Below are 144,179 nucleotides of genomic sequence, written 5' to 3'. Positions count from 1 at the left end.
TGAGTCCCATGTTTGATACCTCTGCTGTGGAAGATATGATAGCCCACTGAGTAGGGCAGTATAGTATGGGGAGAATGAATTCTGGGATGGCTTCATACTTGAGAAGCAGAGTCATGCAGAAAGTGGCTTTGCACTCAACAGAAATTTGAAGGATAAGTGAGTGTGGGGGATAGAGGAGATGAAAGAATGAATGATGGGGAAAAAATTGAAGATGGGAAAGTATGAGAGCAAGAAGTGCACAATGGGGCAACCTTCTGGAGAAAATAGGAGACAGAATCAAGGGCACAAGTTGAGTGGTCGACCTTTTTGAGCTGCCTCTTCCTCAGAGACTAGAGCAAAGGAGAAGAGGGCAGATAAAAATGTGGAAAAGGTTTGAGATGGGGGAAATGAGGGATCTCATGACAGATGGACTTAATTTTCTCAGGAAAATAAGAGGTGAAATTATCTGTGCAAAAACAGGTGGAGGGAGCATTGAGGATAGAGAACGTTTGGAACAGCTGCTACTTCTCATTTTATATTCTTAGTATGACATTTTATTAGGGTAAATATCCAAATTGGTGGGGTTTTTTCCTACAGGTTATATCCATTAAAGAAAAGGAAATAGCTCAGGCATAGACAGGGATTGATTATATTCTGCAGAAAACAGTTAATACTGTTACATGCAACATAATGAAGTCACTAATGAGCACTACCAATTACTATAAGCAGTTTGATCACATTATGCTATTTTTAATGGACTTTCTTTCCAGAGGAAACCAAGATAATAAATACTTCAGTGACTAGCACTTTCAGGACAAGTTAACCAAATAAAGGCTGAGGTACTTAAATTATTAGGAATAGGTCTATGAGAGAGCATTTTTTTTACATTGAATATATTGCAAGAGAAAGAGGCACATGAGCAAATACCAGTATCTTCCAGGATTTTGTTTTCTATACTTTGAAAAGCTTCCTCTTTGAACATTTCAATTTTGAAAATAAATCCTCTTTGACCCTACTTAGCTGCTTTTGCCACTACTTGAGCCACAATTGAGTAGAGTTATCTGATCTTGGCCCATGATTTATCCCCTTTGCCTTGCACATGACCCCATAGATTGAAAATCTTTCTCCTAGCCCCTCTATAACCATCCTCATACCATGACACGGGTTCAACAAAAGTGTCAGGCATAGGGGATAGGACTAGTGTTACTTCTGAATATTCAGCTTAACTGTGACTCCATGTACAGTAAGAAATGTCAGAGAGAGAAATGGAAGGACTACAGGCATTGCATATATTGACCCAAGTGCATCATGTAGCATCTTTGCAGAGCTATAAAACTCGTTTTCGGATAATTTCTTTGGTAAATAAAATGTCCATCTTGTATGTACAACATGAAGCCCATCCATTTGATGCAAAACTCCTTCTGTCCAAAAGATAACTTTTAGGTATTTTTAGCCACAGAAGTTCGGGCTTTGCTTTTAGTTTTTTCTTTTGGGTTCTGTTCATTCACCTGTTCAGTGATCACAATTCAGAAATCCGGTGGCTACAATTCAAAAGTCATCTACAACAGTGAAAATTCGGGCACAGAGAATTTACACAAATATATAATAATATTTTTAAAGAAAGAATAATCCAGAAATAACAGATTTAACTTAATTACTCAAGTGAACTGGAAAATGTTTGACTTTTTAAAAAATTCAGGGATCTGCCAATGTATTTTTCCAAAATGTTATAATAATTTAACATTCAAAAACCACTTATTAAACAGCTTCTCTATGCTAGAGCACAGGGCAATGAACTGACTGTACAAAGACCCAAAAAAAAAAAAAAAGAGTTGCTGCACTCAACAAGTCTACATTCTATTGAGTGAAAATGATAGCTATGCAGAAAATTATATACAAATTATGTACAAAGTAATTTGGGAGGTGGATTTTAGCAACTGGGCAATCAGGTGAGGCCTCCTTTCAGAGCAGGCTTCTGAGTTGAGCATAAAAAGAAACCAAAAATTCTCTGATGTGGAGGTGAGGGATAAGTAACAGATTGTAATGGCAGGCTTATGTTAAAAATGTTAAAAACAGGAGCAGTGAGTGGATGTGGCTATATGTGAAGGAGAACAACATACACAGAACCAGGAAAGGCTGGGGTCAGATTAGCAAAGATTACCAGCCAAGACCTTGTTTTTTATTGTAAAGGCTAGAGGGAGGCACTTGGCATTTCTGAGTAGGGGAGCAGTCAGAGCTATCAATTTGGGAGCTGAATTGGAGGGAAGTTTTGTGGGAAGAGATGCTGAATGCAATTAGGAGGCTGCTGAAGTAGGAATGAGGGGAAGAGAGCCTGAACCAGAGGCAGAAGAGAGAAAGAGACAAACAGGGGAGATGTTGTGGGAAGCCGACTTTCATTTATATCCCCAGTGCCTTTCACATAGATCCTTTTAAAAAAACAACAAAACTCTTTACTTTGTACTGGTTCCAAAGCAGAAGAGAGGTAAGGGCTAGGATATTGGGGTTAAGTGACTTGCCCACAGTCATACAGCTGGGAAGTGTTTAAGGTCACATTTGAACCCAGGCCTCCTTATCTCCAGACCTGATTCTATCCACTGAGCCACCTATCTGCCTCAAAATAGGTACTTTGTAAATGTATATTGATTAAGATAGAAGAAACAACACTTGCAAGTAATTGATTTTGAAGGGTGGGTGAGAGTTGCTCTCTAAGGCTACAAATGACTAGGAGGGTAATGGTCCCTAGAACAGGAGGGGAAAAAAAGGGTTTGGGGCAGGGGCAGATAATTCTGTTTTGGACATGTTAAATTTGAGTTCCCTAAAGCCAGTACATTTGGTGACTTGCTCATATAGTATAATTGTGGCTTGGGTGGTGGATAAGTGAGGAATCCCAAACGTTTTTCCTCTCTGTCCCCTTGAAATACCACAGCAGCATCCACATTCAGAGAAAGAACTGTGGGAGTAGAAACGGAGAAGAAAAACAACTGTTTGATCACATGTGGATATGATTGGATATGTAGACTCTTAAGCAATCACCTTAATGCAAATATTAATATGGAAATAGGTCTGGATCAGTGACACATGTAAAAGCCAGTGGAATTGCGTGATGGCTATGAGAGGGGGGTGGGAGGAGGAGAGGGAAAGAACACGAATCATGTAACCATGGAAAAATACTCTAAATTAATTAAATAAACTCAAAAAGAAAAACCGCAGCAGCCACCAGCTTGTAGGAAGGGTCTGTGTACTATGCAGGCAACATAGACAAGACACAGTGACACTTATAGCCTTAAAACAGTGCCTTCCACCTGGAGCCTGTGTAACACAAAATGTCTCTTTTTTCTAGCTGACTTCAGCAGGTTTGCAGAAGTGTACCCAGACTTTGCAGAAGAATATTTATATCCAGACCAAGCAAGTTTTGAAAGCTGTGTTCAGACGCCCTCTGCTCCAACTCCAAATGGTTTCTGTACTGACTTCAGCCCTGACAATATTGAAGATGAGAGGAATCCCTTTCAGAAGAAATTGAACTAATACTGAAGCATCGTCTCCTTCTCCTGGTGAGGAGGAGAAACCCTTACCTAGGTTCCATGATCATTCCAATACATATGAAAATAGAGACTCCCTGTTATATGTGTGAGAATTTCTCATTTTTCTTTCTCTCTCATGCAATGTAAATTTATTCTCTTCAAACTTATCTGGAAAGATTTGGGTTTGAGTTTTGTTGTTGTTGTCGTTGTTGTTTCTTTGTAAAAAGTCTATGAGCGCCAAGACTGTGAATGTGCTACCTTCCTTGTACTGTATGTGTATTTGAAAAGAAGCCACACAGTTATTTATATTCCATTGTTTAATTTCATGTACAAAGTGTCTTAGGGAGCGTGCACGTATAAAGAATACTGTAGCGGCTGTGGTCTTAAGTGCACTTTGGTGATTAGTGTATTTCTGTGCTTGAGGGCAGTCAAATTCAGGCTGTCTTCAGTAACAAATTCAACAAATCATGCAAAGGTGGTGGTTTAGTTTGGGGAGGGTACACAGTGGTCCAAATATCTGGTTTTTAATTTTCATTCAGACTTTGCAAACAGTACTTTATGTTGTCGATTCCATGGTAGTACAAAAAGTTAGCAAACTCTGACCCCAAGACACTCTTTGTCTGCACTTGAAAATTTTAATTTGTCGTGTGTGTTTAGGGAGCTATTCCTAAGATCTGCCACCTTCCACAAATACAGAATGTGGAGGGAGCATTTTCTGTCTTCTGTGTCTGTCTAAATCTGTGTGGGAGCTTGTAAATGTTTTTATACTCTTCATTTAGATACTTCAGGAAACATTCAACACTTTTATGAAAGGGAGACTTGTTTTTCTACATTCCCCCAGCCCCCACCCCATTACAGTGTGTGGGGAATATTTAATTATAGCTCCGTTGTTTGGTTTTTTTTGTATTATATGTACTAAGCCCTTGGTTTTGGCTCTGTGTTTTAAAATTCCAAGTAGGCTTCTATTGAGGCAAGCTATCCTAGCCACTTGAAGTCTGCTCATCCCAAAAGGTACTCTTAACAGTCTAGCCCCTAACCCAAAATAGCTTATCTGTTTCCACTAATTGTGTGTTAGGATTCCTATTTGGTGTTTTTCTCCCTTATTAATGACTTTAGGATTTTGTTTTAAATTGGTTTAATTAAGTGTAGATTAATTTCCGATCAAAGTATTTGTATACTGCTGAAAACTCTATAAGGTAAAAAAATGAAAGACAACTTCTTTCTTGATGAAAGGAGTTCAGCAGATTACAGGATATTGTATTACTTTACTTAGTTTGAAAAACAGCAATATGTTTGGAGTAGAAAAATAAATGTCCTTGCAAACTTTTTTTCTACCAAATTGTTTTGGCTCCCCCTCCACAATTAATTATCCTTTATGCAAATAGATCTCTCTTGAACTAGGGGCTAGGTAAGGGTGGAGGAAAAGTGAACTAGGAATATTTTTCTGTCTGTTCAATCTTCCAAGAAAGAGAAGTCCGTATAAGCTTAATGGTCAGAACATAGCTTGTCCTGTAAAAGAACAGAATATGTATAGTAGCAAGAAGGGTCTGGAGCTTGCTTTTCAGGCACTAGTGCAGCCTTATGCATTTGCCATATTAACTGTCCCTGTTCTAAAATGTTGACTCCTAAGTGTCACCTGGTTAAACTGATGTGGAAAATCCTTCATATCGGGGGGGAAACAGTCTTACTGGGATATGTGTATAGAAATATTTATATATATTTTAATTGTTCTCTTTGTGTCAGAGAGATAAAATACAAGAGTGATGCTTCCAGGAAGTTTGCAGGACAGAATAATTTGGTTTTCCCTTTGATCCTATTTGTGGTACGTGATTTGCATTCTTTTGTAGCCAGAATTAAGCAGAAATTCATTCTTGAAGCCCAGTAAATGGTTACATGCTCTAACATGTTTCCTAAAGCATATATACATGCTTCTGGACATATGTGAAATAATGTAGTTATTTTCATTTACAAACAACTGGATTTTGTATTTTAGGCTTCTCTTCACAAAATGAATGTCATAGCCAGGAAAAAAGAACAAAAGTCTCATTTTCACTATAAGGATGTTTAAGTTAGGTGTGGTTTTATTTCCCCTACCAATGGGAATTTAAAATTTTTCAGTCCTATTTAGATGGTAAGTCAAATTCTTTCCTGAATTTTGCTAATTTGTGTATAAGAATCTAGATTTCTATTTTTTATTCAGATCAAGGGTGAAATAAGTCTACTAGAGTGAAAATTTCAGAGCCTAATAGGACATAGTGGACACAAAATAACTTAAATGTGGACTTAGTGGCTAAAAGTTACTAATATGTATTTTGTTAAGGATAGAGTGAATAAATATTCATTGTGTCCTTTTAAAGAGAGAAAGATCCAATGTTCAGATATGATATTTTTAAAATGGTAAATGGAAGAAATTAATAGAACTCAGATCCTGAGGGGAAGGGACCAAAAAAAAAAAAAGCCCATTTCTGAAGTTGCCTCAATTCTTTCAGGTCTGTATATGAAGTGATTTTTGTATGATATATGCCACTGGGCATTTTCAGAAAAAAAAATCTCTGATCCACAGACTTGTAGTGAATGTTTGTACCTCCTGATTCTCTGTTTTTCTTATGTAATAACTCTAACTAGTTCATGTGCATTCAGAACTGTGAATGTAGATAATCTTATGGTAAATAACTCTTTTTGTCAGGTGGGGGGGAAAGGAGAGCTTTAATACTTTTTATGCTACCATGGTTTTGAAAACCAGGATTAGCAGGCATGAGACAGCTGGTCAAGCCTGTGAATGTATATGTTGGGAGGGTGGGGAATAAATGGGGACAGTCACATCCATTTTGTCATTGTCTATCACAAAAATAATTTTGAATTTTAAATGTTGAAAAAATAAAATGTAAAAATCTTATATACTCAAGCATATATTTTGTTACATGTTGTCTTTTATTGTAAAGACCAAACTAGATGTTTCCTATATTTTGGAGGGCAAATTTAACCAAAGTTAATATTTACAGTAGTACTTTTCTAGGTAAGAAGCATTTTACAAAAAGAAAGATATGGTTTAAATCTCATGAAGGAAAAGGAATACCATAGAAAAATTCTATTTAGGATCCTTTTTTAAAACTACTATATATGGAGGCTATTTTGAGAGTTCAAGCTGTGGTTCCTGTTTGTCCGCCTCTTGTACCATGTTAGTGCTTTGTTTACATTAAACAATCTAATCAGGGTAGTGTATAATTCCTATATCCAGTGCCCCTTATAAAATTGTAAATGTAGAAGAAATAAGAATACTTTAATCGTGGCCATACATGTGCTGGCTTTTAATAATATGCCATTATCATTAGTAATGTAACACTATAATTATTTTCTGAGATATTGACTGAGGCTCTGGGTTTAACTTTTTGTAACTCTTTATTTCTCTCCAGGTTCATCACAAAGATCTCTAGTTTAATCATAGATAAATGATTTTTTAAAAATTAAACAGTCTGCTCTGCTCCCATCTCTCTTTCTGGAGGGCATGAACTAACTACCTCCCGAGTACCAAAGGGAGATGAGCACCCTATAGCCTACACCTCTTAGCCTCATATTTCCTCTACCAGTAGGATCAATGCCTGGCTCACTGAAGGAAGGGGTGTTCAGGTCCTCACAGCAAGGTGCTGTCCATCTGGGCTGATCCACTAGGAAAACTCAATATTCCCCTTGCAGGAAGCACAGGCTTTTCAGCCCCACAGTAATGAAGCTGTTGGTTAGCCATGTTGTCCAAGTGAAGCTGTGGTGGCTTCCCCTTCCTCCACCCATGGTCCTTGATTTTTGCTGTATCCATGCTGAAAAGGTGAGTGGCATACTTCCTTTCTCCCCTGCATCCCCCCACTCCTTTAAAAGTACACAAAAGCACTAAACTCTTTTGGGACTGACTTCTCGTTCTGCAACCAGGAAGTAGAAACAGATGAGTCTGATCTCGAATAAGAGTTGTTATTTTCCCCCAAAATGATTTGGATTTAATTTTATTTTGAAATATTCTTAATATGAAGCTACCTTTGAAACAAGACACCTGAAGACCATATAATACACTGCCTCTGACACTTGGGTCACATTTGAAAGTAATAGCTGATGTAGATATTGCTACAGAGGCAGCATGGCACAGTAGATAAGAGTTCTGGTCTCAAAGCCAACAAGGACCTGGAATAAATTGCTGCCTCTGACCTAGCAATGCCCTGGCTTACTGTGTGACCATTGACAAGTCACTTAACCTCACAGTGTTATAGGCAACCCAATACGTTGTATCTTTATTGGTAGAGGGAGTCGCCTCATCCAGAAGTCCCTTCCTTTATCAATGAAATTGTATATCTTATCCCTATCCCTTCCCAAAGCAATGATGTTCTTTCAGCTTATTAAAATTGAAAACTTTCTCCTTTCCCTTCATTTATGCTAGATAATTCATCCTGTCAGAGACAAGATCCCCCACCAATTCCAGTTTTCTTCCTAAGAAAAATCATCTTTGTTAAAAGAAAAGAATGCAGCCACCCAACACAGACGATCCTTACACTGAGTACCATTACAAAGAAGGGTTCTATACAGCAAAACTGTATTGTGTACTACCAGTACCGTGTAGATATTATTTAAGCTAATTCCATATTTTATAAAGAATAATTATTTATGACAAATACTCTCTAGTCATACCTTTGTAATAGTCATGCTTTAAAATGAAAATCCTTAAAAATTTACTGTCTGCTCCTCAGGCATCGATGGAGAGTGTTAAATAAAGCCATAGCTGAACCCTTTGTGGTTTTCTTGACATCAAGTATGTAAGCTTGTCAAAGGCAGGAACTGTTTTATTTTTCTCTTTGTACCCCAAGTGCCAAGTGCCATGTATGAGGCACTTAATAAATGTTTATTAATTGACTAAGCAGTGGTTGCCCTTCACTTCCCCTCATCCCTTTCCAACTCAAACATTTCCATTCTATGTTCTCTTTCTCTCCATATCCCCTCCCAAAGGGAAACCAGTCACTTAGACAAAGATGCCACTCAGAATGATCTCTGTGTTAATAGTGGGAAAAGGCCAGGAGTTTTGTCTCCTGGATCTAAAGCATTTTTCTAATATGCTAATTCACTAAAGAGGGGTGACACTAAAGTCCCATCTCTTTGAGGTACTCTAGACTAAGAATGTGATTTATGACAACACATTTTTTAAATTTTTTTTTAACCCTTACCTTCCATCTTGGAATCAATACTATGTATTGTTTCCAAGGCAGAAGAGTGGTAAGGGCTAGACAATGGGGGTCAAGTGACTTGCCCAAGATCACACAGCTAGGACATGTGTGAGGCCAGATTTGAACCTAGGACCTCCCATCTCTAGGCCTGACTCTCAATCCACTGAGCCACCCAGCTGTCCCCAACAACACATTTTTTAAAAAAACTTTTTAAAATAATTCAGTGGACTTACCAAGTTTGATGTGGTGATAGATATATAAAGAGTACCATCATTTTGAAGCTCTTTTTCTCCTGAATGTCTTCTGCCATGACAAAGATGAAATTTCTTGGCACAGATACATCTCCCAAATATCATCCATGTTCCAGGTACATAAATACACTGACTTCGCACTAAATTAAGTCATACTTCATAACCTACAAGGGGGAGGGGGAGTCACTGTAGCATATTTATGGTGAGAGTTTGACCATGTGTTAATTCTTCCTTCTCTGCCACCTCAATGACATCAAATTGCTTTGGGGGCTTAAAAAAACCCTTGGTTTCATGGTTTATATTAAATTTTATGGAAAAAGCACATCCATTGAGAATTTTGACTTTTGTATATTTTCTCAAGTTTTTAAATAGTCTAAGTCTAACTGTATCTCACATGATTTAGTAATATTCAATAAACAGTTTCTTAAAGGAATACCTCAATTTGAGAACTTTTTCTTGTTAATTGTTAAGTAGAATTATGCCTTGTTTTGATATCAACTGTAAAATACTATGGTCTGCCCTGAGCCAAGCAACAATGCAATTACATCATTTCAAATCATGCTTTCGAGAGGGATGCTGACTTCCTTAAAGATAATAAATGTGTGTCAGTATTTGTTATTCCAAGGAGCCCTTTGAAAGTCTTAATATGCACTATGGAATCACTGCTCATTCTGAAAAACAACTTTTTTTCTTGTGACTGGCTTGTTATAAGTTGACTTTTCAGTGTAAAGCCAAATAAAAAATAGTAGCTGTTAAGCAATTGGTTTACGTTTGTTTTGTGAACTGGTTTGGGGTTAATAACAGCATTGATTTTTTTTTTAAGAAATAAAGAAAAAGGGGGCAGCTGGGTAGCTCAGTGGATTGGGAGCCAGACCTAGAGATGGAAGGTCCTAGGTTCAAATCCGGTCTCAGACACTTACTTCCCAGCTGTGTGACCCTGGGCAAGTCACTTGACCCCCATTGCCTACCCTTACCACTCTTCCACCTATGAGTCAATGCACAGAAGTTAAGGGTTTAAAATTAAAAAAAAACATTTTTTTTAAAAAAGAAATAAAGAAAAACCAGCTTCAGGGTCTCCCTATTAAAAAAGGGGTTTTCCTGCTATAAATAAAATATGAATGTTTAAGACCTGGATTGAAAGTAACATTAATGCTTCAAAATATTTCTGTAATGACATATGAGTATGAATTTTTCCTTCAAACATGAAGAATAAAACTGATGTATATGTAATAACATAATGATAATACCTCATGTTTATGAAGCCCTTTGAATTTACAAAGTATTTTTCCTTGCCACAATCTAGAAAGAAGGGAGTTATTTTACAGATGAGAAAGGGCCACCATTTTCTCGCAAATGTTGGACATTCTGGATTATCAGTTTGGGGCACCTAAATGATTTCAGAAAGCCTAGAACTAAAGAGTTCTGGAAATAAAAATGAACTTTTCTCCAAAGAGGGTACTCTGGTTAGAGCAGGGTAGAATGAGAAGATCTTATCTGAAAAGCTGATCCCTGGAATGGTTTAGGGAGATTATCAGAGCTAAAAAAGTCCTATTCAACCAAGGTCAAAGTTACAGGAGAGTTATTTCTTCTATTTGTTAATAATGGTTAAGAAATACTTGGACTGCTACATGTTTTCAAGAGCTTAACTCTTTTTTTTTAAATACTTACTTTCTGCCTTGGAGCCAATACACACACACAATATTGTGTGTGTGTATTGGCTCCAAGGCAGAAGAGTGGCCTTTTAAGGGCTAGGCAATGGGGGTTAAGTGACTTGCCCAGAGTCACACAGCTAGGAAGTGCCTGAGGCCAGATTTGAACCTAGGACCTCCCGTCTCTAGGCCTGGCTTTCAATCCACTGAGCTACCCAGTTGCCCCCAACTCTTTTTTTTTTCATTTTGAACCACACTTCAGGTGAAGTCTGTGATGATTTTCTGCTTTTTTGCAAAGAAATGACAAATGATTGTTAATGTAAGAGCATCATGTGGAAATTCTACAGAGTTGAACTCCATCTGTCATCTAGTATCTTATCTACTTTAGACTACTTTCCTCTTCCTCCTTGTCCAGTGCAACTGACAGTGACTTTTTGGTCTTGCTATACAACAAAACTATCGATCTAGGATGGGCAACCTCTTACACTTAGATTTAGTGGGCAGATGGAAGATATGTTTGATGATTTCCTGAAAAGAACCACAAAAATGGCAAGGACCAGTAGTAGTCATGTAATGTACCTGATAAAATTCCACCTTGCTGAAGATTTTGTCTTTCGAAAAAAATAGAAAGGAAGTAATTATTGACCTAATTAAGGATTATGAGGACAAGCTGATTGACAAGTAGGCTGGAAGTATTGGAAATCTTTCATCAAAGTTATCATTTTAATTTGTGGTTTGTGATAAGTAAGAAAGTTTAAAGAAGTTCTAAACTCACTGACAATTCCATGAACTAAACTATTCAAAAGTAAGGTGACTGAAGACGAATAGGATGATCTCAAAAAAATTAAATTCTGAAAATATCTCAAATGATCCTGATGAAAAGTAAGGGAAGTATATAAGGAGACAGCTTTGGGTAGTAGAACGAGCAAAGACTCTGTATTCAAAAGAACTGATTCTACCAATTCATTACCTATAAAAGGAGAAAACTGGGCTAAACTGAGGTTTCTTCCATCTTTAGTTATTTGAGAAATTGCTGATTGCATAGGCTACTCTCTGATGAGTTCGTATTTGAAAAGGACATATGCAAAAGATGGACCCATTTAAAAAACAAATACAAAAGATTCAGAATAAATTTTTTAGTTAAGAATAAAAAAATTTGTAAGATACATTGGGAAGAACAAAAATTTTTCAAAAGAAAAATATATTTGGAAAAGTCTTTTTTATGATTTCCAGTTTAATAAGAAAATACATTAAATGTTTTAAAAGGACGCACAGTGGAATGTATATTGTGCATTTCAAGCAGACTTTTCACAAAGGGTCTCATAATGCTTTTTCATACAATTCAGTTCAATAAAGATTTATTGATTAAATAGGCACCAAAAATGCATGAGTTTTTAAAATAAGAGACAGCCTTTGCCATCAGTAGTTTACAATGTACTGAGGAAAGGGAGAAGAAATACAACACATACACAACAAAAGACATAATAATATCTATGCAGAACTCAAAGAACATGGTAAGATGTCTAATACAGAGTGAAAGAAACAAATTCAAAAGGCATACACAATGACTACAATGATATGACTAAAAAGAACAGCGAAAAGAAACCAAACTGAATGATCACAATAAATTGTATTGATCCTAGAGAATAAAAAATGAAACATACAGCTCTCTTGACTGATAGCAGGACTATCAGAATGTTACAGTCATGTGGCTATTTTTTGTTTTAAAAGAAAGTTCCTTAAACACTGAGTATATTCAAACATGACTGAGGTAAGGAGGAGCAAGGGTGACAATTTTTTAAAAATAAATGGAGTTTAATCCAAAGTTCGAGTAGAAAAGATTTGGAGGATAAAAAGATATAGGGTTATTGTTTGAAAAGTCCCTAATAATAAGACTCAAAGTTATCTAAAAGAAATAGTTTTAAAAATGTGTATTAAGTGCCTGGTCTCCCTATCTCATCCAGGTTGGAAGTATAGCGGCTTTGTATTGGCCAATCCCACCGATATTAAACATGGGAGCTTTAAACTGTTCCATTTCTGAACTTAGCAAGTCTTCCCTCCTTTAGTCATCTTTTCACCCTCCTCTATCTCCGACCTACTTCCAGAGGCTTATCATATTCATGCTGAACTTAGTGTGGACATCAGATCAGCACAGCCCACTTTAGCTCAGAAATCCTGGGTTCGAGAGATGCACCAGCTTTGGTCTCCCCAGCACTTAGGGAGTACATATAGGCCTTTGCAACCATTTCAAGCACTAACCATGAATGTAAAAGCAATTTATTTTGAATCCCCCAAAAGCTATTCATCAGTCCTAGAGAGGTAAATTTGGTCATTGATACTACAGTATTTCTTAAGGAAAGAGCAATTAAATGGATAAAAACATGTTGGGGTACTCCCTGTTTTCCTTAGTTTCATTTCTTCTCCAATATCCTCAGTGAGATTTTTACCTAGCAGTTATAATGCCATCTACTTACAGACAATATTTCAGAGGAGATAGTGATATATTTGATTCTGAAATATTAGTGTTCTCTTCTGTGTCTAAGCATATCTGAAAAATTAGTACATACTACAATCAGAAAAGAAATTACAAACCCAGTGGAATTGCGCATTGTCTATGGTGGGGGGGAGAGAAGGGGAGGGAAAGAACATGAATCATGTAACCATGGAAAATTTTTCTTAATTAAATAAAATTTAAAAAAAAAGAAATTTACAGCATAGTAATTTTGTGAATGTCTGCCTTGCAATGTGGTGAAGTGGAAGTACCACAATTCAAGAAGTCAGAAGACCTGATAATTACTACTTGAATGACTTTGGACAAGTCATTTGACTTCCACTGGCTTCAGTCTCTTTAAAAAACAAAGATAGACTAGACCTGTATTGGCAAACCTATGGCCTGCATGCCAGAAGAGGCTGCTTCCTTCCCCCTCTCCATGCCCTAAGGACATTTCTCCCATCACTTGCCCCTCTGCCCAGCAGCCCAATATCAGCGCTTCCTCCCTCCCCTGTCTGGAATAAGGGGGCAGCTCACATGTGGTCAGTGTGAGAGCTGCAGTTTGGATACTTGGTCTCTAAAAGGTTCACCATCACTAGACTAGGCAATCTCTAAGATCCATTTTGGTCCTAAATTCCATGATATTCCCTCCTGAAATTCTTTGCACTCAACTACCTTGTACTCATTTGTTCTCATCCTCTCATTCTGCTGGGGGACATCTTCCCATGCTTGAAGTAGATTAACTCTTCCTATAATTTCCCAACAGATTTGAGGCCTATCCATTCCCCTCGACTTGATTTAGTCTTTCAGCTGAGATGGTTTTTACCAAAGTGTGGCCACGACCCCTGTTGCAGCTTCTTAGAGCCATAGGGGAGAGTTGGATAAAAGATGGATACCAAAGGTGGAGGGGCAGCCCTGAAGCAGATCCAGTAAGCCCTCACACTCTAGTCCTCCAGAAGCACCCCATATACCCCAAACACAATTTGTTCCATTAACCCTGAAGACTGATGCTGTGGACTGCTTAGAATCTGGTTAGACATTGAAGATCCATGGTTATCTCCTGCATCCCAGGCCATAGTCAGTGGTCCTGACTGGTCTTCACATTGGACTTTGATGACTCTGAAAGTGAGTGAATACAGCTTTTTGCAACTTTGCCTCATTTAGACCCAGTTCCACCTTGAAAATGAGGATGAGCAACAACTTATTTGGACTCTATCTACATAAGCATATATACATCATTGACCACAGAAATGGTTTCAGTCTTTATTTTTGCATCCCCAGCATCCAGCATGGTGCCCGACACAGAGTAAGCATCTGATAAATACTTGTTGGTTGATCGATTCTGGCTCTCTCTTACTAGTTATATGAGTCAAACCACACCTTTGGGTCTCTGTTTCCACATCTATAAAATGGAGTACTTGGACTAGATGATTTTCAAATTCTCTTGCAGCTCTGAGAGTTAGTAACGCTAAGAGCTGTTGTGTGTTGCCATCTTCCTCATACAGACCTGGAAGTCAATCAATAAAAACTTATTAAAATTGTAATGACCAATAATTCATATGACAACATCGATATTAATTTTTTAAACCGTTTTGAAGGCACTAATAAGCTGATGAAGAATGAAAAGAAATAGAACCAGGGGAACAATCAGTACATAACAAGACTGTAAAAACAAGGAATTTTGAAAATCATAAGAACTAAGATCGATAGGCTGACTATTCCTGAATCCAGAGGACTGATGATGAAACAAACTCTCCAGAACTGAGAGTAATAAATTTAGAATTGACAGTGAAACAAGTATGTTTTTGAAGGCTACCGGTGAGGGGACTTATTTTGCTTGACTACACACCATTGTTACAAGGAATTTGTTTTTCTTTTTTTACCTTCCTCAATGGAATGGAGGTAGGATGGAAGAGTAAATAGATTTATCAATATTTTTAAAACACAAAGGTGGGAAGCTGCATGGTAGCACAGTGGATAGAGTGCTATTGTGAGGAAGATTAGTTATTGGTTAAGTATTAAGGTTGACCTAGCAGGAAGCTAATCTTCCTCCCAACAGTGCCAAGCCTAGAGTTGCGAGGGCCTTGGTACAAATCTGGCCTGAGATACTTCCTAGCTGTGTGATCCTGGGCAAGTCACCCCATTTGCTTAGCTCTTGCCCTTCTGTCTTAGAATTATTACTAAGACAGAAAGTAAAGGTTTGAGGAAAAAACACAGAGGTGGGAGGGGTTTGCTACAGATAAAAAACAATGTATGTACCTTTTTTTAAACTCTTACCATCTGTTTTAGAATCAATACTGTGTTTTGGTTCAAAAGCAAAAGAGTGGTATGGCTTAGGCAATGGGAGCTAAGTGACTTGCCCAGGGTCACACAAGCTTGGAAGTGTCTGGCGCCAGATTTGGTTACATGCACTTCATTAGTCTTGCTTAATTGTTTCATGTTATTATAAGAGATGTCTCATGTAATTTGAATGATCTATAAATGTTTGTAATAGAAAAACAATGCATCAGTAAAATTGTTTTTAATTGTAATAATCATAATCCTGGAAAAGAAGTAAAGAAATAGAGCTCTCATTCCACATTGGATTGGGGAATACAGTTTAACAGTGTACTAGCCAGGTGGCTCAGTAAATAGAGCACTGACCTCGAAGTCAAGAAGCCCTAAATTCAAGTTCAATCTCAGACATTTACTAGCTGTGTGACCCTGGGCAAATCCCCCAACCCAGTTTGCCTCAGTTTTCCCATCTATAAAATGAGCTGGAGAAGGAAAGAACAAACCACTCCAGTATCTCTGCCAAGAAAACTCCAAATGGGGTCATGAAGAGTTAGACGTCGACTCAAACAACTAAACAACAGAGCTTTGTCAGTGGTAGGTGTGTGGGTCGAATTTGTGTAATTTGTTTTCTTTGTTACAAAAGAAGATTTACTGGATTTAGGAAGTTGTGGAGAAGAGCAGAGGGTCTGGAAATGGCTGTGATATAAAAACAAAAGGCATCAACCACCAAGATTATGCTCAAATATTGTTTGCTCTGAGGGATACAACAAAGTCCAATATGGGAGGTTTCTTGCCCTCATTGAGCTTACATCCTGTGTTGGAGCTAGGAAAATCTTTTCTCAGATGTTTTGTTCATGCTCTTCTCTCAAAGTAGAAATGATTTCACTCATTCTTTTCATCTTTTCCACAAAATTTTCTCTTACAACAATGATCAGTATGGAAATGTGTTTTGCAGTGATGGTATATGTATAACACAGATCAAATGGCTTACCATCTCTGAGAGAGGGAAGAGAAAGAGAGACAATTTGTATCATAACTTTGGAAAACATGTTAAAAATTGTTGTTTCATGTAATTGGGAGAATAAATGTCTTTGAATTTTAAAAAATAGGTATTTATACCATGCATTTTTTTAAAAGATGCAAGGGAGCAGTTGGATACTTAGTGGATAGGGAGCCAGGCTTGGAGACATGAGGTCCTAGATTCAAATTTGGCCTCAGACACTTCCTACTTATGTGACCTTGGGCAAGTCATTTAACCCCAAATGACTAGCCCTTACCGCTCTTTTGCCTTGGAATTGATACATATTGTCAATTCTAAGACATAAGGTATGGATTTTTAAAAATATAGATGCTAGGTAACCTTAAAGGAGAAGGCACTCACAACTGTGGGAGAAAAGGAGTTCCAGTAGAATTTAACATTTGAACTGAGTCTTGAAGCAATCCCAGGATTTCATGAGACAGAAATGGGGAAGAACAATGTTCTAAGCATGGGAAACAATCAGTGCAAAAGTATAGAGACGGGAGATGAAAGCTTCTGTATGATGGATAACTAGGAAGTTAGTGTGACTAGAAAGCAGAATGAATGGAAGCAGAATTGTGCAAGCTGATTGAACAGGCTTTGAAGAGTTTTAAAGACCAAACAGAAGTTTAAGGTTTATATATTCCAGAAATGAAAAAGCACTAGAGCTTAGTGAGTAGAAGAGGTGATGTGGTCAGCACTGAGCTTTGTGACCATCACTTTGGCAGCTGTATGGAGGATGGATGAGAGGGTGGAGAGATTTGAAGCAGGGGACCTAATTAGGAGACTATTGTAATAGCCTAGAAAGAGGTGATGAAAGTCTGAAATGGGATTATAGTTGTGTAGTAAGAGAGAGAAGAGGTAGAGAAGAGATATTGTAGAAACATAAATGTTTGGGGGCAGCTAAATGGCTTAGTGAATTGAGAGCCAGTCCCAAAGATAGGAGGGCCTGGGTTCAAATCTGGCCTCGACACTTCCTAGCTAATAAGACCCTGGGCAAGTTACTTAACCCCCATTGCCTAGCCCTTACTGCTCTTCTGCCTTGGAACCAATAAGCAGTACTGATTCTAAGATGGAAGGTGAGGTTTTAAAAAAAAAAGAAGAGGAATGTCAAGATTTGGCAACCACTTGGACATGTGGGGAGATTGGCAGTCAAGGATAACAATGAGGTTGTAAATCTCAGTGGTGCCTTCAATAGTAATAGCAATTCTACAAGGCAAAGTTGAAGATGGGCATTCCAAGCAAAATTTTGTATTTATTTTGCATATGTGTATTGCCTGCTTGTCAAGCCTCCTCACATGGTTTAGTCATGTTCTCCACTTCAGAACATGAGCAAGTATTCCATGACTGTTCCTGACTACTGGGCAGGAACTGAATGTGAGACAAACATAACTTACTGGGCCAGTGATGCTTTCTCTCTCCCGGTGGGGAGAGACGCCAAAACTGCTATAAGCCTCTGGGTGGGGAGAGATGTGGTAACATTGGTGGCCACAGCCTCCTACTGTCAGCTGCCCATCTCCCTACCTTGGTATGATGGGACGCTGAACATGGCACCTCTGTTTCCTTGCCACCCCTTTCCATTTGTTCTTTCTAGTTATGAAGGCCCTGAGGAAAAATGTATTGAACCGAACCTAGAAGAGAATTGCCTCCAAGATGCTCTGTTCTGCTGCTGTAGCAAGGGATCCGCTCCATCCATTGGTCATGTTGCATTTGGAAGTGAATTTGGTGAGTTGGAAGCTTGGTATCAACTGCTTAATCTTGAACCTACTTTTCTCCAAATACTGACATGGCAAAAGGAAGGGTAGGTTCCCAAGTGAGGAGGGATGTGTTCTTGGATTCTTGCTACATCTTCTCTATAAAATATCCCTTTGAAAAAGCTAATTCATGTTCATTGTTTAAATGATGGTGGGAGGCTTAAAGGTAATTATGATATTAATTGGCACTGGTGATCGATATTCAAGAGAACACACCGGAATGGAAGTTCAAGCTGATATCACTAGAAAGAAAGGCCCCAGTTTCACAAGAGTATCCCCCGAATACTGAGGGCAAGAAGGAACCTTGCTTTGGAGACATGTCTTGCCAGTGAGAGTGAGAGCTGAAATAAGGACATCCAGAGTGTATAAATGCTCTACGTGTTTTATATGTTCTTATCCACATATATGCCATTTTACTCCAATAAAACATAAACTCCTTTAGGGCAGGATTTATTTTGCTTTGGTCTTTACATCTTTGCCAACAAGCACAATGTCTGGCTCATAACAGGCACTTAACTGAATGAATGAATGAATGAATGAATGAACTTGATTGTTAAAGAAAAAACTAAAAATAATTCATTGGTAACACAGTGGTGACTGTACATATACATGCCACACTGTCAATGGGCAGGGATGAGATGACATTTAAAAAATATAACTCGGGGACAGCTGGGTGACTCAGTGCATTGAAAGCCAGGTTTAGAGACAGGAGGTCCTAGTTCAAATCTGGCCTCAGACCCTTCTTAGCTGTGTGACCCTGGGCAAGTCACTTAACCCCCATTGCCTACCCTTACTTCTCTTCTGCCCTGGAGCCTATACATAGTATTGACTCAAAGATGGAAGGTAAGGGTTTTAAATATAAATATATATATATATATTGCAGTTCTTAATTGAACCCTGGATATATACTACTACATACTGTTATGATATCATTGCTCTAGACAGGACTCAGGATTTTCATGTGGGATTTGACTAGATCCCCATGGTAGTCCATAATGGAAAAGCATTATTGTAAAATTTAGATGCCCTCATCAATGACATCAATTCACCCAAAAGACAACATACTTATAGATTTAGAAGACCAAAAAAAAAGCATAATGAACACAAACTTACATGATATCCACTTTAGCATTTCAAGAAAGAAATATTCTGCTTTCCTGTTGTTGTTTTAAATTTTAAAAAATAGTCTTTGGTGGCTGGGACAAATTAAATGGAAGGTGTTGAATCCCAAAAGATCAATAACAAAGCAAGTGGGTCTGGTACAAGGTCAAGAATAGCAAAAGTCAGAAAGAAGCCAGGAATGCAGCAAAATATCTTCAAGTAGTCTTGCAAATCATTTTCAAAAATCCTTAGGACTACAAACCTTTTATTACACATGAAAAATATGTATTAACCCTACCCACATTTGCCAATGCCAACAGTTCCCTTCAAGCCATTCCTGCTTCCTACTAATCCCTATTTACATAAACTAAAATAACACACGTACCTCTCTGTCTATAGCATATATTTTCCATTTCTGAGATGCAGATTCCCATGAAAACCAAATGGAAAGGTGAAACTGAGTATAATAAGGTTCAGCACAATTGAATTCAGTAAGCATTTGTTGAGTGCCTATGTGCCAAGCAATGCGCTGGGTGCTAAAGACACCAAGATAAAAAAGAAACAGTCTCTAACCTTAAGAGCTTATATATAATGTGTGTATGCATGCATAGAAAAGAGAATATTTCAGGCAAGGACACAAATTTGGCAAAAATGTGGAAATAACAATATAAGGTAAGAGAGAGAGAGAGAGAGAGAGAGAGAGAGAGAGAGAGAGAGAGAGAGAGAGAGAGAGAGAGAGAGAGAGAGAGAGAGAGAGGTTGGAGCCAATATGTGTTTTAAATGGGAAAAAGTGTATGTGTTTTACCCTAGAGGCAATAGGGAGCACTGAAGCTTCTTGAGAAGGCAGTGATGTGGTCAGACCTGAACTTTAGGAAAACAATTGGGCACCTAGATTAAGGATGGATTGGAGCTGGGAGACCAGAGGCAGTGAGACCAAATTAAGAGGCTCTTGCAATAAATAATCCAAGTGAGAGGTGACAAGTGCCTATATCAGAGTGGTAGTTGTGGGAGTGGAGAAAAGATATTAAATGTTGTGAAGGAAGAAATCAATAAAACTTGGCAGGATACAGGTTCTAATCACACTCGCTGCATAATTTTGCTTTAGGCCAATACGGATTCTTTTATTTCCAAGGCAAATGGATCTCAACAGATGTAATATGGGGGTAAACAGGCTGATAATAGGGGAGCAGGTGGTACTAGTAAGTCTCCTGGGCCAGGGAGCCTATAACTACAGTATTTGTTGATTTGGGACAGCCAGGGATGTGTGGGCCTGAGCTGAGATGTCCAGTCAGTCTCCCTGTTGTCTTTGGGGTCCTTTAAGGATGGGAGTGAGGAGCCCCTCCCTGCTGGTAAGAAACCAGAAACCAACAGCAAGTGAAGCAGTCTCACTTCCTGAATAAAATGGAAATCTGGTCTAACCCCCTCTGGAGACAAGTGGTAGCTATCCTCCTTTTCCTCAGCCTCTTAGCCCTGCTTGATGTTATAAATGAACTATGGAAACTCTCAGAATCAGGCAAGGGGTTTATTTAAAACACAAGGGTAAACTGAGGGTAGAGGGTTAGGGTCTGGAGAAGCTGTTGTTATGAGTGAATGGCCAGTGCTGACAGAGAGCTTCAGAAGGTAAGATCAGGCTGAGGGAACCAGCCCCTCAGCCTGGGATAAATTCCACTGCCCTGTTGTAGAATGGTCTACTAGCTTGACAAAAGAGGGTAATGATTTGGTTTAGGGGTGTCCTGGCTAGGTTCACTTAACTAATTCCTTCCAACCACTCCTTCCGGGGCCCCAAGGGGAAATTCAGGGGAAGCTGGATGTCTGGGTGAGGTCAAGGAAATCAGAACCCCCAGGTTGGTTCTCCAGGGATATTTATAGTGCCAGCTCCAACAGTCAGGTCTTAAGAAAGGGACTTGCTGGGTCAAAGTTCCATTCCCCTAACTGCCAGGATTGCCTAGGGTGATTTTGCAAATGCAAGAGATTTTGCATCAATCTTGCATTTCACAGACAGACAGAGAGATAGACAGATAGACAGACAGACAGACAGAGAGAGAGAGAGAGAGAGAGAGAGAGAGAGAGAGAGAGAGAGAGATGGAGACAGATAAAGAGATAGAAAAATAGACAAACAGATGATAGATTGATAAAGACAGATAGACATGTAAGTATAAATAGATATACAACTATATATATGTAGAAATAAAGATATGCAGATATATATATAGGTATACATATCTATATATGTATAGTTATGGATAGAGATATACAGATAGATATTACTTTTATAGCCTCAAGGAACTTACATTTAAGTGGGTGAAGATGTTATATTTTCTAAAAACTGAAAAGGGGAGGAATGGTAGATGAAGCCTTTTTATGATTATATACATTTAATAAATTTTTAATAATAATTTGGTTTTATATTAAAATTCTATAAATAATGAAATTATTCTTATCCTGGTTGCCTTTCTCTGAACAAAGCACAGGATTTTAATGATGTTTCTAAAATGGGGCCCCACCTAAAAAAATGAATGCAGTACCCTAGATGTGATCTGAATAGGATATACAGAGGATGATTTCTTTCCTAATTTTTATACTATGTCTGTCTTAATGCAAGATAAATTAGCATTACCTGGTAGATGAAGTCTTAAAAAAAGTTGCCTGAAGAGGAATGAGTTATGACTGGTATGAATATTCTCCTTAAATGGAGGCTCTAGGAGGACTCGGGCAATCTGTTTTAGATAATTACTGGTTAAAGAAAAGAGAGGAGAGGAGAGCACAATCATTGAATGTATCAAATCGAGGTCTAATTGATATTTTAAAAATATTACATTTCATTTTTGATGACAAAAATTCCCCATCTCACCTCCTACCCCAATCCTTTCCCCAAATTAGAACAAAAGAAAAGCAAAATCTCTATAACAAGCAAGGATTCTATAGTAAAGCAATTCAAATGTCCAAATTAGTCATGTCTTTAAAAAGAAGTTTCATTCTGTATCTCTCAGTACATCTCTCTCAGGAGGTGAGTAGTATATTTCATCATTCGTACTCTGTAATTATGGTTGACAATTACACAGATCAGAGTTCTTAGTTTTTTTCAAAGTTGTTTGTTTTTATCATATTGTTGTCACTGTTTAAGTTGTTTTCCTGGTTCTGTTCACTTCACTCTGTATCAGTTCATGACAATCTTCCCAAGTCTCTACAAAACCATTTTCTTCATGATTTCTTAAAGCATAAAAGTATTCCATCACACACACACACACACACACACACACACACACACTCAAAAAATGGCAATAAATATTTTTTAAACATCTTTGGTTAGAATTTATTTTGCTTAGGACTAATCCCTCCCATAAGGTAGCTAGGGGGCTCAATGGATAGAGTGCTGGGCTTGATTCAAAAATATGTAAGTTCAAATATGGCTTCAGACACTATGACAGAGGGCAAGTCACTTAGCCTCTGTTTACCTTAATATACCGGAGAAGAAAATGGCAAATTACTCCATTATTTTAACCCAGAAAAGCCCAAGGACAGCACTGGTATGCTACAGTCCATGAGGTTATGATAGGCAAATATGACTGAACAATGACAGTCCATTCCTTAATCTACTCTTCCTCTAATTCCCCCTCTTGTTGTCTTCCTTTTCTCTCCTCTTTTCTTGTTAGGTAAAATATTTTTCTCTATTTAAATCTATATATGTATATGTGATTCTTCCTTCCTTTGACTAGTGTTAAAAGGCACTATGCTGGGGCTACTAGCTCAATGAGCTGGGATTGACTAGCTGGCCCTAGATCCTCAGGTAGAAGGAGAATCTAAGGCTGAGTGATGGATAGGATTGCTTGAGTGATCACCAAGATGTGCCAGTAACCACCAGGGCTTATGGGTGTTCAGTTTAGCCAAGCCCTTGCCTCTTAACAGTGCCCAAGCCAAGAATCTGGTGACGGGCTGTATGTATGTTCAACAGCTCCTCTAGCTCCCTGGCTTGGGGCTGGGTTTGATGATAAGGTTGGTTATGGCCTGGTTATTGGTGTGCTAAATGGACAACGCTTTTCTGACTGTGATTTAATGAATCCCTTCCCTGGGGCTATAGATATTTACTAGCCTAGGAAGGAATGCCAATCTCCACTTGGATTAAATTGGAATAGGGTTTATTGCTTTAACTCAGTGGTCCCCAAACATTTTTGGCCTACTGCCCCCTTTCCAGAAAAAAATATTACTTAGCTCCCCCTTGAAATTATGAAACTATTTTTTGAACTCAGAATAGAATGTAATACAAAAAAAGTGTGGCCATCCCTGCTCGCCTGGATCACTGCAGCACCCACCAGGGGGCAATAGCGCCCACTTTGGGAATCACTGCACTCATAAAGGTAAAATAGGACTAGGAAAGAGGTGTTGGGAAAATGCTATACTGAGTCTATGGAAATAAGTTGGTTTGTATCTAAGAGCAGCAGGTTGATACTGGCTGGACACTCTTCCTCTCTCACAGTCCCTGGTCCAGTCCAGTCATGACCTGAACCAAAGAAAGGGAGGGATAGTGATGTTCTCCTTAGCAGCTGTGCTGTTCTTTGTCTCTCAGCTCAATATAGTAGCAAGGTGAATCAAGCTTCTTGTGATATGGTTGCTGGACTAGCAGGTCTATGGCCTTCCCACCCTTATGCCACCCTCTGCCAAGTTCCCCTGCCTCAAAACGGAGGTCCTGGATGGCTCAGCCTATGGGCTTTTATACAGGTGGTCCCAACTGTCTTTTGCCCTTGGCTCATGCCCCCTGGGTGAATTTTCCAAATTCTGTAACTGACAATCCTGTTACTCAAGCTGTTCTCCATCTTGTCCAGAAGTTCGTTGCTACACTAGGTCAGATGAGAATGAGGTTGAAGCATCAGCTGTACCCTGCCACCTCCTCTTTGTATAAATGTCATTTTTGAGCTCCGATTGTGTGATTTCCCCAACTTTCCTTTCCCTTCCCTCCCCATTGCCACATAGGCCTCTTCTGTCTTTCCATTCCTATGGTCAAAACATAACAGGACCATTCCTAGTCCTTGTCTAATTAGAATCCTTCCATGATACTTGCTGAGGATATGGTTCAAAGGGGACAGAAGTGGCATATCCCCATATTACAATATAAGTAGTTTATCCTTCCTTTATCATTGTTCATTTGTATCTACCTTGTGATGTTTCTTTTAACTGCTTTCTTTGAACTTCAAAGTTTCTACACAGCTCTAGTTTTCTCATAAGGAATGCTTGAAAGTCCTCTATTTAATTAAAAATCGATTTTTTTCTCTGTAGTATTATAGTCAGTTTTGTTGAATAAGTTATTCTTGGCTATAAGCCACTATCCTTTACCTTCTGGATTATCGTATTCTAAATTCTATGCTCCTTTATAATAATAACTGCTAAATCATATGTGATCCTAATTATGGCTCTTTGGTACATCAATTCTTTCTTTCTGGAAGCTTGAAGCATTTTTTTCTTCAACCCAGAAGATCTGGATTTTGGCTTTGATGTTCATGAGAATTTTCAACATAGGGTTTCTCTCAAAATTCTTTCTATTCTTTTCATTTCTACCTTGCCCTTAGGTTCTAAGAAACTGGGCAGTTCTTTTTAAAGATTTATTGAAATGTGATATCTAGACTCCTTTTCTGGTCAAAACATTCCGATAGTCCAATGATTCTTAATTTTTTTTTCTCAATCTATTTTCCAGGTCGGTTGTTTTTGCAATGAGGTCTATTCCATTTTCTCCTATTTCTTTTTTCACACTTTTGACTTTGTTTTAACATTTCTTATTGTCTCATGAAGTCATTCATTGACTTATCTTTGGTTTATTCTAGTTTTCAGGAAGTTTGTGGTTTGAACAAAGTTTTGTATCTCTTATAGCAAGCTGTTAATTTTCTTTCCAGTCCTTTCTTCTATAGTTTTCATTTCTTTTCCAATTTTTTCCTTAAATGGTCCCATTTCATTTATTTAAAACACATTAAGCCTTTTTTTAAGACTCTCGCTTCCAGACTCTTCCAGGAATTCTACTTGAGTTTGTGCCCAAGTTATGTTTTTCTCAAAGTCATTGTTTGTATCTTGAACATCTCTGCCAGCATTATAGTGGAGTTCTTTTTTCCCCAGCTTATATTCAGTTATGGGGCTTGATATTAGGGTTGAGATTTGCTACACTTCTTGAGGGAAGGTCTGAATTGATCCTGTTATTGCTTTCTTGGGCTCATTGTTTATCATATATTATACATACATGTATAATATATATATTATATATAAAATTGTTTATATGTGTTCAAACATATATATGTTTGTGTGTGTATGTGTGTGTGTGTGTGTGTGTGTGTGTGTAGATCTTCAAGTTTTTGGTGCTCTCAGAGTGGTCTGTTGAAGGGCAAAATCTGATTACTACCACTCTGGTCCAAGCTTTGCAAGCTCCTGTCTGAATAACAGTAAAATTCTGCTGGATTCACCCTCTATCGGCCAGCTGGAAATTTCTTTTGGTCCAGAATGGCAGAATTGTAAGCTCGCCTTTAGTCTGGGATTCCAGTTTTGGTTATTTCTCTGAAGACTGGGGGCTAAAAGTTAGAACTGAGTCTCTTCTCTTCTGGGATCTGACCTAGTTATTCCTAAACTTCCTCTCTTCTCTGCAGCAAAGTCCCAGAGCCTCCTCACCCTGGATCAATACTCCTGAGCCACAGGTCCAGTCTGCCCTGAATATGTGACCTACAACAGAGAAGTGGGTGATAAAGTTGCAAGCTGGCCCTCCTCCATCTCACAGTGCCCCAGTACAAATCTGGTGATGCTCTGGTCTGGGTCCAGGACATCTTTACTTTGTGTGTAGCCTTTTCCTGGGTCCTGGACTGTTCCATTCTGAGCCCCATTCCCAGTGTCTTCTCACCTCTCTTTTTCTTTCCCTATGCTGATTCTTGATGAACAACAAATGACTCCCTTTGGCTTGTTCTGGATTTCTGCATCAGGATTTCACCTGATGCTTTTTCTTAGTCTGTTTGAAGGTGTTTCACTGAAAGGGATCAGATCTGCTGCTTCCTGCCCCTCTTCCATCTTGCCTCACTGTGCTGTTCTTTCTGAAAGAACATACAATCCTCTGTGGGTTTTTTTCCCATTTGAATGCTTGTGGAACTTATTACTTTGGGCATTTTATTTCATTTCCTGGAATATCTTTTATGACATTAAAGGTACCTTCCAGCTCTCTATGATACTCTGATCTTAATTTTCAGTAAAGAGACATTTCCCTGACCTGGAAAAGTTATATAGGAGAAGTTATACTTTCTTGGAGTAATATTTCCATCTTATACTATTTTAAAAGGCTTTATTTGTTTGTTTGCCCCTAGAGACATTAACAGAGCAGTTAGGTGGAGAAGTGTATAGAGTGCCAGGCCTGGAGTCAAAAGACTCATCCTCCTGAGTTCAAATCCAGCCACAGATACTTACTAACTCTGTGACCCTAAGCAAGTAACTTGACCTTGTTTGCCTCAGTTTCTTCATCTGTTAAATGAGCTGTAGGAGGAAATGGCAAATCACTCCAGTATCTTTGCCAAGAAAATCCCAAATGGAATCATAACAAATGAAATATGTTTGAAATGACTGAGAGGGAAAAAAAAAGTCCCAATTTGCTCTTGCTAGCTTTTAAGGCAGCTAGGTGGCGCAGTGGATCGAGGGAGAACCTTGAGTAAGAAAGACTTGAATTGAAATGGCCTTGAGTACAGGAATTTCAATTACTGTCTGCCTTAGTTTCCCCATCTATCAAAATGAACTAATAAGAGTGGCATCCGCTTCCCAAGGTTATTCTAAGGTTAAAAAAATAATATTTGTATAGCACTTTGCAAAACTTAAAACACTATATAAATACAAACTTATGGAAACGAAATTAAAGTCAAGGGCAGCTAGTTGCTTACAGTGGCCTAGAGGGTGCCAAGTTTGGAGTCAAGAATGTCTGACTTCAAATCCAGTCTCAGACACTAGCCGTGTGACCCTGGAAAAGTCATTTTATCCTGTTTTTCTGAGTTCCTCATCTATAAAATGAGCTGGAGAAGAAAACAGTAAACCACTCCAGTATCTTTGCCATGAAAACCCCAGACAGAGTCATGAAGAGTCAGATTTGACTAAAACTACTGATTAGCAACTAGAATTTTTTCTTTTTTCTTCCAAATTTTACAAAACCAAATAAAACAAGCATTTCCATATACAAAGAAAAAAAAAGCTTGTATGTTTATGAAATCACACATCCCTTATATGCTTAGCTTACATTTCTTCATACCTACATAAAAAAAAAAAAATTCGATCTACAAGTATCCCAGTCCCAGTCTACCTGCCTTGAATCACAGAAGATATTGTCCCAGAAACCCATGTGTTCGTACAAATTAAGTCCTTCATGTTTTCACCTTTCAGTTCCTTCTTTGTCAAGGTAACATTCACAATTTATCCTTCTAATATTAATTTTTAAGCTGTGTATATCGTTCTCTTGATTCTACCCATTTCACTATTCATTGTCCCATTTAGTCCTTTCCAAGTTTATTTTTTTAATTAGCCTGCTCATCACCAACTGGATGTTTTTCTTGGGCAAAGGGTCTCCTTCCTGCTAATGAAATTCAGCAAAATACCATGGAGCAATAGATAAAATTGACTTTGGTAGCAACATTCTAAACATAGCATGAACAAACCTGATGAAGGCGCTCTTCTGGTCCATGAAGGAGTGTTGAGACCTTGGTGAGACTACTTTAAATATCTTCTTTTGAATTCCACGTGGTGAGTTTAAAGACTGAATCTTCCTGAACTTCTCTTAAGAAACTTCTTTTAATAAGATTCTGTGAATGAAGTTTTGCTTCATTCACCTCCTGGCCTCTGGCCCTTTGACTCTCTGGCTGAGGGTTAATTAGATCTACCTGGATTAATTAGAGGATTGTAGTAAATTACCTACTAGGTTAGATTCTTATTTCCTTATTTCTTCTCTCTCTTCTTAATTGTAAATAAACTTCCATAAAAGTCGATTTTGAGTTGAGATTATTCTTAATTGAGGATTGATAATAGTTCAATCCTCTGTCTTTTAATATAATGAACCCCATAAAATCCCTTTTTCCCCCTTACATTTTACAAAGGTACCTTTCTTGTCTGTGTATAATGTGTGATGTGGCATACCCTGCTTTCAGAGAGTAGAAAATTTATTTTTAAGAAGTTAGAAAATGGGAGGCAGCTAGGTAGCTCAGTGGATTGAGAGCCAGGCCTAGAGACAGGAGGTCCTAGGTTCAAATCTGGCCTCAGACACTTCCCAGCTGTGTGACCCTGAGCAAGTCACTTAACCCCCTTTGCCTAGCCCTTACCACTCTTCTGCCTTGGAACCAATTCATAGTATTGATTCCCAGGAGGAAGGTAAAGGTTTTTAAAAAAAGAAGTTAAAAAATGATGAGCAAATGTAAATATTGTGGCTATACCACTCACTCAAGAATTGTGATTATGAAGAAGTAAAAAATAATGGGGTTCTTGATAAGGATTTTAGGGTCAAGGATAGGTTTGCTTGTTTGTTTTCTCTCCAATAAAGGGGAGACTTTCAGTCAATAGGCAATGAACCAGTTGGAGGAGAGATCAAAGTGATGTGGGAGAGGAAAAAAGATAAATAAAGGAGTAAAGAAGGAATTGGATCTACATAGCATAGGGATTAGCCAGGGAGAGGAAGAGCTACTTCCTTTGAGACTGCAGAGAATAATTCATAATAATAGATGACCTTTATATAGTGCTTTAAGGTTTACAAAGCCCTTTACATACCTTATCTTATTTGATCCTTACAACCAGCCTGGCTGGGGAGAAGGAGACACATAAAGTTCAGTACTACAGGTATTATCTCCATGTTATTATCTCGGGCAGCTAGATGGCTCAGTGGAAAGAGGGCAGGACCCCGAATCAGGAAGATCTGAATTAAAATCCTGCCCAGGCACTTACTATCTATGTGACTCTGGACAAGCCGCTTATCTGCTGCCAGCCTCAGTTTCCTCAACTGTGAAATGGAGATAACAATTGCGCCTACCTCACAGGACTGTTGTGGGAATCAAATATTTGCAAAGCTTAGCAAGTTGACTGGCATAGAGAAGGCATTTAATAAATACTTGCTCTGTTCCCTTCCCTTCCATTTTACAGATGAGGAATCTGAGGTTCAGCAAAATTAAATGGATTCTTCATGGGGCACACATTGAGCCAACGTTCAATCTCTACCTGCCTAAGTCCAGAGCTGTTTCCATTCCATCTGTTATCTTTAAGTAGGAGTAGATGGTTGCAGAGTTATATTCAGATGACAGTAGCTTGCCAAGTTTGGTTTTGTTTGTATATAACAAATTCTTCACTCCTTTCCGTCTCTCTTGTTGAGTAACTAGGACAAATAATGGGTCCTTCTCCATACCAGTTATCAACCCTACCCACTATCTTTGCCAAGAAAACCCCAAATAGGGTCATGAAGAGTCTGCTACAGAATAACAACTAGATGTGGTTTATGGGCATAGAGTCTCCTTCCTACTCAAGAAATTCAACAAAATGTCATGAAGCAGTGGGAAAAAATGGCTTTAGTGGCAATAATTTTTTTAAGCATAGCACAAGCAAATCCATATTAAACAGATCCCACTTTTTCCTATGTATGGTCATGGCTCCTCAGTACCCCTTGCCCTGGAATCTTTCCCTCTCTCTGCCTGGAGAGAAGGAAGTACAGACATCTGGAAACTCCTTCCAGATCTTCCATTTGAAGAGGTCACCGTGGGCAGCTACCTTATCATTTCCCCTATGAGTGATGTCTTTTGAACTTCAGCATGTTCCATACTAGTGACTTTCCCCCTTTCTTTCTTAGCTTCTTTTAATGTGTTTTCTTTCTCCATTATAGTGTGTGTTTTTTTAAACCCTTAACTTCTGTTATAGAGTCAATGCTAAGTATTAGTTCCAAGGCCGAAGGGCAGTAAGGGTTAGGCAATTAGGATGAAGTGAATTAACCAAGATCACACAGCTAGGAAGAGTTTGGGGCCATGGCACCTCCGATCTCTAGGCCTAGCTCTCTATCCTCTGAGTTACCTCACTGTTCCTTATCCATTATATTGTGAACTCCTTTGGGGTAGAAACTTATCTTCTGCCTTTTTTGAATCCCCAAGGCTTGGCGCTGTGGCTGTATGATAGTAGGCACTTAAAAAATATCAACTGGTATGGAGAAAGAAGATAGGTTTGTAGAGGTGATAGGAGCAATTGTGGGAAGAGAGGGGTTCTGGATGGAATTCCTCATACCTTCACAAAGGAAGTAAATAATCCTCTTTTGTGACTTCTCTGAGAAACTCCTGGACTGCCGGCAGTGCATCATGAAAAATTGCTAATAGTTGGAAAGAGAACAGTGCCAAGGCAGGGAAAAGTAGGGGAGGATTCCTTTGGTGGTAAACCTCTGTTTTAGTGTTATGACTAAAGATTTGGCTTTATCTTTGGGATAAAACATTGCTAAAGTATTTCTGTTGTGTTTTCCTCCTTTTAAGAATAATAATAGCTGGGAAAGTCACTTATCCCCCATTGTCTAGCCCTTGCTGTTCTTCTGCCTTGAACCAATACATAGTATTGATTCTAAAACAGAAGGTAGAGGTTTTTGTAAAATAGCAATAGCTAACATTTTTATAATACTTTAAGTTTTGAAAAGCAATTAACATACTATTTCATTTGATTTGATCTTCATAAAAACTCTGACAGGTAGATGTTATAATTATCCCCATTTTACAGATGAAGGAACTGAAGCAGACAGAGATTAAGTGACTTGCCCAGAATCATACTGCTAGTATCCAAGGAAGAATATGAACTGTGATCTCCCTGACTTTGAGTCTAAGACTATCTGCTACTATTTCAGTAATATTATGTATTGTTACTTGCAAGAAGGAAGATGGTCTTAGCATACAAGTGTAGTGCCATAAATATATTTGTCCTGGTTCCCTGGGTGAGGTCTAGTAGCCAAGAGAGTGAGAATGAATGAATTCATGAAGCATTTATTCAGCCCTTCCTCTGTCTAAAACATTGTGCTAAGAACTAGGATACAAATGGAAAAGTAAGACAACCCTTGTTCTAAAGGAGATCATATTCTAAAGGGAAAATCAAAGCATATGGGATGTTTCAACTCCAGTGAAATGAAAAGGTGCCATGGTCCTTAGGATTCAGTATAAAAGAAGATGGTAGTGATTCCTCTTTAATGTCGTTTCCACTGATAAAATCATACCCATCCCTGATTGATAGTACTAAGTCAAGAATTTTCTTTTCTTTGAGGAGATGCCCATCAGTTGGGGAAAGGCTGAACAAATTCTGGTACACGTTGGTGATGGAATACTATTGTGCTATATAAGAAATGATAAGCAAAATGATTTTGGGAAAAGCTGGAGAGATCTGCAGGAACTGATGCAGAGAAAAATAAGCAGAACTGGAAGAACATTGTACATAATGACAGCAATATTGGACAATGATCAGCTGTGGAAAACTTGGCTACTCTCAGCAATGCACTGATCTGGGACAATCATGAAAGACTTATGATGGGGAATGCTCTCCACCTCCAGAGAAGGAACTGTTGGACTCATCTTTCACATCAGTGTATTTATGGTTTTATTTGGGGGTTTGGATTTTGTATGAGTGTGCTCTTACAATAATGACCAATATGGAAATGTGTTTTGCTTGATAATAAAATAAAATAAGAATTTTCTTTTCTGAACCTTCAATAAATGTGTCTGCAGCACCTGCAGGAGTAGTATATTCTCCAGAAACTCATCATCCTTCAAGATCAAATCCAACTCTGAAACATATACCTCCTCAATACCCCTGCCCTTGAAAAGACTTTCCCTCCCTCTGATTAGATAGAGTAAAGAGTAGACATCTGGAAACTCCTCCCACATCTTTCATTTGAAGAGGTTATCCAGGGCAACTGTCCCATCATTTTCCCCCATGACTTCTGTTATCTGAATTTCATCATAATGCCCCACACCAGTGACTGTCTCCCTTTTCTTTTCAGCTTCTTTTAATGTGTTATCTTCCTCCACTGTATTGTGAGCTCCTGGTGGCCAGGGACTCTCTTGCCTTTATTTGTATCTCCAGTGCTTAGCACAGTGGCTGGCACACAGCAGGCACTTAATAAATATTTACTGTCTGGCTGATTGTTAGTTTCCAGACTGCATCTCCAAAGGAATTGCTTCCTTAGATGACTAGACTAGAAAGACTGCTATTCCAAAGGCTCTTGGTTTTAGGACCCCAGCCTGGGCTCCAGAGATGATACTGCTTCAGCTAGGCTAGCCTACCTGCCTTACAGGTCAAGCAGCCCCTTACACAAGGCATATAGGCCAAGTTGACCTCTCCCAGTAGTCCAGAAGCTCCTTAAGAACAATATGCTGCCTTGTGGATGCACAGCACCTAGCACAGTGTCTTTAACCTACTGGACACTCTAAGTTGATGTTCACATAATGTTTATGTAATGTACCTAACTTTCCATTCCTATCTCATATAACTCTTAAGCTCTCTTTCTTAGTCAAAATAATCTTCTACCTGCTGTGATAGAAAATATACCACTTTCCCTCCATGATTTTGCCCAGGTCTCTTTAGAATGCACATCCTTCTCTCTTCTGTCTTATAGAATTCCTAGATTCCTCCAAAGCACAACTCAGTGAACACCATGAGAGCTTTCTTTGTGATTTTTTTTAAACCCTTCATATTCCATCTTAGAATCAGCACCATGTATTAGTTCCAAGCCAAAAGGTGGTAAGAACTAGACCAGTGATGGCAAACCTTTTAGAAACTTCATGCTATATGCCGCCCCCCCCTTACCTCACATAGGGAAGAGAGGAAGTGGCCCTATTGGGCTGCTGGGCAGAGGGATGGATGAAGTGAAAAAATGTCCTTAGCACAGTGGAAGGGGCAGGGGAATAGCTCAAGCGCTCCCTTCCAGCTCTGCCACCTTTGGGCTGTCCACCTTACCCCTTCTGTGCACTCCCATTGGACTGCTGGGCAGCAGGGAGAGGGGCGGGAAGGTTGATGTGAAAAAAATGTCATCAGGCATGGTGGAGAGGAGGAAGGGAACAGCTGCACTTGAGTCCTTCAACCTTTCTACTTTGGGAGTGGGAGAAAGGCAGCTCTCATGGCCAGAGAGAGCACTCTGCATGCCATCTTTGGGACCCATCACTCAGCCATGGTGGTTCAGTGACTTAACCAGGGTGACACAGCTAGGAAATGTCTGAGGCCATATGTGAACCCAGTACCTCCCATCTCTGGGTCTGGATCTCAATCCACCCAGCCATCTAGCTGCCCCCACAAAAACTTTCTTAACGAAAAGACACTCTCCTTGAATTTTTGTGGTATTTTCTTTGAATTTGCTTACTTGTACACATTCCTTTTCCCCCATCCTTCTCTATACCTACCAGAAGGTAAGCTCTATGAAAGCAGGAACTGTCAGTTGTTTATGCCCAGTGCTTTGCTTGCAGTGGGGCTTAGGCTATGTTTGTTGAATTTGAGTTGATTTGAAGATATGCCTGTATGTATTGCAAAGTAGAAGGAAACTCTCTCCCCTCTAAACCAGCTGTCTGTTTCAGAGTTCCACTTCAGCGCTAGTGACTCCAGGCAATTCAATTAAAGCCTTTTTGGAAAAGACAGAATCCGGCCATCGCAGCCACTGCTAACAACTAGTCCTCTAGCCCAATTCAGTTAGCCCCACGGACATAGATAGCTTAACTATTGAGGGGACGCTTCCTCTTCGGCAAACATCTTGGAGCACTAGGCTAGAGGGTGGCGGGCGAGCAAAGGCAGGAAGGACGCAGCGTGTTTCCATGCCACATTGTGCTCCCACTTTATCTGTTTAGAAGAGGAAGAGTCTAAGTATAGAGCTGCTCACCAACCTCTCACAGTCAACTTGCTCCCCAAGCACTCTAGTAGAAGCGCCCAGCTAAAAGGAGGAGAGAGGGGGAAAGGCAATCCGTGTACCAGAGCTTGATCAGCAGCCGGAAAAGAAAACGGAATCGTGGATAGACCACGGAGTCCGAATGGGGCCGGAGAATCTGGCTTCTGTATGGAAATATTTTGAGCTGGGACACTGAGACTGTGCTCTGGAGGGTCTGACATGCTAGGGAACTCCGGTTAGCTTCAACTCAAACATTTGTGAGATTTCCCGGAAGGTAAGTGCCTGGGAAGGGTCGTGCTCTCTCTTTCCCTCTTTGCAAAAAGCTGCCAGATGCGCCCCAATCCTATTGGATCTTATGCTCTGGCTACTCCATATTGAGTTATGGGGGGGGGGGGGAGTTTAAAAAATCAGAACTACCGGGGCAGGCTTTCCAGGAGCTCCATCCCAACTTCTCGAGACAGGGCCCAGTGAAGTAAGTAGTGGGTTGGTGGAAAGAGTATTGGAAAGATTTGGGGGGTGGGGGGGGAGACGCTACCACTACCATTAGTGCTACAGGTGACTTTTACCTTAGTCCAGTCACCGCACTGGACTTTCTTCTCTGTAAAAGTAAGGAGTTGGATTAGATAAACTTTAAGGTACCTCCCAGAAGTAATAATCTCTGAATCTATTAGAAGAGTGAGAAGAATCAACTGTGTAAGCCAGACTCTTGGATTCAGATTTGAATAGAACTCACAAATGAGGTTGTTTTTGTTTTTTGTTTTTTCAGTTTATACATTTTTAGAACACTGCTCAGTTTTTCTTAAACATAAAAGAGAAACTGTTTAGTGCATCAAGATCCTCAGTCTTGGGGGGGTAGGGGTGGGGAGAAGGCTCTGTAAATAACTAACATATATAAAGCATTTTAAATTTTGAAACTTGCTTTATGTACATTATTTAAAGCTCGGGACAATCCCAAGTACTATTATTTTTTCCATTTTATAAATGAAGCCACTTGGAAAAGTTGAAGACATTATTCAGAGTTACATAGCTAGTAATTGTCCAAAATAGTTTTCAGAAGTCATGGATTTATGGATAGAAAGAACTTAAACAGCCATCTATTCTAGCCATCCCCATTTAACTGATGGAAAAATTGAGGCCCAGAGAGACTGTGATTTTCCCTAGGTCGCCCAAGGCATCTTCCTGCCTCCAATCTCAGCCCTTTCCTTTAGCTCAATCTGCTCATCTAGTTAGGCAAGTACAAAGTTTGCTCCAAGGAAGTCCATCTATGCTACTTCTTCATCCTTAGCCCAATATCCCATAGACCTTTTCCCCACACAGACTGCATACTTTTTCATATTTAGCCTAATCCTCCCACAAACCTTTCACCCACACAAACTGTACCAAAGGGCCGAAACCCTGGGACCTCGGGTTAAAGGCAGAGGGGAGGTGGTTCAACTACTGATTCAATTTCCTAGAGGGCTCTGGGAGACCTTAGGGAGACAGCACTGTGGCCAAGAATTTCCTTGGATCGGTGCATGAGGCCAGGGATTCAGCTGAGAGGCTAGAAAACGGCATTTTTTCCCCTTAGCGCGGAAGTAGGACCCCGTTCTAGCTGGTTCCCTAAAATTTCAGGACTGAGCTTAAAGGCAGGAGCCCTCCTGCAGTTGCCACCACCTCTGGGAACGGAGTGCAGGCGTGTGCTGGGTGGGCACTAGCCTTCACTTCTCTCCTTCCAGCTACTCTTTCTCCAAAAACCAACCCTTTCCCGGAGAGGGGAGGGGAAGAAGGGCGGAACGGAATGAGGAACCTGGCTCAATGTTCCTAGTTTAGGAGCTTGACCTGGGACCACCCATACCACCCCCTCCCCACCCAGCTAGCGAGCCGGAGGTCAGAAAGCAAGTACCTTGCTTTGTGGGGGAGGGAGGGTAGATTCCGCTCCCTGAGTGGAGAGGGAGGAGTGGGGCGGGACGGGGCGGGACCAGAGGGAGGACTCTCGGAGTCGGGAGCTCTAAACCCAGAAAGAAACATTAAAGTCCCAGAGAGCCAATGGCTGGTTCTGCTGACTCTTGTCCTCAGAGAAGTCTGCGAGGCAGCCCCGCAGTCTTGGAAGCCCTTCCATGAAGGTGAAACTAAGAGAAACCAGTTGAGTCTTGGGAAAATAATTATCTGGAGGACCAGCTTCCTCCACAGCCAGGTAAGGAAGCGACTTGGAGAGGAGTCCTTGACCCCTGCTAGGGCTTTAGGTACCCACCAGGCAGCACCTTCGTGCACCTATCACTCTATCACAGGGTCTTCTGGCTCCTATCCTCTTCCCACGCTCCCTCACATCTGCCCTCAGAGCCCACTTTTCCCGCTGTCCATTCAGGTCAGCGCTTTCCTGGTCAAGAAGAGAGACTTTGCACCCACCTCCCCTCAAGGACCCCTGCTTGTCTTGAGAAGCGATCTTTCCAGGGTTGGGGAGTTAGGGCACTGGGAGTCCTTTGGGGTACAAGAGCGCTTACCCGTCTCCACGTGGGTTTGAGGGTGAAGTTCAACAAAGGCAGCGATTTAGAGAAGAGGCAACTAGAGACGGTAGCAAATAAAAGCACCCCTACCCACCATCCCTGAAAAGTAATGTTGTAAAGAATTAGTATTGAACGTGCAACTCGGAATTATTGAAAAATATAAAGGTGGGCACGAATTGGGCTGCCTAAGATCAATTAGACAAATCTCTCTAGGCTGTTTCTGTAGCTTCTTCGTCCCTGGAATAAGTGAAGAGACGTCTTTGTTTTGCGCTCCCGGACTTTGAAGCCAGTCAGTCCCTTCCCAACCTCTGAAGAAACCTTTTTTTTTTTTTTTTTTTTTTCTTTGGAGCCTCAGCCTTCTCGGGGACTAAGACTCCACTGCCTACCTCCCCTTTGCAACCTCGTTCTTCTCAATCCTGTTTTTTCTAAGCTGTTGAACTGGGAATCGCTGCTGGAGTTTTCGGAGCACATGCCATGAGAAAAGGAAAAAAAAAAAAATTAAGGGAGACTATAGATCGAGGGGAAACAATCCTGTCCATCTTTCCCAGGGCACTTGCTTTTTATTTTTTAAAATTCCTTAAACCAGTGGGTCTTTTCAGAGTACGGCGCGGTCCACACAGTAGGCGGCCAATATGTTTGTTGATGTTGGTTTCATGTCACGATTCCTCCTTTAGAGAATCAGAGGACCTGACAGTACATAACGAGTCTAGTTCGTTCCTCCCAAAGACATAAAGGGACCCGTGGTCGGCAAGCATATCCCCCAGTAGACGTACAAAAAAAATATAATTTTCTCAACAAATACACTGTCTAAGGAGCTTTGTAAGAAAGATGATTCATTGGGGACTAGGGTGGAGTGTCTGCTTTATGAGAAAGACTATGCCTGGCTGGAGAGGTCTTTGCTTTGGTGTCATAGTACCCAAGGAAGCCAAAGGAAAACGTGTCCAGTTTCCCCTCCCCCTACTGAATTGAGTGGAGAGTTGTCTCTCTTTAGAGGGCAACCAACGAGGCTCTTCCAACCATGGCATTTTATCCAAGAGAAAAAACATATAGCTCTCACAGCTGTGGCTTTGGGAATTTGTGTCTCTCTACTTCCACTATGTGTTGTGTGTGTAGAAATGGATGTGTTTACCTTTCATTTCAAGTTTAGTAGATGGCTGAAGAAGAAACAAATCAAATGACCTTTTACAAAGCCTAAATGTCAAAGCTTTGAAATCTATGCAGATTAATGCCACCTTCTACTGGGTTCTTTCTTAAACATTTCTGAAAACAAATGTATCTTTAAGACAGAAATCTAAGAGGTTTCTTTGCTGGATTTGCCCTGGGGAAAGTCATGAATCAAACATTGCCAAGTGTTTAACAAAAAAGGAAATAATTGACATTAAGATAAGATAATTTCCTTTGGAAAAGAGCTGCAGGGAAATAATCACTTCAGAGCTGATCATCATGTTTACATCATGTTCTTGTGCTGAAGAATTTTACATGATGAGGCATGAATGGAAAGGATCTGAGTTTGGAGTAGGCAGACATGGATTCAAATATTGCCACTGGACTTTGAAACCATAGAGAAGTGAGAACTTTTCTAGGCTTCAGTTTTCTCATCTTTAAAAAGGGACTGTTCCAGTGAAGTTGGAATCCATGACTTCTCAATATCTCTTTGAGCTTGAAAGCTATGGTGTTGATTGGAAATTTAAATAAATAGACATTTTCACCCAACTTTTCCACTTGGATTGCAAATATTGAAAAATGTATTACATTAAGAATTGCTCATAGTGTGAGGTATTGCCTTAATCATGGCTAAAATTGAGATTTCTAAAGTTAGTGCCCTTGCAGTACTTTATAAAGAAATTTACTTATATGGTAAATCACCTGAATGTATTAAACATTCCTGGTTTTTCTCTTTTTTGAATTAGTAGTTGATATTATAAATCATGAAGCCTTATAGACATTTCCTAGATGTTTGGTAGTTGAGCAGGGAAAAATTTGGGAGGAAGAATGTAAGAAAGCTTCTATATTATATATCAATTGACATACATGGAAGAAAGGTCTGATGATGTCTTTGATTTTGTGTCTGCAGCTAGCTACATTTTAAATCCATTTTAGATGATCTTGCTTATTTATATTTCCTTTATTTTTAGAATAACAATGAGAAATGCACATATTATTTTAAAGGTTTGCTGCTACATGATCTTGATGAATATCAATAATTATATATTTTTAATTTTTTAATTATATTTATTTTATTATATCAATATTGTAACCAAAACAAGGGAAGTTTTTGGTACTGGAACACCAAATTGGGAGAATTACACTTTGTTTTTAATGTAAGGAATATAACCTTACTCATCATCCTTTCTCTTTAGGTACTTTTTTAACATGATTCTTCATTATCTATTTTTTCTACAGAGTGGGATATCATACAGTGGGATAAGAATCACAGAATATTAGAGCTAAAACAGACATAGGAGACCACTATAGTAACTTAAAATGTAAAATGTAAAACCCTACTCCAGTATTTTAAATTAATTTGATCATTTATAAAAGAATGTACATACATTAAACTTTTGCAGTAATATATGGTATATATACAATTGGTTCTTACCTCTTCAATGATTTTCTTTCTTTACTTTTTTTTTTAAAACATTGATGACCCACAGAGCGAGAAGCTGAGAAGCTTCATAATATTTCATCATTCTCAAGTCTATCCACAGTGGAACAGATGTCTTCAGTGGTAGCCCCAGCTAAAGAATCCAATGCCATGGGCCCAAAGGAAATGGAACTCATTCTTGTTAAAGAGCAAAATGGAGTGCAGTTCACCAATTCAACCCTCATTAACCCAGCCCAAACCAGCATTGAAACAGAAGAAAGAGAGACATGGAGCAAAAAGATTGACTTTCTTCTTTCCGTGATTGGCTTTGCAGTAGACCTTGCTAATGTTTGGAGATTTCCTTACCTCTGCTACAAAAATGGAGGCGGTAAGGCCCAACACAATGCATTTTTTAAATAACGGGTATTTAATGTATAAGAGTAATTAAATATAAGACGTTCGTGAGTTTTACTTATTGTCAATAAAAATAATGCTATTTGAATGGTATAATGAAAAGGACACTGGACTGGACGCCAGAAAACTGGGGTTCAAGTTCTAAGTCCACCACTAATTGACTTTGGAACTTGGACCAAGTCCCTTTACTTTTGAGGACTGTGGGTTTCTCATGCATAAAATGGCAAGGAAGAATCTGGTGATTTTTGAGGTTCTTTCTAATTTGAATGCTCTGTAATTCTATAAAGCTTCAGGCCCACTCTCAATGGGGCATATTTGAGGGTATTTTTATATAACAAATGGCAAGGGTACTTTGAGCTATAGGAAAGAGGATGGATATGTGATGATCAGTCTATAGTCTTAGAATATCAGAATGTTAGAAATAAAAAGAACCTTACAAATCATTTGGTCCAAAGTAGGAATTTTCGAGATAAACAATTTGAAAACTGGATTCAAGAAATGATTTGCCAAGGATTCTACAACTAGCTAATAGGAGATCTAAGACAATTTTCATTTATAAGAACTATTTCCCAAATCTTATAAAGATGGAATAATGTACAATTCATATAGATTATATAAAATTCTCAATGGATTATAAAATATGTGTAGAAGTAAAAATAATCAACAAATACTTTTTAGATACCTACTATGGTAGTACTTGGGAAACAGAAAGTAAATAATCTCCACTCTTGAGGAGCTTATGTATATATATGTGTGTGTGTGTGTGTGTACATATATACACATATATATCATAAGTATTCACAGAACAAATATGAGCAAAATAAATATTAGATAATTTTATACATGGTCAAAGTTAAAGTAGGAGGCCACTAGCATTTGGGTGGAATAAGAAATGTATGAGCCTCATCTTGAACCTAAAGAGAGGTCTTGTGAGGCAGAGGTGAAGAAGGAGCATATTTTAGGCATGGGGGATGGCCAGTGTAAATATGGGGAGCAGATAGGAAATGGAGTGCCATGAATGAGGAATGAAGAGAAGGCTACTTCAATTGAATTATAGAGTACAGGAAAGGAAATAATGAATAACAAGAATAGAAAGAAATATTGGGTCATTGTTGTGAAGGACTTTAAAAACCAAATGGGGGTGGGGGTGGGGGGGGCAACTAAGCGATTCAGTGAAGTGAGACCCAGACCTAGAGACAAGAGGTTCTGGGCTCAAATCTCATCTCAGATACTTCCTATCTGTGTGACTTTGACTAAATCGTTTAATCCCATTGTCTAGCCTTTACTGTTCTTCTGCCTTGGAACCAGCATTGATTTTAAAATAGTAGGTAAAGGTTTTAAGAAAACAAAACAGAAGTTTATATTTTATTCAATAGGGAGTCAATGGAGTTTTTTGAGCAGAGGAGTGACTTGGTCTAATTTTTATTAAAGGAAAATCATTTTGACAGCTGAATGAAAGATGGATTAGAGAGAGAAGAGAATTGAAGCAGAGAGTTCAATTAGGAAGCCAATTGTCCAGGCAAGAGGCAATGAAGGCATGAAATAAGATAGTGACTTTGTGAATAGAAAGGAGTTAGATTCCAGAAATGTTGTAGAGGTTGTAAACACAAGATTAATTACTGGTAAAGCGGATGGTTGATTATATAAAAATCTACTCTAACATGTAAAAATATATGAATGAAAATTAAAAGTAGTACTTTGCTGTATCATGATCATAGCTAGCATTTATATGGCGCTTTAAGGATTGTAAAGCACTTTACAAATATCTCGTTTGTTACTTATTACCTCATTATCTCATGACTCTGGAAGGTAGGTACAATTATTTTCTGCATTTTACAGATGAGAAAACTGAGTCAGACAGAGGTTAAGTGAGTTGCCCAGGCTGACATAGCTTAGTGTCTAAGACCGAATTTGAACTCAAGTCATCCAGACCTCTAGATACTGTGCCATCTAGTTGTCTCTGCTATAAATTCAACTTCAAACTAATTCCTAAGCTATAATAAAGGTTAATTAAATTTTTAAATAATAATAATAATTATTATTATTATATTTGCCTACTTAGAATCAAGGAAGAGACATAATGTACTGGGAAAGGCATTGGATTTTTCCAATCCTACTCCATTGTTTATTTCCTATCTGACCTCATATTGTTCATTTAACTACTGTATCCTTTCAATTCTACCTTCCCTGAATCTCTTATCTATGCCCCTTCTCTCCTCTGTTACTGACAATATTCTAGTTCAGGTCCTTGTCACCTCACACCTGAGCTATTACAATAATAGGTGAGGGTGCAGAGGAAAGGAATTCTGTGGAACATAGACCTGGGGTACAAAATTCCAACTACACAGTATGTATGCATATTATTTTAGTCAGATATTTCAAAGCAATAAGAAATACAGGTATTATAATTCTAATATGTGTCCTGCTTGACCTTTAATCATAAAGGCTAATTTATATGATCATATTCAAGCCAATTTGATATGAGAACCACAGTTTTAAATTTTTCTTTTATTCTAGATTTCAAAATAGATGCAATCACCCTTTAAAGTAATGACTACCTTATTTTTATTTAAAAGAAAAATATGCAACCTTAATTTCAATTAGAATCCCTGAGGATTACATTCAATTAGATTCCTTTAAATTAAATTAAATTAGAATCCCTGAGAAATACATCTAAAAGAACAAATATACAAGATCCCCTTTTAGAATGAACCTTCAGTTCCACATTGTAGTTGACCAATAATTGGACTAAAGATTTAAGAATCAGTGATATCCTATACCCTTTTAGGTAGATTACCTAACCATTTTCCTTCATTTTGTCACCTCTGTTGGGTGGACTTTATTTCTTTCTGCTGTTCTGTCTTGTAAACCAGCTTAATTCAAGCTTTTCAAAGCAGATTCCCTGTTTGCTGGCAATCGTGGCAATGATGATGATGTTCACAATAATAGACTGGTAGTAATAACTGAATGAAGTTTACATTACACTTCAAGATTTGAAAAGTGCTTTATGTATTTTAAGTATTTCATTTGATTCTCACAACCCAGATAAATATTACAACTGTCATTACTTTGATTTTTCTAAGATTCAAAATTGGAAGCTAAGGGCTAGTTCCAACTGTGGAGGGTCTTCCACTTTATCCTTTAGTTGGTATTGTGAGTTAGATCAAGAAATACCAGTTATTTATCTAAATGCCAAGAGAGAACCCCTTAGGGAACTACCCCTTGCTTCCCTATGCTTATAGTGATCTGGTGAGAAAATTCATGCCCTGATTTGATACTACATAGATTCATCACTGCATCCTGGAGGTAAAGAACCCAGATCAACTGGTACTTCTCTCTTGCCATGGTAGGCAAACTGTCAACTCCATTTCCCTTTTCCCCTGCCATCTAGTAAGGGGAAAATCCCTTCCCTCTACTATTCCTCCCCATAATTCCTCCCCATCCACCTCAATCATTAAAATCCACTATCCATATCCTCTTCTCTCTTCATTTTCAAATGGGCCCTCTGGAACTCCCACTTTATTCTTTTTTTAAAAAACATTTATTAATATTTATTTGTTAGAAAAGTTAACATGGTTACATGATTCATGCTCTTACTTTCCCCTTCACCCCCTGAGATCCCCCCCCCCCGCCACCCATGGCTGATGTGTATTTCCACTGGTTTTAACATGTGTCATTGATTAAGACCTATTTCCAAATTATTGATAGTTGCATTGGAGTGTTAGTTTCAAGTCTACATCCCCAATCATGTCCGCCTCAACCCATGTGTTCAAGCAGTTGTTTTTCTTCTGTATTTCCACTCCTGTAGTTCTTCCTCTGAATGTGGGTAGCATTCTTTTCCATAAATCCCTCAGAATTGTCCTGGGTCATTCATTGTTGCTAGTACAGACGTCCATTACATTCGATTTTATCATAGTATATCGGTCTCTGTGTACAGTGTTCTTCTGGCTCTGCTCCTTTCACTCTGCATCAATTCCTGGAGGTCTTTCTAGTTCACATGGAATTCCTCCAGTTTATATATTCCTTTGAGCACAATAGTATTCCATCACCAGCATATACCACAATTTGTTCAGCCATTCCCCAATTGAAGGACATACCCTCATTTTCCAGTTTTTTGCCATCACAAAAAGCGCGGCTATAAATATTTTCGTACAAGTCTATTTATCTATGATCTCTTTGGGGTACAAACCCAACAATGGTATGGCTGGATCAAAGGGCAGGCAATCTTTTATACCCCTTTGAGCATAGTTCCAAATTGCCATCCAGAATGGTTGGATCAGTTTACAACTCCACCAGCAATGCATTAATGTCCCAGTTTTGCCACATCCCCTCCAGCATTTATTACTCTCCCCTTCTTTCATTTTAGCCATTCTGCCAGGTGTGAGGTGATACCTCAGAGTTGTTTTGATTTGCATTTCTCTAATTATTAGAGATTTAGAACACTTTCTCATGTGCTTATTGATACTTTTGATTTCTTTATCTGAAAATTGCCTATTCATGTCTCTTGCCCATTGGGGGTTTTTTGTTATAAAGATTTTTTCCCAATTTGTTGTTTCCCTTCTGATTTTGGCTACATTGTTTTTGTTTGTACAAAAGCTTTTTAGTTTGATATAATCAAAATCATTTATTTTACATTTTGTAATTTTTCTCTAACTCTTGTTTGGTTTTAAAATCTTTCCTTTCCTAGAGATCTGACAAGTAAACTATTCCATGTTCACTTAACTTATTTATAGTTTCCTTCTTTATATTCAAGTCATTCACCCATTCTGAATTTTCCCACTCTATTCTTAATGGACTCCCCTTCACCCTAGGTTTCTAATAAAGATGTACTCATTCTATCTTCTGGAGAAAACAGAAACTTTCTAAAATACACTGCATCCCTGACCATCTTCCCTAGTACGAGATGCACTTTCTCTCACGCTAACCAACATCCTAGACCAGGAAGAATAGACACACTCATTGCTTCCCATTGCCATTTTGAGACTTCTTCTCACTATTACTGAGCATCTTGTCTTCCTTTGGGGTTCAATCAATCTATCTGTGCCACACATCCACAAATCCAGGGCAGAATTGTACACCACAAAGAATGTTGCATTTGGAGTCAGAGGATCAGGTTTGGAATCCCAGCTTTGCTACCTGAATGCTCTTAGGGAAGTCCTCTAAACTCTCAGGACTTAACTTCTTCATCTATAAAATGAAGGAGTTAGACTAAATGGACTCTAATGTTCCTTTCAATTCAAAAGATATTATTTATTACTCTCTAGGTCATTCTCTATCTTATCTCAAGGAAGTTACTACCTGGCTTAAATTCTTCCTCTCCATCCAAATACGTGCTTTCATACTCTAATATCATCAACATCCAGGGTCACATGCTTTCAAATATCTGGACCTCCCAGTTCTGGGTAAATAGAATTAGTGACTTATATCTTCACTCTACCTCAACTGCACATAGGAATGATCATATCACTTATAATTGGACTACTGCCATTATTTTTTATGTAATTCTTTTGTGGGATAATAAACTATTTCCCTTCCCTTCCTCTGACTCAGTTCTAAACCTATTTTTTGACCTCACTATAACCCTACATCCCTCTATCTCACCCTATTCATTTATCACCCTTATTTTGTCCTCACTTTTCTTTTTTTTATTCAAAGATATTTTATTTTCCCAATTGCATGCAATAACAGTATTCAAAATACATTTTCTCAAATTATAAAATCCAAATTGTCCCCCACCCTTCCTTCCCTCTCCTCTCTCAGAAATGGTAAGCAATTTGATCAGAGTTATACATGTATTATCATGCAAAATATACTTTTATATTGGTCATTGTTGTATGAGAATACTTATATAAAACCAAATCCCAAAATAAAACCATAAATAAACTAATGTGAAAAATAGTAGGCTTTTATCTGCATCTGACTCCAATAGTTCCCTAGAGATGGGTAGCATTCTTTGTCAGAAGTCCACAGATCATTGTATTGCTGAGAGTAACTAAGTCTTTCACAGCTGATCATCTTAAATTATTGTTGCTATCATGTTCAAAGTTCTCATGGTTCTGCTCATTTAGCTCTGCATTAGTTTATGTAGGTCTTTCCACCTTTTTCTGAAACCATCCTGCTTATCATTTCCAAAAGCACAATAGTATTCCATCACCAAAGTATATCACAATTTGTTCAGCCATTCCTCAATTGATGGACATACCCTCAATTTCTAATTCTTTACCATCACAAAAAGAGCTGCTATATTTTTATACAAGTAGGTCCTTTCTCTTTGTTCGTCATCTCCACTAACAATGCACTAGTGTCCCAATTTTGACACATCCCCATCAACATTCATCATTCTCCTTTACTGTCATAATGGCCAACCTGATGGGGGCAGGGTATCTCTGAGTTGACTCAATTTGCATTTATCCAACCAAGAGTGATTTAGAATTTTTTTAATCTGATTATGGAGAACTTTGATTTCTTCATCCAAAAACTGCCTGTTCGTATCTTTTAACCATTTGCCAGTTGGGGAATGATTTGTATCCTTATAAATTTGATCCAATTCTCCAAAAATTTGAGAAACTAGACCTCTATTAGAGAAATTCGCCAAAAAAAAAAATTTCCCCGCTTGTTATTTCACGTCCAATCCCAGTTACGTTGGTTCTATTTGCACAAAAGCCCCTCAATTAATTATAATCAAAACTTACCTCTTATAATGCTATCTGCCTCTTGTTTGGTCATAAATTCTTCCCTTCTCCATTGATCTGCCAGGTAAATTATTCTATTCTTCCCTAATTTACTTATGGTATCACTCTTTTCTAAATCAAACACCCATTTTGACCTTATCTTGATAAAGGGTGTGAGATATTATTCTATACCTAGTTTCTGTGCATACTGTTTTCAAGTTTTCCCAGAAGTTTTTGTCATATAGTAAGTCCTTATTCCAAAAGCTGGGATCTTTGGGTTTATTAAACACAAGACTACTAAGATCATTTGCCCCTGTATACTGTGTTTATAATCTATTCCATTGATCCACCATTCTATTTCTTAGCCAGTACCAGACTATTTTGATGATTACTGATTTATAGTACAGTTAGAGATCTGGTATTGCTATGGCGTCACTTTTCTTCTAAACTGGGGGAAGACAAAAGACAGATGTGGGTAATGTGGGTAATTCAGAGATGAGAGACAGGGGGAACACAAAGTCAAGTTAGATGTTTCTCTCCTGAGAACATTAATAGGATGTACTTTTAGCAAGTTAAGTAGAATATGTGTTGTATAGATAGCTACACAATGGAAAATTTCCTATGGAAAATAAAATTTTTATAGTCCTTCAGGGGCTATGAAAATGTCTATTTTACCCACAATCATTCACAATATCTAACTTTTTGGAAACACCAAAACATCAGATTTGAAGTCCTAATTCTACAATTCTCATTTCTCATTTTCTTATTTTGTGTTTACAGAGTGCTCTGAGAAGCATTGACTGGGTAACACCTCAAAACATATCGATAAAGTCAAAATGACTAAAACTATATTGGTGATGAAATTCTGTAATTGGCACAATCAAGTTCAATGTATTGTTGAAAATCTAGAGGATTTTCATATGTGGTGATTGTCATCTACAGAAGAGATGTCAAACTTAAAGCCTTTTGGCCACAACCACAAAACTCTCAAGTGCTGCCCAAACCAGATTAAAATATAATTAGGAAATATTTAACAAAATAACAATACCTTGTAAGTAATGTTAATTTGTGGTTCGCTAAGTCAATATGTGGCCCTCAGAAATCTGTTTCTATTTGAGTTTGATATCACTGGTCTACAGCACAGTCTCTATGCTCAAGAAATATGTGATTTTTCCCAAGCCTCCATCTCCCTATACCAGTAATATTGCATAGATTTCCACAAGTCTCAGAAAATCTCAGCCCTAGAATATCTGTCCAGTGACCTAACTTGATGAGAATTTTCACTAATTCAAATTCCTCTTCAGTTCTATGCCTATATCTGATAGGGAAACATAGCTGAGACCTCCAAATCCCCGAATAATTTCTTTAACAACTTCACTTAATGTTCATTCAGCATGGTATAAGGGAAAGAATGATGACCTTAGAATTGATTTTTGATGCTGTTTGACACTCACACTAACTATATGACTGTCAGCAAGTCACATAACCTCTCTGATTTTCAATTTCCTCAGTTGTAAAATGAGGAGAAGAACTCCTGTAATACCTACTTTACAGGACTGTTATGGGGAAAGTGCATTTGGTAAAATTGAAAGTACTAGGAAAAGTGAGCTCATTGCTTCAGTGATGGAGAGCTTAGCATATCAATCACCTTAGTGAACATATGTTATCTTTCCTTTACAGGTGCTTTCTTGGTCCCATACTTGTTTTTTATGGTGATTGCTGGGATGCCACTCTTCTACATGGAATTGGCATTAGGACAGTTCAATAGGGAAGGAGCTGCTGGAGTCTGGAAAATCTGTCCAATATTAAAAGGTAAAAGTTACAGTTCAGGTAATGGGATGATTCATGATCCAATATAAAAGGAAGGAAGGAAGGAAGGAAGGAAGGAAGGAAGGAAGGAAGGAAGGAAGGAAGGAAGGAAGGAAGGAAGGAAGGAAGGAATTGATTAAAAAATGTAAGATTTAAAATTAATATCCAATAACCTTAAGTATTATATTTTATAAGGTTTATTAATAAACACTTGAAGTAAAAAAAAATACAAGAACAAAAGTAAAAGCCTGAGTAAAGCCAGCTTTCCCAGCCAGATCAGGAGAAAAGAGAGCAAGGGCAGAGTTACACAAAACTTTTATCCTCCCTACATTAGCACATAAATTGAGAAGGAACATTGGAAGCTGGGAAAGACAATTCTGGGGAGCAAATCCTACTTACACAGTACTTATGGTGCAGGTACTATTTCAAGTGTTGGTAATACAAATACAAGCAAAAAGAAAGATAGTCCCTTTCTTCAAAAAAACTTAAAATATAATGGAGGAAGATAGCACCCAAAAGAGAACTGAGAAGAGGGAATGGGGAAGACATTGAAAGTACTATATGGAGGCATGATTTAAAATTCCAGCAGTCAGAAACAGGACCAGGAAAGGAATGAAGGCTAGCTTGGGCTTCTCCAAAACGAAGACCTCAGGGAGAATTTACCAGTGGGAGAAGAGAGAAAGCCTTACAAAGAATTATTTCAGGTTCAGGAGGTCAAAAGGGTGGTTGAATAGTTCAGGTCAAAGAAGGTCCCATGTGCTGAGGGAAGTATCTGGATGATATGGCCACAGAGGCATACTTTTGAAGTCAAGAACAGGGATAAGAAGTCATTTTACAATTAACAAAAGTATCTAACATTTATCTCTATAGTTAGTTCAAAAGCATGAATTTTAACCTCATTTTCCATATATACACAATCATTTTGATCTTATTTTTAAAAGTCAACATTTCTCCGAGACTCTAGCCACTAAGTTTTAAAATCCATATCAGTTTTGTTTATATGGACATTGTTTAAAAAAACAACCAGGTAGATATGACAGTGCATCGCATCAAGTCAAAAATAAATGCATTTGAGTAATTAGACCCCTGTCAGAGTTTTTTTGTTATAAAGATTTTTTCCCAATTTGTTGTTTCCCTTCTGATTTTGGCTGAATTGTTTTGTTTGTACAAAAGCTTTTTAGTTTAATATAATCAAAACCATTTAATTTACATTTTGTAATTTTCTCTAACTCTTGCTTGGTTTTAAAATCTTTCCCTTCCCAGAGATCTGACAAGTATACTATTCTGTGTTCACTTAACTTATTTATAGTTTCCTTCTTTATATTCAAGTCATTCACCCATTCTGAATTTATCTTGGTGTAGGGTGTGAGATGTTGATCTAGACCTAATCTCTCCCATATTGTTTTCCAAATTTCCCAGCAGTTTTTGTCAAATAGTGGATTCATGTCCCAAAAGTTGGGCTCTTTGGGTTTATCATACACTGTCTTGCTGACATCAATTATTCCAAGTCTATTCCACTGATCCTCCCTTCTGTTTTAAAATCCATATCAGTTTTGTTTATAAGGACATTGTGAAAAAAAACAACCAGGTAGATATGACAGTGTATCAAGTCAGAAATAAATGCATTTGTTATGGTTTTTTTGTTGAACTTGGAAGCAAAGTACCATTTGCTTCCAAATCGCCTGACTGTACCCAGAATCTTTTAATAAACTCTGCTTCCCAAAAGTAAAACAAGGGAATTAGGACTACTAGGGAGAGAACCAAGAGGGTTATCTCCAGGAAAAGAGCAATATAGAAGGAAAACATGGAGCAGAAATAATTCATATTTGGTCAGTACTCTAGAGCATTAGTTGACCACAGTAGAAAATTGTCTGATAGTTACCTTAAACTTCACCAAACTCTTAAAATCTCACTACTTCCAAAGTACCAATGCAAGGATCACAAGAGTAGTGGCATAGTGGAAAGAACATAGGGTTTAGAATCAAAGATCCTGGGTTTGCCACTTATATTTTGCCTTGAATAAGTTATTTACACTTAATTTCTGGGTTTCAATTTCCTTTTCTATAAAATGAAGGGTTTAGACTAAATGATCTCTAAAATTCTCTTTAGTTCTAAACCCTATGATACTATGATTTTATTGGGGATGGAAACATCATTTATTCCAAAGATCAGTCAATAGATCAGTCTAACAACCACCACCAATCCCAGCACTACTTTCACCTGGATTAATGAATAAACATTCTATCTTTGATCTCCCAATTTGCTGAATAATGACTGTCTGAGATTATCCCATTTTTTGCCCTTGAAGTAATAGCCATTTAGAAGGCACCCACTTTAGCAAAGATGGGGATTGTTCAAAGAGCAATATGGATATTTACTGAGAAGTTCTAAAAATTACATGTGATGATCAGAAAAGCAGAGAGGCACATGGAAGGAGTCCAGTGAACTCATGGGTCAATTGCTTCTGTCTAGGATTCTATTCTTCAAGTTAATTATCTCCACTTCCTAAAAGAAGTCTGGCATGGTTTTAAAGCCCATCCTCGTCACTTTTCTCTGTACACTTATCAACTGAATCTATGTACAGAGATCCGGTTCACATCTCAAGAGTTAGGGCACCTCCTATGATCTGAAAAAAGCAGCATAAAAGTTTTTGGCCCTCCCTTTGTGCCATAGAAATTGGAATTTTAATTTTTTATGGTGTTTACAATACCTTATTGTAGAATTTTGGTTAATTTAGTCACATGTAGGCAGATGTTAAGAGAGCTCTACATTTCTAGCCTTTGTGTGTATCATCTACTGACTTTCTTGTTCTTTTTACAAACTTTAACTTTTTGCTTACTTTAATTTTAAAAAAGGAATTGTACATATTAATGGTATTAAAAGACAAAATGTGTTGATATTATACAATACTATACATGTGTTTTATGCATTTCTGAGTTTCTAAACTTTTTCTGTCATCTATGCTCAATCATCTGCAATTTTCACAAAACTGTTAAAAAACTCCCATTTAATTTCTTATTCTGACCATACTATAAAAACCATAAATATATGCAACTTCTTTTTTAAAAGTTAAAATAAGTAAAATATTTTCACTTTTATTTTATATTTTATATTTTTCTCATACAGTATTTTTGCCTAACATTGACCTACATTTAGCTTATGACCAAATAGCCCAAATTTTACAATAAGGCACTCTAAACACCCCATTAAAAAAAAAAAAAGAAAAAATTCATACTTCTCATCTGGTACTAAGGGAGGGCCAAAAATTTTTTTGCATATTTTTCAGATCTCAGGACATCATGTCTCTAGCCCCTGAGATGTGTAAGGGATGCCCGTACTTCTAAAATTAATTTTTGAACCTATGTAAAACTTTATTAACTTACATTTTCCCTATTATATTATATTCCTTATTGAATTTGCTCCAGTGTTATAACTGGTAAAAATTGTTTTGGATCTTGACTATCATCTAACATGAAAGTTATCCTTTCTAGATTTTTGTCATCAACAGGGGACATATGGCCAATATGTATGTCTGGCTGGACCACCTCTCACTTTTAAATGCTTAAAACTCCCTAGTATCCCTAATGATAGCATTATGCTATTCTCCTCTGTTTCCTATTGAGCACCACATCTTCTCTCTGAGCAGGGCATCACTCTTGACTTATGGTCAATGGACTGCTCTCTGCTACTATCTGCTGGTCGTTAGCTATCTAACCTCTTCAAAGCCTTCTGCTTCTCTCTGATTTTATCTGCTATGATTCCTAGCAAGCCTCTCGTTGGTAAGAAGGAGTTAAAGTTCTTTTTATCACATAGCCTAAAAGTATGAGCCACCATACCACAAAAGCCAGTAGAAATACCAGGATCAGATGAGATAAATTCTCTTGACCAATTTTTCTTTTAAAAAATCCTTATTTTATTTTTTTAATTAGTAAAAATTTGCCTTCCTTCTCTCATTTCCAATCCTACCCCTAACTGAGAGCAAAACAAAAATAAAATCCCCTATACATATATTAAATATTAGTCAAGCAAATCAAATTTCCACATTTGCCTTATTAAAAAAAAAAAGTCTCATTCTATATTCCGAGTTCTCTGTCTCTCTATCAGATCATAGGTAGCATATTTCATTATGAGTACTCTGGAATCCTGGTTGGTGATCACACTGTTCAGAATTCCCAGTCCTTTTATAGTTGTTTCTCTTTGCCATATTGCTGTCAATGTATAAATTGTTCTCCTGGTTCTTGTTTATTTTATTCTGCAACAATTCAAATAAAGTAAGTACCTGGTGAAGTGGTAGAACTTTAAGCCTGGAGTCAAGAAGATCTTTCTTCAAATGTAAATTTAGACACTTATTAGCTGTGTGACCCTGAGCTAGTCACTTAACCTTTGCCTGCCTCAATTTCCTCTGCAATAAAATGGGGATCATAATAGCATCTGCTTTCATGGAGTTGCTGTAAGAATCAACTGAGATAATAAAAATAGTAGTTGATTAATAAGCACTTACTTGCTTTTTTTCCCTTCCTCCAAATAAATGCTCCTAGGTTTCTCTGAAGCTATTTCCTTCATTGTTTTTTATAATAACATTCCATAGCATTTATATGTCAAAACTTATTCAGCCATTCCCCAATTTATGGGCTCAGAATCTCATTCTTGGCCTTCTCAAAGGGTTATAAATATTTCTGCACATCTTTAGATTTTGTTTTGCCTAAAACTAATCCCTCTCTTGAACTACTCTCCCACTAATTTCCCTTTTGTCTCCAATTATGCTATTAAATGTTGTATTTTTGTAACCAACTATATGTATTATTCCCTCCTTCGACTAGTTCAGATGAGAGTGAAGTTTAATGTCAACTGTCCCCTCAGCCCTTCCTCCTTACTTGCAAAGATGTCGATTTGCTCACCTTAATTATTTGAGATAATAAACTCCCTCTATTAACCCTGATAATACTGGGTTCAGAGAGGACATACTCTCTTCATATTAGAATAAAAGCAATTTATCCTCGTTTAGTCCTTTATCATTATTCATTTGTATTTACCTTTTAATATTTCTCTTAATTCTTGTCTTTGAACTTTAAAGTTTTTACAAAGCTTTGGTCTTTTCATTAGCAGTGCTTAGAAGCCTTCTATTTCATCAAAGGTTGGCTTTTGTCCCCCTGAGGATTTATTCAATTTTGCTGGAAAAATTGTTCTCGACTATAAGACTATATCATATCCTTTACCTTCTGGAACATCATTTTCTAATTTCTCTCCTCCTTGATAGTGGTGGCTGTTAAATCCTTTACGAGCATGACTTGCTCCTAGGTATTTGAATTTTTGCTTTCTGACTACTTGCATTATTTTTTCCTTCACCTGGGAGCTTTCAATTTTGACTAAAATGTTTCTAAAAGTTTTAATTTGGAAGTTTCTTTTAGAAAGTGATCGGTAAATTCTTTTTTATTTCTACTTTGCCCTCTAGTTTTGAGATCTGGGAACTTTCTTTTTAAGTTTCCTGAAATATCAAGTTTTGGCCTTGACCCTTGTTTTGGTCATGGCATTCAGGTAGTGTAAGGATTTTTAATTTTTTCCTCCTAGATCTGGTTTCCAAGTAAGTTTTAAACTTGTTCATTTTGAGCTATTAGATACCTCACATTTTATTCTTTTTTCAATCTTTTGACTTTAATATTTCTCATTGTCTCACAAAGTCACTAACTTATATTTGGTCCATATGAAATGTCAGGGAGTTTGTTGGTTGGGCAAGATTCTGTACTCCTTGTGCCAAACTGTTGTTTCTCTTTTCAATTCTTCCTTATGTAGCTCTAATATTTTTCCCAATTCTTTTTTCTCTAATACTCTTATGTATTTGAGAAAAACATTTTAAAATCCCATTTAAAATTCTATCTTCATTTGTCCCAGAAATTTTAATTTAATTTGTGTCCACACTGCATTTTTCTTGTTTTAGAGGCATTCTCGTAATCTGAGTTTGTATCTTGAGCTTCCTGTCATGGTTAGATTATTTTTTTGTTTGCTCATTCTTCCAACCTACTTTCTTATTTGGAATTTAACATGAAAGGCAGACTTTACTTCTGATGGGGAAATATTGGCTTTTTTCTTGGTGTTATTGATTGTTGCATTATTCCAGAATCTCGGGGACAGCTCAGACTGGGAATCTGCAAGTTTTCAGTGTTCCCAAAGTGGTTTGATTCAGGACGAAGTGTGATTGCTTCCCCTCATCCTTGTCTGAGCTCCCCAAGTTTCTGACCTGGGATCGGTGTAAGTGACAATAGACTGACTGGATTCAGCTACCATCAGTGGACTGGGAAGCTCTGCTGATTCAGTAACAGAAATACAGACTTCCCTTTGGACTGGGATTCCTTCCCTAATTATTCCTCTCCAGGCACCAGAAACACATTGCTACTGCTTTCTGCTGAACCTGCTTCTCCTTTGGTACAGTATAAGACCTGATCTGGGGTTGGAGGGGAAAGGGGGATGAGGTGCCTTCCCTAGTCTTACCTATGTCTGTGATCCTGAACTGGGTGGTGGGTAATGGGTGACAAAGTCCATTTGGCACCAGTCCCTGTGTAGAAGCCTCAGTATAGGTCTAGGGACCTTCTTTTGCACTGGTGCAAAGTCTCTTCCTATGTACTAGAGTCCTAGACCCATTATGTCCTTTGTACCAGACCTTATCCCCAGTGTCCACATACCTGTCTGTATTCCTGTGCCAGAATGGCTGGGAAAATTACTGGCCGTGACTTTGCTTTCAATTTTTCCACCAGAATTTGGTCTGGTTCATTTTCTAGATACCTTTTGGAGAGCGGTTTGGAAATAGCCATTTCCAAAGAATTATATAGGCTATTTCACAAACAGATATTGATCACCAGGGGTGTGTGGAGTATTCAGGGAGGACTAGCACCTCTGGTGTGAGGGATTGCTAAGACCTTTTCAGAGCTGCTCATCCACCTTTGATGTCTGCCTTTTCCCCAAATCTCACCTGTGACTCCAAGAAGCTGTTTTGACAGATGAGACTAACCAGGATGAAGGTAACCAAGAGGCTTCAGACCCTTTGGTGAGTTAGGGAGATGAAGACTTCCCCTGGTGGAATGGGCAAAAGAGAACAAAATTTGTTCCAAAGAAAACAAAGGCAGTGAAAGCTGGCACTCTGGAGCACTTCAAACTTGATCAGACATTAGGAATGCCAACGTCATGCACTGCCTCTCAGTTGGTTGCCAATCATCCTGCCTTTTGTATTGCCACTAGATTTTGATGACTCTGGAAGAGAATGAGGCTGATGACTTTGTGTAACTCTTCCTTACATAAATCTAACTCAAGGACAAGTCTAGACATCACCTTTTGATGTCATTGATTCTCTTCAAAAAGGAAAGATGAACAACAGCAACAATCAATCAATATGACTAGACTTTGGGTAAAAAAAACAAACACTTAAGCCAATGTCCACATTCCTAAAGCAAAATTAATTCAAATCAATGAATCTCAGTTTCTTATTATTAAACATGGGAATTTAATTAGAAATTTTCTAAAGTAGCTTCCAATTCTAAAATCTATGGTTCTATGACACTAAATAATATGGTATAATTCTAATTAACATGAAAGATGAATTTTAGAAAGGATACGATAAAACATTTAAGAAAATTTTAGGTTTTATGTGCACTGACTGCTTCAAAAATCAGAATTAAGTCTGGGATTCTAGAGTCTAGAGATTTTTTGAATTTAGAGATCACTCACATAAAAATAAAAGGGAGATTGAATGGACATGGAGAATTTTAAATAAGTTTATTTTGAACAATGTATTTAAATCAAAATAGTAATGTATTAATCCTTTTTATCAAAGTAGAGTACTTCTGAAATATTTCATATATTAACTAGTCATTTAGATTTCTTATGATATAGATTTCTCAATGAAAATATAATAAAATGGAAGCTTTTCCTTTTTTCTATAAGAAAGAAGAATATTTATGGAATTCTATTTCTTGGAGTAATGATGGTATTTGGTAGAATAAGTGAGTTGCTAGTAGACTCAAAGCACTGACTGTTTCTTTTACTTTTTTCCCCTTCATTTTAGGTGTGGGTTTTACTGTTATCCTTATATCCCTTTATGTTGGATTCTTCTATAATGTCATCATTGCCTGGGCTCTCCATTACTTTTTCTCATCCTTCACTATGGATCTTCCCTGGATACACTGTAATAATACCTGGAATAGCCTGAACTGCTCAGATACTCGTTTTTCCAACTCCAGTGACAGCTTTGACATCAATGATACCTATAAAACCACTCCTGCTGCAGAATATTTTGAGTAAGTAATATCATGGCTGGTTGTGGGAGCAAAAGAAACACTTCATTTTTCTCTTGTGGAAACAGGAAGGTATGATAAAAACAGTCTTCAAAATAATTCTCACCTATAACCTCATCTTGATTCCTTAAACTGCTGCTGGTTGGCCCATAAATATCCATTGCTATCCATTTAAGGAAGATTTCTCCTCCAAAGACCATTCCTCTGGAATCACAGCCTTTCCCCACATTCTCCAAATTGGTAATACCCCTTCTTTTACCATGACCATGATAATCGCTGATTAACTTGTCATTTACATGTGGTCTCTTCCTGACCACACAGTTTTCCTGTTTTTTTTTTTTTTCTTTAAAAAAAAATAGCCAACAACTATTTTAACTCAGTGTAAATATGGCATTTTGACTTTTTTTTTTCTGGGTGTGAAGTAAAACATCAGGATTAGTAAGGTTTGCATTTTTATTGTTATTAGTGATTTATAACATCCTTTCATATGATTACTATTAGTGTATCATTCTTTTATGAGTTCTTTGCCCATTTCTCTCATCCATATCTATTAGGGAATAGTTTGGGGTCAGATATTTCTACTACTTGTCTCTTATATCTTCGACAGCTTATTTTTATGGAAATATTTGATACAAATATTTTTCCCAATTGACCTATTCCCTTCTTGTACACATTAAATTCATTTTGTTCATGCAAAATCTTTTCATTTTCATATAATCACAGTGATCTATCTTTCATAATTGCTTCTATCCCTTTTTGGTACTGTTACCCCATCTCAGCCACCCACCCACATGCATACATACACACATATCTATATCTATGAAAGAAATATAATTTATTCCTCTAATAAATTTTGATGATATGATAGTAATATTTAAGTCTATGATTTTGCATTTATTGTGAAATGTGGTGGAAGATGTTGTTCTCAACCTCATTTTCTGCAGACTGTTGTTTTCTAGTTTCCACAGAAGTTCTTGGAAAGTTAATTGCTCTTTTCCTAGATAATTTGTTTGGGTATTTATAAAACACTGGGTTGCTGAGTTCAATTATTTCTGATTCTTTGTTTGCTACTCTGTTCCATTGACCCACTTGTGTATTTTTTTTAAAACAGTACTGATGGTTTTGCTGATTACTACTGTATAGTATAGTTTGAGATCTGAAAGTGCTGTTCTACCTTCATTCCAACCTTTTAAAAATATTTAACTTGATCATCTATATTTTTCACGCTTTCAAATGAATTTTGTTTTTATTTTGTCTAGCTCTCTAAAGTATCCTTCTGCTAGGTTAGTTAATATACCCTTGCATCTGCAAATTAACTTTGTTAGTAATGGCAGTTTATTAAATCATCTCAACTCAGCCACAAACACTGAATACTCTGTCTATTCTATCTAATTAAGTTATTCTTTATTTTTTAATGAACATTTTGTAATTTTATTTCTAAAACACTCCCCTCCACCATTTTAAAAATCATTTTGTAGTTATTTTTAATGGGATTTCCACAGAAGTGCAGTGAGGCTCAAATGAGATGAGTGTAAAACACTTTGTAAACTTCAAAGCACTATATAAATGCTTATTATTGTTGTTATTGTTATTGTTATTATTATTATTATTAGCTTACAGTCCCTAGGTGATGATAACTTCATTTCCTGTGCCTTCTAGTGCACTCCTGCTGAGCTCAAGCAACATTTATAGAGTAATCCAGGGTCATGCTGATAAATGTTATAGTTGAACTTAAAAAAAAAAGTATACACAACACTCTGAAATTTAATCTTCATTGACACTTTCTTACATCTAGACAATCAACAAAACAAGAAACTAAACCTGATATGTAATTATTGCCAATTTCTGAGGTATAAAAGTTCACACTAAAAATTTAATGATTAGTCAATTAGAGCTGACTTCAGCACACCCCTATATGTTCATGTCTATTACCATTTCCTTGATTGTGTTCTTCCTATCTAGAAGTACTATTCCTTGTTGTGGGTTCATTTTGGGGACAGCAAACTTAATTTTATTCCAATTTAATAACTATGTTAGCTATTATTTTTGAAAGGGAGCTAGATGCATTATTGGAAAGATCACTGAGCTTCCCAGCAGGAAGTTGAGTTCAAATACTGCTTTAAACATGTAGTAGCTGTATGACCTGAGGTAAGTCATTTAATTTCCTCAGGTTCAGTTTCTGCATCAATAAAAATGAAGAAGTTGAATTTGATAGCCTCAAAAGCTCTTCCAGCTCTAAATTTAAAATGTTATCTTCTCAATTAGTTTCTTTACCAATTACCTAAGGTTCTATAAGTAACTCATGTTATCAAAAAGGAATTTTTTGTCCACCATTATGCCTTTAATTTCTTACTCTTTTCTTATTGCTATTGTTAGTATTTTTAGAATGATGTCAAATAATTGCATGGCAAAGAGACATTTTTGCTTTACTCATATTGATTGGAGACATTTCCATTATTATCTTTGGAACTTATTCCTCTGGAAACAATTAGTTGTTGTTCATCTGGAATTATTAAATTTAACCACTATTGTCATGGAGTTTGAAGCATAAAGCTTTTCTTTGGAGGTGATCTATGGATTCTTTTAATACTTTTTTTTATTCACAAGTTCTGTGCAGTTTTCTTGTATCTTTCCTTCATTATGGTGTTTAGGGATTTTGATTTATCATATTCTACTGATCAAATTTGAATCACTTAATTCAGTGATGGGCAAACTTTTTAAAGAGGGGGCCAAAGGAAAGGAAATGTTCATCAGTCAGTCTGTTTCTAAGGCAACTCTTTTGAAGTTTCATTGTATTGTATCCTACTCATTGTAGTCATCAGATTAGGAATAATGTCACAGGGCAGATAGAACATTTCAGGGAGCCACATTTGGCCATAGTTTGCCCATCACTGACTTAATTGGTCTCTCCACATCCTATCTTTGAAAGCAATGGCTTCAACTTATATAGAGATCATGTATTCTTTTAATATTGCCCTTTGCTTTCTTTTTGTCACATTTTCCTCTCCATCAGTATTTTTGTATTGCAATTATATTCATTGTTCTTTTCTCTCTTTGATGAAGCTTTCCACCATGAACTCAATTTTTACAGTTTCCTAATTTTTTATTACTCCTTTCTCTCCTCTCTTTCTACATATATCTATCTATAAATTTATATATGTTACATATACATATACACATATGCATGTATGTGGGGATGTATATATATAAAAATTTTGTCACATTTATTACTAATTTCATTACACAAGTAGGTTTCATTTTCCTTTTGAGTCATTTGGAATTGTTTATGTTGTTTCATGTTCTCTTAAGATTCCACAGCATTTATCAGGCATTGATTCACTTTCCTTTACACTGAAATATTTATTGAAAATTTGTTAGTCTGAGAGTTTAGTACTCATCCTAGTTTTAGGATACATTCTGTTATTTATCTGCTTGTGCTCAAGGTTTTTACTGTTTTCTTCCTCATAATCTTTAAATATTCCAGCTTCCTTTTTCTCATTTTTCTCAATCACTTCTTTCCTGACTTCTCTTTATTTGCTCATGCATATATTCCTGGGACTGAATTACAAAACTAAATCACTCTCCTCCCACATTGGGTGACCATCCAAATGTAGGCCATACTGGTCTATTAGTGATAGTTTGTTCCTGCCTGGAGCACAGAGGTTAGAGTGAGAGGGTGCTGAATGAGCGTTTTGTAAAAGATCAGCATTCTCTATGTTCATTCATAAGGATTTTATCTTGTCTGGGTTCTCTTTATTTTTTGACTTGTGGATTCAACTGTAATTGTTCTACATTTGGCATGTAATTCCCTTTATAAGAGGGTTTGAGAGTTAGTAGGGAATGGAAAAACCATTCCCATCTTGTTGTTCGTGTTCACAATACATTTTAAAAAATTTATCCAATTGCTAGATACCTAAAATATTCATTAACATAGTTGTTGTTTTTTAAATCACCATTTGGCACTAGGAGTTTTCAAACTATATTTCTTAACAAATTTGTAAATGCTTGAATTTGATCAAAATTTCCATCCATAATAGTTCGAGGAATTCAGGATATTTTTGCAATGCAGAACTTGGTTAATCTGTGAAGAATCTCATGATATTGCATCAATTAGAAATCTTCTGTTTCTTTGATACTGGGAAAAAGATGACCTTTCCCTCTGATAGTATACCTAATATAAACTGAATGCTATAGTATAGAGTTCAAGATTCCCACTGATCTTGATTTGTTCTCTAAATGAAAAAGGGTGTTTTTTGACCAGGAAGCAACCCTGGTTACAGAATATCTAAAATCCCCACCAAGCTAAAAAATGTTTTTTGTCTCTGCTTGATTCCTGTTATGTTATTGCACATTTTGTTTAAATGTTTCCACTGTGACAATTTTATCAGTCATCATATGCAGAAATGTTTCTGCTTTTCAAATGGATAGTGTGAGATCCATATCGCTGAGAGGGGTTCAAGCTGCAGAGATGGGTGCAAGCTGCAACACAGAATTCCATAGTGCCCCCCAGAACTCTGAGAGAGGGAGCAGTTAGAGACCATTGGATTTCTGGTATAAAAAAGGCAGGACACCTGGCTTTCAGGGTCTTGAGTCTTGGGGCTTGAGTCTGGAGTCAGCAATATGGATCACACAATAGATAGAAACTATCCATGAACAACAACAACAACAACAACAACAACAACAACAACAACAAAAAACATGATTCAGGACTTTTAAAAACAAGGTAAGCTTAAGATGTATTCAGAATTGAAAATCAAAGAGTTCTAAAAATTAATAAAATAGCTTCTATGGTAAAAATCAACATGTACTTTTTGTTATTTTTTTCTAATTTGCTGTTAATTCAGTAAACTTTTAAACTAATTTCTTTTAAAACTTAATTCTTTTGAGTTTTGAACTTAATGAAAATATTTTTTAAATGAATTTTACATTTTAAGCCTTAAATAATTTTGTTTTTCACTGGAGAATATCCCCCTGCCAGGTGAAAATTTGCTACTTTCTTCTTGAGGATTACATATACAGATATAGAGTTGTATTTCACAAAGATTACTTCTAGCAAGCAGATTTATGCTTTTAATAAATCCTGGGGAGTGATTCAAACAGGAAATGGTGAGCTATATTAAAAGGTCATAACATACCTTGAAATCATTTATCTCTGTGGGCATTGGTAGCCTGCCACATCTCACAGTTTCTTCCAATCTCACCAAATTAGCTCCAACACAGATTCTGATGAAAGTGCTATTCTCCAATGCTTTGAAAACCCTTAAATATTTGTTCCATTGTTTTATAGTAATTGACAAGATAAGTAAAAGGGACAGAGGAAGGAATGAAGATAAGGTATCTCTTTGTAACAGTGAGGTGGTTAGTGTTCTTATATATGAGACTAAAGGTAACACATATCACAATATTGGAGCTGAGGCTGAATAGCTAAGGAGAAACTGTTAAGAAAATTATTTTTACTTATCAAGCCAACTTTATATAAAAATCATAAAGTCATATGACAATACTTTCACTCTAGATTTCACATTAGGGAGCCAGGTGTCAAAAGTGAGTTTTACTTCTATTAAGTACACAGTGAATTCCCAGCTGTTGACCAGTAGAGGCAAGTATGGTGAGACTACTTCAAGTTAAAATGACAACAGAAAAGCCCAGCACTTGTAGCAAAAGACAAAAGAGGCTCCCAGGCTCAGTAGCATCAGTGTCCACATTTCCCAAATTCTTACCTCAGAGGAGACTCTGTCTCTCCTCAGTAACTGGTTTCACTTAATGGTGAAATTATGGTTTAGAAAATCCAAATGAGCTCTTTCTTAACCCATATCGTCATAATAGGACACCTCCAAAATGTAGGAAGCACACTCCAGTACAGGAGTCAGCAACCTTTTTGGGCATGAGAGCCATAAATGCCACATTTTTTAAAATGTAATTTCATGAGAGCCGTACAGTGCTCACAGTGCGCGCTCCTGTAACAGCGCCTGAAAATAAATTGACTTTATGGCTCCTGCAGAAAGAGCCATATCTGGCCATCAAAAGAACCAGATATGGCTCTAGAGCCATACATTGCCAACCCCTGCTCCAGTATCTGTATTCACAACTGGTTACTGTAGGGATTAGAGTTCTAAAGTCTTTTGATTCTTTTTGTAATCATATCTATCTTTTCTAAATGATCACTAACCATCCCTTTAATGATCCATGGCTAGAGTCTTCCCTAGAAGCCAGGTCATGCTCAGTAGTTTACAATTTTCAGATTAGTCTCCTCACTTTTTTGAAAATCAAGTCACTTCTCTAGTTTTATGGCACCTCCTTCATTTTCCACAGACTTACAAATATTACTGACAATGGCTCAGCAATTACATTTTCCAGTTTTTTCCAAGCTGGAACTCAGCTGTTACATAACTACATCATAACTTGATAATCAAAGTAGTCTCTCATTGTCACTTTTCTTATCTTGAATATCAGCTCCATGTTAGACATTTGTGTTCTGTCATTTCTGGGACTAAGGTCATTCTCCTTGACAGAGAAAGCAGAAACAAATTAATTTAGTAATTGTTCCTTTTCTCTGTTGGAAGTTATCCCATCTACCCCAAATGAAAGGTCATATCACTTCTTTGATCCTCTTTCTCCCAATAAAGCTTAGCAACAACAATAACAACAACAAAAAACCCTTTGGTTATCCTTAACTCCCCTTCAGATCATTCTGAGCTTTAGTACTTGATGCTATTTTGACAAAACTGTGTAATTTTCTCATATTTATCCTTTTGTTACCTGACTTGGTTTCTATCTTCTATATATTTCTTTTTAAAATTTGAATTGATTGAAAAAATCTCTGAGTATACTCATTAGTCTGTCTAGAAAACTTTCATTTTTCATTCTTGCTGGAATTATTTACCTTTATGTCTTCAGAAAGCTTCCCTTCCATTCTAGGATGATTCCTCTTATAAACATTTAATCCATGGAAAATACTGCTCATGATGCATTGCATCTACATACATTATGAATTCTCAAATACCACTTGTATATAGATTTTATGTGTGCCATGAATAGATGTCACATACATGCTATGCGATACATGATGAACACATACCTTGCATAATTGGAAGATAATCCAGCTCCTTTTTTATTGCCTATTGGCTATGATCCATTAGTTCTTCACTCAAGGATATGGATAGATGAAAGAGAAACAAATGAAACTCAAATCTGCCAATTCTACCATTTGCTTTATGGCCTAGATGACCAGTTGATATTACTGATTAAAATTAGGTCTCTGATTCTATACAAATACAAGAAGAAAGATAATCTCTGCCTTCAAGGAACTTACATTTTTATGAGAATATAACATGTAAAAGAAAGCTGAAAAGGGAATCTGGAAGAGAAGGTTCCCACATAAAGGCATGATACAAAAAGTCTGGAGAGTTAGTAGAGCCTAGAGAGGAATCAAAAGATGGCTGGCATGGGCACTTTCCTTTAAATGAAGGTTCCAGGGGCAGACTATATTTCCATTGCCAGAAGTCCAGGGATGAATAGACGGCCTTAGGAACAAAAAAAAAAAAAAAACTTCCTCATTAAGAAAAGGCTGCTTGGTATGATGGGAAAAGTCCAGAGGCAGGAGGAGAACGTGGAGATCAATGAAAGACAAAGCTGTGATATTTGGGAAGTGAAGATTGAAAGGGGAGAAAAAATTCTCTCTAAGGTTGCTGTCATTTCTACTGAAGTGCTGGGTCAGAGTTGGTGAGGTGAGAGAGAAGAGGGAAGAGAGACAGGTGACTGAGGTTTCAAGATGACTTAAGCAGGTGGTAGAAATTACAACTCACATTTCTACAAAGCCTGAGTGACTAGGAGAATAGTGATGGAATTAATAACTCATATTTTTTATATCTCCTGAAAATTGAAAAAAGCTTTAAAAGAAATTGGCAAGTTGGAAGAAGGGGAAGACTTTGTGGGGAAAGAAGGGGGGAAATGATGAGCTCAGTTTGGAATATATTGAGTTCGGGACCACCAAAGGAGGGAGTACAGAGGCAGAGAACAGATTCAAAGACAAAGCCTTGAGGGACACTTACACTGGAATTCAGAAGGAAAATGAACCAGTAGAGGACACCGAGAAGCTGTTAGATAGGAAGGCGAGAATCAGAAGAGAGCAGCATGTCTTAAACCAAGGGGGACAGATTATCAAGAAGGCATGATCAGTAATATCATATACTGCAGAAAAGTCAAGGGAGAGTAGGGACTAAGACTGAGAAAAATCCAATCAATTTGCTAGGTGAACCAAGAGAATTAATTTCTCCAAGATTCACTTAGGGTAGTATCTTTTGTAGCATGAAATGATAGGAAAAGAAAGGATGGAAGATCAGTGAATATGAATGAAGTATTCTCTTTGTGCTTTATTGCTTCCTTTTTTCTATTGATTGTTTTACAAATAGATTTTTATTAGGGCAGGGCACCAGCATAAAATGCTATCTTGCCTATACTGGCCCTTAGGGGAGAGAGAATAGTAAATAATACAAGCCTTTCTATCTTTAAAGGACTAATTTTATCCTCTCGTTTCCAGTTTGTTCGAATAGGACTTGAGCAGAAGGAAAAAGAGAATGGAAGGAAAAGGAATAATTATTTATATGAGGGAATGAAGGTGTCTTCATGGCCTTCTCTATGTTGGCCCTGGATTATTGTAATAGTATTCTTGTTGGTCTCTTGACTTGAAGTCTCTTCCCACTCAAGTCCTTCTGTTCTCTGTTCCTCTACTTCTCAGTTACTTTCCATCTTTTCCAAATTCCCATTTATCAAGTCCATTAGCTGCCAAGGTGATTTAATTAAAGTGTAAGTCTGATCATGCCACATACTCCTACTCAGTAAACTTCAGTGGCTCCCAATTACTTTCAGAACCAAATATAAGACACTCTCTGGAGTTCAAAGCCCTTCCCAGCCCTGGTGCTTCCAAAATTTCCCAATCTGGTTACACATGTTACTCCTCAACATATACTTACTCTGATCTCTGGCACTCTCGTGATTACCTCCATTTGTAATTGGCTGGGATGCTGTCCCTCCTCACCTTTACCTTCTGGTTCTTCTGACTTTCTTCAAGACTTGGTTAAACTCAAACCTTTTGCAGGACACTTTTCCTAGTCAGTTCCCTGTTTTTCCCTCCCTCAACTGTTGGTACTTTCCTTCTGATATTATTTTCCATTTACACTATATAATAAATATCTTATCAATGCAGTTATTTGAAGGTTTTCTCTCCCATTAGAATGTGAGCTTTTTGAGAGCAGAAACCATATTTTAAACTTTTTTTATATCCCCAGAGCTTAGAGAGAACATAGTGAGTACATAGTAAATATTTATTGATGAACATTAATTTAGGGCTATTGAAGTGATTTTCCTTGACCTTTTATATAGCAAATTCCTGAAAATAGTATATGTTAAGAGAACAGTAGCTTATTTCTGCCCAAAAATCCCCCTCATAATTACAAATTCACATGAAAATCTAATCAAAAGATTTGGAGGGTCATAGTTTATCAAAGTTATTTAAGGCCAACTAGAATCCTTAAAAGTCTATGGACTGATTTGATTTCTTTTAAGTCCTGGACCTTCTAATGTGTATGTTACCGTTCTATTCAAGGAACAGAGAGCTGTGATTACCATATTGGAAGTTATAGATACAAACATATACATGGCAGGGATTTCCTAACTTTGGGGTGACAATGTCTCTCCCTGGAGGGATTTATACCCTCAGAATTTTAAAAAATAGCTTTCATTTGCTCTGGTTTTTAAAATTCTCAAAAGTTATTTGTCATGGGGCAGCTGGGTAGCTCAGTGGATTGAGAGCCAGGCCTAGAGACAGGAGGTCCTAGGTTCAAACCCGGCCTCAGACACTTCCCAGCTGTGTGACCCTGGGCAAGTCACTTGACCCCCATTGCCTACCCTTACCACTCTTCCACCTATAAGTCAATACACAGAAGTTAAGGGTTTAAAATTTAAAAAAAAAAAAGTTATTTGTCATTTCTGTGATCTGGGGAGATCTTACAATATTAAACCAAGGAGGCAATGCTGTTTGTTAACAGCCCCCAAAAAAAAAAAAAGGAAAAGAAAAGAAAAGAAAAATCACTATTGTGTTCTTGTATAAACATTGATTACAATATTTAATGTACTGTTTAATCAACTTAAAAAAAAATAAACACACGTACCAGTTCACAATATCCCTTCCAATCATCCAGCTAACCCTCAATCCAGGAAGAACACATTTGCCACGCAGTCCAATTGCATCATTTATATATGTGTTTGTACAAAAGTCACTGTGATGCTCATCTATCCCATAAAAATGTCTATATGGTGATTATCAACACTTACCAATTATAGAATTGAGGAGACTGTATCCTATTGTCATTGAACACCCTTTCAATGGAGAAGTCATAAAAACTCATCAGATATTTTTTAGGCAAATTTTCTCTTTAGTTGACATAAATTAAGTAAAGATTTGTGAAGTACAACAGAAGATCAAAAGAGAAATTTAATTGGATAAGTGTTTACAATTATTTCTGAAGCAGTGTCAGTCTTAGTAAGAGACAGCATAATAAAACCTCTAATTGCTTTCTATTGGTTTAAGTGCCACTTTCTACATAAAGCCTTTTCTGATTCCTCCAGGCTTCTACTGCCCTTTTCCACAATAAAATCTAAGCTTCTTGAGGTCAGACACTGTTTTACTTTTGTCTGTATATCCCCAGTGCATTTGTAGTTGTTCAGTTATTCAACTATGTGTGACTCTTCATGACCCCATGGATTTGTCCATAGGATTTTCTTGGCAAAGATACTGAAGTATTTGCCATTTTTTTTCTTCTATTGGGTCTCCATTTTACAGATGAGGAACAGAGGCAAATGGAGGTTAAATGATTTGCCCAGGGTCACACAGCTAGGAGTCTGAGGCCAAATTTGAACTCAGATCTTCCTGACTCCAAGCCCAGTGTTCTAACTATTGCTTCATGAATTGCTAAATAATAGTTTGTTGTGTCAATGTTATAAAAGAAAGATTTTTCATCATGGAATAAGGAGAGTCTTGGGATCCAATCTTGGCATTTACTAATTGCGTGGTAAGATCACGGAATTTAATATCATAGACATGGATCTAAGAGGAATATTAGAGATAATCTACTCTAACCCTTTAATTATATAGATAAGGAAACTGAGGCCCTAGAAGATTAAATGTGTTGTCCAAGGTTACCCAGGTAGTAAACAGTTAGAGCCCTCTCTGAGCCTCCATTTCACACTGTCCTTTATCTAAGGCAACATATGCTTTTGGCACCTGTATCATTATGGGGGGTATATATGCAGGTGACTGCTGAGGAGAAGAGAAAAAGCTTGAAAATTCTTAATATTGATCAAGGTTCTCAAAAGAAAATATCTAAAGAGGAGAAGTAGAATGTATGCAGTGCTCCATTAATGTATGATGATAACAATTATGTACTATATGTCTATGTGTTTATAGAGGTATATCTCTATACCCTTAAAACTTATTTTCCCAAACCATCTAAGTGCTTTAGAGATATGATCTTCATAATCACAGTATCGCTGAGCTACTTACACAGTAAAATAAAATCTATGTGGGGACCCTTTTATGAGCCTAGAATTAGACTAGCACTTTATGACTAGCTTTTGATATTATTATATAATTTGTTATATGTATTATATGTATTAACATATGTACTTATATATTGGGATTTTACTGTATCTTTTTGTTATGTTGAGGTTCTATGATAGAGTAGAAAGAGAACTGAGAATTGTCCCAACTATTTTAGAAGGAAATTTGGAACTACACCTTCCTAATCACTGAATTGTGACTTCTTTTTGACCCATCAATTCCACTACTAGGAATATATCTCGAAAAGATCAAAGATAGAGGAGAAAGATCTATATGTACAAAAATATTTCTAGAAACCTTTCTAATTATAGCAAGGAAATTCACATTTCCCAATTTACCTCTTTTTCTTTCCCAGAGAACTTTCCCTTATAACAAACATAAAAGTGTGTGTGTGTGGGGGGGGGGGTGGACTTAACAAAACTAACAAACAGGAAAAAAATCAAGCCTTGTATGAAGCATTTTACTTCCTATGCAGTCTTCCAACTCTGCAAAGAAGGCATGGGGGAATGCCTTCTCATATCTTTTCTTGGGACCAAATAGGGTCACTGCAATTTCACAGCATTCACTTTTGATTGTTTTGTGGTCGTTGTTCTTTCCATTTATATTGTTATAGTCACAGGGAATATTGTTTTTCTGATTCTGTTTAATTCACCTTTCATCAGTTCAAATAAGTCCTTCCATGCTTCTCTATATTCGTCATTTCTTACAGCACTGTATTATTCCATTATATTCATATTCCTTTTTATTTTATACATTATATTCATGCACCTTTTGTTATTAGCAAAGACAATTATTCATATTTGTCTTTGTCTCCCTAGTACCTTGAGAGATGACATGGGAGAGGAGAGATCCCATCTTGGAGTTAGGAAGACTTGGGTTTGAGTCTCACCTTTTTTTTTTTTATTATTATTAGACATTTATTAATATTCGTTTTTAACCTGTTTACATACTTTATGCCCCTACTTTCCCCTTCACCCCCCGCTCTCCCCCCACCCATGGCCAACACACATTTCCACTGGTTGTAACTTGTGTCCTTGTTCAGGGTCTATTTCCCATTCATGTCCGCCTCAGCCCATGCATTCAAGCAATTGTTTATCTTATATGTTTCCTCTCCTGCAGTCCTTCCTCTGAATGTGGGTAGTATCTTTACCATAAATCCCTCAGAGCTGTCTTGTGTCATTGCAGTGTTGCTGGTACAGAGGTCCATTACATTCGATTTTACCACAGTATATCAGTCTCTGTGTACAGTGTTCTTTTGGCTCTGCTCCTTTCGCTCTGCATCACTTCCTGGAGGTCTCTCCAATTTGCATGGAACTTCTCCAGTTTATTATTCCTTTTAGCACAATAGTATTCCATCACCCGCATATACCACAGTTTGTTCAGCCATTCCCCAATTGAAGGACATACCCTCCTTTTCCAGTTTGTTGCCACCACAAAAAGCGCAGCTATAAATATTTTCGTACAAGTCTATTTATCTATGATCTCTTTGGGGTACAAACTTGAGTCTCACCTTTGAAACATATAGGCTTTGTGATACTGGGGAAGTCATTCAGCTTCTCAGTCCCTAGACAATTCTCTCAGTCTATATATTGTAGAGGAGGCTCAACGTTGCTTTGGTAGATGTAATGCCTTCACAAGCACTTCTCAACACCATTGAAGTCAAAGGTCCAGAACAAATATAATTCCTAGCATAGTGCCTTGTATGTCGTAGGTAATACCTATAAAGTGAACTGAACTTATTTTTCCTTTTAAAAACTGATGCCTTTGTTTTTATATCCTATTCATTTTTAATATACTCTCCTCATTTCCCCTCCCCAGAAAGCCCTCCTTATAACAAATTTTTTTAAAAAATCAGCAATATCTGATATTACCTGAGTTCCATGCCTGAATTTCTCACCTCTTCAGTGAAAGGACATGCATTTCTTTAACTTGTTTCAATCTTAAAACTTACTCATAACTTTGTGAAGAAATTTCCCTTTTATTGTTCTTTACATTTATATTGTTGTGGTCAATATGTGTGTTTTTCTACTACTACTTATTTTACTTGTATCAGTTCATATAAATGCTTCTTTGTATTCTTCATTTCATTATTTATGTTGTTATACTCAATTACATTCATGTACAGCAGTTTGTTTAATTATTCCCCAAACAATGGGCATCAATGACATTTCCTGTTCTTTCCTACTACAAAAAGTATTTTGTTATAGATAAGACCTCTCTTTTTGTCTTTGATGTCTTCATATCTACCTAACTGTATGATGTCCAGGACAAACATGTTCTAATATTTTAGTCCCTTTTTTCAGCATAGTTTCTAATTCTTTTCCAGAAGAGCTAGACAAACTCACAGCTTAATCAGCATTGTGTTTGTGTGCCTGTCTTCCCAATGCACTTTCAGCATTGACTATTTCCATCTTTTGTCATCTTAGCCAGTTTACTAGATTTAAAAAAAAATAACAACTTTTCCTTTCTATCTTAGTAACAACTCCAAGACAGAAGAATGTGAGTTAGGCATACAGAGTTAAGTGACTTGCCCAGAGGCAAGATTTGAGGTGAAACCTCACAGTTATTTTAATTGCGCCCATTTTATCATTAATGATTGGAGCAATCTTTCATATGGTTGTTAATAGTTCACATTTCTTTTGAGAACTCTAAATTCATAACCATTCACCACTTCTGCAAGGGGTATGTTGAAATTGAAGTCTGAGTTGTTAATTCTCCTCACAAAAATCAGATGACCAGTGGGTCATCTAATGAGTGGAAGGGTAGAATAATTATCCATAACTTTCTCTTTTTATTAAGCTACTTGTATTGTCTTTAATTATATTTTTATTTTTATTTTGAATATTTTCCCATAGTTACATGTTTCATGTTCTTTCCCTCTCCCCAAACCTCCCTAACCCCCTTAGCTGATGCACAATTCCTCTGGGTTTTACATGTATCATTGATTAAGACCTAATCCCATATTATTGATAGTTGGACTTGAGTTATCATTTAGTGTCTTCATCCCCAATAATATCCCCATCAGCCCATGTGTTCAAGCAGTTGTTTTTCCTCTGTGTTTCTCCTCCCACAGTTCTTCCTCTGAATGTGGCTAGTTTTTTTTTCTATAAGTCCCTCAGCCTTGCTCTGGATCCTTGCATTGCTGCTAGTACAGAAGTCCATTATGTTCGATTGTACCACAGTGTATCAGCTTCTGTGTATAATGTTCTCCTGGTTCTGCTCCTTTCACTCTGCATAAATTTCTGGAGGTCATTCCAGTTCCTTGTATTGTCTTTAACCAAAAAACATTGACTCATGAAAGACTTTGGGAGTGAAAACGGAGTTGAGGATTAACTCCAAAATGGACAAAACTTTCTACCTCTCTCCTTAAGTACTTTTTGGACATGTCAGAGGCAAAAGAAAATAAGGATTTTGATTCTCTTTCCTAAGAGATGTTCAGGGATGCTCTTAAACTTGTACTATAACTGTTAGGGTCCAAAGAAGGAAGCAATTTGTTTTATCTATATAGATAGCAACATGTTATCCAGTATCATTGAAGTAGTCAGCAGACCATAGCTGTTATGGGATGTAAAGCTAGAAGGCACCTTTAATATCAAATGAGGATCCTGGGGCCCAGAAAGGTTGACTTCCTAAAATTTCATAGAGTCAGTGAGTGCCCAAACTGAGATTAAAAAAAAAAACAAACCAAGTCCTCTGACCCCCAGATCCTTCACTTTGCTGGCGTAAATGTAATGGAATTCTGAACGATCTTTCTCCTTCTACTTTTTCAGACGAGGAGTCCTGCATCTTCATCAGAGCAAAGGAATCGATGATTTAGGACTTCCTCGGTGGCAACTGACCTCTTGCTTGGTAGTTGTGATTGTACTGCTTTATTTTAGCTTATGGAAAGGAGTGAAGACATCTGGCAAGGTGAGGCTCACTGACAGCTAGACATTATGGAATCAAAGATGCACATAATCTCAATGCAATTTTTCTTCCAGTGGCAGAATAGTAACAGTCAGAGCTGGGATTCCATATCATGTTTTCTTTTTGGAAAGACGATTATTAGTTAGCATAAATGGGACTCCATGTCTTCATTATAAATGTCAGTATAAGAAAGGGTTGACCAAATCTGTTTGTTAATTATGAAGTGAAAGACATGCGAAATGTAAATATGTATATAAAAATTAACATTTTTTACCTAAGCACCTATCTAGAAAATATCAAATGATTAAAGAATACCTCTTATCTAAGTTATGGAATTCTATTAGATGAACAACCTATATGGTTGTCCATAAGCATATATATATTGGACAAGCACTACAGATGGATCATAAATAGGGGATAGAATTAAATAGGAAGAAGAGAGTAAGCTAGATTACTTTGGGGAAATTGCAAACATTCTTTAATGACTCCAACCTCCTCCTTGAAACAAAGACTAACAGTAAAAATACTCTACCAATGATGTTATATTATTGAGTCATGGAACAATACAACCCCTAAAGAATCCAAAATGCAGAGGTATGTGGTAGATGTGAACAGAATTCAAGATATTAAAAAGTAAAGGCACCAAAGAAACAACAGAAGAAGAAGGAGGAGGAGGAGGAGAAGGAGGAGGAGGAGGAGGAGGAGGAAGAGGAGGAGGAGGAAGAGGAGGAGGAGGAGGAGGAGGAGGAGGAGGAGAAGAAGAAGATGATCATGATCATAATCATTCTTAAACTGTCAAGGAGGAATGCCTTATTGCTTCTCAATACCTCTGCAGTAAACTTATGGGAAGATAGAATAAAAATGTTATGGGATAGGCAAATGTAAATGGGATGTATTCTGCTTCCTTAGAATAGACCACAGATCCATTTATGTACTTGATTGTAAAAATTAAAACATTCTCATTTGTTGGCAAATATCAGTGGCTTTTATGAAGGAAAGATACTTTACTTATGACAGACCTATGGCTATCCTTCACATGCAAAAATAAAAAAAAAACCTTCCAAAACTAAATAGGATACTCACTAATGACTGNGAGAGAGAGAGAGAGAGAGAGAGAGAGAGAGAGAGAGAGAGAGAGAAAATATAACTTAAGTGACACCTAGATGAAAAGTGAAGGAGAATAACTATCATGATTTTCCATTCAGGTGGTCTGGATTACGGCCACCATGCCGTATGTGGTCCTCACGGCCTTGCTACTTCGTGGGGTCACTCTTCCAGGAGCCATCGATGGTATCAAAGCCTACTTGAGTGTTGATTTCTACCGTCTCTGTGAGGCATCTGTGAGTGTGTGTTCCTTACTCATTTATTAATTCTTTTTATGCCATCTAGAATGCTTAGATCTAAGATTTATCTATTCTGGGACTAAAGATTCATAAAGGAAGCAGGATTGTAGTGTCCTATTTATTTCAACACCATATATTTGTCGAACACCAACTATATACACAAGAGACTGGGTTAGGTAGGAAATTCAAAACCGCATGACACCATGCCAGCCCTACAGGATCTTATAATCTAGTTACATATCTAAAGCATATGGACAAGGAATTAGAATATGAAGCTTTTTATGCTAAATTCTTTAGGAGAGTTAGAAACATTAAGTGCTCTCATGACTAGGAGATCATAGAAAGGAGAGATAATGCTCACAGTCTTGAGAAAAGAAAACTAATATTAACCAAATAATCTATTAGTAAAATTTAACACATCTTCATAAACATTTAGGTGTCTTTAACCCAAATTAGTGCCATTTGGGGATAATGCATTATTAGTAAACAACTTATTTTGACAGAGAAAACTTTAAATAAATCACCTGATAATTTTGTTGGCTTTATAAGCAGCAATCGCACAACCCCTAGAGTATTTTTATTTGTACTCTGTTTGGTGTTATAAGCAAAATAAATATGACTATCTATACAAACGTAGCACATGGGGCACCTCTCCCCCAAGGACCCACAGAAAGTGAAGTGACTGCAGGTTTAAGGGATTTTGTAGATCAGCGGACACTCAAAATTATTGCTCATAAGACCTCACTGATTTATTTTACTAGACCAGCCAGAGAACAGTTACAATGCCACAAGTAGCACAAGAAATATGTCTGGAGAAGCACACACATAGGAAACTTACACAGAGAGGGGCTATGCATAGGGGGATTACATGTTCTATAAGTTATAGCCCTACATGCTAGCTTTAGTTCTTTGGGAATATAGATTCCAACTAGTGACACTGGAATGCCTTTGACATTTTAAGTTTACACTTTGAAAGATGCCACTCTTGTGAGTTCAGGCCCGTATATGACTTAGATTGAGAAAATTTTATTCCTTTCAATTCCCATAATGGCAGTCTTGGTCTATGCAAGTTAGCTCTCCTGAGGGACAGGAAAAAACTTGGCAATTAAACTACTCTCTGCACAGATAAAATTATACATATGCATATGTATGTAATGTATGTGCATACAGATGTATATTTATATATGTTTGTATATATACATACATGTGATTTTATCAGTGTAGGGGACTTTCCGTATGAAACCTCATTCCTCTATAGCAGATTGATAACTTGTCTATAAATTATAATTTTAAAGAGTTGCTTAGTATACATATGTGTTTGTGTGGAAAAGATAGATAGATAGATAGATAGATAGATAGATAGATAGATAGACAGACAGACAGACAGACAGACAGACAGACAGACAGATAGATAGATAGATAGATAGATAGATAGATAGATAGATAGATAGATAGACAGACAGATAAATAGATAGATAGATAGATAGACAGACAGGCAGGCAGATAGATAGATAGATAGTAGATAGATAGACAGACAGACAGTTGGAGAGATAGACAAGTGGACAGATATTATAGATAGATCTTTGTTTAGGTCCAGACCTATGATTTCATTAGTATAAGTAACTCTTTGTGAAGAAAGTTCCTCCATCCATACAGATCAGCAACTTTTCTGCAATTTACCACCTTATAAGAATTGCTATGGGACACTAAGAAAGTTCTTTGTCCAGAGTCATATAGTCACTCTGTGTCAGAGTTGGACTTCAACCCAGCTCTTCCTGACTCTAAGGCCAGTTCTTAATTCATTATGCCATTATGCCAATTCATTATGCTATCTATAGGGGAGGTTATTTGAATAGATCAGAGCTGTTAAAAAGAGCTAAACTAGTGTGGTGTCAATGGGAAGAGAGAGAAGCAGACTGATACAAAAGATATTTTAGACATAGAATTAAACAGAATTCGGTAACGTTGGATTTGAGAAGTGGAGGAGAAGGAATATTCATGGATATTCATAACCTTTTCTCCTATCCTTTTTCTGGACCAAGACACAAAATCCAATATTCAGTCCCTGGGAGCCTGAGAAGCATTTTCCTGTGTTATCGAAGAATCTAGGATTTTTAGGAGGATGAAGCTATGCAATTCAGTGCTTTGTCCCACATCCTTCTTCATCAGGTTCAGGCCTAACAGTGTGAAAGCTTAGGATCACCTGTCATTTCAAGTTAGTTCCTACGTCCTTTCAATTCCATGCCTAGAACATGTTTTGCATCCATCTCCTCTTTTCTAATCTCATTGACATCACAGTGGTATAGGTTCATATTATCAACCATCCCAACTCTCATAATATCTCTATAAAATATCATAACATCTCTGTAAAGGCAGTATTTTTTAATAGATTTTATAATGGATAAAGAGCTGGCCTTTGAATCAGGAAGGACTGGGTTCAAATCCTGTTTCTGACACATATTGGCTTTGTGATTCTGGGCAAGTCACTTACCCTCTTAATCTCCAGGCAAAACTCTAAGGCTTTGAGTTTGTCCAGTTACTTTAAGATGTACTGGGATCACTAAAGGCAATTACAAATATTTTCCCAGATGACAGAAGTGCCACTTTGTCTTTTGTGGCTAGTGGTAGTCTTCTAGGTGTGTTCTGTTTGACTAGGAAAGGTTTCTTAGTGCCAAACTCCTCAACAAGGTAGGAGAAGATACTGTGTGTGACAAGTGTGATATTCAGAGGTCAGAGCCTCCATCATTAAGAATCAATGTTTTGTGTATCATGATTAACACTAGATAAAGTTCCTCCTTCTTTCCCTATCAATTACTTCATTTTTTAAGGTAAGTGATCCCATCAATGTAGGATTGTCTATGAATTCAAATTGAAACCCATCACTCCCTTATCTTGTATGAACCTTGTCCATGTTCATCCATAATTCCTCCACAAAGGGTTTATTCAATATGCTGGAATCCCTCCTGTAGGTCTTTTTTCAATTTAATGTGTGTCAAAGCAGCAATGAAGGTCTCTCCATTTATTATATCCTCTTTACTCAACAAAGTGAATCCATATTCTTTTAAGACTATACATTATTCCTGAAATATATTATTCCACTTTTTGAACATGGGTCATAGCTGGACAGATGTTATAGCTTACCCATATCCATCGTGTTCCTCTCTGAGGCTCTTTGGATAACATGCAACTTTTATCTTTCAAAGATTATGGCAATCCAAGGTTTTCAATCATACACCGTTTCAGGGAAAATATGTTAAAAAGAGGGGTTTTTCTTCTGGGGAGCAGTCAGTGATTGTTAAAAATAGCATTGCATAATTTTACAAATGAGATCTGGCCCTTTGGTCCTTCTATTTTATGTTGGTCATAACTCATATGTCCATACAATACCTGTTTTGGATATTTGTACCACCAGCGAACTGGTCATTCAACTACAGTTCCTCGTCTGGACAACATACCCTTTTCATCCAAGAAAACAGATTCTTGGGCCAATCTCTTTTGAGCACATGGAAGAAGTTCAATAATGTTCTGGGACTTGATGCAATCAGCTCAATATTATCCATAGAAAGCGACTTCTAGAAAACTTTACCATCAATAGAAAATCCTTCCTCCATTTGGATGTTGGGAAAGACATAAAAGGCAGATGAGGCACTGGATTTGGAAACAAAGGACTTGGATTTGAATTCCAGTTCTACTGTTTACTATCTAGAGGACAAGCTGAGCCACTCTGTGGGCCTCAGTTTCCTCATCTGTAAAATGATGAGATTGGACCAGATATCCTCTGAGGTTCCTTACAGCTCTAAATCTAAAATACAATAACCCTTCTTTACAGTAGTAAACACCTTTGCTTAGAATATCATTCCGTTTTGTGCCTGGATTGGCATTAATACCAGAGGGCAGATACCAAATAGAGCCAAAGAATATAAGACACCACAGAAGCACATAGGAGACACAGACACACTATAATTATCTTGTTCTCCACCCGCTGCTCCACCCTCTGAAACTGCTTTCCCCAGCAGTCACCGCCCCAAGCAGAGCTCTAAGAATAGCTTCAGTCATCTCTCTGCTGCTAAACCCATTCTACCCAAAAGATAGTTGTGGCCATTCTCAAATCCACTGACAAATGTAACCACCATATCTCCTCCTTCAATGCCTTCCACAACATTTTCATGTTGGAGCAGCAGCAAAATCCCTCACAAGTGTTCTGATTAGTCCTCTGGCTTCCATCACTCTGATAGCTTCTCCTAATTGCATTACTAATATAGACACCATCCATTTAGGAAAGAATCATTTTCACCTTACAGAGGGAAATCTCCTTTCAGATTGGAGGGTACCATTTTGCCCTTACTTCCCATCTTAGAATCAATACTAGGTATTTGTTCCAAAGCAGAAGAGTGGTAAGAGCTAGGCAATGGGAGTTAAGTGACTTGCCCAGGGTCACACAGCTAGGAAGTGTCTGAGGCCACATTTGAATCTAGGCCCTCCCGTCTCTATGCCTGGCTCTCAATCCCCTGAGCCACCCAGCTGCCCTATGAATATAAAACTTTGAAAGACTTCTTTGACCCTAGAAGTGGATATGAGGCTTCACACGTCTTGTCTGCATATGAAAAGACCGAGGAAGCTGGGGAGCAATCAGCAGAGACAATGAACAAGGCATAGATTGCTCCTGTACCTTCTCTCTACCCTCTTATTTACTTGGATCAATAAGAGAAATGTAAAGCTTAAAAATACTGGAAAATCTTGACACCCCCCATCCATGGCTATTTGGTAATAAATTAGGCAAATGGCCATTGTCTAGTTATGACAGCCTATAAAGTTTGGAGAAGTGTACAGGATAGTCACTTTTATGTTAGGTCATCCTAACCAGGAAGAGCTGTTGAAATAAAAAGCTCAGGATAGCTGCAGTGGTCAGTCTTGGAAGTTCAGTCTCCAATGGAGCAGATCTGGAGAAATTTCTGTTTGTCTTGAGGGTTGAAAATGCTGGATGTGGTGGAAGGAGGAAGAGATCAGTAGTTGGCCAGTGAGGGTTTTCCAGTGGATCTAGTCAGAAGTCAGTCTTGTTGTTAATATGCATGGAAGACGCAGGACAAATTATGATTGACCATGAGACATGTCAAGATAGAAACTGTAGCTAATTCCCCTTAATCTACCCTTGTTCCCCTAATTCCTCCCACTACAGATCTAAAGCTGAGAAAATATGTATTTGATGTGATTGAGAAGGAATAATAACTAATATTTCTGTGGGATGTGAATGTTTTCAAAGCTTTTTTACATTTATTATTTCTTTCAGGTAGATGCTGTTAGTATGCCCATTAAATGGAAAAGGAGACTGAGGCTGAGAGGTTAAGTTAGTAAATTCCCAACTAGTAAATCTCTGAGGTAGAATTTACACAATTATTAGGCCTAGTTATTAGCCCAACCTAGGCTCTCTCTCAAGAAGGACATGGGGGGAGGAGAAGACAGAGAGGGAAAAAGGGAAAAAGGAGAGAGAGGAGATAGGGAGAGAGGGGAGGAGGGGAAGGAGAGAGAGGAAGAGAGAGAAAGGAGAGAGAAGGAAGAAAGAGGAGAAAGAGGGAGGGAGGAAAGGAGAAAAGAAATAAGGAAGGAGGGAGGGAAAAGAGAGAGAGAGGGAAGAAGGGGAGAAAAGGAAAGAGAGGGAAAGAGTGAGGAAGGAAAGAGAGGGAGAAGGCAAAAGAGAGGGAGACTGAATACTGAGGTGTTACCAGAAGTGTCTTTACCTGGGGGTTAAAGAGAATTAAAAACAATAGAGAAGGTTAGGGCAGCTGGGTGGTTCAGTGGATCAAGAACCAGGCCTACAGATTCAAATGTGACCTCAGATACCTACCTAGCTGTGTGACCCTGGGCAAATCACTTAACCCCCATTGCCTATCCCTTATTACATTTCTGCCTTGAAAAAAAATACACAGTATTCATTCTAAGATGGAAGGCAAGGGTTTTAATAAAAATAAATAGAATTACCAATATGTTTAATACAGCTTCCTGGTGCAATAGAAGAGTGTTTATAGTGGGTCCAGAAACAAATCAGTGGTGGGGAGGGGGTGTATAAATAGGAAATACCACTTCATCCCATCACTGTTACTCTAGCACCAGTAAAATTGGGATAGTGAGAAGCAGTGGGACCACTAGGACACTCATCTGTCGATTCATATTTTTGAGTAAGAGGTGATATCTTTCCTCCTTCATTTCCTACCTGACCAGTGTGACCATTTACTGCCTTATTACTTCCGAGAGGATTTGGTGAGTCCAACAGAACTCTCTGGTCTTTTGAGAACTGAAATAGACCTCCAGAACAATAAAGTCACAAAAACTCTTAGGTCAGTTAAAGACTTCTAGAGTCATCTATAGATGATGCGTGGGATTTGGTATAAGAGAATTTAAGCTTACATCCCAAACCTGTGTGACTCTAGGCATGTGATTCTACTTTGTTCCACCTAGGTTTCCTCATTTGTAAAATAAGGGAGTTGGCTTACATGGTTATTACATTTCCTTCTAGCTTTAAATCTGTAATCCTGTGATCCCACTGGCTGTAGGAAAGGCTACATCTAAGTAACTGGCCCCAGGAAGATTTTGTCTATCCTATTTTCAAATATCTCCATTTTATTACTTTCAGGATCATTCCACCTGACCTTGTGCTAAAGGGATAATAGTTGAAATATGACAGCAGGTACTTTACAGGATGTGTTAAGGTCTATCTGCTCTCATACCTGGAGAAGATTACATTATCTAACACTTGTTGAGGCGAATAACCATCCCTCTGGTCAGATTTTGAATGGGGAACAACCTAGATGTTTTGTGAAATATCTCACTCTTTAAAGTCACTGTTATAAAATTGCAGCTACAGTGTGTCCATGATAACACACTTCCCAAAGCATGACATGCTGTCAGAAGGTATCTCAGGCACAGTTTTATTCTCTTCTCCATAAGGAGATGAACAACTGGGGGATGCGTAGGGTCACTGTCTTGCATAGGTGGAGGAGGATCTGAACTTTACATGTACTTTTTTCACTTGATCCTCACAACATCCTTGTGAAGTAGGAGCTATAACTATCCCCACTTAACAGAGGAGGGTCATATATCTGGCCACAGTGACCCTAATCTCAGCATCCCTACGGAGGAGATGAGGGTGAAGTAAGTTTGAAGCTAGAGAGTAGAAAGACTATTTCTGCTACAGGTCCCTTCTGGAGGGTAATCAATACTGCTTTGAAGCACACCTTCCCTGCAGCTACTACCACGTGCAACCCAGCATTCACCTCTCTGTCTGAGGAGAATGACAGTACCTGACAGACAAGTCATGAACATTTTGGATTAAATTAAGGGAGAAAAGTTGTGCTATGCCTCTAAAAGAACATTAAAGAAGGAGGCTGGAAGAATATTCCCTGCATCTTCCTCCTACCCCTTCCCAGTCTTCTCTCCACACAGTCGAGTCCATGCATTTTTAGAGATGCAGCGAAAGCAAGCATGCAGCTCTTTATGAAGTTGCATTACTGCAGGAAAGAACTGTCTACAGAGGATGCATTGGGAAGAAGGCACCCACAGGATTAGCCTTGCACAGAGATCAGGAGGAAAACAGAAGTTCTTCACCTGGAGTCCCTGAATTTGTTTCTTAAAAAAACAAAAACAAACAAAAACAAAAAAACCAACCACATTCCAATACAAATGGTTTCTTTTGTAATCCCATGTATTTCATTTCATGTACTTAAAAACATCACTCTGAGAGGGGATCCAGAGGCTTCACCAGATTGCCCTTGGGGTCCAGGACACAAACAAGGTTAAGAACCCCTGATGGAGAGAATGAGGACACACTTCACACGGATACCCAGGAGTTAGCAACAACCCACCCTATTTGGTTAGAAAAAAATCTTGAGGTGTAACTCATACTCCCCACTCCGTCAATGTGATCATTGTTCCATGGTTATCCTTAAGAACAATAGTTACTGAATTATACAGACATTTCACTTAAGTATAATGTTACTTAAATTCAGATTCTATGAAAGATAGGCATGATTTGAATATATGTGTGTATATATATATATATATGCATAAGCAAATAACTTTCTATTTATTGGGGAATGGGATGAATACAAAAGATGAAGGCAAAGTGTCATTACAAGTGTGAGCCAGTTCATTTTTGAATTAGCTAAACTGAGTTTTGGAAAAGCAGTTAAATATATTTCTTAGATTATCTCTTTCTTTTTTAATGTATTTTATTACTATCTTTTGTTTTTACATCATCTGCATTTCTGAATCTAGCCATCTCCACACACACAGAGACTTACATATACCCAGAGACTCATAATCAAGAATTTAAAAATGAAAATTTTAAAAGAAATCAGTGAAGCAAAGCTACCCAAATCCAACATTACATGCAGTGTTCCACACCCATGGAGCCCCAATTCTGTAAAGAATTAAGAGGCTTATATTCACATACTTGGGTGTCAGCTCAAAGGTAACTGTTAAATTTTCAGTATGAGCCTTTAGATTTTGGAAATCAGCAAAAGCTACACAGCAAAACAAACAAATAAAGCTACAAAGCAGGACTCAATTTATTGTTTTGTTGATCGTTTAGGCTTAAGAAAGTGTTCATAGTATAGAGTAAACTTAAAAGTGTGTTGAATGTTAATTTTTTTCCCCTTGAGAAATAGCTGTTAAACCTTAATAGCACACCCCTGCTTATATTTCTTCTGGGCTAAGCTTGGTTATGGACTATCTGTTTCTTATAGATACTTTTGGAAAGTATCTCGTTCTGATTTTAGGACATTTATATTCCATCTATGAATAAATAGACTAATTGGAGTTTCATGGATTCCTATTCTTACAAATGTTGTTGTATTAACAGATTTATTTTTGGAACTGAGTTATAAGAGCATTTTATTGGTAAAGGAATCAAATAGCAATTTAAGGTACCAAGAAAAGTCACCTCTTTTTCAGAATATTCTCTTTTCTGTCAAGGCCATAGGGAATATTTATTCCTTAAAGTATAATTTGCTACTGATCATGTTTTGAATACCATTTTCTTTTTGATAATGAGTTGAGTCTAAACTCATGCCACTTTCCATAAGAAAGAACAGGACATAGGCACAGACACAATTCCCCTCAGCAAGAACTCGGGACATCATATAACTGAAAACAATAATCTGAGGAGCAGGCTTGGGTACATGCATGCATGCAGTAGTAATTTGCAAAATTACCTTGTATTCAGCTCTTATCTTTCATCTTTGGGCTGAATGAGTTTCCTGCAATTATCTCTAATAACAGCTTTCTCTCTTTCTTGCTCTCTCTCTCTCTCTGTCTCTGTCTCTCTTTCTCTTTCTCTTCTTTTGTATATCTGATTCTGGATCTGTTTGTAGGTTTGGATAGATGCTGCTACTCAAATCTGCTTCTCTCTTGGTGTTGGGTTTGGTGTGCTTATAGCATTCTCCAGTTACAATAAATTTACTAACAACTGTTATAGGTAAGCCCTAAACTCTCATATTTGAAATGTTTGAATGATCAAATGGTGGGTCATATATTACTATTGAGATTTTTAAATAACTGATACAGAAGTCAATGTCTGGAAGAACAGAAAGAGAAAATTGCTTATAAAACCTAGAAACCAGAGCTTAAACTTAATCTTTTTGTGTGTCAAGGACTCTTTCAGTAAACTAGTAAAGCCTATGTATTCCTCAGAATAAATGTATTAAAAATAGGATAAGTAAATAAATTGTATTGAAATACAGATGAAAATATTTAAGATAGATTTTTGGATACCCCACACCAGAGCAAGAACTTTTGCTAGACTCTCTTTTTAAATAAATTAAAATCAGGATAAGACTACAATAGGTGAAATTTTTGCCCTAAATCTATTAAAGTACACATTGAATGCATTTTTAAAAAGGGTGGTCATATCACTTCTCAAATTCCATGGGCTTTTCATTTTTCTAGAATTGATAAATCTAGATATGAGACTTGAGGGAGACCATGTGCAGGAATAGAAACTTTATTGAAATGTTTTCTGTTAAGACTGACCTCTTCTTTACAAGTTCAGCCTTCCTCTAGTACCCCCTTTCCCTATCCCTTTCAAACTCCTACATTTTCCCCGAGAAGCTTCTTCCTAACCGTTATTGTTGTTCACTCTTCATTTTTTGGAGATGGACCAATGGTACCATGGGGTGATCTTGACTTTTAAGTGAATAGTCAGCAGCCTAGTACCATTATATTCCTATAAGTCTCATCTGAATCAAAGAATCATATTTGAACTAAGAGGGATCTCAGAGGCCATCTAGCCAATCTCTTCATTTCATAGGAGATTTAACGAGAGCTTAGAAAGATTATGTAATTTGACCAAGTTCACCCAACTAGCAAGAAGCTGAGCAAAATTCAAAACTAAAACAGGAATTTGAATCTGACTTACTTCTCTGTCGTCTTAAACAAATGATTCTAAACATAATTAAATCTTTTACTGAAGACTATGAGAGTCTCATATAATATAATGATGCCCTTAGGGATCATTTTTCTTATTCTAGATGACCTCAAAGGTGAGCTGGGGCCGTTAGGTAGCACAGTGGATGGAGTGCTAGTCCTGGAATCTGGATGACTTGAATTCAAATGTGACCTCAGGCACTTCCTAGCCATGTGGCCCTGAGCAAGTCACCTAACCCCACTTGCCTTGCCCCTACTGCTCTTCTGCCTTAGAAATGATACTTTAGTAGATTCTAAGACAGAAAGTAAAGGGTTTTGTTTTTTTTTAAGTGACCTCCCTGCCCCATGCCTTGATGTCAGCTCCCTACTTGTCATTGCTAAGTGTTTTCTCTGAGCCCTAACAGCCCTTTTCTAATTCACAGAAATGTGGTCAAATGCCAATCAATCAATCAACAAGCATTTATTAAGCCACCGTATGCAAGGCTCTGTGTTAGATCCTGGGGATGCAAAGCCAAAAATGAAATGGGAAATATAATCCAAAACTAAAATTAATGACATTTATCCTCAAGCCAAAGAAGTAAAGCCAGAAAAATCTACAGCTAGTTTAAAGCATATGCCAAATTAAGGACTTTTCATAGCATTCAAAGTATATATTCATAACATATTGAGAAAATAATCTTGAAATTATTATTCATAGTTTCTTCTGTTATATTCACTCCAACAGAGGAAAATCTGAAATATGTTCAAAAGAGCATTGAGTGATTCTGAGCAGCAGCAGACATGTTCCTGGATGGGTTTGTTAAGTGGAACAGGAAACCTGGCTGCCTTCTATCACCATGTCACTGAGTGTTTCTTCTTTCAAATGAGATCAAATGATCAAATGGGACAATATTGTAATGCACTTAGCACAGTACCTGACTATAGTAGGTGCTTTATAAATGTTGGTTCCCTTCTCCTTCCCTTTCTTACTCCACAGCAGCAACTGAGTAAGCCCATTTTGGAGTGTGTTGCTATAAAAAGTGACATATAGAGCAATTGTTGACATAAATTCACTGGCCAAAGAATCTGGCTGAAAATAACCCAGGGATCTTTTGTGGAGATGCTGGTGTCTTTGACCTTTATATAGTTATTATTTACCTTCTTTTATTATCAAAGGAGATGCCGTAGGCATGAATACTGGGAAGACCAAATGAGTAAGAGGGGAAAATTGAAGCTTGAGTTTTTTGTTGTTTTATGATTTTATGATTTCTTTTACTTAAACTATTAAACTTAAAGTTTTAGTTAGTGCTTGATTTAAGTGATTATTTTAAAATATGTTTATGGGATAAAAATCAAATGCAATAATACCACATTTTAAAGTTAAAATTTAAAAATTATAGTTCTAAGATGACTTATTTAATTCCAAAACTTTCATTTAAGAAATGCTTTATGACAAATATTATTTTCAGAATATGGTATAAATATGTACTTTGAATGCCATTAAAATACTCAAAAAGATCTGTAATTTCACCTGTTGGGGAGTTCCCATCAACAGTTCACATTGCAACTTCTGACTATCCCCTGTGAGGCCTCATCTTAGCCAAGTGACTAGCCATTTCTCTTTCTATCATAAATTCCTTGAATGCCAATAAAATCCTATAATTTATTATCTTAGTCAGTCAGTAAACATTTCCTAGGTGCCTGTGTGCCACATATGTGCTTTAAATTAATTCAGGGATTTCTAGCTTTACTCCTTTGGTTTAAAGGTCATAGATTTTAATTTTATATCATATTCCTGGGATAGGGATAAAGACTGGAACTATGATTTCATTAGTGTAGTGGGAAGCCACCTCCGAAAATACAGGTTGGCATCTTCTCTTCTCTATGACTTCTAGTCTTAGAGAGTTGCCTAAAGGACCGAAAACTTACATGAACTACCCTGGGTCATAGCCAGAGCCAAGACTTGAACCCACACCTTCTTGGCTTTGTAGGCAGCTGTGTATCCATTATACCAGACTTGCTCCCTAGCGTATTACTGATTGTATCCTATTTACTACCTAGCATTATATGCAAATAAGTATTTATATTAAGAGACTGTTGGAAAGCTAAATAAATAAGTTAAGGAGGAGCAGACTGACTGGCCTTGGAATCATTTAAGACTTAGCTTCCAGGCCCACCTCTGAAGTCCACTGCCTGGGTCACCCTAGGCAAGTCAGCTTTCCTTCTGAGTCCCAGGGCACTCTCTAAATCTGTAAATTGTTGCTAATCTGTATTAGTAGAGACGGTTTCCCAACCCAGGGAAATTATGGGACTGGGCAAAACAATAGGGAAGTCCCACAAAATATTGTATTTCTTGTATGTCTTCATCCCCTATGCAATCTCAATAATTCATTGGCACTAGTCCTAAAATGGCTCACAAAAGTCTCCTTATTGTCATTTTTGTGGTATGTGCCAAGTTTACCTTGTTTTCTACATATCAGGCAAAATGTAATCATAAAAAAGTTTTTCCTATATACATAAGCTAAATACTGGAAGCCACAGAAAAATGTGGGTTTTTTTTCCTAATTGTAACAATTAAAAGAGGTATGCAGGTATGTGTGTATGAATAAATCAACTTAAAAGCAAAATCATTCTATAGATTAGTTCACTGGTGGTGCAGTGGTTAGAGGTCTAGGATTGAAATTCGAGAAGACTCATCTTCCTAAGTTCAAATTTGACCTCAGATATTTACTAGCTGTGTGACTCTATGCCTCAGTTTCCTCATCTGTAAAAGGAACTAGAGAAAGAAATGGTAAACCACTATAGTATCTTTGCCAAGAAAACCAAATAGGGTCACAAAGAATCAGACATCACTGAACAACAATTGTTTTTACACATTACTTACTAGGTGAAATTCACTTCAAGAAAACATATATATCCCTGAAAAATATGCCACTGATTCATTGTCCAGAGAGATACCAATGGTCAAGATGTGGTGTTCACAAAAGCCTTCTGGCAGAGGGTTTCTTTAATAATTAGAGTTTGGTGAATCATGAAAAAAAGGTCAATAGCTTGCCAATGTCCTGTTTGACCCTTGTGGTGGGATGAAGAGACTTTCTTGATGATTAGTTATATCTAGTGCTTGAGATGTGGGACTGAGAAGAAAAGTCTTTCTTTTTCCTTTTTCTTTTCACACTGGCTTTAATCCTGCTCCTGACCTTCTGAGAAGGTTGTATTCAGGACATAAGGAGGTTGTAAAGGAGAGTTTCTCATCTGCTCCCTACTATGCAATGAATGGTACCACAAGAGCCCGACCAGCTTAGAATCTTGTTTTGCAGGTGCCCATTTGAGCACATATATTCATTGGAGGGTCAGAGGTATCTGAGAGGACCCTAGAGGTCAGACTGTTTGGGTCTTCTGTAAGGCAACTAACTATAAAAACAGGAAAACTGCCCTAAAGGTGGCAGAAAATTGCTCCATTGATCACAAAGAGTCAATAAGTTGATCATTTTCATTCTGAAAAAAATCAGTTCACTTTTGGAAAATGGTACCCTGCCCTCCTCCGTGGCCCCAGTTCTTCAAGTACCAGTGAATTAAGAATAATGAGTTGAAAATTACATCTGCTCCCATAATGTTCCTCTGTTTCATGACGAATTGTTTTATGTTTTCCCAGAGATGCAATCATCACTACCTCTGTCAACTCCCTGACAAGTTTTTTTTCTGGCTTTGTCATCTTCTCCTTTTTGGGCTATATGTCACAGAAACACAATGTTCCCATTGGTGATGTGGCCAAAGATGGTGAGTATGTGTTCATATGTAAAAGTAGCTTTGGCCTAGACTCCTTAACCATAATCCTGGTTTCTGCTGTCCACATATCATTATAACCACTCTAAGAGGAAGGCTCCCTTCCTAGATTTCCCAGATTTAGAGAGGAAATATTACTTGTGACAAGAGGGACTTTTTTTAAAAAAAAATTTTTTTAAATCCTTAACTTCTATGTATTGGCTTCTAGGTGGAAGAGTGGTAAGGGTGGGCAATGGGGGTCAAGTGACTTGCCCAGGGTCACACAGCTGGGAAGTGTCTGAGGCCGGATTTGAACCTAGGACCTCCCATCTCTAGGCCTGACTCTCAATCCACTGAGCTACCCAGCTGCCCCTAGAGGGACTTTTTTGATGAAGTTATTCAATAGGTTGGTTGAAAGCCCGCCTAAAATGCTTTCAAATCACAGGATGGTTACATACTCTTAAAGATAATGAATACTTTGCAAACCAACTTCTTGGCCTCTTCTGTAAGCACCCTTGTTCATTCCCTCTGTGGCTGATATCGTATTTACTCTGGAAAATAGAGAATCAGGACTGTTCCCAGGGAATGGGACATGGTATAAGAATATTTTGGTATTTAAATGGATGCTACTCTTTAGGTTAACAGAGTAAGATAAAAAGAATTCAATCAATCAACAAGCATTTATGAAGGGCCCACTATGTGCCAGGCATAGGGCTAGGTAGAACCTGGGCATACACAGCCAAAAGTGCAGCAGTCCCTGCCTTCCACTCAAGGAACATCCATTTTATAGAAGTGAAACATTACATGCACATATTAGTATATACAAAATAAATAGGAGTTAATTTCAGCAGAGAGGCACTAGCAAATGAAAGAATGAGGAAAGGCTGGGTGTAAGCTATGAAAGAGACTAGGGATTTTAAAGTATGGAAGTGAGAAGGAAGTGTATTTCAAGTATGAGAAAACATTTGTACAGACATAAAGATGGGAAGTGGAATTTCATGTGTGAGGGTCAACAAGAAGGCTAATTAGGCAAGACCTTAGAGTGCATGAAGGGGAGCAATGACCAAAGTCAGTTTGTGGATAACTTTAAATAACAAACAAAATAATTTATATTTGGTACTAGAGGTAATAGGCAGACACTGATTTGGGCAGGAGAGTGGCATGACAATAGATTCCAATGGTATTGTCCCCAGAGTTTACCAATTCAAGTTCTTTACCAGCTGAAAAGTTTTAAAAAACATTTTCATTTATTTTTAAATATTTTATTTTTCCCCTATTACATGTAACAAAAATTTTTAACATTAAAAAGTTTTTTTTCGAGTTCTAAATTCTCTTCCTCTCCTCCTTCTTCCCTGAGATGGGAACAATTGGCTATAAATTTTACATGTATAATTATAACTATAAAATGTTTCTTCATATTAGTCTTTTTGTGAAAGAAAAACTTAAACAACAAAAAAAGTGAAAATGAAGGAAGTGAAATTTAGTATACTTCCATCTATATTCGGATTCCATCAGTTCTTTCTCTGTTAGCCAGTGACAATTTTCACTCTGAGTCCACTGGGAGTGTTTTGAATTACTATATTGCTAGGAATAGCTAAGTTATTCATAGTTGTTCATTGTACAATACTGCCGTTACTGCATAGACAGTTCTCTCCTGGTTCTGCTCACTTCATTCTGCATCAGTTCAGGTAAGTCATCCAGGTTTTTCTGAAATCATCTTGATCATTAAATGTTAGTTTCAAATGAAATCACTTGAGAGCATGTTTGCAAATTTCAAATTTTGCCACTGATTATTTAGAAGGTCATAGCAAGGCAAAATGGCTGAAGAGGGAAGATTCTTCATATACTCAGATGAAAATTAGGGCTGGTGAAGTGAAAGGAACACTAGACTTGGGAGCCAATGACTTGAACTGTTTAAACAAGGCAACCTTTAAACACCCTTATATCTTTAACACTCTATGGATATATCTCTGATGTAAATGAAAAAGAGGAGAAAAGAGAATTCTTTGCATTCATCAGGCTTTCAGATATATATATGAAGAAAACCAATGTCCCCTGGTAAGATTTATTCCATCAGCAGTTCAGAAAAAGAAAAATCCCCCCCCCCCAAATCAAAGACACCAATGATTATTTTACCATGAATTAGCAAATTCTGGTACAGAGATTGGGAAAGACTATTCACTCTTAATTTAGAAAGTGTCTAGAAAATTCAGTAGCATCTTGAATCATTTATTTGCTTTTGGAAAGTTGGATAATGAAGTTAGGTGATCTTAAGGCTACTTTCATCCTGGGACATTTTTTTTCATGTCACCACTAATTAAGCAACAGAGTCATGATTCATTCTTCTTATCTTTGGTGCTTGCTGTTCATTGATAGTCTTCAATGTCCACTTAAGTGCTTTTCCCCTGGGGTGCCATTTATAGCAAAGATAATTCTTTCCAACTTCAACTCAATTAGGACTCTGTACCTAGATAAAACCAGTTGAACAAGTGATGCTTGTGTTCATATAAATCATAGAACATTTAAAACTCCTAGGGTAGGATGAGAGAAGAGGGAAGTAATAAAAAGACTGGGATGGTGGAATTTACTTACTATTGCATTTCTGCATTTTTACTGCTAGTTTTGCCCTTTATTATGATAAATAGTAAGTGCTTACAAAAACCTCCATTAACCCCTGATAGAAAAGGTTAAAATCTTCCATCCGCTTCAGTGACAAGTAAAGTAAATGTCATTTATAGTTCTAATTCTCCAGAAAATATTAACCCACCTAAAGAAATGAAAGAAGAGGATGTTGATATTACATTCTGCAAAGCTTACCGATATCTTCCTGTGTGCGTCGTTTGTGGCATTTGGAATCTGTAGAGGTGTCTAAAGGCAAAGACTATTTGAAAATATGCCTCCGTTCAATGAGGAACAGTGAAAAAGCTTAGTTTAGAAGGGAACTATAGCCTACTCTTAACTCCTAATAGGAAGCTTCAGAAATCTCTAGATGGATCATTGTGGGTTCTAGTTCTTAAGGAAGAAAATGAAATGTCTTAGTGTCCCAGCAGAATGAAACTCGTTTAGTTCTAGATCAGTTGGTACAGTTGAACGAGATCTTGAGTGAGTCAGAGAAACTAGAATTAAGTCCTGGTTCTATTAATTGCTACCAATGTGACCTCAGTTTCCTCATTTATTAAACAAGGGAGTTTGGAATTTTTTTACCTCTGAGTTCCTTCTACTTCTAAATCTGAGATCCTGCACTATGTTTTGGTTTAAGAAAATTTGCAAAAGAAAAACACTCATGCTAGAATCCGTATATCTTTGAAAACAGTAAAAACTTACCAGGTGAATTGATATCCTCTGTATGAAAAGCAGCTTAGAATTATAGTCAATTTTCTGTCCTCCTTGGTAAAACTGTCTTCTCTGTGGATTATCCTTGGGCATAATTCACATCTTGGTCTGGTTCCTCCTTCTTTCAGTGTATCTGATCATTTCCCCTTTAATCCATTTTTGTGTAAATACCAGGAATGCAAACCTTTTATTAATGATAGTGCTTTAAGATTTACACAGTGCTTGACCTAGGCTATTTCTTTTGATCCTTAAAACAACCCTGTGAGGAAGGTTCTGTTAATATAACCATTTTACAGATGAGAAAACTAAGACAAAGAAAAACAGACTCATACAATTAGTAAATGTCAAAGGCAGGATTTAAACTTAGATCTTTCTGACTCCTGGTCATATACTGTTATCCATTGTGCCATCTAATTGCCTAATATGCAATTCTTGGAAAAGATGTGTGAAATAACTGGTGGGTGTGCTTTCTCTATGCCTTAAATAAGGAAATAGGGCAAAGGAGGCAAAGGGGAAGAAAAAGGGAAAGGGAATAAACATTTATATAGAATCCCTTAAGTGCTGAGCATTGTGCTAAGTGATTTTAAAATTTTATCTCATTTAACCTTGGTACTTCATGAGTTGCTAATGAAAAAAATTCATCATTTGACGGCCAACATTTTATTGTTATTAGATAAATAGCTAGAGAGTCCTTTCAGCAGCCTGTATTTGAAGTCTTTTCTAGGACCTTAAGGAGGGAGAGAAGGATAGGAAAGGGAATAAGCATTTATTTAGTCCCTATATGAGGGCAACTAGATAATATGGAGGATGGAGCACTGAGCTTGGAATCAGGAAGATCTGAGTTCAAATCCAGCCTTAGACACTTATTAGCTGTATGACTGGGCAAGTCACTTAATCCCCCTTTGCCTCAGTTCCTTATTCGTAAAAATGAGCAGGAGAAGGAAATGGCAAACAACTCCTATATCTTTGCCAAGAAGACTGGACAATGCGCCTACTTTGTGCTAGGCACTAAGTACCTTTTACAAACATCATTTGACCATTTCATTTGAGAAGTCAAGATCGCCTATATGCTATGGTGAGGCATTGAAGTAGGCCATGAGAAAAGGGATTTTCCTTCTCAAATTATCTCCCCAACATTATACTAGTCAAAGAAATAAATATGAAGCATCATTGGATTTTCTTCTATTTGAGGTTATTTATGCTGTACTTCTTTTTTGAGGTCTTCACACAAGTAAGGTGCATAGTAGAGTCAATTCCAGACAATCACTGTAAGTGTACGATCCATACTTCCAGCCTGTGTTTAAGCCCTTACCTCCTTTGGATTCCATTGGAACTAGGGCTACAGCCAGAAAAGATTCCTGTATTTAAAAAGACCCTAATTTTTTTGTCATGTAGAAATGAGTAGATCAACATGGAATTGGGGAAGAAGGCAAAGTTGTGGGATATTTGGAATTGTGTGGCACTGGCTCAGGGAGAGAAAGAACTATTCATGTAGCTTATGCATTTTGTTTTCTTTTGGTAACAACTTAGAGTCACATCTAAATTAATTTCCACAATATCTCTGAAATAGATGAATAACTGTTATGTAGAGATGGAAAGCATGGAATCCCTGCAAAATACAGGGACAGCCTCACCCAGAATTCCAGGGGACCCCCCTGAAGAACTTTGGATGAGGGGGCAGTTGAGAAGGGTTGAGGCAGTTGCTTTGTGGGGGTTGAGGTGAGCAGACTCACTGCTTACTGCTCCTGACTTGGGGGGTTCACCTGAGTGGCCATTGTGACAAAGCCATCGTGGTTTTTATTCAAGAGTTAGCCTGTTTATTAGGATTAATCCTTATCAACATCAGTATAATAATTATTTAGTGATTTAGTGTTTAGATATATTCACTGTTAACAAGAGAGCCAGTGTAGCTAGGTGCCTTCACACCTTCCTGTGGGGGGGAGGGCAGCTTCAACCTAACAGATCAGGGTCACCTTTCCTTATCCAAAAACCTTCATTAACCCCTCTAGCTTTTCCTTTTACTTCTTAATATAAGCTTTACCTTCAAAATCTGTGCCTGAGAATTATTTGGGAATACTCACTGCCCAAGTCTGGTCATCTAGTTTGAATCCTGTCAGCTACCAGTTTTAAGAAGAACATTTATCTCAGTCCTCAACAGATAGATAACTAGCTTCTACTTATCCCTCTATTAGACCTGTGGGGAATATAAGTTAAAGAAAGGGAACATCATTAGAGTTTAGCCACAACAGAAACTTACCAGAAGTATCTCAGTCAGTCTCCATTTTTCCAACTGAAACATCAACTGCTTAGGGGGAGGGGTTTGAGATCCAGGAGTGTCTAACCCCGTCCTTTCTCACTGAAGCCTGTCTATCAGTGTCTGTGACTTGAAGGTTACTGGCCCTGACATATTTATCTGCTTCTCCAAAATATCTGTTATTATCATCATAACAATAACTATTTCCCACTTCACAGAAGCAGAACTTAAAGTAGGGAGTGGTTAATTATTAATGTTTTTTGCCCTTATTTCCAGGAGTCATAGGACTTTACAGACTACCAAGCCTGATATTCCTATCCTCCACAATGTTTCCCACTCTGAATTCTAGCTGTCCTAACTTTTGTCTTGCCACTGGACTTCGATGACTCTAGAAGAAAGAGTGAGGCTGCCTACTTTGCACAACCTTGCCTCTCTAAAATCCAATTCATGCAAAATGACCCCATGATATCATTGGTCCTCTTTGAAAAAGAAAAAAGAACAACAATAATCTCAGTCTGAAAGAGGGGAGCTTGCCTACCTAATCTCATGGTTTGCTATGGCTTGGGTAAGCTTACACAGGGAGTAAAATTTCCCTTTCCCAGGCCTTTCTTATTACAAGTCAAATGACTCTGATAAAGAGTTCTGGATCTATGATAGGGTAGACACAAAGGGGAAATATTGGCCTTAATACATTGTTATACATATACTTTCCGACCCAAATTATCTCCTCTCCCTTTCCTTCCCTCTCCCTGAGGTAGTAAGCAATTTGATCTGGGTTATATATGTATCAGCATGCAAGATATCTTTCCATGTTGGTCAGATTGTGAGAGAATATTCAGATTAAAACAAAACCCAGGGACATCTAGGTGGCTCAGTGGATTGAAAGCCAGGACTAGAGACTTGAGGTCCAGAGTTCAAATTTGACCTCAGACTTCCTTCTAGCTACGTGATCTTGGGAAAGTCATTTAACCCCCATTGCCTAGCCCTTACCATTCAATACCCCATATTGATTCTAAAATGAAAGTTAAAGATTTAAAAATAAATAAAACCCAAACACACACACACACACACACACACACACACACACACACTAAAGCAAAGTGGGGAAAGAACATGTGGTTATATTGATTCTGACAAAGCACCTTCATCTCTCTTTGCTCTAGGTCCACCTTTATCCTTCCTCAAAGTCAGGCCATCACTTTGTAGGCTGCCACCTCCTGGACATGTGGCTATTGTTATAATGGTTCTCCAGGTGTTGATACTCTGAAGAAATCTGGAAAAGATTGGAGGGGAAGAATCACAATTATCTCATTTGATTCTAATGACACTTTTGCTGCTTGTAGAACCTTAGCTCCCTCTAGAAAATAATGCAGTTTCAGCCACCCTTTCTAATATTAAGTCTTCCTTGGGAAGTGAAAAGTGAAAAGAATATTAACTCCAGAGTTATGGGATGTAGGTTCAAAATCCTATCTCTGACATTTGCCATCTGTGCAACATTGAACAAGCCCCTTACCAACTTCCCTGGGCCTCAGTTTCCTCTTCTATAAAAATGAGAGGGTTAAATGGCTACTCAGCCATTTCCCTTATAACTCTAAATATATGCTCTTTCGATTCTCTCATGCTACCTCAAAATTCTTGACTAGAAAGAATAATTTTCCTTATATTTTGCTTTTGCATAGCCACCTAGTCAATAGTCATAGTCAACAAACATTTATTAAATCCTTGCTATATGCCAGGCACTGTGCTAAGCTAATAAATATAAATATTAAAAAAGAATGAAGTCCCAGCCCTCACGGAGCTTATAATCTAATGAGGAAAGACAATGCCCAAAAGGACGCTGAAAAGGAGGGGAAAGGGCATCCAAAGGTACCAGATAGCCGTATGATGAAGTCAGAGAAGTCCCAGGGTAAAGTAGCCTGGTGAGAAGTGAGTCTTTCCTCTACTAACCTTCAGGCCATTCCAGCTTCTTTCTTGAGGTGTTCAAGACCTGGCTTATAGACTTGCTCAGACATCTCAGAACCCCCTACTTCATTTAATATTCACTTTTCCAGTATATGAGGCATAGTTATTTTCTTTGTCAAGGGCAATATTATCTCCTTGTGCCTTGATCCTATCTCCTCCCATTTCTGCCAAGTGCTTGCTGCTTGATCAAACAACTGAAGAGTCTCACAGTTGGAAGAGGTTTCAGTGATCATCTTCTAGTCCAATTCGTACCTAAGTTACAACATACTCAATAAGTGGCCATCCAAATTCTGCCTCAGAAATGTCCAGTATGATGAAAATACTCAGCTCGTGAGGCAGCCCTCAAATCACAGAAGATAGAAGTTTTCCATATTGCCAATATCCTGGTCTGGCTTCCTATCCCTCTACCACCTTGAACCCTTCTGTTCTCTACTGTTGATAGCATTTGTGTGAGAAATGCAAAGCTGTTTTGCCTTATTTCATAAAGAAAACAGAAAACCTAGAAAGAGATAAAGACCAAATTTGGATAGCTCTAATTCTTAGGAAATTTTTCCTTCTATCATGCCTAATCTACCTCTTTGCAACTATTTAGCAATGCCTCAAAGAGCAAAGCCAAATAGATCTAATCTTTCTTCTAGGTGATGTCCTTCAAAAATCTCGAAAACATCTATAACATTGTTGCTTCTAGCTATCATTCTACAACTCTTCTCCTTTCACAGCCAAATTCCTAGAAGATATCATCTGGATTAATGCATTTCCCCTCCCCCTACTAACTTTTTTTGGTGGAAAACTGTTGTGTAATGAAGAAAGGATCAAATCAACATGATTTACATGGCTCTTATTTGGTTTTTGAGGTTATACAAAATCTAAAGTAATGAAGTAGTTCATGAATAGGGAAACATTGAAGATGACAGTGAGTGATGATTAATGGGTCACGTTCTCTGAATGGGAAAGGATGGAGCCTAGGATGTGAGTAAAAGGATTAGCTTTGACATCTTTTCTTCAGTGGAATGGAATAAAAATGGAGAGGACAGGCAAAGGTATAATAGGATGTAGAAGCATAGAATTGGGCATCTTACAGGAGCTCTTGATAGGTAGCTGTAGATTATTTTTCTGTAAAGTAGGAGACAAAGTCACCTACTAAGAACAAGGGGGAAGGGATGGAATCTGTGGCTTAAGGAGAAAAGAAGAGCCCAATTAATCAGGGAAAAATAAAAGGATTGCCACTCAGCAGTAATGGCCTGGTTGAGATTAGATGACTTGAATCGGCCTTTCAATGAGTGTCAACTTATGTAATAATGATGATGGCAATAATTAAGTGGTACATAGCTTCAAAGAAAATACTTGATTGATTGATTATAGATACTAGAAAAATAACAGAATGAGAAGAGAGTTAAAATTTGGTTTGTCTTATTTGAAAGTATTATTTATTACAAACAATTGTGAGAACTACTTACTATTTATGTTTAATTCCTATGCAGACAATAACAATTCAGCATATCAAAAATATGTCAGAGAAACTTTTTTTATTATTATGACTACAAATGCTACATATTAATGCTCAGCCTTAATGATTTATTGCTTATATAAGCTGGTTATTCTGCCTGTAACTTGAATAAACTAGAGGAGGCATTGCCTTTGAAGAGGAGGAATATCTTATCTCACAGGCAAGTAAAAGAGTATATAGAACAAGGAGGTTAATAATGGAACTGATGGCTAAATTAGATTATTTCAATGATTGCTGGTTCTAATCTCATTTAACAGTCATTACAAATAGTCAGCAATCTTCATTTTATTTGTCAAATTCGCTTTTAATATTTTTGAAAGACAGGAAAACAATTTATTATGTTGGCTAAGTACTACCATCTGTTTAAATATGCCAAGAACAGTAAATATGTCTGAATAAATAGTGCTGACTAAAGGATGGGTTGTGCTTGGTGTTTGTTTCACAATAAGAATAAATTTAAAATGCCCCAAAGACAAAGACATTAAATATATAAAAGAAATAGAATCAAGAGGAGATTTTCTTGTGTCATCATCTCTAGTTTCTAGTATGGTGCATATAAAATATTTATTAATTTTAAAGAAAGTATAAACTAGTGACCCCAAATCACAGAAGATATAAACTTTCCATATTGCCTATATTCTAATCTGTTTTCCTTTCCCTCCATCATCTTGAACCTTTATATCCTCTTCTGCTGACAGCATTTGCTTGAGAAATGCAACATTGTTCTGCCTTATTTCATAAAGAGAACAGAAGACATAGAAGAGGATAAAGATCTGAAGTGGCTGTGAATTGATTTCTACAGAAAACTCCTCTATATTTCAACTATCCTCAACTGCTCTTTGAATTGTGACTTTAGTAAAATGCTACTAAAGATGGATCAGAGACAAGCTAGCCTTGTCTCTCTCCAGGAAAGTCCAGAAGACTATCACAAGTCAGGAATCCCCAAGAGAGGAACAATTGGGACCAAGAGAAAATTTATCATATCTACCAGTTGGCTACAAGATCTACCAAACAGAATAAAATAGGACAGAAGACTTTGCTTCCAGCAAGGAAAAAGGGCAAGGAGAATTTTGCAGTGAATTGAATAGAATATACTGTGCTTTTCTTCCATGACCACATGACTGATATCTAGATTTAGTAGGTAGTATGTTGCTCCCTTCTAGAAGAAAACATAAAAATATCAAAGGAATATTTCTCTACTCTCTGGGCTTAATTTAGGGGGAAAAAACTAGTTGTTCCTCAAAAAAAAAATGAAATGTAACACACAGAAGGAAGGGGGGAAAGGACCACCACTGAACACTTGGAATTAAGTATATTTAATCAACCCTTCCTGTAAAAAGAGAAGTTGAACCCTTCCCCCAAGGAAAAATCAGCTATTTTTTATTTGTCTTTAAATTGACAACATGATCCACAGTTATCATCCAAAGAGAAATGAACCTAAAAGGGTTAGTGGAAGAAGACATGAGTATTGGTGGTTGGTGACTCTCTTTTGAAGGATTAATAGCAGTCAGTTCTTTGTCAACCTGATGATAAGAGAGGTCTACTCTTTTCTAGGGCATATATCTGGGAAGTGATGAAGCACCCTCCCACCCCCACCAAGATTTGTCAAACATGATAACCATTATCCACTGCTTTCTGGTGATTCAAGGAGCAGGTGACAAATGATACTGTCAAAAGAAATCTACAAAGTATTGCTAGGGACTGTGATGTCCTGGAGAGAGAAAAAAAAAAAAGGAAGGTTTTATGGGAAGCAGGGGTTATTTCCTTTATTGCTGCTGATTGAAAACAGGGGCTTTGGAAGAGAAAACCATATTTGAAAAGTCAGCAGCTGGATAAATAGATGTCTGAAAATCAATCAATCACAAGTATTTAGATACGAGTATGCTGTGAGCCAGATGCTGTCCTGGGTATTCTACTAAATAGATAGTAAATGAATTCTTGAGCCAGTGAAAGCAATCTTTGACAAATCAAAGCAAATGGGAGCTGTTCCATAGGAATAGAGAACAGTAAATGTGCTGATTTTTAAAGGGGGAAATGTGAAGACTTCCTACAGTGGGCAAGAAGTGAGATTAATTTCGATTTCTATATACTATGTATGGTTTCTGAGAATCTTGAAAGTGATCACTAAGCATAACTTTATGTCAGGACAACTTCATTAAGATCAAGTCATGACACAGGGGCAACTAGGTGTCTCAGTGGATAAAGATGCAGATCTGAAGACAGTAGGTCATGTTTTTAAGTCTGGCCTCAGACACTTCATAGCTGTATGACCCTGGGCAAGTCACTTAACTCCCATTGCCTAGCCCTTACTACTCTTCTACCTTGGAACCAATATTTAGTATCGATTCCAAGACAGAAGGTAAGAATTTTCTTAAAAGGGAGAGAGATTTTTTCATATGTCTATAGTCTGAGTTTCTTCCCTTGAGAACTGCTCGTTTAAATCCTTAAATCATTTATCAACTGGGCAATGGTTCTTACTCTTAAAAATTTGAACAAGTGCCTTATATATTATTATAAGAAAAAATTTGCTTCATTTTTCCTAATTAATTTTATTATATTTTGTTTTGTAAAAAAATTATTTTATGTGATCAAAGTTATTCATTTTATCTTCTGTGATCCGCTTTATTTTTTATTTGGATATGAACTTTGCTTTTCTTCCTAGAGCTAAAAGGCAATTTTTTTCTATGTTTCTCTAAATTGTTTATGATGTAAACTTTCTATATCTAGATCACTTATCCATTTGGAGCTTATGTTGGCAGAAAATGTGAGGTGTTAGACTAAATCTAATTTCTTCTATACTTCTGTCCAGTTTTCCCAGGGATTTTTGTCAAATAGTGACTTCATATTTTAGAGACTGAGGTTTTTGTGTTTATCAAATACTAGGATACAAGATACATTTGCTTATGTTTGATATATACCCAATCTGTTTTACTGATCAGTCTTTCTATTTTTCAGCCAGTACCAAATTGTTTGAGGATTACTTATTTGTAGTATTGTTTGTGATCTGGCACTGCTAGAATCCCTTTGTTCTCACTTTGTTTCATTATTTCGCTTGAGATTCTTGAATTTTTTTGCCTTCATATGAACTCTCTCTTTTTTTTAATAATTCTATAAAGTAATCTTTTGGTTGTTTGATTGGTATGGCATTTCAATAGTTAAGATTATTTAGGTGGTATAGTCATTTTTATTATATTGACTTGTCCTATTCATGGGCAATTATATATTTTCTAATATTTAAGTCTATCTTTTTTTCTATGAATAGTTGTTTATAAACATATTTAGATAGTTGTAGGATATTTGGTTGGTTAGGATCCTAAATATTTTCTATGACCTATAGCTCTTTTTTTTTAAACTTTTAACTTCCTCCTTAGAATCAATACTATATATTGGTTCCAAGGCAAAAAAAAAAAAAAAAGTGGCAAGGACTAGACAATGGGTGTTAAGTGACTTGCCCAGAGTCACAAAGCTAAGAAGTGTCTGAGGTCAGATTTGAACATAGGACTTCCCATCTTTAGGCCTGGCTCTCAATCCACTGAGCTATCCAGTTACCCCTCTATAGTTCTGTTAAATGGAATTTCTCTTTCTATCTTTTCCTCCTGAGTTTTAGTGATATTATTTAAAAATGCTGGTAATTTCTAAAGATTTGTTTTGTATTTTGCAAGTTTACTGAAGTTAATGTTGTAATTGATTTTTAATTGATTCTTTGGATTCTTTAATAACATCATATAATCTGTAAAAGTGATAATTTTCTTTCTTCCTTACCTCTGCTTAATTCCTTCAGGGTTTTTTTCTTGTTTTATTTCTCTAGGCAGCATATCTAGTATTCTGTCAGATAGAAGTAGTAACAATGCTTTTCCTTGTTTCATTGTTTATTCCTTTTGATGGAAAGGATTCTAGTTTATCTCCATTACATGTAATGGTAGCCCTTGAATTTAAATGCATATTTTTGTCATTTTAAAGAAAGACATATTTGTTCCTATGTTTTTTAATATTTTAACAGAATCTAATTTTGTTTTAAAAAACCTTTTCTTTACCTATTGATAAAATTATACTATTTTAAAATTTTTGTTCTTAATATAGTTAAATTATCTTTCCTAATATTAAACTAACCCTACATCCCTAATATAAATTCAACCTGGTCAGAGTGAATGTATAATCTTTGAGGTATATTTAACCTCTTTGCTAATATTTTGTTTCAAATTTAGAAATCTATTCTTTCATATCATAAAATATGAAATACCAAAATTAACAGAAAAAGAAACAGAGAATTTAAATAAATTTCAAAGGAAGACTTTGTACCATTCTAACACACATTCAAAGAATAATTAGTTCTAAATGTTATATAAAATACATGTAAAAATAGCAAAAGAAAGATCTCGCCAAATTCAATTTATGATGCAAATATGGTCTTAATCTATAAGGCAAAATTAAAACAGAAAAAAGGTCAATATTTCTAATGAATAAGGACATTGGATTAATTTTTCCCACCCCAGGTCAGTGTGATGTTTTAGAAGAAATTGTAGTTGGAAAGATTTTTAAAATAATTTCTTAATAATTTGAGGAGGGGAGGAGAATGGTAGGAAAGGAAAATAAAGAATAACAAAGATTAGGGAAAAAACTCAAGACCATGGCAGAATATTTTCAACTGGAAATCCTTGAAATAAGATAATTGCCCTTTTTTTCAGGATGGTTTAGGTGAAGTCAAGAGGAAAGATTTCCATTCACTGACTATTTCTCTCTTTTTAGGACCTGGACTTATTTTTATTATATATCCTGAAGCAATTGCTACTCTCCCTCTGTCCTCTGCTTGGGCTGTGGTTTTCTTCATCATGCTTCTCACATTAGGAATTGACAGTGCTGTGAGTATCCTTAGAGTAACATGCTAAGAGATGGGGCACTAGTAAGCTGGCACAGACCAAATATAAGAGGATCTAGAATTTATGTTGATTCTGGAATCATTTCTCAAGACTCCATATAGACTGTTCTCCTTCGATCACCATGATATCAGATAGAATACTTTCATAATAATTCCATCATCTTCAAGCTTACTATTTATTTTCTATTGATCACATCTGAGGCTGGTTGTTTCCTACTGTATTTTAATCTCATAGAGACTATATCTCCAAATAACACTATAAGATAGGCTATTTCTGGGAAGTTTCTTCTAGACCCTGCTTTCATGTGTGAGTTCTTATAAACCTTAATCAAAGAAGATATCCTTTCCCTGTCTGCTTCCTAATTTTTTGCCTTACTCAGTTATTATCCTGGATCTTGGAGACAAATGCAGTTCAAATTCAATGTTATATGAATGATACTGATATTAACTCATAATTTAATGTTATTACATGCAATGCAAATTAAACATTATGGATAAGGCACTATTTGAGATCATGACAAACACAAGATAAAATGAAAAATAGTCCCTGCTATTGAAGACTTGATATTCTATTTGAATGGTAAAACATGTATACAGCTAAGTTATATTGCATAATAAAGGAAGGAAGTGGGCAAGGAAGAGATACGGCAAGTGCTCTAGGAAAATAGGAGGGAATGAACACTGACAAAACTGAGACCACCATGTTTAGTGGTCTCTGGTCCATAGTCACTATGTATCAGTGACCACACTGGAAAGCAAATCAGAACTCAGTGTGTATGTCTGGGCTATGTACACATTTGTATGGCACCTTACTTAAATGGATCGGGCAACAGTTGCAAAACTGAAAAATTATGATCTGATCAGGCACCAACATAGTTATTAAATTTTTTCCATCAGTGATCTAAATTTTGTCTACCCGAGGGAATTTTCCTGTCATCTGAAACAACTGAGAAACCTGCTATTATCATGAGCCTACATGTTCCACCACCATTTTGTCCCTAAAAGGCAATTAAGAAACATTTGTTGAACTAAGTGAATTTATGGTGAGATGGGCAGTGGGGTGGGGGAAGGAAGGTTAAGGAGAAAGGAAGAGGTCTGTTGCCTTAGGGCAGACAATCTTGAATCAGTACAGAATTGTATGATTCTGTTTTCATCATTCCTATTCAAATCTGGTGTGTAAAAGGCAGACACTGCAGCTCCACAGATTCATTTATTTAGTGCTCTGTTTATTCCATTGTAGATGGGAGGAATGGAGTCTGTGATCACTGGCCTGATTGATGAATTTAAGTTTCTCCACCGGCACAGAGAGCTCTTCACCCTGTTCATTGTCTTGTCAACATTTCTAACCTCCCTCTTCTGCGTCACCAATGTATGTCACCAACACTTTAAATGTTAATCTGCCAACTTGATTCTTGAACTAGGTCTTCTGCTGACAAGAGCCCCCTTTAAGCATGAGGGTATCTTTACTGAGTCCACAGTGTTTACATATTACGTTTGGTCCTGCCACATCAAATTTAAGCCCCAGAATTTACTGAAAGCAGCAACTTCAAAGTTGCTTGACTTAACATACCATTCCTTACTATCTTACTGGGTCACCGAATTAACCTTAACATCAAGGCAGTTTGTTAAGAAGTAATAATACTACATTAAAGTGTATTTTCTGGGCACATGGACTGAGACACATTTTTGGACATGGCCAATGAGAATTTTTTCTTTTATTTTTAATATATATATGTATATATATATATATATATATAAACACATTTATTTATTTGTTTGTTTTTCTTAATTATGTATATTTATCACAAAGGTTTTATATGACTTTTTCATTTTCTTCATGATAAGAAAATGCAGAGCAAAATAAATGTTATGGGGCAGCTAGGTAACACAGTGGGTAAATTTCTAGTCCTGGTTTTGGGAGGACCTGGAATTCACATCTGAGCTCAAATGCTTCCTACCTCTGTGACCCTGGACAGGTCACTTAACCCCAATTTTCTAGCTCTTCCTACTCTTCTGCCTTAGTACTGATATTAAGAGAAAAAGTAAGAGGTTGTTTTTTTTTAAAGAAAAAGAAAAAATGCTTATTAATTAAAAAATGTAGCCCTCATATCATTTGGCCCATTCTACTCAAATATAATTTCAGGTTTTTGGAGAGAATGGGGCAGGTATAATTGAGGAATATCTGTGTTCCTAAAAAGTTTGATGTAAATTGAATTCCTGTAAGTTGAAGGATAGTTTAGTTAGTGTAGATTGCTATTTAATGAGATTTGGTTATGAATCCTTTTGAAGGGAATTGTGACTTTTGTGAAATGAGTAATCACCAGCTGCTAATCAGAGGTAGTATGGATTGAAAGAGACCCTGCCTGGGTTCTGGTCTCAACTCATTTACTTATTAACAATAGTTCATGCCTGGGATAACACATTTAGCCTCTTTAGGTCCAAGGTTCCTCATAGATAAATTGATGGGAGTAAGAAGGAACTCAAATTCTGTGATCTTTGATAAAAATAATAACTTCCATGTTTGTAACAAAAATTTTTATCTCATTTAATTATCACAAATCTTGCAAAGCAGGAAATACATTTATTTTTACACTTATTTAAAGGATGAGAGTCCAAGAAAGGTGAAATAAGTATCTGTCCCAGTCTTCCTGATTTCAAATTTGCTGTTCTAGCCACTATAATTTCCTCTCAATCTATATTTAGTACAGTACCTAAAGCAAGGTATACTTGTACCCTTGAGTGTTAAGATGATGGCCAATGATCGTTCTGAATATCTTGAATCTCTGAAAGCCATTTACTTCTTTTCCAGGGTGGCATTTATGTCTTTACCCTACTGGACCATTTTGCTGCAGGGACATCTATTCTTTTTGGAGTACTCATTGAAGCCATTGGGGTTGCATGGTTTTATGGTAAGGAAACATTCCACATTTTATAGAGGTATTATATGCTTGGGAATGGGTCAGGAAAGCCAGTTTCCCTGAGTTCTTTGAGACTGAGTTCCAGCCCTTAGTTCTCTTTAGCATGTTTACTAAGTATACACATATTTTCATTGACAAAACTAATCTAAAGATCTAATAAATATTAGTTCATGAAATCTTGTTTCTGACTCCCTAGAATATGATGAAGTGGAGACCTGACAATTGTTTGGTTGGATTCGATTGCTATAAATAGGCAGATTAGTCAAGGCACACACACACACACACACACACACACACAAATCTACCACATTGGTCAAATTTCCCACATAATTATTGAGTTTCCACTGAACTTTGTGCTATGTAAGTAGTTTAAATATGTTTCCAAGTACAGTTTTTTAGGAAAATGTAATTATAATACTGAAGGATTATCACATGGAGGTGATAAATAAATCAAAAGAATGAGTTTAAAAGTTCTTATTTATTAACTCTAAGATACCATGGAGGTGCTTTTATAGTAACCCCTAGCTTACCATTTAAAACTTCTCACTCAGAACCCACAGTTTTGACCTCAAAAAGACAGGCTTCATGAAGTCTTGGAGGTTTTTCTATAATTAATGATATCTCTAATTCAGGTTTGCCTCTGAATTTATCTTTCATAATTCCTCAAAAAGTTTCTCAGCACCCATTCATCAGCCTTCCAAAGCATAAGACATATAATGAGTTACTAATAAGCAAAAAATACAGAAAATATTTGTGTCTAAGTGTAGCTAGGTGACTCAGTGGATTGAGAGCCAGGTCTAGAGATGGGAAGTCCTGAGTTCAAATCTGGCCTTAGACACTTCTCTGTTTGACCCTGGTCATGTCATTTAATTTTCATTGCTTAGCCCTTACTACTCTTCTCCCTTGGGACCAACATACAGTATTGATACTAAGACAGAACATAAGGCTTTTTTAAAAGGAAGAAAAGAAAAAAGAAAAGACTTGTATCTGAGCTCATAATAAACCATAAAACTCTCTTATCTGTTGGGAGCCACATATAGACTCGGGGTATCATACTAATTTGAAGCCTCCCCATATAAGGAAAATAACTAAATATTCCAAGTTAAGTAATTTATTCTTTGGTTGAGCCCCTTTCCCAAAAGATTTCAGTACTATCTCTAGGCTTGTGATGCCATCCTGGGTTTCTACATATGCGAAAAGAAACTTTGGGTCCCTCCAGAGTTAATTCTTCTACCCTAGACCTACCTAGCCCTTCATGACTCAGTGCCAGTGAGAGACACAGTCTGGGTTTCTCCTTTTCTTTGTGGCTCTGTGCCTCATTGTGCTTCAGTTATTCTGTGATTGCCTCCAGTCCCCCACCCCCTGCCAGCATCATTCTCTCTTTGGGGCTCTCATGTAGGAATCAGTGACAAGGTCTTATCACTCTGTTGCACTGTTAGTACAGCATCTGTAGGTGCCATTTGCTTCCAACTGTCTGGCTTTCTCAAGGAGAATTATAGCTCTTTCCTGCATCACTGTCTCTGAGTTTAGTTAACAAATATCCAGCTCTTTTGTTATCCAGAAGCTAGCAGACAAATGGACCCCTAGGCAGCTGGCTCACCTGATTTGTGTGATTCCCAGAATTTATTCCTGCTCAAGTTAGATGACTGCATTATTCTCACTTCTCCCCCGACACAGGGTTTATAGTCAATTGACTGCCTCCTCAACCTTCATAGTAGATATCCCACATTGAATCTTTTTTAGTTTAGGTTGGAAACACTTGCACCCTCCTTTCCATTTCCCTTCATTTTCAATCTCCACTTGACCTCCGTCATGTGTTTACCCTGATGCTCCAGGAAGCATCAAGAAAATGCTAGAAATATCCAAGGGGAAGGAGGTACCTGGAACCTTCAGTGAATTATCGCACAACTACTGGGATGTCAAAGTTTATGCCCCCATTACAATTCTACTAGTGAAACAGATTTTAATATAAGAAAAAAAACAGAAAATAGGCTCTTTTGCTTTCAGGTGACTTTCCCTCTCTCTGACTTCCTTAAACAGTCCAGGCTCTTCATTTTCCTTTTAGCCCAGAGTGAGTATAAAGTTAAAAAAAACTTGCATGTTTCAAAGAAATGAATATAGTTTCTGAGTAGTATAGTCAGAAAGTGGACCAGAATTGAATGAAAAAAGTTCCCACTAGAAAAGTGTTTCTGATTCCCCCATATTTCAAGAACAAAAATTTCACAATAGGATAACAACATTTATAGTTTGGGAGATGTGTTTTGAATTTGTATATCAATAAAAATGGCCAAAAGTTGTTTTCTTTCTTCTTCCTACTCCCTTCTTCATCATCATCATCATCATCATCATCATCATCATCATCATCTTCTTCTTCTTCTTCTTCTTCTTCTTTTTCTTCTTCTCCTCCTCCTACTCCTCCTCCTCCACTTCCTCTTCTTCCTCTTTCTCCTTCTCCTTCTTTCCGTCCTTTCTTCTTCTTTCTTGTTCTTCCTCTTCTTTCTTCTTTCTTCTTTCTCATAAAAATAAATATGCTTGACATTTAGTGACATTTTCTAATTCTACAATAATTAATATTCATATTTGGGGATTTTAATCTCATCTTAAACTGAGCACTTAGTACAGTACCCAGCAAGTACTTAATGAATATTTGTAATTGATTAATTGATCATAAATATCTTCATTTAAAAAAGAGTGCTTGAGTCTGGGCAGTATTTTTTTTTTTTTTTGGCTACAAAACATCACTTGGACTTACTACTTGTAAATAGTCTATTTCTCTATTAACTCAATAAACTTTTCTGTAGTTTATCATGCTATCAATTGGTAAATTCAAAACACTCCAAATGGGCTCTACCACACAAGGCCCCTAAAGTCTGGTGTGCCTTTAGCAAGCACCCCACATTAATAAGATCCTAAGTACACTAAGGAATCAGGCCTGCTATACATATTCTAATTGCACCTCAGCCAGTGGGAAGTCTACAAATGATTGATTAGGTAAATACACGATGCAGACATATTGAGGCCATGTGCCTAGGGTGTTTCTTTTTAGCTTTCCACCATAAAACAACAAGAGAAAAATTCTTGCCAAAAGGTATAATTCTAGATGTTAAATCCACTAAAATTGCTTCATCTTATCAATATTTATCTAGACAAAATGTTTTTTTTCCTTAGCATACAGAAACCATAATTTAAAATTATAATATAATTTAGAACATCTAAAAGAAATGTAGGATCGTTAATTATGTGAATTTACTGCTTTGATTAGAATTATAAGAACATTATAGAATGTAAGAGATAGGACCAGTAAACACCAAAAATTCTGCACACTTCTAAATCTAGGACTTCTTGATAATGACTCAAGTGCCAGGTCTGGGATCTCCAAAAAGACCCCTGAATATTCCTTCTACTATGCCTGAAATTCATCTAATCCTTGAAATAAAGCTATAATGAAAAATAAATATTATTGAAGAGAGAATGCAAAGATATTAATACCTCAGTTTGAATTATTTGATTTTTAGTCACTTACCAATTAATTTAATCTTGTCAATGATCACAGTGAATGTGAATTTGGGATCATAGTAAGTATACACTTTGGTTTGATTAAGGCCCTCTGAAGGAATCTTGAATTCCATCCCTGACTAACCTCAGCTAAAATTCTTCTGACAGCTGCCATATGACCCATCACTTGAATTGGGGACGGGGGGGGGGGGGATATTTGGGTTTAGATGACCCAACCACTGATGGGATTTCATTAATGGGAAGGGAAGGGACATGAAACAGGTAAGATTTAATGTGGGGAGAGATGAAGAAAAAATCTAGCATGTAGGCCCTTCCCTATGGGATCCCACAGGGCTAGCCCAAGGGAACTTGGGATGAGCATTAGGGTTCTGAAGTCTTGTGGGGATGGCAATGAAAGGGTAGAAGAAAATTTAGCAAAGAAGTTGAGTGGAGGCTAAAGATAGACTTTGCTCATTTCACAGTTTTGCTTCAGAGTTGAACCTGTGAGATAAAATCATTATGCTGCCTCTCGAAGAAGGAGTGAAAAACTGAGTGACACTTTCAGAAAGGATCTTAGAAACTGGTGCTAAAGATCTCCAGAAAAAGTAGTTGTTGGCAGAAAAAAAAATGTACTGAGTAGTCTCATAACCACAAGCTGATTAATTTCTGAGTCATCTGTTCCAACTCAATTCATAAAGAGATCTCCAAAAATGTGGTTGGCCTTAGGCCATCCCCATCCAAGACCTACCCTCTATGAACAACTCAAGATGGCAGGTCATATGGCAGCTGTCAGAAGAGTTTTAGCTTAGATTTAGTCAAGGATGGGGTCCCACTTGCCTTGAGACAAGGCAAAGTGGACAGTTATCATGACTCCAAATTCATATCCACTGATCATTGATGGGCTAAGTGAACCTCCAAAGTGTCTCATGATGATGTCCATGGTAATTGGATGTTTTTTTTTCTCTTCTTTTTTAGGGGTTGGTCAGTTCAGTGATGACATTAAACAAATGATTGGTCGGAGACCTGGCTTGTATTGGCGGCTTTGCTGGAAGTTTGTCAGCCCCTGTTTTCTTTTGGTAAAATAATATTCTTTTAATTTTTCAAAGGACAAAAGGATGATTTGTGACTATTTTTCATTCTTCACTAGTCTATCAGTCTTTACATTTTACCTTTTTCATTTCTTTCCACAAACATGCATAGTGAAGGCTTGCTGTAGGGGAAAGAGAATCTAGAGACCTGGTAGACCTATGTCCTAGGTCTCACGCTGGCTTTATGATCTCAGGCAAATTATTTGGCTTCTCTAGGTCTCAGTTTCTCCCTCCATAAAATGAACACATTGGGATTAAGTATTTCTAAAGTTCCCACAAATTCTCAGATTGCCTATTAAGAAGACTGAAGGAATTTGGAATATATTATAAATAAGGGTTAGGAGGGATTTTTTTGAAAGAAGGAAATTTATAGGTTGAATTGGTCATGTGTTTCTTTAATGATTTATCCAGAAATGGCTCAGTAGTGGTATTTTTTAAAGGTCCTACCACCTGGATTCTTCTGTGATTTTGTTTTCCAATTTCTTCCCTTTGTACCTACCTAGAATACAGATTTTTAAATCTTTTTTTTTAACCCATACTGTCTGTCTTGGGACTGATACAGGTCCAAGGCAGAAGAGTGGTAAGGCTTAGGCAATTTAGATTAAGTGACTTGCCTAGGGTCATACAGCTAGGAAGGGTCTGAGGCCAGATTTTAACCCAGGTCTTCCCGACTTTCAATCCATTAGCCACATAGGTGCCCTTAGATTTTTAAATCTTAAGGGATTACCTTCCTAATTTGACAAGCTTGTTTAGTAGTTACTGGCCATACCCTTACTACTTCTGTCCTCACTTATTTTAGGTCAGAAATGATTGATATTGAACTGTCAATGGGGAGAGATAAGAGTAGGAGAATACCTAAGACATACTCATTTATGGTCAAAATAGAAAAATTTACATCTTCAAAATAGGCCATAGTAAACCTGAAAAATCACTCTCTGATGCAGAAATAACTCTTAAAAACTCAACACCTTTATTATTTCCTTTTGTCAAGGCAGGTTAGTTCCCATGGTTTTGCCATGATTATAATGAAGTAAAAGGTCATTGGTTCAATCCTTGTACTGTCCAGTTTGATTTATGCAAATAGCAAAATGCTTTTATCCTCTGCTGTCCTGTGTAGTTCCAACCCTGGTCCTAGCCAGTGGTCACAAAGGAGGGTCACAATAGAGGGTAGATGAGTCAGTATAAACCTGTCAACATTGTGAAAATTACTCAAATCATATTCTGCTAATGAGTCAGTAGGGTTGCTTTTTGTGAGATATTTATTGTCACCTAAATACTCAGCACCACACCAAATTATTGGGGAGCTTAAAGGAGAGTTCTTACACACTTTCTGGGAAGATAAAATTAACATTTGAAGCAATTAAGAAACAACTCAAAACAAGGATTGTCTTTGTCTCTGTGTCCCCCATAGAACTCTGCATATTATTAATATGTTCAGAGTGTGTACCCAATAAGTATATATGAGTGAATGGATGAATGAATATTATGGAATACTTTACATGATGGGAGTTCAGAGCCAAGTTAATTTTACTTCTAAAATGATGACTATTTAAAGCAATTTCATTAAAATCAATCTCATTTAAAGCCATATTACAATTAGTGGAATAATTCTACTTCTCCCGTGCCCTCATTTTAAGAGTTCAAAAGGAAAATTAAAGACTCCTAAAACTTCTCACTAAAATTCCCTTCCCCTTTTTATTAGCTCTCCTCTGTATTTCCCAATCTAAAATTTTAAAATATGATGATTTTGCCTGACATAGCTTTTCTATCACCTTCCAGAATTAGCCCTTCAATACTTGAGAAGTTGTAGTAATGTCTTTGAGACTTATTTGAAATCATGGAGATCTTCTCTTTTGAATGATAGAGTTCAGGTCACTCTTCAGAGGGTTTTGGTAAGCCTCATAGGATGAATTTAACAGTTTTTCATTTCCAAAATTTAGAAGAAATATTTATTATTTTTTTCTTCATAGTCATTTATCGCAAATTTTCGAGCCCACGGTCAGTAGGAATACCATTTTCTTTAATGACATAATTGTTGTAGGGTAGAGGAGGATAACACATCATTATTATGCTATATTTATTATAATTATTTATGTGGCAGATATTTGAGATTTTCTAAAAATTGAATCTATTGCAAATGGTACACATATGGAACAAGTCTCTCCCAGATGGTTTCTCTGACTTCAATCAGAATCACAATTGCAACTCATCTGAAAGATAATTGACACCAGATCAAAGCTGTGTGACATGTGAAATTATAGCCCTGTTGAAAACAGTTTTTTCATAAGTGTAGTGCTTAATGAGTAACTAGTCAAATGAACCAAGTTGTTACAATAACAACTGATGTGAAATTCAGATGTACCCCAACCTCATCTATCCAGAACATAGCCAAGGACAAGGAAGCAAGCCAAAACAGCTTTTGACCAGCCAAAATAAATATTACAAAATATAAGTACTAAAATCCATTTACATTACTCCCAAACAAGCTCCCCAAGCTCTTATTTACAGTTATATCAATCTGGAAACATATGCTATAGAATAGCTACATTGTGTGAAGCAAAGTGTCCTAGACTGGAGATCAAAAGACTTAGATTCAAATCCCACTTCTAAGCTGTGTGACTTTGGCTAAATCACTTAACCATACTGAATGTCAGTTTTTTCATCTGTTAAATGAGGTTAAATATAGTTCTCAGAGTAGAAAGTGTGCTAGACTTGGAATCAGCAAGGACCTGGCTTCAAATTCTGTTTCTGACATTAGCTGGGCAACCACAGGTCAATCTTCTAACCTCTCTGAGCTTCAGTGTCCTATTTGTAAAATTTCCCATTTCATGGTTACTTCACATTATTCTGTGTCATCATAAAGCACCCGAGTGCCTAACTAGTTTTTCTATTTTTTCATTATTTTCAGATTTTATAAATAACTTTCTATGAATTTGAAAAACTGATTCATGTATAGATTGCTTGAATAAGTAGTCATTAAGAAATGAGCAGCAAAAAGATATTTTATTTTTAAATGATATTTAAATTGATAGTTTTATTTTTACATCATCTTTATTTCTTATTATATCTCTTCTCCTTCCTACCTTAATGTATCTTTTCTCCTCCTCCCACCCAGAGAGCCATTTCTTATAACAGAGATTTGAAAAAAAAAAAGGGGGGGGGGGAAGGCAGATCAGAAAAACTAGCCAGAATACCATGTGAATCTGACAGCATAGATAATGCTCCATATTCAGAGTCCCCCAACACTGCAAAGAAGCGAGAAGAGCATATTTTCTCTCTTCTTCTTCAGGAACAAATTTAGTCAGTTATAAGCATACAGTGGTTGGTTTTAAGTTTTACAAAGGATTTTTAATTGAATAATGACATGATTATTTTTAAAATTAAGGAAAAAAATCTAATACTGCTAGCAAGTAAAGTGATTTTCCTCTACTAAATAATCAGTTACTAAGGCAGCATGGCATATTGGATAGAGTTCTGATCTTTGAATCAGGCTGATCAAATTCCAACAAGTGATTATGGGCAAGTCACTATCATTTAATCTCTTTGACTTCAGTTTCCTCATCTGTATAATGGGGCTACAACAATACCTGAAATACATTTTCCCCCCCAGAATTGTTATGGGATTCAAATGTGATAATATGTGTAAAGCATTTTATGAACTTTAAAAGGGAACAGCCAGCTCTTTTATTTTTCCAGTGCCTTATTCACAGTAGGCAATTAATAAATTCTAGTTGAATTGAACCAAATTGGTCATCTCTTGACTTTTTTCTCTCTCCCGCCACTGTTTTCAGTTTGTAGTAGTCGTCAGCATTGTTACATTCAGACCACCCAACTATGGAACATACATCTTTCCAGACTGGGCCAACGTGGTAGGCTGGATAATCGCCACTTCTTCTATGGCAATGGTACCGATTTATGCCACCTATAAATTCTGCAGCTTACCTGGATCTTTTCGTGAGGTGTGTATTTGGTTTAGGGCACTTTGGTGCATTCCAAAAATGGCTCTGATGTGACTTACTATCTTAATATCTGTTGTCAAGGAAAATAAAGGAGACATAGTTACCATGGTGAAAAAGAGAAGGGAATGCTCATGGAGGGGAAAACAAGGGGTGTGTATGTTGTGTATATACACTTCTTTGCATACACATTTTTGTCTAGATATTCACATACATTCATCCATCTGTCCACCTTTATATATAAAATGAACTCAGTAGTGCTAGTAAAGATGGACAGATGTTTGAATGTACGTGGTAGTAGGAATGGAGGAAAGATGGTCACCACCTCACCATCTAGTAGTTCAATTGGTTGGCATACACTGAACAATAGTTGAGAAACACTGGTCTTTATGTGCCATTCTTCAACAAATATTGGCCTAATAATCAGGAAAAAAAATGGATTCTAATCCTGGTTCTGACAGTTGCATATTCTTGGGTAAATTGCTCAACTTTTCTGGACTTCAACTAACATTACCAATTGAACCGAATTGATCCAATGATCTCAAAAGCCTTTTTCAGTTCTAAAATTCTATGAACACATAATTCTTAGGAAAGAAAAAAAATTGAGGCCCAATATTCTCTTTAAAGGAATATGAAACCCATCTTAATAAACAGGAAGATTAGAGATTCTTAGAAATAATTCTGAGTTTTCATGCTGTGATATTTCAAGGAAATTGTTAGGATTGTAATGAACATTGGAAAAATGTTACCCAACATCAATGCTGAGAAATGGCAGGGTAGTGTCTCCGGGAGAGAAGGAATGGGGGAAATGAGGGACAAGAGGGATAATGACCTCAGGGGCATCTTTAAATTTCCATTGTGTTTCTTATGGGGTTTAGATATATTTTATAAATATTAAAACTACAATTTAGTGCCTCAAAGATTAAATTTTAATTACTTTAACCAACAGCTTTGATGTTTTGTGTGACTTTCATTTTCCTTTAAGTACTTTGAAGTTTTATTGGAAGAATAAACTGAAAGTTTGAGGGCACAGAGTTGTCTAGAGCAAGCATTTCCCAGTCACTAATGGAAGGGCTAGTTCTTGTGTGTAGCAAATTTGTACCAGTCTAAAAAAACATTTATAGCTAAAAGCTCTTTTAAAAAAATGCTTAAAAGCACCTAGTCTGCTTAGAAGATAGAGAGCCAGGCCTAGAGATTGGACTTCCTGGGTTCAAATCCGATCTCGGACACTTCCCAACTGTGTAACCATGAACAAATCATCTCACCCCCATTGCCTAGTCCTTACTGCTATTCTGTCTTGGAATCAATACTTAATATTGATTCTAAGATGGAAGGGAAGGGTTTAAAAATAACAATATGTGAACTCTCATAAAAAAAATGTATTTCTTCCTTCTTTATGAATCTTGCTTCTCCTATTCCTGCCTTCTTTCTCTTCTTGGGTCCCCTGAACCTAATCATTATACCTATACACAAACACATATTCCATTGGAGAAGCACTGAAATGAAGCTAAAATGGGGAAGGAATAAAACAATGTTAAAATTAGATATTTTGCTAAATCAAGGCATAGTCAGAGTTGAGAAACACTGATCTAGAGTAGCTAGAGTGCTTTCTTAGGAACATAAAGACTATTTATGACATTTGACTATCTATCTACCTATATTTATTTATGATATTTGTCTATTACTCATCTCACATTTTCCTTTTCCTGCTACTATTCATAAATAAATAAGTGTGGAAACCCTACTATAGTAAGAGAAAACAAAATAAATGACTTTCACAGTCATTCATATTGTACTTACTTCATAAGAAGAAGGGAAATATCCAAACAAATAATAGCACCAAAGAATTGTTTATTTTAAAAGCACTTTGTGTATCCAGAAGTTAAATGTCATAATTCTCCATGATTTAGATGAATGACAAGCACTATAGTTTGGAAACTTGAGCTTCAGGAAGGTCAAATCCTAGATTATTCAGCAATTAGAAGTAAATCTGTGGATTTAAGAACCTGTCACTCTTGGGTCTGTTTAGCAAAGGAAGTCACTGTTAAGCCACATCTGGTTTTGCTAGAAAAGAGGGGAGAGTAATTGCTTCTCCCTCAAAAGACCAAGGTTTTAACAAGACAGCTGTCATTTCCAAAGAGATGTATGAGGGGAAACTTGGAAAAACCTTCACAAAGTTTTTGGCAAATGGAAGTGTGTCTAATAACCAGTTGTTGATAATGTGCAGTGCTCTCCAGTATGCATTTCTCTCATTTTGAGCTCAAGAACCCTTGCCCATAAAAAAAGCAATCAGATAGGCCAGGCAGATTATAGTAGATAGGAGGGAGGCCCTTGAATAGGTTTCTTTGAATCCCTCTAACCCACAGGAGGCCCTTGGGTGGGTTCTTTGAATTCTTCTAATGACCTACAGCTCTTTCTACAAAATACAATTATTGATCAATCTGTTAATTGTTTTGTTTGCTTTCAGGCCTATGAATTTACAGGAATTTATATGACTTGACAATATCAATTGCAACCTCTCAGTCAAGAGGTGTGAGAATTTTTAAACAAAATATCTGGAGAAAGTTATGTGTAAATCAAAGTTTTGAGTCACTAGTAGTAGAATTTTAGGTGAGTAGGGAAGGCATTGTGGAACAGAAGTCATGATTTTCAGCTACATAAATAGTTTTTTGTCTTGTTCACACAAGTATTATATCATAATAGAAAATGTTTCACTTTGCCTATGAAATGAAGAAAAGCCAATGTGATTTCTTACACTTGTAAAAATCTTAATGTAGGTTAAAAGACAGGTAACAGGAAGGGCTAATATTAAGCAGAGTGGGTTGAGTGGTAGAAGGAACTAGTTCCATCAGCCCTGGAATTAGAAGATCTGGCCTCAAATCCTGGCTCTGCCGCTGATTCCCTTTGTGACTTTGTGCAAGTCACTTCTCTCTGACTCAAGCTTATCATATATACTAGAATGAAGGATTTTATTAAATAGCCTCTAGAGTCCTTTTAAATATTAAATCTGCAAACTGATAAACCACTAAACTGTTTCTGTGAAGCTGGCATTCTACTGATTTGATCACTTCATAATTATAGTAATCTTCTGTTTGCCTTTTCAGAAAAGACACTGGTATAAGCATTGAGCCAATATAATTTCAAACCTGGACATCTTCTAATGCTAACTAGAATCTTCCATGGATTTCTTTCAGAAACTAGCTTATGCAATCACCCCTGAGAAAGAACATGGCCTGGTAGAGAATGGGGAAGTGCGTCAATTCACTGTAAGTACTCATTGCTTGGGGGGAGAATTTTTTAACTTTGGTCAGTGGCAGAAATCTTACTGTCTCCTGACCCTGAGCATGTACTGATTCAGAAAGCAACATCTCTACTGACTTTCTTTAAAAAAGAAACAAACAAATAATCCTTACTTTCTGTCTTAGTAACAACTCTAAGAAATAAGGTCAAGGGCTAGGCAACAGGGTTATGTGAATTACCCAGAATCACATAGCTAGGAAGTGTCTGAGGCCAGCTATGAACCCAGTCCTCCTGATTCCAGGTCTAGGACTCTATTCACTATGTCACCCAACTGCCCTCCTATTGACTTTAATGAGATACTACTGATGAAAACATCCATTGCCTAGTGGCCCACTTTCTAATAACAAATTTATTCACAGCTAGGCAAAGTCCACCATTCAGCATGTGCCCAAAGCCTTTCTGTCTTGGAGGACCTGCCAGAACTTGTGCCTTTGAGAACCCATTATCACCTCTAAGCTTTCCATCATGAGGCATCAGGCCTTAGAGAGGACTAGGATTATGTGTTAAACTCAAAAAAGTATATTTATAGGAGATCAAACACAATGATAAAATTCCTATAAATGGACATGTAGTGACCAAATCTCAGATGTAATTCTCTTATTTAAATGACATGCTTTAATTCTCACCTATGCAAGCAAATAAGTTGTACATATAATGTACATATAATGAATATGTCAGATGAGAAATATATCAAATCAGAGTTCCAGAACATCTTGTTGGAATCACTTACACGTGTAATAATAGCTGCACCAATTAGAAAGAGCAATGACCTAGCTTGCTAATTATTGAGAAACTTTCCATTCCTGTCATTAGAGGAACAATTCTGGGCAGTTTAAGCTCAGGAAATTGACCCTGTTATTGCCTTGACTTAAACCGTCCATTTTAGCCTCTTGAGAGAAGCTGCCGAAATGCTTCTGAGTTAAAGGCAGCACTGGGACACATGTCACTCTGCTGGGCTTTTAATATTTAAGACAGAATTGCACACAGATGCCACCCTCCTGGCTCCAGACATAGCCCTTTTTGGGTTAAACTCCTTTTAGCCAAAGCAAGAAATTTTCTCCTCTTCTATTCTGCAGTTAAGGCACAAGAGATTGAATATATATTCTATAGAGATTTGGGTGTTGCATAAAGAGAAAATACACCATCCCTGTTTTTTCCATGGCTACTACTTTAGCACTACTGTAACTAAAGCAACTAGATGATACAGTGGATGGCATTCCATGCCTGAAATCAAGAAGACTGAGTTCAAATTTAGCTTCAAACATGCACCAGCTGTAAGACCTTGGGCAAGTCATTTAAGCTCTGACTCAGTTCCCTCAAGTGTAGAATGGGAAAAATAAAAGCAACTACTTCTCAGGGTTATTGTAAGGATCAAAGAAAATAATATGTGTAAAGCACTTAGCACAATGCCTGGCATCTAGTAGGTGCTCTATAAATGCTAGCCATTGTCATGAGTCAATAACTGTGCATGCACTGATTTACCAGGGTCCTGACTTTAGAGTTGTTGTCAAATGATTTAGGTTCAAAACTAGACCAAACCAAGCACTGCTATAATAATAATGTATGGCATGTCACTTGAAGCCTAAATAGCTATTTATTCAAATGCATCAATCCCAAGAAACTGAAAGCTAACAGATAGGTATTATCATTGCTTTATATGCCTGCAGATTTTTTACTTTAATCCATAAAATCAAAATAGAGACATAGATTTTCAACCTCTCCTGTTATCTGACTGAGGAATTAGAAATCCTTTCCCATTCTAAATTCTAAAATCACAGGCACAGAAAGAGTAACTGGCCGGCCCTTGTCACTTAACTAGATGAAACAAAATGGGATCAAGAACTATTATCTGCTCTTTATAGAAATCCTGTGAAATAAGAGGTATTATTAACCTCATGTTCCAGATGAGGCAACTGAGTCTCAAACAAGTAATTTGAAATGATACTAATGAAATGCTAGAGATGGGATCAATCCAAATCCAGGTCTGTATTCTTTATTACAAATCCAGAATCCTAGCCACTACACAACACTGCTTCCTATACTATACCATCAGCCAGCTAGGTGGTGCTACAGATAGAGCAGCTGGCCTGGAATCAAAGACCTGAGTTCAAATGTGACCTCAGTAGCTGTATGAACCTGGGCAAGTCATTTAATATCTATCATCCTCAGCCTCCCCATCTGTAAAATGGGAATAATAATAGCATTCCACTCACAGTTGTTTTGAAGATCATATAAGATATTTACAAAGTTATTCACAAATCTTAAAAGAACTATATAGGGGACAGGTAGCTAGGTGGCTTAATGAATAGAGAGCCAGACCTGGAGAAAGAAGACCCTGGGTTCATACCTGACCTCAGACACTTCTTAGCTGTGTGACTTTGGGCAAGTCACTTAATCTCCATTGCCTAACCCTTACTACTCTTCTGCCTTCAAATCAATACACAGTAAGTATGTAAGGTAAGGGTTTTAAAAAAAGACAGAAGGAAAGAGTTTTTAAAAGTACTATATAAGTGCTAGTATTTATTATATCTAATTAACATTATATATGAAATTAATATTATATCATTCTTATTATCAGCCACTTTCTAATGATATATGCCTTACCATACTCTAGAGGTTCTCAAAATGTGGTCTAGGGGCCATTGTTCGTCTGTGAGGTTCTCCCAAAATGATCCAAGGAATGCTCAAGGAATCAGATTTAGAGCTAGAAGGGACCTTGCAAGTCACCTAGTCTCACTCCCTCTTTTTGTAGATAAGGAAACTAAGACCAGGAGAGATTAAATGACTTATCTGAGTTCACATAGGTAGTAAGAAGTCTATTGTCGCAAGTTTGGAATGAGTGTCTCTATCCTTTGTTTATAAAGTAATAATAAATAACATTTCCATATACTTCATACATGTATGAACATATATATATGTAATAAAAACAAACCTATATTTATATGTATGTGTATATGGATAATGTACGTGAATGTATAAAACATTGTGCAAGAAATGAACAGATTCCCTCTTTGTTAGTTCATCAAAAATGATGCTGGGGGGCAGCTGGGTAGCTCAGTGGATTGAGAGCCAGGCCTAGAGACGGGAGGTCCTAGGTTCAAATCCGGCCTCAGACACTTCCCAGCTGTGTGACCCTGGGCAAGTCACTTGACCCCCATTGCCTACCCTTACCGCTCTTCCACCTATAAGTCAATACACAGAAGTTAAGGGTTTAAAATAAATAAATAAATAAATGAAAATGATGCTGGTCTTTCCATTTATTTCAGCCATATGACATTGCATTCTGTGCCAGGCCTAACCCATGTCAGGACAATATTTCTGGCTGGGGGGTTAAATGCAATGAGACACTTCTAAATGATAACATGCAATTAAAAACTTTAGTAATCATAAGAAATTTAAAAGATGTAACTTCTAGGGGCAGCTAGATAGTACAGTGGATAGAGAACAGACCTAGAGACAGGAGGTCCTGGGTTCAAATCTGGCCTGAGACACTTCCTAGCTCTATGATCCTGGGCAAGTCATCTAACCCCAATCACCTAGCCCTTACAGCTCTTCTGCCTTAGAATCAATCCCTAGTATCTTCAAAGACACAAGGTAAGGGTTTAAAAGAAAGTATAGCTCCTGCTTTAAAAAGATATAAAAATGCTGCTCTCCTCCATTTCCATAATAACTGTGCCAAAGAACCATACTAGGTCAAGAAAAAATTCCTAACAGGTAGTAGGAGCTTTGATAAAACTTCTGGCACCAGTGCCCGCTGAGGCAACTAGGCCTTTTATACTGTAGGTTGCAAGGACATCAAATAGCCTCTTCATGCTCTTAAAGGACCAGCCAGGAATACATGCTCTCCTGAGTTGATGTCCAGGTAGGACACTGGATGAAGTCAATGAAAAAGGAGGGGAAGGGAGGAAAAGAAAGGGAGACTGGAGAAAGAAAAGAGTCAGGGAAGCTCCTGCCTGGCAAAGGCAGAGTGGATGCAATCCCATCTTCACCTGTGCTCTGTCTGGTCCCTCTTTCTCAGTGAAGACTCCTCATATCCCACTCAACAGAATCACAAAACAGTAGAGTTCTACCACACTTGAGCAAGGCCCTTCAACTCTTTGATCCTCAATATCCTCAACTGTAGGGTGTGGGGTTTGAGCTGGTATGCTTCTACCACCTAGCCAGTCCTCACATTTTCAGTGTGAGCTTGTGACATCTTGAAAATCGACAAATGCTACAAACCAGGGCTTGATGTTTTGTTGATTGTCTAGATTTAAGAAAGAGAAAATTTTAATTATGCAAATTAAACTCAAAAGTGTGTAGTGGGTCCTTTTAATTCTGGAGAACTAGTTGTTAAATATTTACTAGCACTCCTCTGATTAGATCCCTTTTAGATTTAATATTTTATGATTTTATGATGAATTTTCTTTTGCATTTGCCAAGTAGAAGCAGAGATAGGGAAAGTGAATGGAAGGGGGCTAAGTGGCCCATTGAATATTTTATTTTCAATTTAGTTTGTTTGTTTTTTACCATAAAATACCCAACTAACTCTCTCCCTCCCTTCCGTTTGCCCATTAGATTTCATCATTTGACAGAGATATATGTATGTACACACACACACACATATATGTATATATATAACTATGTCATACTTATTTCTATTTATCAGTTTTGATGGTTTACAGACTAAAAATGATTTATAGAATAAATGGTTTCTAGACTAAAAAGATTGAGAACTACTTCCATACTCTCCTTAAAATCCCTATATAAAGAAAGCACTGTTTGATGTTTCTATAAAGATCCATTTTCTCTTTTTCTAGCTCCGCCATTGGCTAATGGTATAGAACAAGGTGAAGAAAGAAGAAAATGTGAAGATTAGCTTCGAGAGAGAATGTGAATGAAGAACCAAATCATGAACTGATGGAGAAAGAAAGGCTATTTTTATTATATTATAACCTTTTCTTTACTGAAAAGCAAAAAAAAGGAAAAAAAGAAAAAAAAAAGGCTTTTCTCTTCTGACTGTTTATACAGTGTCTGCATCAAGGGATAAGTTGTTGTCATTGTCCTGTGCTGGTTAAATATAGCATACAATTAGTGTGGTGAGTTCTTTGGTTCGAATGCTCAATCATTACTAGGAGGAAAGAGTAAATCACTTTATGCTATTCCTGCAGAACCCTTCCCTCAAATCACACGTAAAGTCACAGGAATATAACCTGCAGCATCTAGTTCGTGATTTTTCAGTGAATTTGGAAAAAAAAAAAAAAGGAATGTCCTAGTTAGTAGCTAGCAGGTACATGCCATGCTGCAAATCTGAGTATCTCTCAGAAACCAACTATTCCATTTTGTTTAATTGTAGAGAACGTGAAACAAAAGAAATAATTCTCAATTTTACAGCACTTTAAAGATCTCTAGTTAAAAGTTAAAGCTACAAAATAAGAATTATGATTGTATATAATATATAACAATGGTATGTTAGGAGAATTTCATGGTCAAACACATGCTAAGTATGATCAGGGATAAAAATTTATTTTCATTTAATTGAGAGAAAAAGATATATTGAATTAGTTTTATGCAGCTTTATACCTGGTGGGTTGGGGAATCCAGAACAATCCATTACAACTTGGATCTGAACTCAGTTGACATAGCAACAAGTAATATTCACTGAGCATCCTCATGGACGCAGCAAAACACCAGAAGGGGTGTGCGTTTGCAAATGCAGGTACAGCTATGTGAATCTCACAGCTGTGTATATGTATCATTATAGAGACATTGAATTATGAAGTTGTGAGTCAGTCTATGCCCTGTTTTACAATATAGCAAGGAACATGTTCTGGAATGTTAACCATCTACATAAATGTGAGTCTCAATTTCCCAACCACAGCCCCTCTTCAGACATGGGATTCCATCTTTGATAGATACATTCCTTGTATGTCTATCTTTGTAACAGCAATGTTACCATGTCACAGGCTTTAATTTGCTGATGGAATGAGACAAAATCTTGAAATGCCACATAAATACATTTCACCTTTTAGGTGTATTGATTTAAAAATACTGTATGTAATATTCCAGCTTGATTAATGGAGCTTGTCTGAAATTATGAATTTGCGGTCTTTCAGAGGTGAAGTAAAAATCATTAGTTGACACTGAGTGTCAAGATTCTTACCAAGGAACACAGTATAGCACAACTCATAGTTTATCTTTTCAATGTGAAAGATTTATGCCTGACAGCTCAGAAATACATTTTTTCTTCCATTGCTAGAAACAGTAATTTTACCCAAATTCATTTCTTTTCTTTTGCACTGGTCTAAGATGGTTTTTATCATAACTGAGTTAATCCACCCTAGATTCATCTTCATTGGAGATTCGAGACAGGTTACAGGGAAAACTAAAAGGACATCTAAGAGACTGAGAGATGCCTTATAATCTAGCCACCCACAACAAAGCTAGAGCTCATATAATTCATGTTGAATGAATCCAAGAGTTTTTTGTGTCATAGACCCCTTTGGCAGTCAGTGAAGCCTTCAGACCCCTTCTTAGAATATTAGTAAATGCATACAATAAAATACAAAGGATTACAAAGGAAATCAATTGTAGTGAAATAGTTATCGAAATATTTTTTAAAAGTTAGGGGGCAGCTGGGTAGCTCAGTGGAGTGAGAGTCAGGCCTAGAGACAGGAGGTCCTAGGTTCAAACCCGGCCTCAGTCACTTCCCAGCTGTGTGACCCTGGGCAAGTCACTTGACCCCCATTGCCCACCCTTACCACTCTTCCACCTATGAGACAATACACCGAAGTACAAGGGTTTAAAAAAAAATTTTTAAAAAAAAAGTTAATGGAACCCAACAGCTCCTATTCTTTTGTCACAATTCACATCATAGAATATCATATCACATCTAAAATCCACAAATGAAAACCTCGTTCAAAGATCTAAAGGAAAAAAGTCAGTTACTCTTAAAGAGGAATATATTCATATACTATAATTACATAAAAACAAGCAATCCTAGTATAAATCTGAAAAGGGACATATAGTAGAGATTTTGTACTGAGCCAAAAGGCATGAATTCTAGTTTCTCCTTTATCTTTAGCGATCCTGTGAACTCTTAACAAGTCATAACTAGAGTTTCACCTGTCTGATATAGGACAAGTACCTCTCAGAATTATGAGAACCAAATAACTTACTTGTATACCCATTATTCATTGATCTGTTAATGGACCCAGATGCTAACACAATGTTAAATGTTGAACATGTTACCCCAGAACTAGAAATGAAAAAAAAAACCTTTCTATTAAAAAATATTTTATTCTAGTGAAGATAGAGAGAGGGAAGGAAGGAAGGAAGGAAGGAAGGAAGGAAGGAAGGAAGGAAGGAAGGAAGGAAGGAATGAAGGAAGGATTATAAACAACTTTGGCTTAAGGCTAAAGGTAATCATCTTTAATTTTATTTAATTTAAAACACACACTGGACAACAATACTTATTTTAATGTTAAGAGAATGTTTTTAGAAATCAGATTAAGTAGGAAGAAATACTATATAATGTGTCTGGTGAATCTAAAAGTTTAGCACTTATTATGGCTGCTTCTAATCCTTAGTTATTTAAATGTCCATTACAAGAGTTTCTCATGATAGAAGTTTTTCAAGAATTTTTGAGCATCATGTGTGACATTTCCCATGGAAGGAATATATGTATCATTATTATAAGCACATGCCAAAAGCTTTTGATTCTGTATCATTATACAAGGACTTGTACAATAGCTATTGAAAACTGAGGTGCTGTTAATGAATGTGGAAAATACCAATGACTTTTTTTTAAAGCAACTTCTAGTTTTGTCTCACCTGTGTGGTTTCCAAATCCATTAGTCTATTTCCCAGATGTCTAATGCATGTGGAAGATGAAATCTGGCCAATGCCTGTAGAACTTTGTGTGACATCCTAGTTTGTTGTCTACAACTCTGTTTTATGATGTGGTAGAAGAGAATCCAGTTTATATATTCTTCTCGATTTTAAGTTCATTATTTCTGTGTATTTTATGTAGAAAATTTGATGTCATATATGTCAATACATGTTTCACTACTCAATAAGTATCTTGTATGGGTCACTACTAACAATAAAACTCTAAGTTGGAAAAGCGCCTTAGGAAAATAGGTATTCTTCATTTCAGTTGATTCAATTTTTCATTATTTTTCTTATGCCTAAAAATTCTCATGTAAGTTCTGTGAACTAAGGATTTTATTCAACAATGAGGCCTTTGGAATTCTCATGTGGCCAATGATAAGCCACACATGAATATAACATTCCACTAAAACAAGATCTCTTTAAAAAGAAAAGCAAACATATAGGTATTCATTGAAAACACACACACACACACACACACACATCCTGGAATATGCCCTCCAATTTCAAAAAGAGAAGAAGACTGGTGACATGACAAGAATGAGGGATCACTGATAGCCTGTGTGCTACATGCATATACTTGTGATATCATATGCAAGTGAAGAAAATCCCCAAAACAATGAGTGGACCTCTTAGAACAAACTTAGGGAAGGATGTGAACAAGTCACACAGGATGGGAGGGATGGATGGAAGGTACTCTGAATCATTAGAGGGAATATTCAAATAGATGAAATCACAGTTCTATTTTAATACCTTCAGGGCAATCAAGTAATTTCCTTCCTATTTTCATCTAACAACTCATTCGTTATATAAAACACATGATTTTACATAAAGCAAGTGCACCTTAAAATTAAAGTCTTTGAGTAATTCAGAGAAGTAATATTACAGGAAGGATCATAGTCTTAGAAGTCAATACTCTCTCTTTTGTTTTCCTTATTTCCAAGCTAAATATATAAATGTTCTGATTTCTAGATATGTAGAAGAGAGAAAATATGGAGTTTAGTCCCATTTATACCCTAACTAGCTATGTAGCCTTAGGCAATTCATCTAACTTCTATGTTCCTATTCCTCAGTTTCTTCGTCTGTCAAATATTAAAAATAATGCTTGCCCTAACTCTCCCAGAAAAGGAAGATGAGACAATAGATATGAAAACATCTTCATAATTTAAATAACTTCTTAACTCTAAAGAAGTATGATTAATATTGCATCCTCCACTCAGATGTCATGATTTAATGAAAATGCAGGTCTGACCATGTTCACCTCCCTCCTCCTCCTATGCAATAAATTCTAATAGCTTCATATCATTACAACCAAATATGAAATTTTCTGTTCGGTGTTCAAAACCCTTCCTATCAGCAGCTGGGTGGCTCAGGGTATGGAGAACCAGGCCTAGAGACAGGAGGTCCTAGGTTCAAATCTGGCCTCAAACACTTTCTAGCTGTGTGACCTTAGTCAAGTCACCTAATCTCCATTGCCTAGCCCTTACTGCTTTTCTGCCTTGGAACCAAAATATGGTATTGATTCTAAGATGGAAGGTAAAGGTTTAAAAATTGTTAATTATGTTCTAAAATGTTATCGCAGCTTTCTTTGTGGTTAGCAAAGAAATGAAAATTGACAGAATGCCCATCAATTGGGGAATGACTAAACGAATTGTGGCATATGTTACTACTGTACCTTAAAAAAAGGATGAGCAGGTTAATTTTATTTTTTTATTTTTTTTAAACCCTTACCTTCCATCTTAGAATCAATACTGGTATTGGTTCTAAGGCAGAAGAGTGGTAAGGGCTAGGCAATGGGGGTTAAGTGACTTGTCCAGGATCACACAGCTAAGAAGTATCTGAGGCCAGATTTGAACCCAGGACTTCCCATCTCTGGGCCTGACTCTCAATCCACTAAGCCACCCAACTGCCCTGAGCAGATTAACTTTAGAAGAAAAAAAACATGGAAAGAACTACATGAAATTATGAAAAACTAAATGAACAGAACCAAAAGAATAGGCTATACAGCCACAGAAATAGTTCTCAAAGAATGATTTACATATATCAACCTCCAGAGAAAGAAATAACCAAGGGAAACAAGCAAGACATAGCTTATATACACATTTTTTAAATCAAATTATGCCTTCTCTAATGTGGGGAGGAGGAAGAGAGGGAGATACCTGAGAATTTTAATGTAACAAATGAATAAATGAATAATTTTTAAGTTAATGCAACCAAAGTTAAGAAGCCCCATTCTTGACCAAATAGCTTTGAGTTAAGGCTAAATTAATTTTTAATTTTTTAATTATTAGCAATATATTAAATTACCTAATATAATATATCAAAAATTATTATTAATTTTATTTCTTTTAATTACACACTCTAGACAATAGTACTCATTTTAATGTTGATTTTGTTGCGCCATATTGTTTAATGCTGATTATCAAGGACATATTGCTTAAATTGCCCATATTTAACTAATCAAAAAACCTAATACCTACATCATATAGGGTATAGGAACTGGATCTTTGATTCCTTCTGCTGAATGGAAATCTAGGATGAGGTAACTCTGTGGATCAGAGCATTCTCAGAAACTTATGAACTTCAACAGAGTTCCCTGGAGCACCAGAAAGTTAAAGGATTTGCCCAATACCTAGCCCCAGAGTAAGCATCAGATTGGAGTTTAACCAAGGTCTTCCTAGTTCTCTCTCTCCCCTGAACCTTGGTCACTCTGAACCCTATCCTCTGTTGCACTCTGTATCTCTATTTCCCTAAATCTCCTTTTTCAACCATCACTACTGCTAGGCAGATGACTCCCAAATATATCAGAGCTCATTGTTTTGAAAAAAACTACACATCCATATGTAGCTAAATCTAGAGTTCTATCTAGGTTTAGAAACACTCATCTTGAGTGTAGATACACTCATCTAGAATACAGACAAGTAATTAGATTTATAAAAGTTGGGGGGAAAGGGACATCAAGAAAGAATTCATGGAGAAGCTTGAACTATTTTGAAGGAAGAGATTCTGTGAGGTAGAGAAGAGGACAGAATATATTCAGATGTGGAATCAGGCAGGGCAGAAGTCAAGAGATAGATGGAGTACCTTGCTAAATGAACAGTAAGAAAAGTAGATGTAAGTTAATGTAGGTGATGGCCAGTGCTAAAAGACAAAATGAAGAATATATCACAGGAGAAAAAAGAAGATTTGGAACAGTCATGGTTGGGAGTAACTGAGAATTGATCTGGAATTGACATGCAGTATTGTGGGCCCAGTTGAGATTAGATGACATCAATTTGTAGTGGACGGCATGCTTATCTGGCTTCCTCCAGTGACATTTAGAATTATGAAAGACAGAAAGAGAGACAGAGACAGAGACAGACAGAAAGAGATAGAGACAGAGAGACAGTAAGAGAAATATAAAAGGGTCATGACTCATAGATAATAATTTGAGTCATAGTGAGATCAAGCCCCTGTGGGTGGCTAAAATGGAATGAAGGACTGGGTCATGGGAGCATTGGAGAGAAAAATAATATTTGAGGGCATATCAATGTATATATTGAAGTCTCTGAGTATGAGAACAGGAATTGGGGTGGAAAAGGAGGCTGCAAACCAACTACTGAACTACTCCAGAAAGTATGAAATGATGGAGAGAAAACTAAGCAGGTCCAATAATACAATAAATAAAACTATTACAACAATGTAAATGGAAAGAACAGCCACACTGAAAAATTACAAGCAAACATAACAAAATTACAAATATTAAGCAGACCTCAGAATAAATAGATATAAAGAACAACCATAACCCATTCCTTTCTGGAGGCAAGAAAGCCTCAGATGCTATATATTGCACAAGTCTTCAGACTTTTTCAATATATTGATAAGTTGTGCTGATATTTTTCCTCTCAAAAAAAAAAAACTATTTGTTTAATGAGATGGCCTGCTGGGGAAAAGTGAGAGAGAAATACGTGGGGAAACTATGGCCATGTAAGGGAGAAAAAAAGACATCATTTAAAAACATAAAAAAAGTTTTTAAAAGATAAAAAATGATTAAGGAGAGGCCAATGGAGAAGGTACAATGGAAGAAGGCAGAGCAAAATAGAATTTAAAGATTAAAGAATTAAAGAAGGATAAAACAGAGGTGAGGCAGCTAGATGGTTAGGTCTAGAGTCAGGAAGGACTGAGCTCAAATCCAACCTCGGACACTTAATAGCCGTTTTATTCTGGCCAAATCACATAACCTCTGTTTGCCTTAGTCCACTGAAGAAGACAACGGCAAATCATTCCAGTATCTTTGCTAAGAAAACTGCTCACAGGTGTGCTATGGTCCACAGGGTCATAAAGAGTTGGACACACTAAACAATAACAAAAACAGAGGCAATTGGAAATGATAGAAGATGGTGGTAGAAGGGAAAGGGAGTGGGGAGGAGTTATCTCAACAATTGAAAACTAAATCCAAGGAACTGGGAGAGCAGGAGTTGTGAATTTGCTAACCAAAGGAGAAATTAAGTATCATTTGTCCATGGCTTCTATCCACATGTAAGATGGTACTGGTACAGGGAACTTTCCTTTGATCTGAATTACATGCCTTTACATAGTCACTGGAGCTAGAAAGACATGTAGATAGGCAGATGATGCCTACCTGACTCTTTCACAGCTTGCTTGGATGTCTGTGCAATCACCAGGAAGCATCTCTAGCCCAGAAGAAGTGCCTGCCTCAATTATACCTCAATTCAGTTTAGGGCTGAAAATTCAAGTGCCATTATCATACAGTCTCTCATAAATTTATCCACATTGAATTGCTTCTCCCCATCCATTAAGACTCTTGTCACCTTCCCAACTTCAAGTGATCCAGAAAATATACACTTGCTAGAGTTTGGTGTGAAGATAGATTGATGAATGGTCTGGGAAATTTAAAAGATACAATATTAAAACTACAAAAGAGCTGTGCTGCTCCAGAAAATGTTTTAGATCTCTGCCTCACTTCCCCCTAGGCAATAGATGTCCTAGAGAAGCCATTTGTGGAATACATTTATCAGATATACTCCTAATATCATAATCATAATGAAAAGGACAGCCTTCCCGAATGCCCAGTGGCCAGACTTGCTGTGACTCCTTTAAATGGCAGCCATATATCAGCTGATTGCTCAATGTCTGGAAATAAAGGAATTTCTGCCTTCCCAGAATCAGATGATCTCTTCAAATGGATTGGGACTATCCATGGTGCAGCTGGAACAATATAGGAAGATCTAAGGTACAAGCTTTCTCCAGAGTTTCCCAGCAGCTCCCCATATAATGCTCCCACAGTGAAATTTGTCACACCATGCTACCATCCTAATGTGAACACCCAAAGCAATATCTGTTTGGACATGATATCAGGACCATCCTACTCTCTATCCAGAGCCTACTGGGAGAACCCAATATTGATAGCCTGTTGAACACATGCTGCTGAGCTTTGGATAAAACCTAAAGCCTTTAAAAAGTTCCTGCTGGAAACCTACATGAAGCAGGTGACCAGCCAAGAGCCCTGACCCTGACTGCCCAACTTCCCCTGCCTTCATCTTGTGTGTGCGTATGTATGCATGTATGTATGTATGTATGTATGTGCATGTATCCTTCTCCTTCCTCAAAGCCTGTCTTCTCTTCTGTTCAGTACTCTGCATCACAGACTATTTTCCTTTTCTTCTAATATTTTTCTTTTCTTTCTTCAACTCTAGTCTAGCCCTCAACATTAATTTATAAATTTTGTTTACTTAGTGGTTACTAGAGGGTTTCTCCAATGTCTCCATTATCTCTTTGAGATGCTCCATGGGCCCTGGATCTTTACCAGCACCAACAGTAATCTTTCTTCCCATCATACGTTTTAAATTTACTATACTCATTTTGGGGGACTATATAGATAAATAGATGATACATAGATAGATTTTGAGTCCTTTAAGTGCAACCTATTCCTTTTACAGATGAGGAAACATAAACACAAAGATATCAAAGTGACTTCTCCAGGATAATGTAGCTAGTAAATGTCAGAGAATTTGAACCCAGGGTATCCTGACTCCAAGGCTACTGTCTTATATACTAACTCCTAATAGACTACCTAGAACAAGAGTCCTTAATTTGGGAGTATAGGAGGTTTGTGGATAGATTTTAGGGGATCGGTAAACATGAATGAGAAAATACATACCTTTATTTTCACTAACCTCTAATTGAAATTTAAATTTCCTTCAGTCATTTAAAAACATTATTCTGAAATGACATTTATAGGCTTCATCAGAGTATCAGAGGGAACCATGGCACTCACACAAAAAAGAACTCCTTTACTAGAACTTAACTTCTTGTGTTAAATTAGTAGAGAAGAAAGGATAGGAGAGTATGTGTCTCTCAGCACCTCTGGAGGCTTCTAGGATAATAAAAAGAAAGACAGATGGATGTTGCTTCTCGTGTGGGAAGATAAACATCTCATCCCTGGCTGATAAGAACCTCTGGGGCAATCTCCCTTGCATTATTTTGGAATATCAGGAAACAGCTATCACACTGGCACAGCTGACTTGGAGGTGGTCGGAGGCTGGCTGGGTGCTATGAATGTGGGATCATGGAAGGAGAAATGAAAGCCAGTGTGTATTCATTCTGACCATACCTTCGCCCAGAAAGTAGGCTCTGAGCATCTTCAGTGGGTGTGCACTTAAGCAGTAACCTGAAAAAGAATAGGAAGGTGCAAGAAGAATGAATGTGTAGGATGAGGACTTGACCCCATGGAGGTAAACTTCAGGAGTACTTTGACAAGTGAAGATGTCAAGGATAAGGTCCAGAAGATGGGAGGCACTGGAGCCCCAGGTTACCTGTAGAATTGTTATTTATTTGACCATTATTGTACATGCTTAGTGAGGGGGACTTGTGATTTAATTTCTAGATCTTCCTCTTCCCCTAACCATCGCCCTCCCATTGCAACTCCTACGGCAGCACATATAGTACGGGCCAAGCAATAATGAAAGCTGAATATAAGATTTTGTCTTGGGCAATGAATTTGAACCATAAATAACCAAGCTTCCCTCTGGGTTCTTGCTGTCACTAGTAACCTGGTTGTTTCTGGGCAAACGATCAGTCTGTTGCCTCCGACATTCTTCCAGTGAGCAGCAGGCAAGTCAGCACAAACATCACTGAAAGCTACCATTGGCTGGAAGAGCTGATAGTTTTGACATCCAGTGACAGAGGGAAAAGAGGGAGTAGAGACGTGATTTGGGGGATCCAGTCCTATATCATCAACTGCCTATAGATGAACAAGATACATCTCAAAAGAGAGTCATATCTGGGGGCAGCTGGGTGGCTCAGTGGACTGAGAGCCAGGCCCGGAGACAGGAGGTTTTAGGTTCAAATCTGACTTCAGACACTTCCTAGCTGTGTGACCCTGGGCAAGTCACTTGACCCCCATTGCCTAGCCCTTACCACTCTTCTGCCTTGGAGCCAGTACACAGTATTAACTCCAAGATGGAAGGTAAGGGTTTAAAAATAAATAAGTAAACAAATGAAAAAGAGAGTCATATCTTCATGAGAAATCTTTTTCATCTATAAGAGCAATTAAAACCAAGTCTTATAGTAAATTAAACGATAACAGACCATTGTTGAATCACTATAATGCAAGGTGTTAAAGATATTTTTAAAGTATATTCATTATAATAGCTCTCACTAAAAATACTATTATTTATAAAAAGATTTTGCACCATTCATAACCATTAATTTAAAACATTTCATACTTGGTTTGTCATTTTTAGTTTCTTAGTATGTTTTAATAGACATCAGTAAAGTAGCATATGTAAATAATTTATAAACAGGTAAGTACATATATTGGAGGGTGTTTATAAATTTTTTATTAGTAAGGGTATATAAATATATTTGTGGCTTCACTTTCAAAAAAATGTTATACATCTTCTCTTTTGGTATTCTTCCTTTCATAATTGTTTTGCTTCTCAAACCTTTATAGTATAATTTTTTCACTGGTGTTGAATTGTTAATTTTATTCTTTGAACAACCTTAACTCCTTGTATTCCCCAGATCTTTTGTCTTTTGATTTCAATTGTTGATTAAGGTATATTATTACCATTATTATTATCATTCACTGGAAAAGTTCAGATAGAGGTTGGATATCTACCTGTCAAAGATATTGTGACAGGATATTCTGCATTGTCAGGGAAGTTATGAGATCAGAAGTTTTAGAGATATAAAATATCTAGTCAAACCATTTGGTTTCAGAAGATGAAACTGAGGCACAAAGACTTGCCCAAGTCACAGAAGTAGAAAGTAACAGGTTTGGAATTCAAACTCAGGTCCTCAGACTCCAAAGTCAGTCCCCTCTCCTGTGTCCCATTTCCATGCCCATAATTCTAAGCCAAAACTGCAATCTTCTATCTTGATAAGTATAGAAATGGAACATCTGGTATTTGCTCTCCAGAAGAGGAATATTTCAGATAAATGAAACATGTTAATTTTATACTAGCTAAGGAATTATGTTCCTTTTCATATTAAACATAGTGAACAAATAAGCTTGAGATGAATGCAGGAAGTATCTTGCCCATATATCATCTTTTATCCTATTTAAATAGTGGGCTTTAGTCTTAATGTCCACATTGCATTTGAACATAGAATTTTATACCCTTAGGAGCATGACCTTTAGACTTAAAATCTAACAGGAAAAAAATGGAGTAAAGTCTTATAATACTTCCTGAAGGAAAAAGCCATCTTAATATAGTTTGATGTCAATGGAATAAGCAATTTAAAGGATGTGTTCCTCTGATACTTATTTTCCATTTTGTTGATTTAAAAATCCTCATTTAACCCCCTTACTCATCCCCTAATTTAAATCCATGTCTGTGTGACCAGTGTACAGGTGTTATAGTAAAGATCTGGAGCCACAAGTCGATTCTCATCAATTGAAAAAGAAAAAAAAAAAAGCTAAGATGTCATGGAGTATATGGCATCATGCAAGAAGAGTTTGTCTACTTCTGCCATGACTGAATGCTATCTTCGGAGAGGTTATAGAAAAACAAACCAGGATGGGCAGCTAGATTGCTCAGTGGATTGAGAGCCAAGCCTAGAGATAAGAGGTCCTGGGTTCAAATTTGGCCTCAGATACATCCTAGCTATGTGACCCTGGGCAAGTCCCTTAACCCCCAATGCCTAGCCTTTACTGCTCTTCTGCCTTGAAACCAATACTTAGTATTGATTCTAAGATGGAAGGGAAGGGTTTTTTTTTAAAAACCAACTTAATTATTTTTTCTAATCAGTGCACTGTGACTTGATGTCTCTACTTTTGAAACTTCTGAGGCAAACTCCAGTCCTATCATGCCCTCTCTTGGTTTGATAGGCCAAGAACCTTTGTAACCCCAGATAAGGCTTCATTTTATTCTTTCAGTTTAGGACTCAGATCATGCTCTCTTTTCATCCAAGAAGTTCTTTCCCTCACATCCTCCTGCTTTTCAGGGTAAAGAGGGCACTGTGATACTTTACCAGGACTTTGATATTTCTATATAGCTTGGCTTTCCCTTTCCTCCAAAAATTAAAATTTCTCAGGATGTGAGTTTAGTATTATTGTTCCATAAGAAATGTTAAATACAACAATCACAAAAAAAAGCCGTGAAAGACTTTTATGAAGTGATGTAAAATGAAGTGAGCAGAACCAATAGAACATTGTACACAGTAATAACAATAATGTATGACAATCAACTGTGCATGACATAACTATTATCAGCAATACAAGAAAGAGTCCAAGACAACTCCAAGGAACTTACGATGAAAAAGATTATCCACTGCCATAAGAGGAACTGATAGAGACTAAATGAAGACTTAAGAATACTATTCTTGTAGAAACACAGAAGAAAAACAACTGCTTGATCACATGGGTCGATGGGTATATGATTGGTGATGTAGACCAAGTGATCGCCCTAATGCAAATATTAATAATGTGGAAATAGGTCTTGATCAATGATACATGTAAAACTCAGTGGAATTACTTGTTGGCTATGGGAGGGGTGGGTGGGATGAGGGGAGGGAAAGAATATGAAACATGTAACCATGGAAAAATATTCTTAATTAAATACATTTTTTCAAATCACAAAAAATACTATTCTTAACTTTATTTCCTCCATGAATTTTTCTCTTGTGAAGCAATATATGTCCTCTTTCACAACATGACAAACATGGAAATATGAATTGTATGATAACCCATGTATAGCCTATTATCATCTTACCTGCCCTCTTGGGGTGGGGAGAAGGGTAGATGGGAAGGAGAGAACATGAATCACAAAATGTCAGAACATGATTATTACAATTGTGTCAACAACAAATATGAAAAAAAAATTTTTAATCTGTCCTCAAGAGAGGAGAAAAAAGATATGAGTTTCGCTTGAATGATTTCACAGGAATATGTGGAGATGGGAAAAGTCAAAGGAGATAAAATGGTGCCTCCAACAGTTATCCACCATGGATAAGAAGTAGGACCATCCATGTGTATTTGAACAGCATCTTTTTTTTCAGTGAAGTTGTTGTAGGGTTGGGCAGATGCACAAGCCATAAAAAATGTTTTTATAACTATGGTTTTTAGGATCTTAGAGCCATACGATAGATCTGTAGAATTGATCATCTCATTCTGTTGTTTTATTTGTCCTTGAAATTATAGATTAGGAGCTTCTAAAGTTTCTATAGTAATTATAATTATAATTCATGTGTGATAGCCTGTTATATTACTGTCCTTCATACTCAAAGAGGCTCAAAATGATATCACAATATTGAAGTTACTGTATAATATGTTCCACTGTTACTGATCAGACCACTATGAGATCTACCACAGGTAGAGCACAAAAAGTCTATGTGAACATGATGTCTCTAAATTTGTGCATCTCAGATTTCTTTTGAGCCACTGCAATTCTGCTTTGCTCATAGAACATAGTGCCTTCTTTAAGCATGCCATGTGGGATGGTCATGTGCCAGCATCTCCCATAGTTCATAACTGATACCAAAGTTCTTCAGGGAGACTTTAAGATGTCCCTGTATTGCTTCCTCTGACCACCTTTTCAGCATTTACCTTGTGTGAGTTTTCCATAAAATACTCTTTTGAGCAAACATACATTTGACACTCCAACATCGTGGCCAACCCATCTAGTGTTCCCTCTACACTAGAGTCTGAATCCTTCGCAATTCAGTTTGAGGAAGGACCTCAGTGTCCAGTACCTTAACTCACCCGACGATCTTCAGAATCTTCCTAAGACAATTCAATGGAAATAGTTCCATTTTCTGGCATGGTGCACAGGCAAACAACGTCAGCACAACGGCTCTGTAGACCCTCAGCTATGTAGGCTGCCTAGTATCTCTTCTCTCCCACACTTTCTCTTGGAGCCTCCCAAACACTAATCTAGCTCTGGCAGAGTATGTGAAAACCACATTATCTATGTGTACATCCCTGGGAAATACATTGCCAAAGTAAATGAATTTATCCACAGCATTCAGAATTTCTCCATTTGCTGGAAGTGATGGTTCCATGTTATGGATGGTGTGATGCTGGCTAGTGGAGAACCTCTGTTTTCTTGGTGTTAATTGTCAAGCCAAAATTAGCACAAGTGGCAGAGAAACTGTTGTATCTCAGCCTCAGAAACTGCAGTAAGTGCACAATCATCTGCAAATAAAATGTCATGCACCAACTCTCCCTCCATTTTAGCCTTGGCTCCTAGCCTTTTCAAGTTAATTTACCATCAGTACAGTAGCTTTTATGCTATATCGCTGTTAACAGTAGTAGCCCAATATGAGCTAACTTCTGGATCCCATTATTGCTTTCTTGGAATATAGAAGGCTTATTTAAAAGCACTATTTTTACAGGTTGTATCTTTCTTATAACTTTGGGAGACTAAAAAGATAGAAAAAGAACTCTAACAGAAAGGTTTGTCATAACTGGCAAGTGATTGGAATATAACATTTTATGAATGTCTAATGCTTCTTATTTTTTATATTCTAATAAAAGTGTTTAGTAATGAATTTGATTTGTGAACAACTTCAAGGATCTAAGAAGAAGTAGGGGCTCCAGAAGGATGGGTACAGATAAGTCAATGAAAAATGAGCCTCAGAGTAATAGGATCTGCACCCCTATTGCATTTGGTACCCAAAACTGAAAAGAGGATCCTACTTCAAGAGTGTCCCTGGACCTCTTATAATCTAGGGCACAATTATTGACTGGGTGTGAAATCTATAATCAGAAGCTATGTGTGTATATACATGTATTTTCCACTTTTTCCTTCTTCTTTCTTGAAGGAAGGGATGTGTGTGTTTTATATGAAAAATATTGAAGAACTTTTCAGTATTGAAAGGAGGGGACGATGGGAAGTTAATCTGTATATAGAGTTGTAAATTTATATATATATATATGTATATATGTTTATATACTTTAATCTGTATAAAGTGGGAAAATCAACCTTCGGCTGTAAGCATATGTTGGGAAATGATAGGAGTTGCTAATGAAGGGTTAAAGATAGAGGAAGAAGTTTAGAAAAGTTGCTGAGAGGAATGACATGGAGAAAAAAATAAGGTAGAGTAATAGCCAATATTCTAAAACCTTTCTTGTTGAGCTCCTTTTATGGAAGGTTATTTGTTATAGAGATGAAAGATTCATTGAGATGGTCAATAATTTTCTTTTTTATTAAATTCCAAAAGCTGTGCTTAGTCATAAGCATCAAGAGACCTGAGGATTATGTGTTTGGGGATGTTTACACTATGTATCACAGTTCGATAAAAATAGCTATTTCAATATGCACACTCTGGCTGGGCATAGTTACTTATACATTTTAGCTACTGTTTAAATCTGACAATTTATTGTTCAGTCATGTCCAACTCTGTGACCTCATTAGGAGCTTTCTTGGCAATTATATTGGAGAAGTTTGCCATTTCCTTCTCCAGCTCATTTTGCAAATGATGAAACTGAGGCAAGATAAAGTGATTTGCGCAGGGTCACATAGCTAGTGTCTGGGGGCAGATCTGAATTCAAGAAGATGAGTTTTCCTGACTCCAGACCCAGAACTCTATTCATTATGGTGCTACTTAGCTGCCCTTTTCAAATGATAAAATAACATCAATCTTGCATCATAATAATAAAGCTATTGTCCAATTATGCTCAGATATTGCAAAGTACTTAATGGCAGATTATAAGGTTTCCTTCCACCTAAGATTCCAAAGATACTGAACTGAATTCTCTAAGAACTTCCCTCCACTATTCACCCATTTCCCGTGGCTTCAGATGCTTCCTAACTGCGTGACCTGGACAAGTCATTTAACACCAATTGTCTACCCCTTGACACTCTTAGTATTTTTTAGTATTGATATTAAAAAAGAAGGTAAGGTTTTAAAATAAAGAAAAGGGGGCAGGTGGAATCCCTCCATCAAGACAAATTAGAAACTCACCTATTTTTTAAATTTGTCCTTTGTTTGTTTTTTTTCAAAGAGGACCAATGGCATTACAAGATGATGTCTTGACTTGCTCCTCAGTTGGATTTAAGTTAGGCAGAGTTGCTCAAAGTCATTGACCTCACTCCCTTTCAGAGTAACTGAAATCAAATGGCAGGACAGAAGTCAGGACAACTGGCAATGGCCCAGGATGCAGTGACTCACCTCTAACTTTAAAAAGCCAGAGAGCTGTCAAAGGCACAGAGAGGTTAAATAACAGGACTGGTTTGCCCAGCATCACAGTCAGAATGTGTCAGAGATACAACTTGAACCTCAGATCTCTCAACTCTAGAATAGGCCCTCTATCTATAAGGCCACACTGCCTCTCTTGATGTCCTCATCTGACTTTAAATAGTCTTTCCTTAGGCCAGAGTGAAAGTAGGGTGAAGTGAGGAAAATTAAGTTAGCAATTTAAAAAAATCTTTTCCAGACTCCCTGAGCTTTTTGGCTCCTTTCTAATGATTGGGGGAGAGGGGGAAGAAAGCTTTAGGGTGATCTGATTAATGACTTCCCATTACCATAGAATCTAACAGGTATTCTCTTCCACACTTGTGACTGTCTGCTACTTTACTCTGAATTTAGGCTTCAAAATGATGTTTCTGTTAAACAGTGCTTATTAAAGGAGCATATCTCAGATTCAGGGCTGGAAATTCAGGTCTGCTCAATAAGGAAAGCATTGATTTTTGCCCACTCTTCCAGCAGGCTTTTAATACAGGGACTTGTTGCCCAGCTGCAACCCTGGGATTGGCAGGATATTAACACCAAATAGGACAATTTTATCTACAGCCAGGACTGCAAATCAAACACCACTCATTTGAATGTGGATCAATTTTCTTTCAATGCTGTCTAAATAGATGATGAAGGTCCAAAGATTTTAGTGAATCGTTGGAATTTCAGAATTGAGAGGACAGATTATAGCTTTAGGACAGATGTGGTGAGAGGGGGGAACTTCCTTTGATCTCTGGGTCACCTCTATGCTCTCCCTTTCAAAAGTGTACTGTGAGTATGTGCCTGGACTCTTGTTCAGGGGCTACTATGCCCTGACTCAAAGCAGCAAAGCCTCTGGAGCACAGGGAGACTGGTTAAGGCATAGTAGAAAGTATATCATATTTGGACTTATGACACCTATGATCAAATTCCCCTCTGACACTTACTAGCTGTGGGACCATGAAGAAGTCACTTAACCTCTCAGGAGTCTCAGTTTCCTCATCCTAAAATGGAGATAATGAGATTCACAGTCTACTTCACAAAGGTATCATGAAGAAAGCTTTTATAACCATTATGAATATTATAAACAATTATCCATGCCTCTGCACATAGCCAATAGATACAATATAGCACTATCCACTGAAAATAAGGAAACTGAAAAAAGAAAAAGGAGATAGAGTTTGTCACCAAAAATGCAGTGGTTGCTTGAAGTTTATAATTTTCATCCTAACAAAATGGCTGTGATTGTTTCCTCCTAACAACTTCATGTTTTCACTCTAAAAGCATCTTTTGCTCATGACCACTGTGAGAAGGGAATGTGTGTGTTGATTTGATCAAAGATTTGAACTTCCCTTCCATTTGTTTTGAATTTGGGTCAATCAGCAACCACAAAATTGATCCCACAGGCACTGCCCATCTGGTTGGTGCCAGGCTAATTGTGGAAATGGGATTGGTGGTGGTGATGGTAGTGGGTTGTTGTTTTCTGAGGCTGCAATTTGGAGACAGACACTGAGTTGTAGGCTCTAGATTATTAGGCTAGGAAATTCTTCACCTCCTTTCTATATTTCTCTTTTATTTTCTTTCTCTTACTAATAAATCTAGCTATCAACAGTCTTGTGACTTAAGGGTTAATTACAACTTTGGCAACCACCCATTCTAATCATTACACCACAAAGGCTTCTTTTTAAAATATTTTATTTTTCTCCAATGACATGTAAAAAAAAGTTTTTAACATTTTTTTTGAAATTTTTTATTTGAAATTCTGTCTCTCCCTCCTCTCTCTCTTCCCTGAAATGGCAAGCCATTTGATATAAGTTATACATGTGTAGTCATGCAAAATGTATTTCCATGTTGTTCACTGTAAAAGAAAACAAAGACAAAAAAACACAAGAAAAATAAAGTTTTGAAAAAGTATGCTTCGATCTGTATTCAGACTCCATCAGTTCCTTCTCTGGAGGTGGATAGTTTTTTTCATCATAGTTCCAATCATGGTGCCAATCATGGTATTTGGGAAAGGAACTTAACAAGGAGAGTGTAATATATTTTAAAGATTTAATAAACACTGGGGTCAGGAATGGAAGGGAATGGGTAAACTAAACTTAAGTTACTAGGGTCTCCTCCCAAAAGTCCAGGAGGGAGAAACCTACACTAACCAGCTACAAACTAAAACTGCCTTAACTCTAACCAATCCAGAAACTGGATGGTGAACAGGTCCAGCTGTTTGAATGGGGTTTCTCACATATGTGTCCACAAGCTAGATGATCTTCAAAAGCTGTTTCCACTGAAGTCCAGATGATCTGCTGGTATATCCAATTCAGGAGAGGGAGTGAGGATTTGAACCAGTGTCCACCACTGCGCCCAACCTCAAACTCAGCCAAACTCCCTCACAGGGTCTCTTGATTGTAGATGATTTCTAGTTAAATCAGGACCCACACCAAGGGAAATACAGCTCTCTCCATACAGTGAATCAGTGAGAGTCTTAACTGACAACTTGCCTGTCTCCCAAAGTTCTGGAACCTGCCTCCCTATCAATCAATCCTACTCTCTGCTAGGCTAAGTTCCTACAACAGTTTGAATCAGAAAACCTGGGGCCTCCTCCATCCCTAAGTTAGGGGCCATGGGTATTGCTGCATCAGTTAAAAAGAAGAAGCAGATTCCAGATCCCTCTACTCTCCCATCTTTCTTCTTTCTCTGCCTTCTCTCTCCAATTATCCAGTATACCACACATTACATTTCCCATGAGATGATGGGACAAGGACATGTCCTTTCTCTTGCTCTGTCAATATAATAATTGAAGGAATATGGTGGCTAAAACAAGGACTGAACTGGGTAAGCTAAGCCTGGATCTGGGGCTCTTGACTGCCTCTTGGGATTTTTATTTCTTTCTTTGATGGAAGGTGACTGAATGACTAAACATCAAAGATTCTGAAATGTGTTCCCAGCCTTAATTTTGTCATTTTAGAGGTCCAGAGATTCTTTGTAAGAGCTCCCAAGTTGTAGTTTCTGCCTTGGAAAAGACGATCACTGAAAAGCAGAGGAATTCATGTCATGACCAGGCTCCCAGAAGACATGCACCTGAAAAATTGTTTGGACAAGGCAGAGCCAGCAGTTTTCCAGTAGTCACACAAACTGCTACATGTTCTAAAGTTTAAGTATGAGCTTCCTTGTAAAGTACAATCATAGCTATAAGTTATTTTTTAAAGTCTTTAATCATTGAGCGTTTATAAATCTGTTAAACTTTTTTCATTTAAAGAAAATAAATAGCAGTGTCATGTCCCATTATAAAGTACGTTGAGTACGATATTTTTGTATTTCTATTCCTTGCTTTGAAGAGATCTTGGGTATAAACCAAACCTAAATTTTACGTAATTTCCCCTAAGGCTAAAGAGTAGGAAGAGGAAGGGGAGGATGATGTATAAGTTCAAGAGGAGTACCACCTAGAGAGAAATGAAGAGATGGCTAGCCTGGGTACCCTCCTTAAGTGGAAACTCTGAGAGGAACTGTCCAATCAGAGTGAGGAGCCCTAGGGACAGAAGATACTTCCAAAGTGTGAGTTCTGGGGCTGAAATGATGCTCTGTAACATGATGGAGAAGTCCAGAGGAAAATGAAGCCTGGTAAGAAATGAAGATGAATCAGAAGAAATCCTAGTCTTGAGAGTAAATTTGGTCATTCCTTTTCTATAAGCTTTGAAGACTTCTTGTCCTGTTGAATCTTAATAATCTCCTAAAGGGTATCTCTAAGACTCTGGTCTCTTTGAGATATCCCCAGAAGCAGAGCTCATACTCCATGACCTTCACCAAGTTGTCTGGCACAACCTATCAGAGAGAAGCTGAGAAGGATGCTCCAAGCAATGGATTTGGTATCAGGGGATCTAGGTTTGAATCTAGGGTCTGCCACCAGCCAGAGAAAACTCTTAAAATTTATCTCTGTGATGATGCAGATTGCTCCAGTGCCTGAGAAAGTTCTGGTTTAATAGAATCTGAGGTTTCTCTTGGCTAAAAACATAATGATGCAGTCTGTGAAAATATCCCTGGTCTGGGTCTTCCTTCTAGAAGCATAAGGAACTAGAAAGTGTTGGAATTCCTGCTGACACCTGCCGGGTGTCACAAAGAACTGCAAATTCTTGGAAGCGGTTTTTTCTGATTCTTCTCTGTCTCAAAATCAGAGGTATCCAGGATTTATAGAACTAGTATTAAAAAGGGACCTTAGACATTAACTAATCCAACCCTCTCACCTTATAGATAATGAAACTGAGGTCCAGTTGTATGATGTGATTTGCCCAAAGTCACAAAGCCTATAAGTTGCAGAGGCCAGATTCAAAACCTCTTCCTGCAAATCTAGCATTTGAAAAGTTTTTCTCCGCATTTCTCTAATAAAATTTGTCAGACAAATAGGTGAAGATCATTGAGAAAGATTATGGGATAAAGCACTGTAGAGATTTTCAAGGAACCAGAGTGCACTCCTGCACATGCACACACACACACACACACACACACACATACACACACAGGACAACATGGAGGCTTGACAGGAAAAGGAAGTCTTCAAACTGGATAAGAAGAGGGGATGCTCTTCTTATATTCTCTTCTTACAGCCTTTCCTTTCTCCCAAACTAAGAATGTGGAAACTATCGTCAGAGAGAGAGAGAGACAGACAGAGAGAGAGACAGACAGAGAGAGAGAGAGAGAGAGACAGAGAGAGAGAGAGAGAGAGAGAGAGAGAGAGAGAGAGAGAGAGAGAGACAGAGAGAGAGAGAGAGACAGAGAGAGAGAGAGAGACAGAGAGAGAGAGAGAGCCCAGATAAGACAATTCCAATTGAAACACTTCCAGATGGACTTTCCATCCTTATTCACCTTTACCTGTTCATAATAAGGCAAAGATGAAGAAGACTGAAATTCAATTTCAATTTTCTATCATCTTTACCCTTCCTTCAGTGATTATACTTGGTATTTATGGCATATTTTGTATTTTCAAAGCATTTTTGAACATATATAATTAACTCTTATGTCTGAGATTTTCGCATTATGTAAAAGTGCCAGAAATACTTTGTGGAATTTTCTTACTCTAGAACATGAAAACTCATAATCCTAACCCAGGAAATATAGGAAATTATATGTATGGTACACGTTAGTATACTAAAAGGATAGACAGTTTGCGATATACACAGAAAAGTTTTATTAAAGGGACAGTAAACAAATTGGGACTCTGGGATGAGAGAAAGGGGAAAGGAACAAACATTTATTAAGGACCTACCACATACTACAGACTGTGCTAAATGCATTATGAATATAATTTCATTTGATTTTTACAGCAATCCTTGGAAGTAAGTACTATTATGATCTCAAGTTTATAGTCAAGGAAACTGAGGCAGACAAAGGGTAAAACAACTTGCTTATGGTCATATAGTTAATACACATCTAACACTGGATTTGAACCTACTTCCTACTGACTCCAGGCTAAGTACTGAACCTCTAAGTGAGCAACCATTAATGCCAAAGACCTACACCAAAGTGAGGTTCATTGGAAGTAGTGCTGGGTTTATAGTCAAAAACCTTGAGTTCAAATCCTAGATCTTCTACTTAATGGCTACGTTACCTCAGGCAAGTCACTACACCTCTTTGGGCCTCAGTTTCTTCAGCTGTAAAATGAGGGAATTGGATTAATTGGCCTATGAGATTAGACTACTATAACTGAAGTCAAGAGACTTGGTTTCAAACCCTAGATCTGTATCTTCCTACTTGTGTGACCTTGGGAAGATTACTCTAAGCTTCTATTTATTCAATCATAAATGTAGGGTTGGTCTAGAATTCCAGTGATTCCCAAAGTGGGCACCACTGCCCCTGGTGGGTGCTGCAGCAATCCAGGGGGGTGGTGATGGCCACAGGTGCATTTATCTTTCCTATTAATTGCTATTAAATTTTTAAAAAAATTAATTTTCAGGGGGTTAAGTAATATTTTTTCTGGAAAGGGGGTGGTAGGCCAAAAAAGTTTGGGAACCACTGGACTAGATGAATGGCTTCAAATGACTCCCATCTCTAAATCTATGATTCTATGGCCCTAGTTTCTTCTAGATCTAGTCTGATGATCTAATATAAGCCATGAGAATCACTTAGAGATGGGAATACGACGATTCTTCTTTTAGAGCATCTCCTCTTTATTTTTTTTTTATTTTAATTTTGAATATTTTCCTGTAGTTACATGTTTCATGTTCTTTCTCTGTCCCCTAAGTCCCCCTAACCCCCCTTAGCCAATGTACAATTCCATTGGGTTTTACATGTATCATTGATTAAGACCTAATTCCATATTATTGATAGTTGGACTAGAGTTATTGTTTAGTGTCTACATCCCCAATAATATCTCCATCAGCAGTTGTTTTTCTTCTGTGTTTCTCCTCCCACAGTTCTTCCTCTGAATGTGCTAGTTTTCTTTCTCATAAGTCCCTCAAGCTTGTAGAGCACCTCCTCTTTCTGAGTCCTACACTGGCCCACTAACACTGTGCTAAAGGAAGGAAGGGGTAGTGGTGGTAGTGGTGGCATTATCCATCCTGTCCAACTTCCCATAAGCTTTCATGGGATATATATATATATATAGAGAGAGAGAGA

At 37.2% G+C, this 144,179-nt stretch overlaps 2 protein-coding genes and 1 pseudogene across 2 annotated transcripts in view; all 3 read left to right on the top strand.

Annotated features, from left to right (window-relative positions):
- LPCAT1 (lysophosphatidylcholine acyltransferase 1) overlaps window positions 1-3,504 on the top strand; it is a 177,977-nt gene extending 174,473 nt beyond the window's left edge. The window contains exon 14 of the mRNA XM_044665334.1: window positions 3,320-3,504. Coding sequence (XP_044521269.1) covers window positions 3,320-3,504 — 185 coding nt within the window. The remainder of the gene's footprint in view (window positions 1-3,319) is intronic.
- A 35,788-nt stretch (window positions 3,505-39,292) lies between these two features.
- On the top strand, window positions 39,293-122,029 carry SLC6A3 (solute carrier family 6 member 3). The gene is made up of 14 exons (XM_044657864.1): window positions 39,293-39,548; window positions 47,926-48,057; window positions 56,108-56,339; window positions 71,724-71,862; window positions 73,065-73,199; window positions 82,568-82,671; window positions 87,250-87,374; window positions 101,162-101,274; window positions 102,532-102,660; window positions 104,101-104,200; window positions 108,680-108,780; window positions 112,584-112,751; window positions 115,943-116,014; window positions 120,848-122,029. The coding sequence occupies exons 1-14, from the start codon at window positions 39,293-39,295 to the stop codon at window positions 120,869-120,871; spliced, it is 1,830 nt and encodes a 609-aa protein (XP_044513799.1). The 3' UTR covers window positions 120,872-122,029.
- A 7,017-nt stretch (window positions 122,030-129,046) lies between these two features.
- On the top strand, window positions 129,047-129,427 carry LOC123231573 (annotated as a pseudogene).
- Window positions 129,428-144,179: the final 14,752 nt, after the last annotated feature.

This window comes from Gracilinanus agilis, chromosome 1 (genome assembly GCF_016433145.1).
Source record: "Gracilinanus agilis isolate LMUSP501 chromosome 1, AgileGrace, whole genome shotgun sequence".
Lineage (NCBI taxonomy): Eukaryota > Metazoa > Chordata > Mammalia > Didelphimorphia > Didelphidae > Gracilinanus > Gracilinanus agilis.
The sequence above is the reverse complement of the archived record's forward strand: the minus strand, read 5'-3'. Positions and strand labels throughout refer to the sequence as shown.

Coding starts and splice junctions, on each gene's coding strand:
- SLC6A3 (XM_044657864.1), top strand. CDS start 39,293: ATGTCTTCAGTGGTAGCCCCAGCTAAAGAATCCAATGCCATGGGCCCA. Junction 71,863..73,064: donor GAGTGAAGACATCTGGCAAG/GTGAGGCTCACT, acceptor TTTTCCATTCAG/GTGGTCTGGATTACGGCCAC. Junction 116,015..120,847: donor GGGAAGTGCGTCAATTCACT/GTAAGTACTCAT, acceptor CTCTTTTTCTAG/CTCCGCCATTGGCTAATGGT.